The following is a 139542-nucleotide window of genomic DNA, read 5'->3' as shown; positions in this document are numbered from 1 at the left end:
GAAAGCCGCCCCTCAGGCCTGTGATGGGAGGTGCTCCCCCCAGTACTTGCAGAGAGTGCTGGCACTCTGGGTGTGTATGCAGGCAGGGGCCTGGCTCCCCTGGGAGCCCAGGGGCCACCAGAGCCCTGCACTTGACCTGGCCCTCCTGGGCAGGCCACTGCTGCTCTTGCTGCTGCTGCTGGGAGCTCCTCCCTCCAGGCGCGCAGGCCGCCTCCCTCTCTCCTGCCTGCCAAATTACCTTTACTAACAGCAGGAATTCAAGGGCCCTTCACGCCTCTCTCATGGAGGCTCAGTCTGCACCGACGCCTCTCAGCTGATTCAACACACATTTACGCAGCCCTTAGCCGGCTTATTAGAGGTGGCCCTTGCCTCCACTTGCTGGGAGCAGGCCAGATTGACAGCCCCTCCATGCCCCCCCTCGAGGCACAGTCTTCCCTCCTGCCTTTGCCTCCTCTCCTGCTGCTTCCTGGCAGCTGAGGAAGCCCCCAGTGCGCAGCTCCCAGCTGCCCCCCAGGTTCACCCACACACAGTCCTCCAGCTCCAGGGGTGCCCGGTATTCCTGAGCCCCGGCCCAGAGCCAGGCACAGCGCTCTGTCCTGGGGACCCAGAGGTGGGGACAGGGCGTTCCTGCCCCCCGGACCCTGAGATCTGGACAGGGAGAGATGTGGGCTGGGAAACACGTCGGGCTGCTAGAGAGGCAGGTGTGGGCGCAGGTGCTGGGGTGGGCTGGGCCAGGGCTTCCTGGGGAGGAGACACTTGAGAGGAGAGTCCCCTGGGAGTATGTGAGGAAGGGGGCCTTGAGGGAGGTCTTCAGGGACCCAGAGAATAGCATCCACGGGGGTGGGGGACAGCAGCATGGGGTGGAGCAAGGTTAGGGGAGGCTGGAGCAGAATCCAGGAACCTGAGTGAGGAGAGGAACTTGGGGCCCAGTGCCCAGTATCACCGCCAGGTCCGGTAGATGTGGACAGGGAAAACAACCTTTGGTTCTGAATAGTATTGTATAATCCTCATCCAAATGAGGGTCATTTTTTTTTTTAAAGATTTCTTTCTTTCTTTATTTATTTATACAAGAACAGGGGTAAAGGCAAGATGTGCTGGAGGGTGAGAGGATTCACCAGAGCCAGAGCGGGGAGCAGACCAGGCAGACTGGCGAAATACACTGCGGGCGCGACAGGAGAGGTCTGCTGCGCCATGTGGGACCCTCGCCAGCCGGCCGGATCAAACCGGCGCTGTAGAGGCTGCGGACAGCTTCACAGCGCGACACTCAACCTCTTGCGCCACCAGGGAAGGCCCAGGCCTGAGGGCCATTTTTGAATGACCAGTGATGACGTGTTGATCCCTTCTGCTTGGGACTGTCACATGGTGATTCCTGGCCCATGGAATGGGCTGCATTGGGGTGAATGGGCAGTGGAAGTGAGGAGGCCATCATGTTGTTTGTGATGTTGTAGCAAAGAGTATGTGTTCAGGTCTCAGCCCTGGCTTTCTCACAATGTTCCTGGCATATATAGAAAGTATAAGCCCCGTCTTGGTGGGAGACTATCTCCTGGTGGTCCCTGCATTGGCCCTGAGGTAGACCCTCTAGACTATGCTTCACCTGTTTACTGAGGTGGGTGTGGGTAGAGGAATTAGCTTGGTCATGTGGGGTGGCCTTGTGTTCTGAGCGAGTCTGTGGATGTGGACTCAGACCTGAATGGGGTCTGTCTCCTGGTGCTCTGTGTGATGTGTGCATGCATGTCAGCCTACCATAGGTGGTAAATGCACAGGAGTTTCGTGCTATATACTTGCTTATAGCTAGAACCCCCTGGATAGATGCCCTCCAAGAGTGCAAAAGCTGCCCTGTTCGAGGTACTCCGTGAAGCTGTGCAGTGTGGTCTTTGATATTAGGAGCTCTCATGGAAAATTCAACTTTTAGACAGGTGGAAGCATGTACTGTTTTTCCTATTCTCATCGATGAGACAAAACTCATTCCTCCCATGGTGCATTGCCAGGAGGAATTGGGCACGGGGTGTATCCACAACTATCAGTTGGAAGCCAGAATGGCTGATTTGGCCAAAGTCAAGAAGAGATGGGGGAAGCAGAGTCTCCATTAAGCATCCAGGAGAGGGCACACATCCCAAGGACAGGGTGTGAGGATTGAGGTAAGGGGGTGACTCCTGAATGGAGAACAGTTTAAAAGGAGAGAACCATGAGCTGGGGAGTGGAAAGAAAGGAGGAGTTTAGGGAAGTTTCCTAAAGGATGTGCCACTGCATACTAGTAGTACCCCTCATCTGGGTTCTTGGGGCCCTGAGCTCTTGACCTCCTCTGTCTTCAGGACTGTCAGGACTGGTGTGGGAGAGCGCCGTGGTGGAGAGTTCTATGAGCCACCTATCCATTTCCCACTGTGCACCCTGATAAAAAGCAGTTTCTACGAGTACCATTACATGAAAGAGATTGGGAAGCACCAGGTTAGGAAATAGGGGTGCCTGGGACACCACTCCTGATCATCCCACCAGCCTGATTTTGTACAGCTTTGAAACACATGCCTGAAATGTTAAGTCAAGAACTGTATATGGGGCCTCCCCGGTGGCGCAGCGGTTGAGCGCTGGGTTGCGAAGCTGCCCGCAGCCTCTGCAGCTCTGGTTCGAACCCTGGCCGCTGGGCGAGGGTCCCACATAGTGAGCAGACCTCTCCTGATGCCCGCTGCTCCCCTCAGCAGTGTACTTCGTCAGTCTGCCTGCTCTGCTCCCCGCTCTGCTCTGGTGAATTCTCTCACCCTCCGTGCTTCTGACTGTACCCAGTGCTTGTGTAAATAAATAAATAAATCTTTAAAAAAAAAAAAAAGAATTACTGATAACAGCAAAAGTTTATTAAAAAAAAAAAGAACTGCATATGATCTTCCACGTCAAGTAAGGGCAGGCCAAGTAGTTCAGATAAACCCTTTTTTAATTTTATTTATATTTATTTATTTATTTATATTTTTTATGTTAGATTTTCTTTCTTTTTCTTTTGTTTTATTTTTATATTCCCCATACAATTGCAACCCCGATTTTGACCACAATCCCTCTCCCCCCCCCCCCGCCAAAGAGTGTCTCTGGTTCATAGTTGTTTGTTGATTTTGATTTTTTCCTTTCTTATAGTTATTCTTTTTCCTGGTCCATATTTAGGTTTTCTAGATTCCTGTTATGAGTGAGACCATCCTGTATTTTTCTTTTTCTTTCTGGCTTATTTCGCTGAGCATGATCCCTTCCAGCTCCATCCATGTTGCTGCAAATTGCATGTGTTTATCTTTTTTGATTGCTGAGTAATATTCCATGGTGTATATGTACCACATCTTCTTGATCCAGTCATCTATTTTTGGGCACAAACTGGTCCAACCACTATGGAAAGCTGTATGGAGATTCCTCAACCTACTAAAGATAGAGCTTCCATATGATCCAGCAATTCCACTCCTAGGTATTTACCCAAAGGACACAGAAACATTAATTCCAAAGGGCACCTGCACCCCTATGTTTATAGCAGATAAACCCTTTTTATAGAGACAAGTGAAAGAGGTGGACCAAGCATATAAAAAGACATGGTTAAAACCATCCAAGGGCTACTAATGCAGTGAGCAATTATTGGCTCAAGATCTAGGAGATAACTGAATAATAAGAGGATGTCACATTCAACTATATGTCACACATTTAATGTTTGAATGAAACGGGTAAGTTCTCTGAAAACACAACTTAGAAAAATTGATACAAAAAATAGAAAACTCAATAATTTTAAAACTCCAGGCAGAGAGAGCTTCATGGTTGAGTTCTACTAAACATTTGAAGCATAGCTCTAATCTCTTTCAGAGACTAAAAATAGATAGGATATTGCCCAACTCATTTTATGAAGTGCCTATATCTTTGGTACCAGAATCCAATAAAGACATTTTGACAAAGGCAAAGGAGAACCTAAATCACATTCATAAACATAGATGCAAAAATCCTAAACTAATTTTAGCAAAACAAGTCCAGTAATAATAAGGAAAGAATAATATATCCTGAATAAGTTGGGTTTATTCCTAGAAATGCAGTATTTTGACATTGGAGAATCAATTGTTTTTGTTTTTTAAAGATTTTATTTATTTGTGTGTAGAAGAACTGTGGTGTAGGCCAGAAGTGCAGGGGGTGAGAGGATTCACCAGAGACAGAGTGGGGAGCAGAACAGGCAGATTGACTGAAATACACTGTTGAGGGGAGCAGCGGGTGAGACAGGAGAGGTCTGCTGTGCCATATGTGGGTAAAAGATACCACCACAAAGGTCAGGGCCTGAAGATGCTTAAGGAAAGCCATTAACTAAAATAGATGAGGTTGTCTGTACTGGAATAACTAAGGATCTCAACTTGGTCCCTGTTTTCCCTACCACCAAGTTTTCTACTATATGTTTTACTAGGTTAAATTATATTTTTCAACTTGCCTATGACCTATGCAACAATTATTGAGTTTATTCTACATTTCTCCTTGGCTCATTTTAAGTTGGATTTCTACTCTTTCACAGAATATTTTTCCACTCTTATCCTTACATTTGTTTTAGTCTTATATTTATCATTAAAACTATTCAATTGTCTGGACTTCCTTGGTGGCGCAAGGGGTTAAGACACAACCTATGAAGCTATCCACAGCCTCTACAGCATGAGTTCCATCCCCGGGCCAGCCAGGGAGCAACCCACACAGTGCAGCAGACCTCTCCTGTCTCACCCGCTGCTCTCCTTTGCAGTGCACTTCGGTCAATCTGCCTGTTCTGTTCCCCACTCTGTCTCTGGTGAATCGTCTCACCCCCCCCACACCTCTGGCCTATACACCAGCTCTTGTATGCATAAATAAATAAAATCTTAAAACAAAACAAAACTATTCAATTGTCATTATCTGTTCTTCTGCTAAAATTTTCAATCATGTCTTAGTTGTGTGAAGTTTAACACACCCCACCCCCGTGCCCCTTCCCCACTGGAATCCAAAGAAAGAGTTCTTGTATACAAGATTTCTTGAGTTCTTGAAAGTTTAAAACTGAAATCCCTGGCTCATACTTCCTTTACTTTAGTTTCTTAAAAATGTTTCTTTATTCTTATTTTACTTTCTATAATCCTGTCACATAGTTTTATCCCACCTGATATTCTTTTCTTATAGTTTCCTTTATTTTTTGGCCCATGGAACCAATGAATTTTTATTTATTTATGCATACAGGAGCTGGGGTACAGGCCAGAGATGTGGGGGGTGAAAGGACCCACCAGAGACAGAGTGGGGAACATAACAGTAAGACTAACTGAAATACACTGCTGAGGGGAGCAGCAGGTGAGACAGGAGAGGTCTGCTGTGCCATGTGGGTTGCTCCCTGGCTGACCAGGGATCGAACTCGCACTGCAAAGCCTGCAGATTGCTTCATAGTGTGGTGCTTCACCCCCTCGCGCCACCATGGAGGCCCCGAGTTTTTTTCTTTATCATTAAAGTCCATTTAACTAGGTTATATCTCAGAGTTGACAGTTTTCCCAGGTACACATGGGTTATTTTAATGTGTAGTACCAGGTGTTCCTTTATTTCCAGAAACTTTTTTAAAGATTGTAATATTAAATATTAGTTCTGTCCTGTTATTTGCTTTTTCCCCCTTCTTTTCCTTTTTAAGAGATTTCAGATTTCTATTTCCTCTTTAACAGTATTTTGTTTGGTTTACTTTTGGGACTCTTTTTCAGTCTTACGCTTTCTTTTCCTTACTGTATTTTTGAATCATTCCCATTCTCCCTTGGGTATTAAGTAATTTAGTCTTGCGAGATGATTTTCTTTTTATTCAATTTCTTTCCTGAGTTCAGTCAGCTTCACCTCACATTTTCCTATTTGTTTTGATTCTGAATTTCTGAATTTCTGATTCACAGTATACTTTCCTATCTGAAATTGCTTGTTTAATATAGTTAATTTATGCTTTTCTCTGCTTTGTGTGGCTTTGGGGGTGGGGAGTGATTGCTTTTATCAGCTGAAAAATCTTGATTCTCACTTTCTTTTTTTTTTCTTCAAGACATATTTATTTATGCATACAAGAACTGGGGTGTTAGCCAGAGGTGGGGGAAGGGGTGAGAAGATTCACCAGAGACAGAGTGAGGAGCAGGACAGGCAGATTGACTGAAATACACTGCTGAGGGGAGCTGCGGGCGAGACATGAGAGGTCTGCTGGGCCATGTAGGTCAGGCCGGGGATCAAACTAATGCCTCAGTGGCTGGCAATAGCTTGATAGAGCTGTCTTTAACCCCTGCCCCACCAGGGAGGCCCCCTTTTTCTTTTTTATAGTAACATTGTGGGCATGTTGTGTTCCTTTTTGGAATCATTATAAACTGTACTGGAAGCTCCTGGTGTAGCAATAACAGTTGATGCTATATGGAAAAAGGAGTTTGGATGCCTGATTTGATTTATTGGTTTAAGAGCACCCTCTTCTGTTGATACAACACAGTAGGAATTCTTTAATAAACAACAAACTTCTGATCCTATGATGCTCATTCTCCAATGGGTACTTCTCCCTTCCAAGTGACCACTTTCTTCCGCCCCAAGCCTTTGTCCTATGCAATTTTCAGGGCTATTCCTTTTAAATCCTAGTGCTTTTATGTTTTAATTTTTTTAAATTTTTTTAAGAAGTGGGGTACAGGCCAAAGTCACAAGGGGGGTGCGGTGCGAAGATTCACCAGGGACAGAGTGGGGAGCAGAACAGGCAGATATACTGAAACACACTGCTGAGGGGAGCAGCGGGCTAGATAGGAGAGGTCTGCCAAGCCATGTGGGCCAGACAACTGGGGATTGCAGCAAAGGCTGCGGACAGCCTCACAACGCTGTGCTCAACCTCCTGCCCCACCAGGGAGACCCCTCTAGTGCTTTTAGTAATCCACTTAGGGTAAGACTTTCTCCTAAGTGTGAACTCTACGTGATGTTATTATGTTTCACCACTGCTGATACCCTGCAGAAATCCCCTCTCTTCCTTACAATTCCTGCCTGACATTTCACTTAAATGGAATCATATGATAGATACCTGGTCCTTTGTAAATGCAGTGTTTCAAGAGCATGTCTTCAAGGTTCATCCAGCTTGTAGCAGGTATCAGTACTTTGTTCCTTTTTGTGGGTGAATAATATCGCATTGCATGGACATACCACATTTTTGTTTATGCATTCATCAGTTGAAGGGTATATGGTTGTTTCCACTTATTTTTGGGCTATTATGAATTATGCTCCTATGAACATGGGTATACGAGTTTCTGTGTGAACATATGTTTTCATTTTTCTTGGGTACATGCCTAGGAGTGGAATTACTGGTTCACATGGGAACTCTATGTTTAGCATTTTGAGGAATGGCTAAATTGTTTCCCAAACTAGTTGTATTACTTTATATACCTGTTAGCATTGTATGCGGGTTCCCATTTTCTCCACTTCCTACCAAAATTGGTTATCGTCTGTCTTTTCATGTGAAGTGGTGTCTCATTGTGGTTTTGGTTTGTATTTCCCTAATGATTAGTTACATTGAGCATCTTTTCATGTCATTATTCACCACTTGTATATATTCTTTAGAATAATATCTATTCAAGACCCATTTTTCAATTAGAGTATTTGTCTTTCATGGTACCGTTAACTCTATGTATTCTGGACACAACTGCCTTGTAACATGTACGATTTATAAATATTTCGCCCATTCTGTGGCTTGTCTTTTCACTTTTTCCCTTTCTTTTTACTTTCTTGTTAATGGCTTGTGTTACACAAACTTTTTAAATTTTGATGAAGACTAAGTTATTTGTTTTTTCTTTTGTCCTCTGTGCTTTTGATGATGTATCTAAGAAGCCATTACCTAACTCAAGATCACAAATATTTACTCCCATACCATAATAGTTTATTTTTGAATATTAATTTTGTATCCAGTAACCTTGCAAATTCTCTAATTATAATAGCTTATTGTATTTTCCTTTTGATTTTCTGTGTACGTGAACACCTTATCTGCAAATGACAGTTTCAGTTTTTCTGTTCCAGTCTTTAAATTATTTTGTTCCTTGTTGCATTAGTAGTCTGGAGCCAAAGTTTGAGGGTTATTCTTTAAAGATTTATGATTATTTATGCATACAAGAACCGGGGTGCAGGCCAGAGTTGCAGAGAGTGAGAGGATTCACCAGAGACAGAGTTGGAAGCAGAACAGGTGGATCTACTGAAATACACTGTTGAGGGGGAGCAGTGGGTGAGACAGGAGAGCTCTGCTGCGCCATGTGGGTAGCTCCCTGACTGGCTGGGGATACAGCTCATGCTGTAGTGGCTGGATAGCTTTATAGTGCTGTGCTTACTGCCTTGCGCCACTAGGGAGGCCCCAGAAGTATCATTTCTACATAACACTAGAACTAAGCTGGTATAAATCTGAAGATGATTCTGATAAGTTGAGAATCATGTTAAGCTTTGAACAACCACTAAAAAAAGTAATGAGAATAAATTGATATAAAAATTTCATTTAGTAGACTTTCACCTACTGGTTATTTTTGTGTTGTCATGAAATAATTTTAAACATTTTCTGCTTCTTGTGCGTATTTGTCAGTTTTTCTTGAATTTTTGCATATGGAATTTCCATAAAATTGACCGATACAAGAATACTAGTGACTGAAATGAGTCCTTTGATCCAATAATTTAATTTCTTTTTTTAAGATTTATTTATTTATGCATACAAGAGCTGGGTATAGGCCAGAGGTGTGTGTGTGTGGGGGGGTGAGATTATTCACCAGAGACAGAGCAGGGAACAGAACAGGCAGACTGACTGAAATACACTGCTGAGGGGAGCAGCGGGTGAGTCAGGAGAGGTCTGCAGCACCATGTGTGTTGCTCATAGTGTGGTGCTTAACTCCTTGCACGACCAGGAAGGCCCAATAATTTAATTTCAATTTGTTTATTTTTCACCACGTTGTTTTGATGGATTCTCTTGTGTTTCCCTTGAAAGGAGCCGGTGGACAAAGTCATCAAAAGGATGTGATCACTCGTTGACTGGTAAACTGGACCAAGGCAATTGGAGGCTCCTTACCCACTTCCCTGTCTTTGGAATGTATATTCTGCCTCAGTTCCCATATCCAGAGCCATTTCAAGGAGACAATGTTAAGAGAGTAAGGTGTTTTTGAGAACGTCTGGACAATATATAGAACTAAATCCAGTTAAGGCCTCTAGGAAAACTTTTAAGATTCTGGTAGGCTGGTGCAGAGATCTGCTCATCATGTAGCAGCCCAAGACAAACCTCACATGTAAGTTCCCTTGCTTATTAAAACTTACACCCACCAATCTGGAGTGGTGTGCCTCTTTCTTCTGTCTCTATTCTTTCTTTGGTTTCTCTTTGCCAGTTTCATATTTCACTTAGGGAAACTCCCGAGGCTATGAATCAACAGGAGTTATTGGTAGGTGAAAGTTTTAATAAGCAAGGGAACTCACAATATAGCAGGAACTATATTGTGTCTTCCTAAGAAAAGTTATGGCCACAACTTTCTCTCAGTATTGTGAGTATATAGATCTTCTCTGGGCTAATGCTTTCTCATGGAGTGTTAAATGTTGGGATGGAAACAGGCTACGGTTATATTAGAGGTTGGTTCCTAGTAAATTAAGAGATGATATGAGAATGACGTCGGTTTAAGCAGGTGGAGTTACCTTGTGGTTTTGCTGAGTAGTTAAGAGAATGGCGATGTCACTCAGTGTCTTTTTGTGACATTTTTACAGTATGATGAATGGTGTTACAGGCCCAGCTCTAAATGTGGTTTGTGTGGCAGTTTGATAAAGAATAATATAGGGAGAGCCTCCCTGGTGGTGCAAGGGGTTAAGCACAGCATTATGAAGCTATCCCTAGCCTCTGCAACACAAGTTCGATCCCCAGCCAGCCAGGGAGCAACACACATGGCACAGCAGACCTCTCCTGTCTCGCCCACTGCTTGCCTCAGCAGTGTATTTCAGTACATTTGCCTGTTCTGCTCCCCACTCTCTCTGGTGAATTTTCTCATCACCTGGGCTACACCCCAGTTCTTGTATGCATAAATAAATAAATCTTTTAAAAAATGAAGAAGATGAATATAGGGTCTGAAACAAATCTTCGAAACCTGACTGCAGAACTGAGGCTACCAGAGGAGGTTGGGGAACTAAAGTGGGGTGGTAGGGCCCAATTGACTATGGTAGAGGTCTATTGGTGCTTTGGTGGTAGGTGTGGTGTGGTAATATACATCTGAAGAGGTGTGAACCCCGAAATCATATACAGTGTTGTAAACCATTACCTCAATAAAAATTATAATTAAAAAATGTAGGCTCTGGGGCCTCCCTGGTGGTGCAAGGAGTTAAGACACAACCTATAAAGCTATCCACAGCCTCTGCAGCATGAGTTCGATCCCTGGCCGACCAGGGAGTTACCCACATGGCGCAGCAGACCTCTTTTGTCTCACCAGCTGCTCCCCTCAGCAGTGTATTTCAGTCACTCTGGCTGTTCTGTTCCCCACTCTATCTCTGGTGAATCCTCTCACCCCCGACCTGTACACCCCCTCTGGCCTGTACCCCAGTTCTTATACACATAAATAAATAAATCTTAAAAAATATATATGTTCTGGGTCAGACTGCATTCCTCCACTACAGTGTCTGCTGGAGCTAAGAGGTCTGCTCTCTGGAGTTTACCTCAGTCCTTATCACTCATACAATGAATGCTTCTGTATTTACTCTGGTCCCTTCCTTCACGTGCTAACCTGCCTGGCACTAATCTTTGAGTTCACCACCTTGCTTCATGTATTTCAGCTTAGTCAATGAGATAATTATAATTTTCAGGTCTTAGAAAACCACCACTGCACTGCTATTCCTACTTTCCTTCATCTCTTTGAAACCAGTGCTGTTGCAATGTTTCTATAGTATGGAAGGTCAAATAAAAGGATTAGCCTCAAATTCTGAGAAGAGGGCAGCTTGAACAAATGTTTCTGGCACACTCTTTCTACTAAATTCTTTTGGGAATGATACAGTATCAGAATAGGCAGGGTGATAGAGCCTGGAAGCTGCCTCTAAGGTTATATTTCTTTCAGGATTGTCTAGTATTGCTGAAGAACAGATTTGAGCCAAGGTCATGCTGTTCTGGGGTGGTCCCCAGCCAATGATAAGCATGGTAAGGATATGCGCACCTGACAACTTCTGCTCAAGGTGGACCACTTGAAATAGACAATATTTGTTCAGGAGCTTACATTCTGGCTTCCAGCTGGCTTTGAAAAATGGGAAGCAGGGCCTCCCTGGTGGCGCAAGGGGTTAAGACACAACACTGTGCAGCTATCCTTTCACCCCCTGCATCTCTGGCCTGCACCCCAGCTCTTGTATGCATAAATAAATAAATCTTTAAAAAAAAAAGAAAAGAAAAATGGGAAGCACTGGTAGAAGGTTGGATGCTGGGAACATGAAAAGTGGCCAAAATAATTATACTAGCACTCATTGTTCTAAGCCTTAGCCAGAAAGGACAGGTTGCAACTATTTACTATTCTTTCATAGACAAAGCCACTGACCTTCAAGAAGGTTGAGGGGGAAAAAATACATAATCCCTTTCTTTGTTAAAAAGAATGTGCCGTTTCTTTTACTACATCTAAGAAAGAAAAAGTCTTGATATATATGTTGCTTGAGCTAAAAGGCATAGGAAAGAAAACAATGAATATCCATTAAATTTCTATCAATAATAACATGAGGTTAAAAGATGAAATCTTCGGATAAGCTCTAATTCTATACAATAAAAGCTGTTTGCTATTCCTCAGAAAGTGAAGGGAACTATTATATAATTTAATGCCTTTTCACAAGAATATAACTCAAGATTTGCTAAAACTTCACATTCCGGTCTGTAGAACAGGCACTTCTTTCTTTGCCCCTATCTATGCGACAGTTTTCATGGATTTCTGCACAGATGTCACAGACAAAGGCCAAGAGGTTATCCAGAACTTTATCCCTGTTCCCCCGGAAGTAAGTGTGGAGGATGGTCTTGTCCTGGGTCTCCTCTACTTCAGTGCTGCAGCTTCCATGGGGTCTCAGAGCCCCAGCTTCCTTGGTCTTGAACTCCTTTTCCGTCTGCTGTTCAATTTCAGCCTGAAATGATTATTTGGTCTGCTTCAGCCTATGATTTTTCACTTGCGTGCCTAGGACACTTACTTGGTGGCCCACTTCTCAGCCTGCAGCAGCTGCTGATTGCCCTGCAACTGACTGCCTATGGCTTATCAGCTCTTCCATTCCCTGTGTAATCCATTCCCTGTATTATTATACAGGGATATATGTACTATTATACAGGGATATATATATATTATTGTGTAATTGTATATTTCTTCTTTTTTTTTAGTGAAAGAATGTGAGTCAAGGTTGATTCAGGAGGAAGTGATTTGGACTGGGACTTTCTTTTTTTTTTTTCTTTTTTTTTTTTAATGGAGGCATGCTTTATTTATTTGTTTGTTTGTTTGTTTGTTTATACATGCACTGGGTACAGTCAGAAGCGCGGGAGGGTGAGAGAATTCACCAGAGCCAGAGCGGGGAGCAGAGCAGGCAGAAGGACCGAAGTACACTGCTGAGGGGAGCAGCGGGCGGCAGGAGAGGTCTGCGCGCCATGTGGGACCCTCCTCTGGTGGCCGGGGAGCAGCCGGGGATCGAACCGGCACCGCAGAGGCCGCGGGCAGCTTCGCAACCCAGCACTCAACCACTGCGCCACCGGGGAGACCCTGGACTGGGACTTTCTAATATTAGTTCATTTTTGGACTTGAATGCTTAGTTCAGGATGGCTATTTGAAGTTCATGTAATTTCTAACCCTGCTCCTGGGCAGATAGGATATGGGAGTAGAGTGATGGAGAGATAGAACTGAAGACTAAAAGTGGTATGTGTGTGTGGTCAGCCTGTGGATACTGTTTAAGTATAAGAGACTGAGTGAGATGCCCCTGAAGGTGGGACTGTGTTTGTTTCATTCATGACCATGCATCCAATGCCCAGAATACTCAAGTATGTGAGGTATATATGAATGATCCAAGTAACAGTTGTTTTCTGCAAGTAGCTTTACTAAGCTATTACCCAGTCTCCTTCAGACCATATCTACAAATAGCCCTGAAAAACGTCACTAAGTTAGAGAAAGCAATGCACCAAGCTGACCATATTCATTTTATTTTCTTTCTCATTTAAAAAATACTTATATATTTATTTATACAAAGAAGAATTGGGGTGTAGGCCAGAGGTGTGGGGGTGAGAGGATTCACCAGAGACAAAGTGGAGAGCAGAACAGGTGGATTTACTGAAATACACTGCTAAGGGGAGCAGAGGGTGAGACATGAGAGATCTGCTGTGCCATATGTGGGTTAGCTCCCTGACCGGGGCTACAACTCAGGCCGTAGTGGTGCTAGCGCTGAGACTTAATCTCTACACCACCAGGGAGGCCACTCAGATGTACCTTTCATATCTTGGTTTGATCTCATTAGAAGGTAATCCCTTGCCTTCTACATTCATAATTTATAGGCAGGCAGAGGATGCCATTTAGTACAAAGCCATAGGACAGAGCTGAAGACATCTTCTTGGAGGATGTCCTAACATCAGGATGTTGACATCCTAAGTCGTATTTCCTCTGTTTTAAATACTCAGAGCAGTTTCTAGAAAACAGTGGATTACCATCTACAGAATGGGAGAAAATAATTGCTAGCTAAAAACCTATTCCCAGCAGTGGCAGGCCGCTTCTAACGCGGCTCCAATGGGCCTCACCTCCTGGTTTTCACTCCCGTGTAATTCTCTCCCCTATGTTATACCTAGTAGTTGCTTATAACAAACAGATTATCACAAAAGAGATGGGATGCCACTTTTGTAGTTCTGTTATGAAAGACTGTGTCTTCTGCTTTGCTTACATTCTCTCTCTGGCTGTTCTTGTGTGATTGCTCTGATGTAGAGAGCCACCTGGCAAGGCACCAAGGCCTTCAGTTCATTAGCCAGCAAGCAACTGTATCCTGCCAAGAACCATGTGAGTGGGCTTGGAAGTGAATCTTATCCCAGTAGATGAGATGAGAACCTTGAGAAGAAACTGCAGCCCCAGCTGACACCTTGACTGTGTTGGATCCTGTGAGAGAGCCTGAGCCTGAGTGGACATCTTAATTGCAATCTTATTAGAGATTCTGAAGCAGTTGACCCAGTTAGGTCCAGCCCATACTCCTGACCCACAGAAACTGTGGGATCATAATTGTGTGTTGTTTAAGTCACTATGTTTTATTTTTAAAAAGTGGGATTCGGGGGGTGGGGATGGGAAGGGGAGAGCAAAATGGGGGATGAACACAATAGACTGGTAGAGGAGTATGGACACCTTGCCGGTGGGTGTGGTGTGGTAACTACAGCCAAAGTGTGTGATCCTATGCGCTGAATCATATACAGTGTTGTAAATGAATGTTGCCTCAATTAAAAAAGAGCAATAAACAAGACAAAAGGGGACATACATTGTTAACTCATCGATGAAGAGGTGAGTCACAGACCTTTATGTACTAAATTATTATAGCTGCTTAATATTTAAAGCAAAACTCATAGAAACTTAAAATTTTGACATCTGGGATCTGGTATGTGGAGGTGCAGTGCCACCCCTGAGGATCCAGCATTTTAATAGACCTAAAGATCTTGAACTGTCTGACAGGCTGAGATTTCCTGCTAGTTTCTATCTCCTCTGGCTTGACTGAGCAATTCAAACAGGAAAAGCTCATAGTCTCTGCAGGCTTCAGGAGCTCCATGATAATGTTTCATAATAGCTGATGGGCTATATTCCACACATTGTATTATGGCATTTCTTCAATGTATTGCTGAAATATGGGGGCCTCATTGTCTACTTGCTTTATCTAGATTTAATTCTAGATAGTCAAGAGATCCATAAATTGCTTGTTTCAGCAGAGTAACTATTCAAAACCTTTGACCTCTACAGTATTCAGTCTGTGGACCACTAGTGTATGAGGTTATTGAGCTGCGGAAATGTGGTTAATCCAATTGGAAATGTGCTGGGAATGTAAATACACCCAAGAGGTCAAGGACTTGGTATGAAAAAGAAAAAGGAATGAGAGCTATCTCATAAGTTTCATACTAATATATTTCGGATAAATTGGAGCAAATATATTGAGGTTTACTTGACCCGTTTCTTTTTATAAAATATGGCTACTAGAGCATTTAACATTACACAAGGGACACCTATGAGTATGCAGGAGTTTCTTTTCACAAACGTTTTCTTTGCAAAGCAGCAGTGGTGGGAGCTCTCCCCTGTGTCCCATAGTCCACCTGTGTCTATGCTGGTGCCTGTCCTTTTTCTAGTAAGCCTGCCGTTTTAAAATGTAATAAATAAATAAATAAATAAATAATTGTAAAGTGGCTCCCATTCTATTTCTATGGGACATGCCTCACTCCATGTTCCAAGCAGTACAGGAATAATGATAAACCCAGCCACGTACCGCAATGGCTTGCCAGAGCAGTGACACTATATGGCCAATGTCGGTCAATACATTGTGTGTCCACCTTCCGTTTTGTTTAAATGTTTTGATTCATAGGGAGGTCATACGCACGCGCCCCGAGTCTAGCCACGCCGGAAAGCGCACCGGTAGAGGGACGCAGGCTGCGCAGGCCACAAGCTCGGGCAACACCCAAACGCGCAGGATGTCGTCCTGCAGCGAGTGTGACAATGGCTCCGGCGAGTCATTTTGTGGACGGGCCCCTGGGAAAGCCACCCCTGCAGCTGTGCACCGCTGGCTCGGCTGGACATCTGGCCAGGATGGACCGAGCCGGGCGGCGGCGGCCGCCGCAGGAGCAGGTCCCGGGCGGCCAGGCACCGCGCACTGGGCCGGGGAGGAAGAGGGGGCGGCGACAAGGGAGGAGATAGCATCCGGGGCGGCGGCGCGGGAAGATGGGGCCCGTGGCGGCTTCCCCAAGCCGGGAAAATTCCACTCCAGGTCTGGAGTCGTTGCTTACTGGCCGCGCTGATTGCGCAGAGCGAACCCCACCGCCCGCTTCTCTTGGCGCCGAGCGACCCCGATCCCGGGCTCCGTGCCCGCGCAGCTCTCCCGGCCTGCGCCTGCCCGCCCGCGCGCCCCAAACCCGGGTTTGTTTCTTTCCTTTTTGAAGGGACCAATAAAAGAAATCACCCCATGTTAGACAGACTAAGGTAAGAAGGAAAACAGGAGGAAGGGAGGGAGGAAGGGGGGGGGTGAAATATTAGTAACCAGAAAGCAGATAAAAATACGTACCGACGATATTAAACGGCTTTTGAAGTCGAATATCGTGTGCAACAAATGTGCATATATGAAAGGAGTGTTTCATTTCCCGGCCAACTATAAACTACCAAAATTCAGCTAAAAATGTAGAAAGCCCGAACAGAGCAATGATTACAAGAGAATAAAAAGTCAGCACGTCCAGCTGGTTATAAGAAACTAGATTCAAGCTAACCTTTACAAAAAATAATTTCACTGTTACCAGCTCCATTTTAGACCGCTGTTTTTCAAACTGTCATGAAGGACTTGTTCATATTTTCCATTTTTTTTTTAAATTACAATTGTTGAGCACACATGCTTTTGTAAAATTCAATAAAAATGAATAGAGAAATGAAATAATAAGCAAAGTGCAAGCCTGTTTCTTTTACAGTAGATTTTAGTGTGGTTTTAATTTATTTATTTTAGCGAGGTAATGTTCGTTTAAAATACAGTATGTTTTCAGAGCACAGGTTCACTCCTCTTCCAGTGTTACTACACCACACCCACCTCCAAAGCACCAATCCATTCCCCGCCCCTTGATTCCCCCCCTTCCCTCTCTGATAACCTCTCTTCCACAGTCAGAATCCAAAGCCTGCAATTTAAATTTTAAGATTCATCAAAACCAAATTACACTTTCATTAAATATAATGAAAACAAATGAACATAAAAACAAAAAATAATTACAAAAACTCAATGCATGATTCGTTGATGAGTCCAGGGCTTGGATGTCATAAAGATGTCAAATTGCTGTATAAGTTTCTAAGCCCTCTCAATTTCTCTACTTACACCTCATCATGTATGGGAGACAAACAGTTTAGGACCAGGCATTAGTCCTCTGACCACAGGAAAAGATGGAAATATCCCAAATTCATTTTGGAAACCTACCATAACTTCACATATGGCAATATGATACAAAAATATGATATTCATATGACATATAAACATCAAAATTACAAATAAAATAGCAATACGTGGAATCTAGCAGTGTGGCAAAAGAATAGCTCACCATGAGCAAATGGTGTTTATTTCACAAATGCAAAAGTGATTCATCTCTAGGAAGTCTATCAAGTCACGATAGGAAGCAATTAAAGGAGAAAACCCATAGTATTACGGCAAAAGGAATGGAAAAAGCATTTAAAATTCAGCAGCCATTCCTAATAAATATGCAGAGTACAAGGAAAAAGAAATTACTTTAATATGATAAAGATAGCTTGCCAGAACTCAACAGCAAACATTATACCAAATGATGAAATAAAGTCATTTTCATTAAAATCACAAACAAGGGAAGGATGTTGTCACTACTGTTATTCAACATTGTTTTGGATGTTCTGACTAATATATTAAGGCCAGAAAATGAAGTAGTATGTGAAGTTGGATGTTATTTATCTTTGAAAATCTGTTCTCCCCATCTTCCTGAAAAAATGGTTTCAGCTAAGCATATGGCTGAGAGACTACATTTCCCAGTTTCTCTTGAAGCTAAGTGACTTTGTACCAATGGAATATGCACAGACGTGATGAGTACAGTGTACCCCACAATTGCTTAAAAGGAAATTGTCCTGGGCTTTCTCCCACTCTGTTCCCCACAGGCTGGAATGTAGACATATAGCCAACTTACTTTCAGCTATGCAGGAGAGGACAACATCCCAGTAGATTCAGGGCAATAATATGAAAAGAACATGGGTCACTGAATAACCTTGAAGAGTTGGGGTGTTGCACCAGCCTAGACTGGTCAACCACAAAGTAAGAAAGAAATGGACTTAGATCTCATTTTCACCACTGTATTTTTAGATCTCATTTACACCACTGTATTTCTCTCTCTCTCATTCTCTCATGGGTGTGTTTAGCTTTTACTAAAACAAAACTTACACAAACATTATCAGAAAACCATGCAAGAATTATCTTATTATATTTATAGAAACTATGTTTTCACAAAACCCACCAGAATTCATATAGGTTTTTGATAAGGCGGTTAGCTATATGAAAATTAGCTAAAACTAATAATATTTCTTTGTTATAACTAATCAGTTGGGAAGTTGAATGGGAAAAATTCAATTCACAATTCTGACAATTTAAAATATCTAGGAAAGGGGGGTGGGGGGCGGGAGGGGAGGGATTGGGGTCAGAATGGGGGGGTTGCAATTGTATGGGGAATATAAAAATAAAATTTATTATTAAAAAAAGTAAATAAATAAATATTTTTAGACTACATTATCTTAATTTTGTGTACAATATATTACAATTAATAACTCAAAATATGCCTATTTCAAAAGAAATACAATCATGTTTCTTGTTACAATATAAAATAAATAAATAAATAAAATATCTAGGAATGAGTGGAAGAGGTAATGTGCAGGACTTACATGAAGGACATTATAACTTCATACTCAAGAACATAAAATGATATATGAACAAATGGAAAGACATAAGAATATTAATCATTCCCAAATGATAAATATAATGCAATTGAAATAGGAAACTTTATAAAAGTCTCACTGAATTGGATAAAAAATTACTCTAACGATTATAAAAAATTAATATGATTCCTTTAAATTAGTTAAATATTCATGTGGCTCAAATTCAAAAGTTAATGAGAGGCATGCAGTAATAATACTCTCTTCCACACCTTCCTCCAACTACTTGGTTTTCTTCCACAAGGACAATTTAGGTCACTAGTTTTTCCCGTAAACTTCCAAAGATGTCTGAATCATTCTGTTATGCAGTGGCAGCACAATATACAGATTGTTCTTCACATTTCTTTGTCTTAAGCATGTAACTTTGACATGTTCATAGAGCGCTTCCTTCTTAGAGATGTACATAGAGCGCTTCCTTCTTATTCCTTTGTGTATACAGAATTTCATTTGTCAGGTGTATCATAGTTTAACTAGTCCCCTGTTAAAGGACAAAAACACTTTTGTTAAAACAAATCTGCTTTTACAATGTTTCAATGGATGATCTTGTACATATAATTTTTACTTTTCCAAGTACACATGTAGGCTACATTTCTACACATAGAATGTCTGTGTTAAACAGCAAGTACATACATGTTAAATTTTTATAGATATTGCCAAATTGCTCTCCATTAAAAGTCATCATCTTACAACCCTAAAAGTCATCGTCTTACAACCCACCAACAGTGTATGGAAGGCAGTGCTTGAACTCTCACAAAAATAGGGTTTTATTAAACATTTTGGTCTTTACCTTATCTGTGACATTAAATGGTATTTCAGTGTGTTCAATTTGCATTTTTCTAAGTATGAGTGGACTTGAATGCTTTCATAAATTTAAGGACTGTTTGTATTTATAGTTCTGTGAATTGCTAGTTTATATTCTTCGCCCATTATTCTATTGGGTTGTCACTCATTTTCTTATTGATTTCATTGTAGCTTTATAATATTATGGCAATTGGTCTTTTGTCGTATTGCAAGTACACTTCAACAGATATTAAAAGTGCCATAAAATTGCCCTTATCAAAACAGTACGGTCTTAGAACAGGAACAAAAAATAGGTCAGGGGTCTTCTTGGTGGCTCAGGGATTAAAATCTCAGTGCTATCAAGCTATCACTATTGCCAGCCACTGCAGCATGAGTTTGATCTCCACCCAGGGAGCTAACCCACATGGTGCAGCAGGCCTCTCCTGTTTCACCTGCTGCTCCCCTCAGCTGTGCATTTCAGTAGATCTGCCTATTCTGCTCCCCACTCTGTCTCTGGTGAACCCTCTCACTCCCACACCGCTGGCCTACACCCTAGTTCTTGTATGTATAAATAAATAAAATAAATCTTTAAAAAATGGTTGTGTAAAATATAATTGTGCAGGAAGAAATATAATATGCATAGTAAATTAATAACAAAAGGAACACTTTAATTCAATGGTTTGATAAATATGTTGGCACAATAGGTTATGCACATGGAAGAAAATAGAGCCATGCCCCTGTTTCATATAATATCAAAGATACAATATAGATGAATAAACAATTTTTAAATAAACTTAATTAAAAATAACTTTAGATTTACAGAAAAATTGCAAAGATAATATAGAATTTCCATATACCTCACCCCCAGTTTCTTTTATTAATATCACATTAATTTACATAACATAGATAGCACATTTATCATAATTTATCACAATTAAACAATATTAATTTAAATATTTTTATTAATTAAAATTTGTGTTTTATTCAGATTTCCTTAGTATTTCCCCAATATCCTTTTCCTGCCAGGATTCCATCCAGGATCCCACATTAAATTTAGTGGTCATATCTCCTCTTGACTTGTGACAGTTTCTCAAACTTTCCTTGTTTTTGATGACCTTGACAGTCTTGCGGATTACTGTTAAGATATTTTGTAGAATGTTCCTCCTTTGGGACTTATTTTCTCATTATTAGACTAGAGTTATGGGGTTTGGGGAAAAAGACTACAGAAGGAACTTGCCATTTCATAACATGTCAGATTATATTATCCATATTGATATTAACCTTGATCAGTGTTGTCAGATTTCTCCACTTGAAAATTACTTTTCTCCCTCCTTACCACACTGTACTTTCTGAAAAGACGTCACAACACACAGTCCACACAGAAGTAGTTGGGAGTTATGATGAACCTCCTTGAGAGCAGAGGATATACATAAATTATTTGGCATTCTTCTGAATGGGAGACTTGTCTCTTTCCCCCTCATTATTTGATCATTTATAATAGTATGAATCCATGGATACTTATTTTATATTTTGTGTTTTCATCTAACACCATTTCTTTTTTTTTAAGATTTTTTTTTATGCATACAAGAGACGAGGTACAGGCCAGAGATGCCGGGGGGTGAGAGGATTCACCAGAGAGAGTGGGGAACAGAATAGGCAGATTGACTGAAATGCACTGCCAAGGGGAGCAGCGGGTGAGTCAGGAGAGGTCTGCTGCGCCATGTGGGTAACCTCCTTGGCTGGCCGGGGATCGAACTTGTGCTGCAGAGGTTGTGGACAGCTTCATAGGTTGCATCTTAACCCCTTGTGCCACCAGGGAGACCCCGATAATACTATATTTAGAAAAACGTATTTGCAGTGCTCACATACAAACATGTAAGGGTGATATTCCTAATACACAAAGAGTTTCTGTAAGATAAAAGTGTAATTGAAAAAATGGGGAAAGCTATGAAGGAACAGTTCATGAAGAGAAAATCTAAATGACCAGTGAATGAAATGATGTTCAACTTCCCTAGTGGTGGTGAAAATAATTACATAATTATAACGAGAGACTGTTCCCATCTTTCGAATTTTAAAGTTACAAAGAATTGACATTTTATGCAACCAAGGACTAGGAAAAAAAGCGAAAGGTCGCTCTCCACTTTGCTGGTGGGAATTAGGTTGCTCTAATCCTTTTGGAGAGAAATCTGAAGGTAGATTTTCAGAAGAAAAAATACACATACATCTGACCTAGGAGTCTGTTGTATATAAACAGAAGTGCTGGTTCTTACATAGATATATAGCCAAGAATGTTTATGACAAGATGTTTATGGAGGCAATTCTGGAAACTACCTGAAAGTTTAATGGTAGGGAATGGCATATTGGTATGGCCATAGTATGGAATGATATAAACATTAAAATATGAATTAGATATAGAATTTATTGACTTGAAAGATTTTCCATAAATCATCATAAAATGCAAAAAGTGTCATATAATGCACAATAATGTAACTTTTTTTGGGTAACAACCAACAAATATGACAACAACAAAATCCCTCTCTCTGGGCCTCCCTGGTGGCCTATGGGTTAAGTCTCAGCACTATTACTGCTACAGCTTGAGTTCAATCCCTGGCCAGGGAGCTGCCCACATGGCACAGCAGACCTCTCCTGACTCGCCCACTGCTCCCCTCAGCAGTGTATTTCAGTTGATCTGCCTGTTCTGCTCCCCACTCTGTGGTGAATCCTCTCATCCCTCACACTTCTGGCCTATACCCAAGTTCTTCTGTGCAAAAACAAGAAACCATCTCTGATGTATGTTGTTGTTTTTTTTTTTATTTTAAGATTTATTTATTTAGTTATACAAGCACTGGGTACAGTCAGAAGCACGGGAGGGTGAGAGAATTCACCAGAGCCAGAGTGGAGAGCAGAACAGGCAGAGTGACGAAGTACACTACTGAGGGGAGCAGTGGGCACGGCAGGAGAGGTTTGTGTGCCACTGGGACCCTCGCGAGTGGCCGGGGATCGAACTGGTGCTGCAGAGGCTGCAGGCAGCTTCGCAACCCATTGCTCAACCGCTGCGCCACTGGGGAGGCCCTCTCTGTATGTTTTTTAATATGAACAGAAGCCAGTGAGATTATTAGTTTGGGTTTTCCCAGAACTGGACCTTGAGGTGAGGATTTGAGTGCATAGTCTCTTTGGGAGGAGGTCCTGGGAAGCATTGCTAGGGAAACAGAAAAGTGAAGCCCAGAAGGAAGTCAATGTGAGGGGCATATGTTAGCACCGTAGGCAACTGAAGCTCTAATCTTCCTGGGAATTTCTAGGTGATGGTAAAACATACCTCAGGTTTTCTCACCTGCGCAGGTGGTCAGGCAGCTGGCACTACTCCCTGCCAGTCCAGTGAGGATGTGGTGTGGCTTATTTGGGTTGGGTGAGGGAGTTTCGGAGGCGCTCGTTAATCCGTTTACATCACAATGTTTTTTTTTTTCTTTTTTACTTACTACATGAAGAAACAATGTAAGTGTTCTTCTAACTGCGGTGTATGTCCCTTCTAATAATATACTCAGAGACCAGAAAAATGACTACAGAATTGGGCTGTGGATCCATGGAGTTCAATATGAAACTTGGGCCAGGGTTCCATTTTCCATCAGGCCTGTATACATCTGGTTCCCACAGCAGGGTGGGGGTGTCATAGTGATGCTTTAAGTTCTCTGATATTGGCCCTTCCAGACTATGGATATTCCTCTTTCCCCACGATATGGTCACAGTGTTACAGGGCAGGGAGAGGGGCACCCCAGACCCCGCAAACCTGCCTGCTCTAAGTAGGTTCTGCCGTCTGCCCCATCAACTGGGGCCCACCCTGTTACAACAATGACAAATAATCTAGGTCCTGTTGAGGCAAAATTGCTGGAATCATAACTGTTTACTTGCTGTGGCATTGCAGGGTTCTTCTTCTAAGACATGTGATCTGTCCTTCACTTGATCAGCTCTGGGCCTGAGAATCTGCTCAGGAATGAAAAAGGGCCAAGCATCATGATTTTCCCATTGATGGCAACTGACATCAGTCTACTTCTCAGCTAGTCTTAAACTGTTTATTTTTATTATTATTTTTTCAGTGTTGTAAGCAACACATGTGCTGGTTTCTGCAATGTGCTGAATTATGTTCCCCCAAATGTATATGTTGAAGTCCTTATCTCCCATACCTCAGAATATGGCTATATTTAAAGATAGGACCTTTAAAGGGGCAACTAAGGTAAATTGAGGTGATTTGGGTAGGCCCTAATCCAACATGACTGGTGTCCTTATAAGAAGAGAAATCAGGACCCATATAATACACAGACTGATGGGCAACCATGTGAGGACACAGTGAGTAGACAGTCATCTGCAAGCCAAGGAGAGAAGTCTCAGGAGAACTGACCTTGGATTTCTAGCCTCTGGAACTGTGACAAAATTAATTTATGTTGTTTAAGCTACTCATTCAGTGGTATTTTGTCATGGGAACCCTAATGAACTAGTAGTTTCCTGTTTACATTGTTCCTAGGAATGCCATAGTTTATTAGCCATCTCTACAGAACCCCCTACAGGTCAAAGCCCCACCTTTGCCATTCCAGACTGGTTGTCCATTATAGTTATTAAATTCACCTTGACTCGGACAGTTAATTGCTGCCACCTGGCCTCTCCTATTCTCGAATCCTCTCATCTTCATGGACATCAATAAGCCTAATTATATAGCAGTCTCCTCTATCGTGAAACCTGATCCATTAGAAGACAGCCACCATGGAGCTTTTCAACAATGTCATTAACACACTTCTTATTGCTTTAACAAAAGGAGTGTCCTCTGGGTCCTCCTAGGGGATATTGTCAACTACTGTAATTTCTGGTCTTACTTAAGAAGGTCATTCCAGTTGGCCCACCTCTCCGAACTTTTTTTCAATTTTAATTCCCTTCATTTTTATTGTGGTAAAATATATGTAACATAAAATTTACCATTTTAACCATTTTTATGTATACACTTCAGTGGCATTAATACTTCCATATTGCTGAGTAACTATCACCACTAACTACCCTCCTCCAGAATTGTTTTCCTCTTCCCAAAATGAAATACAGTACCCATTAAGCACTAACTACCCATCCCCCGCGTCCCACTGCCCCCCCCATAATGGATAAACAAAGTGTGGTGTATACATACAATGGAATATTATTCAACCTTAAAATGGAGTGAAATTCTGACACATACTGTAATAGATGAACCTTGAATAAAAGGGCAAATGCTGTACAATTCCACTTACATGAGGTACCTAGAGCAGTCTCTGGACTTTCTGACCCTTCTCTCAGTACTCTGTCAAGGCAGTTCCAACAATTCCATTTACTATACAGGTTTTGTTTTTTCCAAATTCCACGGAGCTGTTCCAGCTACTAGGACTTGCTCCAGGTGTCCTTGCCAGAATGTTAAATCCTGAGTCATGGGAGATTGTTCCAATATCAGTAAACTCTCTCAGATCCACGTTTATATTCTACCCTGGTCCAACATTCTCAAGATCCATTACCAGGTTCACCCTCGTGATTCCTGTAAATATATACTTGCCAATTTCTACAACTATTTGGTGAATAATCTCTTTTCTCTCCTATTAAAGACATTATTTCCCCGCTTGGGTCATGCTAAGAATTCCTTAATTTTTATCTGGAACAGAAGCGTGCTGAGGAGGGGAACATCATCCTCCTGTATAATTCTACCATCCTCACAATAAAATCTGGGCTTGATTTTAGTGTAGACTGCCCTTTTCTGAAAGAGACGAAAACAAAAAGTTCTCATGAAGGCCACCTGCTTCCATATAATTCTTTGAGCTAATAGTCAGTTGACCAAGTATATCATTTGCTTCCTTTAGAGTTTTATGGCCACTAATAGCACCAAGCCAACTCCATGATTTTAAAAAAAGATTTATTTTATTTATTTATGCATACAAGAACTGGGGTACAGGCTACAGGTGCGGGAGGAGTGTGTGTGTGAGAGGATTCACCAGAGACAGAGGGAGGAGCAGAACAGGCAAATCTACTGAAATACACTGCTGAGAGAGCAGTGGGTGAGACAGGAGAGGTCGGCTGTGCCATGTGGGTAGCTCCCTGGCTGGGAATCGAGCTCATGTACAGTGGCTGCCAATAGCTTCATAGTGCTGAGACTTAACCCCTTGCTCCACCAAGAAGACCCCTAATTCTTAAAGTGTCCAGCTTTGAAGTGCTAGAGCTTTCTTAAATTCTTAAAGTGTCCAGCTTTGAAGTGCTATTGCAAAAAAACCAGGACATTTTCTTCCATTTGTACCCTATCCCAATCCAGCATAGGTGAGTGTCTCACTGTGATTCTACCACGTGACAGGGATTACTACCACCCTACTTAGCACCAGTAATGAGGATTTGTTGTTGTTGTTGTTTTCGAATTGAATCATTTGAAGAACATATTAATACTGAGTGTCTACTTCACAGGACCAACTGTCTTACTTTGGGTGAGACAGTGATTTATTTGGAAGGTAATCCCAAGAAGCAATGTTGGGGAGTGTGGAAGTGAGATAGGGAAGACATGAAAAACAACACATGGTTTGTTAATGAGCAAGTTAGCTATGCGGGCATGTGGGACTGAAGTCCACCGGGGCTGCAGGAAGACTAAATAGAACATGTCTCAGAGTTTTCTACCTAGGGAATAAGGAAGCTCGGGTATTTTCCCTCCACTCATGTCCATCATTGATTGAGGGTTGCTCCTATGGGCCTTAACTCCCTGTCACTTCTGGCCTGCCTTGTACCCTGGCTAAGCACACTGTGAGGGTCAGAAAGTCTGCAGGACAAATTCACAGGTGCTTGCAGTATGATGTCATCAGCTTGCACAGAAACAATGAGTGCTTAAGGGATATTGGGAAGAATCAACACAGGCAATCCTTAACCTTTTCTTTACATAATTTGTGTTTGTTTTCTGGTGGAGGTGAGCAAGTACTTATGCACTGACTTCTGAGGTTAGGGAGACAGAAGATTCCGTCCTTTAGATTTTCAAGTGGGAGGTTTGGTACTGCAACCAACCTTGCTTCATACCATGAGGATACTACCCAAATGGGAAGTCGAACAGAAGAAAGGAAAAGAAAAATGCTGCTATACACACCTTCCCATCTTTCATGATCAGGTTAGGTCTCTGTGAAAGCCTCTCATGGTCCCTTACATTTTTATTTTCTTTTCCTTCGGGAATACTTTAGTCTGCATGTAACAGAATATCTAACTCAAAGGCCTAAAATATGGATCTGTGGTTTATTTTCTCATAGTACTGGAAGGTGGAGGTCAGAGAATGCTGGCATTTTTTCAGTAGCTCTACAATGTCAGGGCTGATGGCTCTGCAGTTCACTTGACCTTTCCCTCAATGTCACTAGGTGACATTCAAAGAATAAGGAGAGGAGGAGGAAGAGATAATACCTGCATCAAGAAAACAACAGTTTTATCAAGGAACCCAGGCATTTGCTTCCTCTGGCTACTAGAACAGATCACCACACATTCAGTGGTGTAAAACGTACTCAAGTTCATTGTCTCACAGTTCCCCATGTCAGAAGTCTGAAATGAGGGCCTCCCTGGTGGCACAAGGGCTTAAGCACAGCGCTATGAAGCTATCTGCGGCCACTGCAGCACAAGTTTCCCGCCAGCCAGGGAGCAACGGCAGGCCAGGGAGCAAACCACATGGCGCAGCAGACCTCTTCTGTCTCGCCCACTGGTCCCCTCAGCAGTGATTTTTCAGTCAATCCACCTGTTTTGCTCCCTACTCTGTCTCCGGTGAATTCTCTTACCCCCACTGCACCTCTGGCCTGTACCCCAGTTCTTGTATGCATAAATAAATAAATCTTTAAAAAAAAATTCTGAAATGAGTCTCATTAAGCAAAAATCACAGTATTGGCAAGACTATATTCATTCCAAAGGCTCCAAGAGGGGAATGGTTTCTTTGCCTTCTCTAGCTTTTAGAGGGTACCCATATTTCTTGGCTGGTGGCCTCTTTCCATCTTCATAGCCAGCAATCACATAACTACGACTTCTGCTTTTGTCATCACATCTCCTTGAATTCTTTGGCTTTCTATCTGCCGCATTTAATACCTTTATGATTATACTGGGCCCTCTTGGATAATCCAGGTTATGCTTCCTACTTTAAACTCAACTGATTAGAAAGCTTAATTCTATCTGCCACCTAATTCCTTTTTTGCCATGTAAGATAACATGATCACTGATTAATTATGAAATATTTGGGGGGCTATGGTTTCACTACCACAACCTATTTTTGTCTCATTGGTCAAAATTCCAGTTGGAAGGAGGCTTGGGGGTGGGAGCTGGATTAGCCGAATAATATCTGCTATACCTTGCTAGCACGCCTTACAGTTTGTAATTATACATACATATATATATATATATATATATATATATATATATAGTATGATTTTCTTCCCTAGGAGACTGTCTGTTCCATGAACAACAACTATGTTTGTTTTGTTCACCATTGTATTTTCATCATGTAGCACAGTATAGCAACTTAGTAAATTTTTAGTGCATCAAGGAGGCAGGTGTGTACACACAGAAAACACACACAAAGCATACTATGACACTTTTGAGGTCATAGCTTAGAACTGAAAACAGTCTGTTCATCTGCAGGAAACTGGTTATACAAATAATCGATTATTAAAAAGTATATCTCTGCTATATTTCTACAATAGAATATTCAGCCTTTATAAGTAATGAGGGTGATCTTAAATGTAGTAACATGAAAGAATATTCACGATTTATCATTAAGGAAAAATGTAAGTTGCAGAACAGCATATAGTATATGACCTATTTGTGTGAGAGAGAATAAATTGAAGCTTATTCCCAGGGAAAGGAAGGACATAAACAACCAGAAAGAACAAAGAACTAAATTCTTGGCTTTGAATTGTTCTGGGAACACAGACCAAACACATTCCTGTCTCACAGTCTTTGCACTGACTGGTCTTTCTGCCTGGAATACTCTTCCCTCACATAGTAATTTATTAATATGCACATATTAATAGCTTGCTCTCTTCTTTCACTAAGGGCTCTGTCTGATGTTATATCTTAGAGGCCTGACTTGATCACCCTATCTTAAATAGCATGTCCTATCACACTCCAGTTCTCTGCTCGCTCCGTTTTATTTCATATGACATTATATATAGCATTATATATCTATTTACTTAATTATTTCTCCACTCCGATGCAGGCTCCAGGAGGGCAGGGGTTGAAGTGAGTGACTTGGATATGGGTTGCTGAAGTAGCTCATTTGAGAAACCACTTGTAATGCTTAAGGCAGTGATTCTCAAAGTATGGTCTCTGGACCAGCAGTAACAACATCACCTGGGTACTTGGCAGAAAAGCAAATTTTCAAGTCTCATTCCAGAGATACTGAATCAGAAAACCTGAGTGGAGGTAAGGCCCAGCAGCCTGAGTTTTTCAGAAGACTTGCTGATGATTCTGATGCACACTGACGTTTGAGAACCACTGACTTTGGTTTGCTTTTCACTCAGCGTTTTCCCAACTCTCTTCCTAGATACCTGTTCCAGGTAGAAAGATAATAACTCTCTTCCTTATTCTTTCCTCTGTCCTCTTAAGAATATTTGAAATAAGATGAGAATGCTAAAAATCCATGTTTAATTTGCATTAAGTTTAACTTAAATTTATTAAACTCTTGCTTTCTAGAAAGGGAGCTGACAATATTTTTGGCATTGCGCACTGTACAGTTTGATGCAGCCATGCAGCTCTGCCATTGTAGGGTGAAAGTAGCTATAGACAATATGTAAGCAAATGAGTGTGGCTGTGTTCCAATAAAACTTCATATATGGATACTGAAATTTCAATTGTTGGCAATCTGGTGGCATAATATGTCTATAACATAATGCTATTTTACATTTCTCTGATTACATGCAGTTTTCTGTCTGTGAAGTGCTTGCTGGCCTCTTTTGCCCCTGTTCATTTCACCAAAGGATGGTGAATGACCCTTGGTCATTCACTTTGTATGGAGGGAAATGAAGCCTGCTACATGGATATACAGTGAATCCTCGGAAGTGGCAGGCACCTTCGTTCACTGTAAGTGCAGAAGATACAATTCTGAAGTATCAGTGGCAAGAAGGCTGGGAAAGAGATATGTGGGTGAACCCTGGGAATGGGCTCAAGGTATGCAGTCTTTGTGTCTCACATTAATATCTACTAAAGAGCATTCACTGTGGAGTTTACTCAGAAACAACCAGGTGGATTAGCCAACCTCTTGCCTGGGTCTGCCCCGTATTTGTGGAATGGGCCCATGAATGGGTGGTTAGGCAGGTGGGGATAGAGGCTACACATGGGCCCGGCAGCATGCACTTCACCTCTCTAAGGCTGACTTAGTTACTGCCACTGTTTAGTGCCCAAAAGCCAATAGCTGAAACCAATGGTGAGTCCTTTCTATAGTACCTGTGATTGAGGGCACATAGTCAGCCATTTTATCAGAAGTTAAGCACATGGAACCCCTTCCACCTTGGAAAGGACAATGAGATATTCTTAATGGAACTGATGCATACTTTGTTTTTGGGTTTGCCTTCCCCGCCTGTACCACCTCTGCTCAATTCTGCTGCCTCTTCATTGCCTTCATGGATTTCACTCTCCAATAAGCCCTTTGTGCTCCTAATTCAGTTTCAGTTTCTGCCTCCCAGAGAATGCAATCTGTGACAACCTCTTTTCTAGGGGAAGTGGTACACTTGTAATGCGTGCTATGCACTGAATGATGATTACTCAAATTATCACCTATGGTGGCTTGAAATGGAATACAAGTGGAGGGCAAAGCTTTGGGAAATCAAGTGGCTAGGGTACTTAGTCCCTATAGTGGCTATGATGATTGTAAAGGATGTGGCTAGGGCTAACTGCTTTTGATGACCCTAGAGAGCTTACACAGAAAAGAGGACAAATTGAAAGCCTAGAATGCACAACTCAGATGACAGTGGGAAAATCAAAGAGCCTCAGCGCCACCATTAAAGTAGCTCTTATTCACCTGGGGTTGCAGGACAGATATGCTTGAAGATCACATTCAAAGACAGATTATAAGTGTTGCAGAGGTGCAACATCGATTAAAGGTACAGCCTTGCAGGTCTCTTAGGCTATGTTAAAGGCATTCTGGGAAAGAATAAGATCCCAATACATTGGATGGTAACATTTGGGCCTAAACAGGTGAAGCTGAGAAAAAAGCTGAGAAAAATTAGAGACCCTTGAATTTTCATTGCTTGTAGAAGCAGCCCTGTATTCCTAGTCTAATGATAGCAGTCTTCATCTGCATAAAAACATTTTAGTGATTTCCACGGGGGAATTTACCTCACATGGAAGTCTGATTCTCCTCAGAAGCAACCCCCAGAACACCTCATTGCTTCCATTCGCAACAGTCATTAGATTTCAGTATAGCTCATATATCTTAATGCATAAGCAGAAGGCGATGTTGAAATGAATCTATTATGTGCAAACTACTCAGGATCTACCTCCAACTACACTCGTAGGAGAACTGAGCAGTAGGGTGACAGTAGACCTGGGCAGTAGGGTTTTGTGGGTTGTGGAAATTTTAGTTTTATTTTTTTTAAGATTTGTTTATTTATGCATACAAGAACTGGGGTACAGGTCAGAAGTGCGAGGAAGGGGGTGAGAGGATTCACCAGAGACAGAGTGGGGAGCAGAACAGGCCGATCTACTGAAATATAGTGGGCGAGTCAGGAGAGGTCTGCTGCGCCATGTGGGTCACCTCCCTGGCTAGGGATCGAACTCATGCTGCAGCGGCTGTGGATTGCTTCATAGTGCTGACACTTAACCTCCTGCGCCACCAGGGAGGCCCCAAAATTTCAGTTTTAAAGCCATGATAGTCCTGGGAAAATTGGGATAAGTTGGTCACCCAGTAGAGAGGACACTTTTCACTGAAGACATCAAGAAATACATTGGTTAGAGGAATAACAGCATTATTGTAAAATTCTGTGGGATATCCTCTGTAGGCCAGAGATGATGGTGAGAGATGCTTCAGTGGAACTGGGGTCTCTGATTCCAGTAGGAAATGTAGGGTCCCAAAGGGTAGGGTCCAGGTGATGATACTTAATTGTTGTAACTAAGGTTGGTACAATTAACATAACAAGCACAAGGTTAAAGTGATAATCAGGGTGTTTCGACCTCCATCCATCTGTTGTTGTAGGTGATTATGAAATTCCCTAGGAGTGAAATAGTTGTGACATAATGGAAGCAGAAAAGTTCTAGGTCTGCTGGACAGAAACCTTTCAGACTCTTGAACTCTTAGTCTATTTCCAGGTCTACTAAGCCAGTCCCCAGATCTGGAGGCCCTTTATTCAGGGGGAGGCCAGATCTCTTTGAGAAGGTACCCTTCTGTGGTGCTCTCACAAATCTCTGCAAATCATCCTCCATGCCTTCCTGAGGCTGGGCCCTGTGGTCATTTACTAGGGGACCATGACCAGAGAAAAGGAAATATCTCCTAATGGTTAACAAAATAATCTTCTGAGGATTATCAGATTCATTTTTGTTCTGAATAGATGCTAATTCTTGGAGACTTAATATACCACTATGGTCTAGTTCCAGTGGAAACTGATGGATTAGGTCTTGATCTGAATTCTAGTTCATTTCAGTGGGAACTTGAATCTACCTTGGTAGAATCACCATACATTTTTTTCTGACTCACTGGTCCATAGAGAAAGTTATTGAATGAGGACATTAGGCTGAGTACAGACAGTCAGTTAGGGTCAGGATACCCAACCCAGTAAAAGCTGATTGTTCAGAAAACTCACACGAGACTGAAGCAATGAACCAAAGTTTGTTCTGGGGACACAGACCAAGTAACCTGGGAGACCCAGCAGGCCTCAGTAACCTGGGAGACCCAGCGGAACTCAACCAATCAACAAGAGACAACTCCGGGACAGCTAGCGTCTGAACCCTCCACCCCTCTCTGCTTTGAGAGCTTTCTTGTTCTTCCTCTTGTCTAACAATACATTTCTTGCTTTTCTGCCTCACTCTGGTCTCAACGTTGAATCCTTTCCTGGCTGAAACAAGAACCAAGGCCCTTGGGGCCTGGGCCCCGATTCCAAGCCTGATTCATTATTTTAGGAAGGGTCAAGCAGTAGCTCCTGAAAATGTATGGTTCCTTCTTTTTACCCCTAGACCAAGAAAATAAACCAAATTAACTCTGAGTTCTTGGGACAATTGCAGCTTTTAGAGCTACCACCAAGGACCTAAAAAATGAAAGTGTGATGTTCTAACCACGTGCCCCTATGTAACTTGCCTGTTTGGCCTGTGGGAAAATTCTTAAAGGTTTCGGAGAATGCTTTGGATTATTGTTAGTCAGGTAGTGGCTCCTATCAGAATTGTGGTTCCCAGTATCTTTTTTGAAGCAAATCAGCACAGCCTTTGGCGCCTAATGCCCTTGCAAACAGCAGAGATCACCAGAATAGTTTGCCTTTCCTCTCTTACTACAGGGCTATCTTAAACTCTGCTGTTTTCTGTCATAATCCAGTCCAAAAGGAATCTGAATTTGTCTTTTTATCCCACAGACATATTGCTGGTCCATAACACTGATGGCATTATGCTAATAAATCTGGTGAAAAGGAAGAATCAAGCTCCCTAAATGCCTTGGGATAGCATAGGCCAGATGATAGGAGGATGGGCGGAGAATAGGAGATAACTCCCTTGAAAGTTCAGGGGCCTACAACATGGATGACATTTCTAGGGTCACATGATCTGGGAAATGTCAGAATAGCTCTTCTAAAGTAAGAGATGAGTTGTTTTAGGGGCTTCCCTGGTGGCGCAAAAAGTTAAGTCGCAGCACTATGAAGCTGTCCGCAGCCACTGCAGTACGAGTTTGATCCTTGGCCAGGGAGCTACCCATATGGCACAGCAGACCTCTCCTCTCTCGCCCATAACTCCTGTCAGCAGTTAGTTTCAGTTCATCTGCCTGTTTTGCTCCCCACTCTCTCTGGTGAATCCTCTCACCCTCCCCCGACCCCCCGCACCTCTGGCCTGTACCCCAGCTCTTGTATGCATAAATAAATAAATCTTAAAAAAAGAGATGAGTTGTTTTTCCTTGTACCACCCACCACAAGGCAAGAAACCAATATGTGGGGGACCTCTTTGCATTTGGGAGGCAACACACACCATATTTGGGCATGCCTACCTGACCCATTTACTGAGTAACCTGAAAGGTTGTCAGTTTTGAGTGGGATCTGAAGCAAGAAAAGTCTGTGCAGCCAGCCTTTGCAGTGCATGCTGCCCTAGTTACTTGGGCCTTAGAACTCTGCAGACACAGTGGTCTTAGAAGAGGCTGCTGCATGTTGTTCTAGGAAGCTTCAATAGAAGCTGCACAGCATGGACTCTGAGGGGACTGAAGTAACGCTAGCTTTCCTTACTTAACAATTATTCTCCATGTGAAAGGCATTGAATTGCCTGGATTGCTGCTAGCCCCTGGCAATGACTGAATTCCTGATCAAGGGACACCAAGAGAATGTGTGACTTGAATTGTCAGTCATGAACTGGGTGTTATCTGATCGACTCAATCATCAAATTACCAGGAGACTCAGCATTTCATTGCTAAATTGTGAATGAAATCAGATTCCAGGAAATTGGGAAGGTAAAAGTGAAGTAAATGAGGAAGTGGCTCTTACTCTCATGGAACTTCTGCTGCACACTCCCTCTCCATCAGCCCGTGCATATGGCCGCAAGGAGAGTTTATTATGATCATTGAACAGAGCAACAATATGCAGGGCTATGGGTTTATAAATGGATGTACAGGATACTGGCATCTGATATAAGTGGTGGCTGTTTTCCTATAACCCCACTCAGGATAGCCCCTAGAGACAGAGGTAATGCAAGATTCTCCTAAGTAGTAAATATATGTGATTATCCACTTTGGTGGAAGGAGAAAAGGCCTGATACACTTATATAGACTGAGTCAAGAGCTGGATGGTGAAGAATGTGGAAAAAAATATATAGGAATTTGGTAATAAGGAGACAGAGGGAAGAGATATATGCTCAGTGCCACAGAATGGGCCAGAATGTGGAGATATTTGTGTTCCGCATATTTGTCCCCTGAGGGCATCAACTGTGAGGGAGGTGCTAGGTAACAGGTGGATAAAACAATACAGTATTCTGTCCATGTTATGTTCTTACTTCAGCTACCCTAGTGCTGGCCACAGCAGCTGGAGTGGGGTGGGGGGGGAGAATATATGAACCCAACAACAGGGTCTTCTCTCACTGAAGCTCATCTGTTCACCATCGTTTTGAATCGATGACCTGCGAATCAGCAGAGACTAAATGCTGAGGCACCCATGTGTCACCATTCCCCAGGAGAAATAGTCATCTGGTGGCAGATTGGTTACACTGAAACCCTTCCATCACGGAGGAGGCACTGACTGTCTTCACAGGAATAGATGCATATTCTGAATACAGATTTGTGTTTTGTGTTTGCAGTGCTTCTGCCAGCACCACCATGTGGACTCACAGAATGCCTGACTCATCACCATGGTATCCCACCCTACATTTCTTCCAACAAAGGAACTCGGTTTAGTGTGAAGGAAATATGGTGATGGGCTCATTTCCATGGAATTCACTGGTCTTATCATGCGGGTTGTCACCCAGAAACAACTGCCTTGATATCATGGTGAAAATTCCTACTGAAGGTCAGTCATGACACTGTGGCCTGCAAGATTAGGGTAAAGTCCTAGGGAATCTAGTTGATATTTTAAACCAGCAAACAATGTATACTATCATCTTCCTTGAAGGCAGAATGTATGGATTCTGGAATCAAGAGGTGGAAGCAAGGATGACTTCTCTCACTGAAGAAATATTTGCTTCCCACCCCTACATCTTGGAGTCACTGGGTAATAAGGTTCTAATGCACAAGGGGGAGGTGCTTCCACCAGGGAACATACCAGGATTCTGACGTTTTGGAAGGTGACACCGCCCTCTGGTTATTTTGTGCTCCTCAAGTTGTTCAACTAAAAGGCAAAGGGGCACTTAGTAGACTAGGGTCATCTATTCTGATTACCAAATTAGGCAAATTAGGCTGCTACTACAAGATGGCTGTAAGAAGGACTATGTGTAGCACTCAGGGATCTGACTGGGGTGCCTCTTATCAACACCTTGCTCAACAGCACCCGTTAGTGAAAACTAGTAATCCAATTAAGGTGAGATGATAAGAATTTCGATGCCATGATAATGAAGGTGTGGTCACTCCACCAGGTAATGTATTCTGTCCTACTGGGATGCTAGCAGAGGGCAAGGGAAACAGTGGGTGGCAGAAAAAGGAAGCTATGATTATCAATTTAGGGATTGCTTCCAGTTACAGAGGCAGGGACAATCACAACTATGTTTTGTGTTTACAGCTCCTCTTTTCCTTTCTACTTTATATGAAAAGCACTGGTGGTGGCTAATATTTTAGATACCATGTGGGAGTATGAATGAATCAACATCACCCTACATTGTTAGAGTAACTGAATGACTTTACATTCCTTTTGAAGGCATGGGCTTTTTACCCCATAAAGTGCAAGAGCGTTTTGTGGGGGCAAAAAGAATGCTCAGTGCTGGAAGTTCTGTTTTTCCTTTCAAGATCTACTTTCCACCCCGCTTTGTCCTCTTACCCATACTGACTGCATCCCCCAGGCTCCCTTGCATTATTGTTTCCAGAAGCCACCAGCCCATGAGAGGTATCAGCAGATCAAATGGTGGAAGGAGAAAAAGTTCGGGGAATTTATTCCCCAACCTTTTTCCCTGCTGGGACAAGAGAGTTGGCGGTGACTTTATTCCTCTGCAGAAGGCCACATTTCCTGTTGAATGTTCCTTTCCTTATTTTTATTTTCTTTCCCCATGGTTTTTGGTAACCACTCCATCCCTTTGCCCCTTCGGACTGAGGGATGCTAATGTCTTCAGGTGCTGTTAGCCCAGAGGCACTTCCCTGGCCATTGTCCGTTTCCACTAATACTGCCCACCCCACCTTTTGCAAGTTTCCTTCATTAAACACTTTTTAATTATCCCCTTTGAGTATGTCATCTATTTCCTGTCATGAACTCAATGAATACAACTCCTAATATTTGTTTATAAACACACATATTCTCTCTTCTTTTTTATCATGTGTTGTGTCAGAGGCTTGTCAGTTTTATTAGACTTTTTAACCAAGCAATTTTTGGTTTTATTCACCTTTCTATTGGATTTTTGGGGGTTAACACTTATTTAAAATTTTCCTTATTTGTGCTTTTTCCCATTTAATCTTTTTTTTTTTTTTTGGTAATTTCTGAAATTGGTTGCTTAGTTTTTGAATTTCCCATCATTTTTCTTTAATATGACAAAGGTTTAAGGACATGCATTTCATTCTAAAATACCATTTCCACTGCAGTCCATCATTTTTTCATGAGTTTTGGTGTGCAATAGTTTAATTAAGTGTTTTCTAATTTTTAGTACTTCTTGCCTTTGACTGGTGATTTGTTTCAAAGTATGTTTGAAACATACATATTTTCTTTCTCTTTTTGTTATTGATTTCTAGTTTAACTGTATCGTGGTCAGAAAATGTGAGTAGCGAGACTAATTCTTTGAACTTAGTTGAAATTGGCTTTTTAAAAAAACTTTGTGTATGGTTAATTTTCACAAATATTCTAAGTGCCTAGAATATCTACTAGACAACCCATTGCCTTTGTGTGAAATAGGAAAATGTGCCCTTTCTTCTAAGTGGATGCAGCATTGCACCTGAGCATGTGGTTTGGCAAGTGGAACATGTGATGGTTTTTGGTCCCAACTTGATCCCTTAGCTGGGTGTGACCAAGCTATATGTGGTTGCCTGTTACTGCTTTCTTGTAAAGGATTTTTTCCCCCCAGTTGTTAGGTATATCTTCTAGATTAAATTTATTCATTTGTTTTTGAAAATGTCTACATCTTGACTGATTTTTTTTTTTTGTCTGCTTCATCTATCAATTTCTGAGAAAGATGAATTAAGGGCTTTCACTGTGGCTTGTTTTTTCTCCTTGTAGTTCTGTTATTTTTTGCTTTACATATTTCACAGTAGTTACTAAGTACACTCAAGATTGGGATTATTATATTGTCATTCATTCTGCACCATGTGGGTTGCTTCCTGGCCAGCCGGGGTCGAACTCATGCTCAGAGGCTGTGGGTTGCTTCATAGCGCGTTGCTTAACCCCTTGCACCACCAGGGAGGCCTACTTGTTGCACTTTCATGTGCCTTCTTAGTCCCATTATCTGTTTCCACCGAGTTGTTAACAAGATTGCTTCACCTTACAATTACCTAAAATCAACCAATCACTCCATGTGTCAGATTGTCAACATTGAAACTATCCAATATCTAGCCTTCACCTTCACCTGCCTAGTCCATTGGTACCCATGAGGCAGTGAGATCACCAGGGACAAGTACTCCCAGCTGCTGAGATAAAACCAGACAGACACTGAAATCAAAGCACAGGCAGCCAGTAACCAGGATGCAAAAGATATATAGCTTTGTAATCTTATAGAGCAAAAAGCCAATTAGTTCTGAGGAATTCCTAAAGGAGTCATCATACCATGTAAAAATAGATCTGCAGGCTCTGGGAGAACAGAAAACTGAGGCCTCAAAGAACATCACTGCAGTCAGGTTGTACCACATTTGTGGCAATACTGAGTGATGTGCACGCTTCCCACACACACACAGTTCAGTATTTGGAAAGAGAAATCACTGTATGCAGTAGTAAGGTGAGCCACAATACAGCAGAATATTGTAGTTCAGTGGCTCTCAAAAGGATGATTTTCACTCCAGAAGACAATTAGGAAAGTCTGGAGACATTGTTGGTTGTAACATCTGGTATTCACATCTAATGGGCCAGGGACGTTGCTAAAATCCTGTAACACACAAGGTCCCACCCCGACTCCTGGCACCCTACAAAGAATGATCTGATCACAAATGTGGATAGTGGACAGTGCTGTCGATTATAAGATTAAATTTACATAAACAGCAGGATAGTACTTCTGGAATCACAGAAGTCATCTTGTATTGATCAGTTCCAAATTTTCTTTTTTTATTTATTTTTTAAAAATTTAAAAAAAAATTATTTATTTATACAAGCACTGGGTACATACAGTCAGAAGCGCGGGAGGGTGAGAGAATTCACCAGACTCAGAGCCGAGAGCAGAGCAGGCGGACTGACGAAGTACACTGCTGAGGGAAGCGGCCGGTGGATGGCAGGAGAGGTCTGAGCGCCATGTGGGACCCTCGCCCGGCGGCCGGGGATTGAACCGGCGCTGCAGAGGCTGCGGGCAGCTTCGCAACCCAGCGCTCAACCGCTGCGCCCAACTGCTGCGCCACCGGGGAGGCCCCACTTCCAAATTTTCTAGGGAGGATGATGGTTTAATGAGGATTCACTATACCACTCTCATTTTCTATATATTTAAACTTTTCCATAACAATGAAAAATGAAAAAATGAAGGGTGCACATATCTCTGAATCTCTCTGAAATGGCAGAAACATAAGCAGAAGTTAGCAAAAATGAACAGTGTATATTCTGTAATGGGTGGCTTTAGAATTTCAAAGTCAGTCAGGACATTAGGCATCCAGATATTGATGGTGAAAAAAAATCACAAGCAATGTAGTATTTTCCTAGAACTCATATTTTGAATATTGCCTTTCTCCTGAAGAGTTTTTCAATGCAAATGAACCTCATTCTTTTGGCAAAACTCGCCAAATTTAGAAGATACAAGTTCTAAAGTTCATATTTTAATGTATGTGTGGTAGGATTTCATTTGGTTTGTCTGTGTTTTCTAAATTTTCTGCCAAACGAATATTTAAAAAACCTTTTGAGTTTTAATTCTAGAGCAATGTGAGCTCTAGAATTGGATTGCATAAAATGTTGCACAAAAAGAAGAGTATGCCCTTCATCCAGGTTCCTAAAATGCTAATGTTTCACGTTTGCTTAAGTATCCTTTTATTCTGAAGATTTTTAGAGTAAGTTGCAAAATAATGTTCCATCATCTCTAAATATTTCAGCACTTTCTTAAGTAAGGATTTTCACCGGACCACAGTAGAAGTATTAAAATGAAGAAATTAACATAGATAGGGTATTATTTCTTAATCTACAGATATTCAGATTCAGTTGATTGCTCCAAATAAATGCCCATTTAAGCAAAAGAAAATGTTTTTTTTTTCCTGGCCAGGAGCCAGTTGTGCTGTTTCCTTTAATCTGGAAGAGTTCCTCAATCTGCCTTTGTCTTTAATGACTTTGAGGATTTGGGAGAGGAAGCCAGTAGTTTTGTAGATTATCCCCGCTGTTCTCTCAAGATCAAATTCAGGCCAAGCGAATTTTGACAAGATGAATACTATGAAATCGGTTAGTGTTTTTCTTAGCGCCTGTAAGGAAGTCCAGTTCTTGGGGTCGCTTATTTCCATCAGTCAGGACGGTGTCCGCCATGGCTTATCACTGTAAAGTTTCTATTTTGTCTTTTGATATAGTATCGTGTGTGAGAGATACTTTGACGCCCCGTAATGTAAACAAGTTGTTTTTCATCATACTTGCGCCCCCTAGTTTTGCGTAAGGTTACAGTGACAGCCGCAAATACAGTAGAAATGTCAGCACGCCGGCCAACTTTTGTTTCCTCCTTGCTAGATTGTATTCTTGTAATTAGCATAACGCCTGGTACGAAGTAAATGGCTGCTGCTTCTTTCTTTTGATCTCACCGGTTAGCAGGGAATCTTGTAACTGATCGGCTTATGACTGTCTTTCCCACAGACTGAGAGCTCGTTGAGGGTAGGCATGAGGATTTATTGTTTCTCTATCACCAGTGTCTAGCATCTACTAGGTGCTTGAAAAAGACATGTTTGAAGTAGATACTATGGAAGAAGATTAGCGCTACAAGAGTCCCGGGATGGCATTTTCCCTGATCTAAAGCGAAACGAGGGCACGGGTTGGAAGGGCGCGACCCGCGTAGACACTTTGCGAAGGGACCCACGGGGTTCCGCCACCCGCCGGGCGGCCGCGCCTCGGGCTTCCGCGGGTGGGGACTCCAGTGGGGCGGGAAATCGAAAACCGAACTCTCGGCTCCCGGCATTCCTCGTGGGCGGTGCTCCCCTTTGACCCCTCGCTCGCGTGCTACACATCCGGGCCTCTGCTACTAGTGAGGGGAAGATGGCGGCCGCAACTGTGGTGGTTCCCGCAGAGTGGATAAAGAACTGGGAGAAATCGGGGAGAGGCGAATTGTGAGTGTCCGGATTGGAGGGGGGCGCGCAGCCGGGCCGGGCTTGGGTATCGGCCGCACTCTCACTAGAGTGGGGAGCGGGGGGGGGGGGAGATGTGCCCCCTCCCCCATCTGGGCGGCGGGCGTGGATGGTTGGCTAGGAGTTTCGAACTCGGGGAGAAGAGGTGCTGGTAACCGTCGCCAACCTCCTTCCCTCCCCGGCCTCCCCGAAATCGCCGCTGCCCGCCTTAGCCCGCCTTCTTTTACCCTCTCAGCAGAAGTCCCGTTCCGTCCCCGCGGGTGCCTGCACTCCCGCTCGCTCGCTTTTTGTCCCCTTCGCTTGAGCTCACTTGGCTCCTTTCTCTAGGGAACGGCGCCGGGGCGGGGAAGGGGGTGTCGGACTTGCCGTCGCTGGGTCCCAGTTCTTCACTTTGCACCTTTCCGACTCCGCAGTTGGGAGCCCGGCGCCTCCCTCTGCTTGAAGTCGGAGGGGGGCGAACCGTCCCGACTCCCTCCCCTCCTCTTCGGCCGCCGCTGCAAAGCCCGGAGCGGGCATCGTGATGAACCCCGCTTGGCACCTTGGCCCTCCGGGGGAACGGCCTCTGACTGTCCCGGCTTCGCGCGGCGCCGCGGGCTGTGGAAGTGTATCCGCTTTCGCCGAAGACCGGCCGGCGTTTCTTTTGCTCCGTTTTTTCACCTTAGAACCATTTCGGGCTGGATTCAACTTTCGTCATTACATGTTTCCTAAACCCCATTTTGTCCTGGGACTGCAATTAATTTTGGCAACTCTCCAAGCTTCTCGAGTACCTAGAATAACGCGTTTCGTTTAGTCTGTAAAACTTGGTTCTTTTTCAGTAATAGAGAAAACAGTAATTTGCCATACCCGCGGTTTCTCGCCCCAAATTTCAGCTCCTTCTGTCGGAAAAAAAAAATCGTTTAATCAGCCAAACAAATTCCAGGCTTAAAAACAAGTAACTTCTAATTTCTTCCTCTGAATCGCTTTGGAAGCTTAAAGCTCAACCCTGTGTGAGATGAACTCGTGTTAGCCATTTTTTGTCGTCTTTGCCCCTCCACCCCCTTCCAGTAGGCAGTGTAAGGTTGATGGCCGGTACGAACCGTGCAAATCTTTGAAACTTAGTTGCTTGAAACGAAACGTGGGCTACGCGTTGCAGGATCTTGCGCTTGTAACGTTGTCGGCCTATATGCGTCCCCCTCCCCCGCGCTCTCACGGCCTTACGGAGTCTTAGCAGTGTGAGCTCTAGAATTGGATCGCCAGACTAAGCGGCCTCCTTAGCCACTTAACTAGCTGAGTGACCTTGGGTAAGTTCCTTAACCACTTCGACCGTTTCTCCTTGAGTAAATTGGGACTAATAAGTACTCAAAGGGTTGTTGTGGAGACTAAATAATGCCTGTAAAGCACTTGGCTTATAGTAAGTGCTCAAGTGATAGCTATTAAAAGTAATATTATTCCAATCTTTAGATATTTAAACTTCCCTGGACAGCTCTTGCACTGTAAGTCTGTACCACTCAGGTTAGCAATTAATTGGTCTCTGACCCTTGTTTCATGTGCTTTTAGCTCTCTAAGGAATTGAGAGACCCTTGAAGAGTGGGAACTAAGTATCATATTTCTTTTTGGTCAACTCTTCGGCCTCAAACCCCCTCCACCTTTCTAGCATATGCTTCAAGTGCTTTTTTTTTTTTTTTTTTTGATTCTTTAACCGACCAAGAAGTCTATTTGATAAACATCCATTTTTAACCGGTAGCAACTTTTTTCCAATTCTTCCGTACCTGCTAGTTGACAGATCGCTATTAATCCTCCCGTGTGCTGAGAAGGTAGAACAGGAAGTGCCTAAACCAAAAAAAAAAAAAGAACCATCCTCTTCATCTGTGTTAGATGAGGATAAACTCCCGCCCCCCCCCAAAGTAAATCTCTTCACCTTGTTTACTTTTAAAACCAGTTTATATTCTAGGGACTGTCATCTTTGTAGATTGCTCACCTTCCTCCTTCCAGCTGTTTTGGACAGTTTTGCTGTTATTACTCCGACCTTAGAATGAATGGTTATTAGGGCTAGGAGGGGAAATTCTTCTTGGCACTGACTGGCAGTGGTTGGAGAAAAACAGTGATGTGGGAGGTTGAAATACCTAGTCAAAATGGAATTTTAGACTCACTTTATATATATTTACGTGACCCATGGTACCTGTATAGTTCCTGTTATTTGAAGAGCTGCTTCAAAACTGTTATTAGGACTTACATGTATGTAGTTGTTACATGGTTTGTGTAATGTAGTTTGAATTATTGTAGATCCAGATCAGTATGATCAGTTTTTTAATTGTATTATGTTACATGAAGAGAGTTTAAAGTTGTTGGTTGTGTGAAATAATGAAGTATTTTAGTCAAGCACATCAAGTATGTAGACTTCATTTATATAACCTTTTTCCTCTTTGAAAACTTCTGCAGATGGTTAACCTTGGAGTTTCTGTGTCTTGCTAAAGATAGATGTTAGCATTTTCATTTTATTAGAACAAAATGGTGTTGTAAATGTTACAAAAAACAGCCTCAACTATAAAACAGCAACTGGGAATCTTAAAAGGTAATGTGCCACCAAATTATTATTAGTGAATCTATTTATAGATTTGGCTTGTAGAATATGACCATTATTTAAATTTTATCTTGAATGGAATTTTCCTTTAAAAAAATTATTTTTGCATAGAAGAACTGGGGTGTAGGCCAGAGGTTCAGGGGATGAGAGAGGACCGACCAGAGACAGAGTGGGGAGGAGAACAGGCGGATCCCCTGAAATACAGTGCTGAGGGGATCAGCCAGGAGACAGGAGAGGTCTGCTGTGCCATATGGGCCAGCTACCTGCCCAGGGGCTCGAACTCATGCTGCAGTGGCTGTTGATAGCCTGATAGCTGACTTTAACCCCTGTGTGATGTATCTCATGAGGTTGTTCATTTCTTGACTCATCACTTCTTACAAGTATTAGTCTGTGTGTTTGGAGTTGTCATTAAGCATACAAGTATTAAGGCAACATATGAGATGTATGAGGACATTCATAACTTTAGGAGAGGTTAGATTCTTAATTGTGCCTCTTGAAAAGCAACTGTCTATTCAAATGGGAGATCTTGGCTTTGAGGAATAATTTTTGTATTTAGGTAGTTAAGGAGAAAATAAAACTATTTTGCCCACATTTGAATCTGAATGATCAGTCATGTACCTTGCTAACCTGTTTGCACAGATACTATATTTTTAATGGTAAATTATCCAATTTTTGAGATAATCTTTTGCAAGAGATAATTGAAAAGACAAAGGAGGATTCTCAAAACGTAATTAAGTATCCTTTCCATTAACACTTAGATCTATAATCACAGGTTCCACATGTGAGTGCAAACTCTTTCAAATTCTGCAAAATATGCAACATAAGGATTTAATGGCTTTCATTTTGGAATTAGGTTTAATTTCTTGGTAGTTTCATATTAGCAAAGGACTTCCCATGATTAAACTAATAAACTTGCATGTAGGGTAGATTTGGTGGAGAATTTTGCTTTTAGTAGAAATCATTAATACGGTGAGCTCAGCATTTCTTTGTGGCACAGACAACCTTAATGGAGGATTTATGTTCCAAGCTCTTAATGTGAAGATGTTAGCCTCATGTCAATACTTGATCTAATTTTTGATATATGTGTTAGGTACCATTTGTTTGAATAACTTAATTCTTTTTCAAAACTTTCATATCCATTAGAAATTTTTGTTAATGTTTCACATTACTAATTTTTGGTAGTTATAATAAAGTTTTATAATTGCTGAATGCTGTGGTTGTCATTCATTTTCACCTGCCATTAAATGATTTTACACATTTCAGAACTTATCTGAGAATATTCGGATGTTCCCTGTTGTCTGACCTGATGTGGGAGGGGGGAGTTTGCAGCAAATAATCATTTTAAGAAACTTTAGTCTTGGTCGTTGTCTTTTTTTTCCTTTTTCAAAAGGTGCTCTAAATTCAGCCAAAGTTTTATCTGAAACCTTTTCTCCATGTCTGTTTTCATTTGGCATTTGCTTTCTCATTTTCACCTTTATTACAGGTTAAGTGTAAGCATTGTTTGTTTTTTTTTTTTCCCCCTGGTAAGAGAAATGTATTCTTCAGAAAACATAGCAATATCAGGAAATTTTTTAGGCTACTGCTTTCTTTGTTATAAAAATTAAATTACTCCATATGCTTAAATTCTCATTGAGTACTCTTTATGCATTTGTGTGCAGAATCTCCTGTCTTTCATTTCTTCTGTACCTTTTTGTTATAAATGCAAGTTTTCATTTTCATAAGTGTTTCACGATAAAACTGTATTGTCACAATATTCATTTTTGTCAGTTGTTTCTGTTTTAAGAATTGTAATGCAGATAGCAAATTGCTTAACCAAATTTAGCCTTTTCTGTTTTGTTTTTAAGAACTAATTGAAACACACATTGACATCAGCTTTTTATAGGTGAAGCCAGCTTTGCAAGGTTGAGCATAATCAAGTAGTTCAGGCTTGTGCTGTGTTTCCTTTATTGCTGGAAAAAGGGGGCAAGTAAGGTGGAAATAAATAAATACTCATGTTAAGAAGTATTCACAAATTACTTTGGTCCTTGGAAGAATTTAAGACTTTCAGTTTAAGTTTCTTTAATCTTTTTTAAAAAGATTTATTTATGCACACAAGAACTGGACTACAGGCCCGAGGTGGTGGTGTGTGTGTGTTTGTGAGAGGATTCACCAGAGACAGAGCGGGGAGAAGAACAGCCAGACTGACTGAAATACACTGCTGAGGGGAGCAGCGGATGAGACAGGAGAGGTCTGCTGCGCCATGTGGGTTGTTCCCTGGCTGGCCAGGGATTGAACTCGTGAACTGCAGTGGCTGCAGATAGCTTCATAGGTTGTGTCTTAACCCCCTGTGCCACCAGGGAGGCAGGCCCCAGTTTCTTTAATCTTTGACAGAAAAGTAGATTCTGTCTTTGTTCTCAGGGTCCTGAGATAGCATCTTCACAATAGCACTAAATGTTTTAAAAGTGGTAAAAAATAGAAAACTCAATTGTTTGAAGGTTATTCATGGATTAAATTAATTAATTGCATTTGGACTGAGACAGAATATTTTATTTTTTTAAGTCACATTAAAATGGACAACCATTGGTGGTGGTTTGTTTCTCCCCTTGAAATTTAGGACAGAGTACTAAATAAAACTGTTCAATAGGTGTAATAAGACAGATGCCCCATTCAGAAGCAGAATGTTTCTTTAAGGATACTTCATTCTCTTCTGTTAGTGGGTTAGTTAGGGAGAGGAGCACAGACAAATCTGATTGGGAGAATATTCTTAGGAATTGTTTTTAGCTTCCTTCTGTAACTTAGGAGAATGCTTTGCTTTTATTTTTTTTTACCATGCAATTGACCTATTCTCAAATATTGATTTGCTGGTTGTTTATATAACCATGTAACTTTGGGAGTACAATTTCAAACCTCTGTCTGTGCACATGCTTCACTCATCCTCCACCAAAGATCCAGTGCCAATAGCCTATCACGTTTCCTCCCTGTCTCCTCTTCCTTCATCCCCCTTCATCCCTTCTGATAATAATTATATTTTTCACAGAGTTTAAGAATTATTTTTGCTGCGCTTTGCCAGTTTGTTTTCTTTGGTTATTTATATTCCAAAATCAGTGAAACTGTCCATTAATTGTCTTTTACTTCCTGACTCATTTCTCTTTGCATAATCACCTCAAGATCCATCCATTTTTGTCCCCAAATGTACTGCTTCATCTTTTTAATAGCTGAGCAGTATTCCATCGAGTACACATTCCACATTTTGTTTATTCAGTCACCTGTCAGTAGGCATTTAGGTTGATTCCATGACTTTGCTGTTGTGAATAATCCTGCTATGAACATAAGAGTGCATGAATCTTTCCATATAGTGTTTTCATATTCTTTGGGTAAATACCTAGCAGTGGTATTGCTAGATCATATGGCATTCCCCCCCTTTTTTGAGGTATCTTCATGTTTTCATAGATGTTGCTGCAAATTAATTCCCACCAACGGTGGCTGAGTATTCCTTTCTCTCCACATCTTTGTCACCATCCATTGTATGAAGAAATCTTTTATACTAGGGAAATAGAAGTATGTTATACAAGGGAAGTGCTTTATCATAATAGCCCATTGATGATTTCTGATACAATTTGAGCAAATTCTTGAGTTGCTAATAGTTTGTAATGACATTACCATCTACATCCTAGTGAATGTTTGTGGCCTTGTGATTGAAAGACTAGAAATGTATTTTAGTTATTTCTTAAAATTATGTAACAATTAGATTAGGTGGAATTTTTTTTTTTTTGAAGATTTATTTATTTATTTATACAAGCACTGGGTACAATCAGAAGCTCAGGAGGGTGAGAGAATTCACCAGAGCCAGAGCGGGGAACAGAACAGGCAGAGTGACGAAATATATTGCTGAGGGGAGCAGCGGGCGCCACATGAGAGGTCTGTGCACCATGTGGGACCCTCGCTGGCGGCTGGGGATTGAACCTGCTGCAGAGGCTGCGGGTAGCTTTGCAGCCCAGCGCTCAAATGCGGCGCCACCAGGGGAGGCCCTAGGTGGAATTTGGAACACCAATACTCCCCTTGTTGCTGGTGGAAGGATTTTGCAAAGAACATATGCAATAGGCTTATTAAAGCAAATAGAAAAATGAAGCTATTTAAAGTGTAAATAAGCAGATATAGTCACCATAAGGAACATTTGATTTAGCATTTTAGTAGCCTGAGTACAAAGGGAAAGATGAGTTGATATGTTACATTCTTTTTTAAAAGGCAGGTTTCCTGCTATTGCATTCTAAAGGGAATTGAACCTATGGGGGCAGTGAGAAACACAAGGGGAAATTGTTTTAATTCTTTATAACAAATATAGAAGCAGTTTTGACACACTTTCTTATACTCAACAACAACAAAAAAGGAACTAGGTGGCAGACATTTTTAGGTTATATTCTCTAGTGCTAGTCTGAAGCAGATGATTCTAGGTTTTGGAAATAATCACGTGAGACCTACAAGTGAATTGTTGGTGAGGAAGTTTATTGACTTAACAACTTGAGCTGCTCATCATGATGTTGAAATATTGAAATAAAAGACACAAGAGAGGTGACGGGGCTTGGATAATCTGCAGAATAGGTAATCTTTCTGTGGATGATTATAGTGTGGTATCATATTTAACTTTAGGTTGATAGATGAACATAGTCTTAAAGACTTAAAATTATTTTGACTATGAAAAAAGGATTGCTAAACATGAAAGCAAGAGACATACATTTATTGGTTCTTTTTTTTAGAGCCTTGTGCAACTTATAATATTTCCTCCTAAGTTGTGAAATTAAAAAAAAAAAAAGCCAGAAAAGTGCTTAAAACCTAAATGAAGAACTTAAGAGTCATTGTGAGATGTACGCCCATGCACCTCTCACCCAGGTCAAGACATCATAACCCGCTTCCTGATGGAACCCTCTTCATCTCCCCTTTGGTAACCATTTGCCTGGCATTTATGCTTTTCTTTATTTACATTTACAGCTTTGTTATCCAGTAAGCTTAACTTTGTTCTTTTTGAATTTCTTGTAAACGGGATCAGAGAGTCCATTCTATTGTATCTGGTGGTTTTTGTTCAATTTTGTGTGTTTAGAGTCCATTCATATTTTTTTAAATTTTATGTATTTTTTAAATCATTTTTCATTTTTGCACAATGTATGCATTTTCATCTTGGTTATAGTCCCTATACAATTCCTACCCCCCTTATTTTGACCCTAATCCCACCTCCCCTTTCCCCCCCACCCCGTAGTGTGTTTCTGGTTTATAGTTGCTTGTTGATTTTGATTTTAAAGACTAATTATAATAAATAAAAATCAAAATCAGTGAGTTCATTCATATTTTTGCAAGTATTTGTAGTTCTTTCATTTTTATAGTTGCAAAATACTCCGTTGTATAACTACACCACAAATTGCTTATCTTTTATGCCATTGATGAATTTTGTTGTTTTGAGATTTTTTTGGCTATTACCAACAGTGCCAATAGAAGCATTCTTATATTAGTATCTTGGTGTGCACAGGCATGTTTTTTTGTGGGATGTAAACTTAAGTGCAGAATTGCTGGGCTCTAGATTCTGATAAACTTTAGCTCTAGTAGATACTATCAAACTATTTCAAAATATACTCCCACTAGCAGTGTATGAGAGTTCACCTTGGTTTATATCCTGGCTATTGTTGACTATTGTCAGACTTTAAAATCTTTGTCAGTGTGGTGTGCATGTATTTTATTGGGAGTTATATTTTCCTAGATACCTTTTTTATATGTCACTGGTCATTTGGATTTCTACCAGCCTCTTTGTATTATTTTCCCATTTTTTTCTATTGGATGTTTGCATTTCTTTCATTGATGTGGGAGTTCTTTATATAGTCTTGAGTCTTGTGAGTTACACTATATGTATGGCAAATATCTTTTATTTGTTGACTTTCACATTTCCACTCCTTTGGTGGTGATTTTTAATGAACAGATTATACTTTTTATTGTCAAATTTATCAATATTTTGTTTTGTGATTAGTACTTTTTGTGTTTATGCAGTCTTTCCCTATTCCAAGGTTAATGAATTTATTTTTCTCTGATTTTCTGGACACTCTTTTACTTTTCATTTTTAAATGTTACCTACCTGGAGTTGATTTTTGTGTATGTTGAGTGGTAGGGCTTCCAATACATTGTTGTAGTTCAAGTACATGAAGAAAACTTAACCTCCCATAGATAAATGGTTGGCAAAAAGGAGAACTTTAATAGCTTTTCTGGTTAATAGTAGATATTCTTTAATATCACATCAAAATTTGTCAAGTGGTAGTTTCCTAATGGTTTGTTGCAATCTGAAACCCAAAACCACATCAGTGAATTGTTTGTACTTTGTTCAATTGAAATTTGTTTCTCTTTTACTTAGAATCTTTTCCCCATGCATTATTATTTTTTTAAAGATTTATTCATTTATGCATACAAGAGCTGGGGTACAGGCCGGAGATGCGGGCAGTGGGGAATAGAACAGGCAGATTGACTGAAGTACACTGCTGAGGGGAGCAGCAGGCGAGTCAGGAGAGGTCTGCTGTGCCATGTGGGTTGCTCTTTGGCCGGCTGGGGATCGAACTCGTGCTGTAGAGGCTGTGGATTGCTTCATAGTGTGGTGCTTAACCCCTTGTGCCACCAGGGAGCCCTACCCATGCATTATTTTGCAGCATCATGCATTGGTCATTTAGAAGACATTGATTCACTGAGTGATGTACCGCTTTCAAATATTGACACACTATATTGTATACTCTCAAAAACACAGTTTTTAGTATCATCACTGAACTAATCAGGATGGTACGAATTGGAAGAACTTATCAGGAGTGTATGAATTGGAAAGTAGACAAGCTCATAGTAGCAGATACAAGTTTTCCAAATTTCTAATTTTTCTTTGAAACCTTATGTTTTATCATTGACAACAGATACTCTCAGTAACAACTTGAGGCTATTGGTTCACTTGGCTTATTTTTGAGAAAATGCTTGCCAAAGACCTAGTCTGAATAGCTATATTTAGTTGTTCTTTCAAATAACAATGGTATTCTATGAAAAAGCAGGTAGTTCAGCTCACAATTTAAACAGTTGCTTAAATACTTTTCTTGGAGCCAACAGTAGTTTGGTATGGGGCAGGAATGGCTTTATGTGTATATTTTCATTCATCACATAGAATATTTATTCTAAAAAAGATGTGTTTATCGAAGGCATTTTATTGTGGAAAAATAACAGATCAGTCTTAAAGTTTTAAGTAAGTGGTATGGTATCATTAACTATAACCAGCAGACCTCTAGATCTTTTTCATTTTCTGTGATTGCTTTATATCAGTTGAACAATAACTCCCCATTTCTTTCCCTCCAGCCCCTGGCAACCACTGAAGCCCTACTTTTGCTTTGATGAGTTTGACTGCTTTAGGTAGCTCAGATTGGTGGAATCATGCAGTATTTCTCCTGTAACTCTCCTGACTTAGCATACTGCCTTCAGGGCACATCCATGTTGTATGTGACATAATTTCTTTCTTGTGACTGAATAATGTTCTATTGTATGTATATATGACATTTTCTTTGTGCATTCATCCATTGATGGACATTTAGAATGTTTCTTCTTCTTGGTTATTGTGACTAATGGTGGCAGTGAACTTGGGAGTGCAAATAACTTCTTGAGATCCTTATTTCATTTTTTTAAAAGATTTATTTATTTATACAAAAACTGGGGTACAGGTCAGAGGTGCGGGAGGGTGAGTGAATTCACCAGAGACAGGGTGGGGAGCAGAGCAGGCTGACGGACCAAAGACACTGCTGAGGGGAGCAGCGGGTGAGGCAGGAGAGGTCTGCTGTGCCATGTGGGCTTCTCCCTGGCCGGCCGGGAATTGAACCCGCACTGCAGAGGCTGCAGACAGCTTCACAGCGCGGCGCTCAACCCACTGCGCCACACGCCCTTATTTCATTCTTATGAATCAGTACCTAGATGTGGGATTGCTGGATCCTATGGTAGTTCTGTGTTTAATTTTTGAGGTACTTCAATGCTGATTGCCATAGCAGCCACACCATTTCACACTCCCACCAATAGTATACAGGGGTTCCAATTTTCTCTACATCTTCCTCAACACTTCTTTTCTGTTTTTTTTTTATATATTTTTTTAATAGCAGGGTTGGATTCATAGAGAAATTGAGAGGCGAGTACAGAGATTTCCTCCATTTGTTCGCTGCCCCCATGTATATATGTTTAGCTCCTTCCCCACTATCAACATTCCCCACCAGAGTGGTTTATTTATTACAGTTGTTGAACCTACATTGACACTTCATGATCACCCAAAGTTCACAAGTTTCCCTTTGGCTTCACTCTTGGTGTTGTACAGTCTATGGTTTTAGAACGACGTATGACGAACGACGTATGCATCCATCACTAGAGAATCACACGGAACATTTTCATGGCACTAAAATCCTCTGTGCTCTGCCTCTTCATCTTCCCTCCCACTCCCAACCTCTGGCAACCACTTATCTTTTTACCATTTCCATAGCTTTGTCTTTTGCAGAATGTCATGTAGTTCAAATCATACAGTATGTTGCCTTTTCAGATTTAACTTCTTTCACTTAGAAATATGCTTTTAAAGTTCCTCCATGTCTTTTCATGACTATATAGCCCATTTTTAGTGCTGAAAAATATTTTATTGTCAGGATGTGCCACAGTTTATCCATTCATCTCCTGAAGGACACTTGGTTGCTTCTGCTTTTGACAGTTATGAGTAAAGCTGCTATAACATCTGTGTGCAGATTTTGTGTATATTTACATTTTCACCTCCTTTGAGTGAATAACAAGGAATGGGATTGCTGGATTATGAAGTAAGAGTGTATTTAGTTTTGTAAGAAACCATCCAACTGTGCTCCAAAGTGGCCATATCATTTTGTATTCTCACCAGCAGTGATTATACCACAACCTAGTCAGCATTTGCTATTGTCATTGTTCCATATTTTGCCATTTTATTATTTTTTTAAGATTTATTTGTTTATATAAGCACTGGGTACAGTCAGAAACGTGGAAGGGTGAGAGAATTCACCAGAACCATAGCGGGGAACAAAACAGGCAGACTGACGAAATACACTGCTGAGGGGAGCAGCGGGTGGCAGGAGAGGTCTGTGCGCCATGTGGGACCCTCACTGGCAGCCGAGGATGGAACCGGCGCTGCAGAGGCTGCGGGTAGCTTTGCAGCCCAGCGCTCAACCGCTGCACCACCAGGGGAGGTCCTATTTTGCCATTTTAATAGTTATGTAGTCATGTCTGTTTAGATTTACATTTTCCTGATGACATAATGTAGAGCAGATTTTCATATGCTTTTGTGGCACCTGTATATCTTCTTTCATGAGGTGTCCCTTTAGGTCTTTGGCCCATTTTTAAATTGGATTGCTTCTTTCCTTACTGAGTTTTAAGAATTCTTAAAACTGTCCTTTATTGGGTGTCCTGGCTTTTCTTCTCTTTTGGATAATGGCCATCCTCATAGTGTGATGTGATGTCTTACTGTGGTTTTGATTTGCATTTCTCTGATAATAAATGATGTTGAGCATCTTTGAATATACCTATTGGCCATCTGTCTTCTTTGGAGAAATGTCTAAGTCCTTTGCCCATTTTTAATTGGGTTCTTTTGCTATTGACTTGCAGATGTTCTTTATGGTTTTTTTATATTAACCCCTTATCAGATAAATGGTTTGCAAGTATTTTCTTCCATTCCCTTTGCTGCTTTTTCACTCTGCTGATTGTTTCCTTTTCTGTGAACACTATTTTTAGTTTCATGTCTACTCTGTAGACATAGCCAAGAAATCATTGTCAAGATCAATGTTATGTAGCTTTGCTTCTGTTTTTTCCTAAGAGTTTTACAGTTTCAGATTTTATGTTTATCTTTATTTCATTTTCAGTAGGTTTTTGTGTAAGGTGTTAGGTGTCCAGTTTCATTTTTTCAACATGAATATGCAGTTTTCTTAGCACCACTCATTGAGACTGACCTTACCCTATTGTTTGGTCTTTCCAAAAATCATTTGACCATATGTGTGTGAGTTTATTTCTGGTCCCTTTATTCTGTTACATCGACCTATATATTTGTCTTTATGACAACACCATACTGTACTGGTTACTACAGCTTTGTAATTAATAAGTTTTGAAATCAGGAATTGTAAGTCTCCAGCTTTATTGTTTCTCAAGATTATTTTGCTTATTTGGGTTTTTGTCTTTCCACATGTATTTTAGAATCTTACACTCCAATTTTTGCAAAAAAATAAAAGTCACTAGGATTTTGAAAAGGATTACATTGAATCCGTACCTACCTTTGTGTAGTGTGGGCATTTTACCAATATTTAGTTATCCAATATATGAATACTGGATGTCTGTCTATTTGTACTGTCTTAGTGTGTTAGCAATGCTTTATAGTTTTCAGGGTATACATCTTTTGCCTCCTTGTACATTTAGCCCTAACTCTTCTTTTTGGTGCGCTGTCAGTGGCATTGGTTTCTTAACTTTTTTTTTTTTTTTTTGATCATTCATTGTTAGTATATAGGAAAACAACTATTTTCTTTTTGTATCCTGCAACATTGCAAAATTGGTTTATTCTAACGTGTGTGTGTGTGTGTGTGTGTGTGTGTGTGTAATTTACCCAAAACATCATCTGTGACCAGAGATAATTTCATTTTTTTTCCTTATTGGATGTCTTTTGTTTCTTTCTTGTCTAATTATTCTGGCTAGGACTTCTAATGGTATATTGAATATAAGTGATGAGAGTGGGTATCCCTGTTGTATTTCTTTGTTTTTATATATGCATACAAGAACTGGGGTGTAGGCCAGAGGTCAGGGGGAGGGGTGAGAGGATCACCAGAGACAGAGTGGGGAGCAGAACAGGCAGACTGACTGAGATACACTGCTGAGGGGAGCAGCGGGTGAGACAGGAGAGGTCTGCTGTGCCATGTGGGTTAACTCCCTGTTTGGGGATTGAACTCCTGCTGCAGTGGCTGGTGATAGCTTGATAGGGCTGTGACTTTAACCCCCCTTGCACCACCAGGGAGGCCCCTCTTTATTTTTGTCTTTTAACTTTTAGGTTCTTTATGTCCCATTATTATAGCATTATAGCATTTTGTACTTGTTTATATGTTTTACATTTCAGATGGCTAATTAGTTCCTTTTCATTAAACTCTATCCTTTAGTGGTTCTTTTACAGCAGGCCAGATGATTCTGATTATTTAGGTCAGTTTCTGAAGATTCTTTTTTTTTTTTTTATTTTATCGGGCCATTTCCCATTTCTTGGTGATCGTTCCAACGTTGGGTCAGTATCATTATGTATGAAAACATTATTGACTGACTTAATATAGGGAAGCCTCTCAAACCTTTTCCTCTGGTTGTGTTTTCTCTGGATTTCTGTATAGAGATTATAATTTAGAGATATTGCCCAGTTTCTTTTTTTCTGAAACCCATCTTCTTTCAGCCTCTGATGCTGTCTGTTGTACAATATGTCCTCTGGAACAACATCTCACAACCCAACTCTTTTTGTTATTAGTGGCCCCCAGGTAGCTGGAGTGTGCTATGTCCTGTCAGTACCCTAAGTCCTTTGGGCAGCTTCCCAAAAAGCTGGAACATTGGACTCCTGCTCTAGTCTTTCCCTGGGGGAGAGGTTGATGAGCTGTATGGACTTTTTTGTTGGACTAGCTAGTCCTCTCTATCTGTAGCTCCCCAATCAGCTCATTTTTGTTCCCCGTAGACCCCAGCCCCAAAAAGTGTGCTAGTTCTGTCTGTCCTCCAGTATGTTCAAGAAAGAAGTTGGTCTCTTGGGCCAGGCTCCCCCAACCCCGTCAGAATGTTAGATGTATATATAGTCTTCTCTGTCTCTCCCCAGGGAAAATTTGGGAGCTGGGAGTTTCCTTGTACTGCACTTGTGTGGTACTGTTGCCAGGAGGAGAGACTGCCAGTTGAGAGGGTGTTAAAAAGTGAGGCTTTGATGAGCTGGTTAGTGTTAGCCTGAGGTGCAGGAGCCTAACTGGTTTCTGAATTTCTCTTAAAGGGAATTGATGTGTGTACTGTTGTTGAATTGACCTTTCCATGGGAAGGAAGGCCTTGGGGACTTCCTATTCCACCTACTCCAGGATTGCTGATGTCATTCCCATCAAGGATATTATTAAGTGAAACTGGCTTTTGTTTGTGAATGGCCATGAAAAAGATCATGAAATAGGTGGTGGCATCTAATTTGAGACTGGCTTTTTTCTTTCCTTTGGTTTCTTGATCATGAGAAATTTCATGGGACCATTCAGTGCTACTACCTTGATAAATGTTAAGGTACCGGTAGTGTTTCTTTGCTTTTTCAAGGATTAATGCAAATGCCAATAGAACAACCACAACAAAGGGAATTGAAATCAGTATTATTATGAATTGACCTCAAAGAATTGCAGAAAGTGTCTCAGGAATCAGGGGTTCATGAACCACACTGTCAGAATTGCTCCTTTATTATAACAGTTCCCTTCTGTCCCTGTTTTTCTTAAAGTTTAAAAAAAATATAGTGAATCAAAGTTGAATATTGTTAAATGTCTTTTATGTATTTATTGAACTATCGTGTGATTTTAAAAAGTCAGTTTAATGTAGTGAATTAATTTGAACCAACTGTGTGTGGGATAAAATCAATTTAATTTTGATGTATTTCAAAGTTTTCCATCTTCCTGTTTCTATACTACACATGTTTAAATATCAAAATGCTATTATTATTCATTTAATATTCATTTAGAATTACCCATGCACATAGTGCTTTTCCCCTCATTACTTGCCGCAGTCTGGGAGCATTTTTATCCTGCCTAAACTAAGCATTTCTTTACTGTGTGAACTCAGTTATGTGTTTGACGCTCACTTCTTATTTTGCATTTTTACTGGTTTGTTTTTGGAGGTGTAGGTTTTGACAAGATACTTTGTTTTAGCATCATGAATATATTTTCCAACAATGTCTTGCATTCAGTGTTCTTGTTGAGAGGGCTTGAAGATAATACTGTCTTTTCCCCCCAAAGGGGCTTGAGTCAATTTTCTTTATTTTTACTAGCTTTACTATGATATGTCCAGATGTGGATTTCACTTCAGTTTTGGAAAACCGAATTCTTGGCTGTTATTGTCTTCAAATAATTGCTTTTGTCTTGTTGTTTCTCTTCTTTCTGGAATTCCAATTAAGCATACCTTTTCCCACATAATCTAGTATATCTATTCTTCTTGTCTGTATTTAAGTTAAAGATGTATACAAGTATTTCATTTTTTGTTTTAAACTTTGTTATTTGAAATAACCACAACAGAGAGAAAATAGAATAGAATAAGCCACCCCTCCCCCAATGAAATTGTCGACCAGCTTCAATAGTTGTCAGTTGCTGGATAGTCTTGTTTCATCCGTAACCTCACCTGTTTTCCCATTCTGATGAAGTAATTACCATTTCATCTGTAAATATTCTAGTATCTGTCTTTTAAAGATAGTCTTTATAAAATATCTCACTTGACTCATAATTATTAGTTTTTAGAATAGTTTTTTGAAATAAAATCCATATATTGTGATTAATGTGTTTCTTAAGCTTTTTTACCCTAAGGATTCCTACAACCCTTTTTTCCCTACTTGGCAGTATATTTGTTAAAGAAACTAGAATATTGGTTTATAAAGCCTCATAATGTGAATGTAGGTTTATGTCTTTTTTTTTTTTTTTAAGGCAACTCAGTGGTTGGTAATGTTTTCTTTCATCAGGATCAGGAAGCAAATATGTCTTTTGTGATATGACCAGCCATCAGTAGACGCCTAGATTCTTTAATTTATTAGGGACATTATAATGTTAATGTTTTAATTTATTATTCTTTTTCATTAGCTTATGTAATTCAGGAGATATTTCTTGTCATCTATTGGCCCATAAATGACAGGCATAATAAACTTGATTTTTATTCTTTTATTAATTTTCAAAATAATAAATTGATTAGCATCTGCCACTTCTGACCAGTTAGGGTTTTTATGTTTGTTTTATTCTTACTGTAATCTAATGGATTTAAACATGTTTAGTACATTTCCAAATATTTTTAGTGGGTATATAACTTGCTCTGTAAGATCATCTATGTTGGGATTGGAAATTAATACGATTATGTTTGTTTTATTCTAGTTTGCATTTATGCCGGATCCTTAGTGAAAATAAAAGTCACGATAGTTCGACTTACAGAGGTAAGACTTGAAAAAGAATTATACCTATTATTTTTGATTTGATTAAAATTAATATCTTATTTTCCATTAAATTGTCCTGAATGAAAACAAAAGGTATGCAATAGTTCACATTAAATAAGGCTTTCATGGGGACACATTACAGTTAGGATTAAAACTATAGTTATAGTGAGATGACATTTCTGTATATGGGTGTCATTTGATCTGCATATAGTCATTTTATAGTTTGGCTTTTATTACTGTGATTTGGTATATTCAGTTAAATTTTAGCAGTTGCTAGCTGCATTAAAAATTACATAGACCAGCTACCAATCATAAACTAGAGTAGAGAAGAACTAACATGGAAGTAAAAATTATTCTTATTTGCACTAGGAAATTTCCAGAAACTGAGGTTTAGTGTGTGTATTTCTTTCTTATAAATTGTAATATTTTATTGAAGTAATGTTGGTTTACAACACAGTACATAATTTATAAGTATAGGTTCACATCTCTTCAGATGTATGTTACTACACCACACCAACCATTTCCACCATAGTCCATTGGACCCCTTCCGTCCTTTGCTCCTGACTCTCCACCCACCATTTCTGGTAACCTCAATTTTCTAGGTTTCTTTTTGTGTTTAAATAATCTGATATTTGTCTTTCTCCTTAATGTAATCTCCACTTCCATTCATACTCTTTGGAAATGGCAAGACCTCATCTTTTTCTTAATATCTGAATAGTATTCAGTTGTGTATATATATATATAAGCCACATTATTCTCCATTCATCTGTATTTGTTCTCTACTTTAATCTCTTTTTGTGTTTAAGATTAAAATTCCCTCAGCCCCTTTGAGCACTAGAGCATATTTCCCTCCCTTCCCTGAAGCCCTGCCCTAGAGAACATTTTTTTTTTTGATAACTGCTAGTTGTTATATCTTTTTTATTTATTTATACAAGAACTGGGGTACAGGCCAGATGTGTGGGAGGGTGAGAGGATTCACCAGAGACAGCGGGGAACAGAACAGGGAGAGTGACTAAATACACTGCTGAGGGGAGCAGCGGGCAAGACAGGAGAGGTCTGCTGCACCATGTGGGATTCTCACCGACCAGCTGGGATTGAACCTGCACTGCAGAGGCTGCGGACAGCTTCGCAGTGCAGCGCTCAACCGCCTGCGCCACCAGGGAGGCCCAAAAGAGAACATTCTTATGGGAACTTAGTTTATGATACTCAGCTGTTTTGTCCTAAAAGTGATTGCTTTTTAAAAAATCTTAGTTATCTGGATAGTTTTAAATGAGTTACTATTTTTTGTAAAAGCATCAGTGGAAATTTAATGCATATTCCTACTATACTAACCCTTTGCATTCCGAACCATTTTATGATATTTTGATTTAATTTCTTGTGCCATTTCAAGATAAAACTTCAGGGAAACATGCATGTCTCAAAAAGTTGTGTTGAAATAACCTCAATTCCCCGTAATCACTAATAAATTGCAATGTCCCCTGAGAGGGGACATCCGAGTGATATGCTAGAATTCCGATGTCCCCTGAGAGAGGATAGCGGAGTGCAAAGGGCTAATAAACACCCATCTGAGGAGGTGTGATGCTTTAACTGAATCACAGTGTTGTAAACCAGTGTTACCTCAATAAAAAATAGAATTTTTCTTTTTGTGTTTTAGCTTTTATATAGTTCATTGTAAGCATAATGAAGGCGTATTTGTGAAAAATGCAGACTGTATTTTATTCTTCATAAGGAAACAAGATGACTGGCTATTTTTCCTTAGAAACTAATGGACAGATTAATTTCACTGCAAAATACTATTTTCATTGCTTGAGGAGGGATTGATAATAGTTGTGCTTTCTATTATATTTCCTTTTTTTGGTGACCAGTAGTCCTATTTAGGGAGATGATTTTAAAATATTTGCTTTTTTATTTTGCCCTGAAAGATTTATTTTGTCCCTCAGAAGGGATTTTACATTGACTTTACATTATTTTTAGAGCTACTTGTTTTTCTACTTTTAATGAAGCGAAGAGGTAAAGTTTTTAGTGTATTGCGAAAGAGATGACAAGAAAGATGTGTTTACCTTACCACTAATTTCTCCCTTCCCCCAAAAAATCCTTTTCCAGGGGACTAATAGTGAATGGGATTACTTGTGATTGACAGTTCTCATAGAACTGCCCCCCCTTAAAAAAAAAAAACAAAAAACTCTGCATGTAGTTCTTCTAGTTTGAATTCTAATGGAAATAAAGATTTAAATTTGGGAAGAAATTTCTCTGACAATAGGATACAGATAAAATTTAGCTTTCTTTTTACTGCTGTTCCTTATCTGTCAATGCAACCCAGAGATTTCATTGACTGAAAATAATTCTGGGGATTTGGTTGCATGAGAAAATGCCTTTAAAAGTGTTTGTGTAGCATTTTCTGCCCAATTTGTGCTTCCTGTCTGCAAATGCTTGCCACAGCATTGTTGCCTCTGCTCTGCCCTGGGCCCTGCCACCTGCCTCTCTGACTTCTGGTGGCCCCTACAGCTGAAGACTGCCTGCTCCCTGGGGCCCTAGCCCTGCTCAGCATGCCTGAGGGGTAGGTGTGGTGGTCTGGCCTCTCCTGCAGCTGCCTCCAGGGCTCTGTGTCTGCTGCTGCAGCATGCTGCATACCAAAGGGGTCAAAGCTTTTGTTGAATTCAATGATGAAATTAAGGAGGTTTAGTAAGCCCCTACCCAAGATGTGGGGAGTTGGGAACTGGAGGTGAAGGAATGGAAGCTGAATTAGTGTGAAAAGTCACTGGAGACGAGATCACTGTTACTTTCAACATTAACAATAGCATCCCACCAAAAATTTGAAGGAGACTAGGAATCCTCCCAAGGGCAGAGGTTAAAGAACAGGAGCCTGAGTTTACATCCATGCCCAAATTCATGGGTGGCATAAAAGCTTTTGTGTTGTGCTCGCTTCGGCAGCACATATACTAAAATTGGAACGATACAGAGAAGATTAGCATGGCCCCTGCGCAAGGATGACACGCAAATTCGTGAAGCGTTCCATATTTTTATGGTATTGGAACAAGAACAGACATACAGACCAATGGAATCGAATAAAAAATCCAGAAATAAACCCACAGATTTATGGTCAACTAATCTTTGACAGAGGAGCAAAGAATATGCATTGGAGCAAAGAAAGTTTGTTCAATAAATGGTGCTGGGAAAACTGGGTCGCTACATGCAAAAGAATGAAGCTTGACCACCACCTCACACCATACACAAAAATCAACTCAAAATGGATTAAAGAACTAGACATAAGACCTGAAACCATAAAATATATAGAAGGAAATATAGGCGAAACACTACGTGATTTGCACATCAAAGACATCTTTACAGACACATCACCCAAAGCAGTGATAGTGAAGGCAAAGATAAACAGCTGGGACTACATCAAATTAAAGAGCTTTTGCACAGCAAAAGAGACAATAACAAAAACAAAGAGAAACCCCACCAACTGGGAGAACATTTTTGCACCTAACACTAATGATAAAGGACTGATCACAAAAATCTGCAAAGAGCTGATGAGACTCAACAACAACAAAGAAAATAATCCAGTCAAAAAATGGGCAGAAGAGCTTAAAAGAAACTTCTCTGAAGAGGAAATGCAAATGGCCAACAGGCATATGAAAAAATGTTCAACATCACTTGTCATCAGGGAAATGCAAATCAAAACTACCATGAGATACCATCTTACACCAGTGAGAATGGCACATATTAAAAAAACTAGCAACAACAAATGTTGGCGAGGGTGTGGAGAAAAAGGAACTCTTCTGCACTGTTGGTGGGAGTGCAAACTGGTCCAACCACTGTGGAAAGCTGTGTGGAGATTTCTGGACCTACTAAACATAGAGCTTCCATATGATCCAGCAATTCCACTCCTAGGTATTTACCCAAAGGACACAGAAACATCAATTCCAAAGAACACCTGCACCCCTATGTTTATAGCAGCACTGTTTACAATAGCTAAGCTTTGGAAACAACCCAAATGCCCAAAAATAGATGACTGGATCAAGAAGATGTGGTACATATATACCATGGAATATTACTCAGCATTCAAAAAAGATAAACACATGCAATTTGCTGCAACATGGATGGCGCTGGAAGGGATCATGCTCAGCGAAATAAGCCAAAAAGAAAAAGAAAAATACCGGATGGTCTCACTCATAGCAGGAATCTAGAAAACTTAAATAAGGGACCAGGAAAATGAATAACTATAAGAAAGTGAAAATCAAAATCAACAACAAAAAAAAAAACTATGAACCAGAGACACTTTTAGGAGGGCGGGGGCGGGAGGGGAGGGATTGGGGTCAGAATGGGGGGCTGCAATTGTATGGGGAATATAACAATAAAATTTATAAAAAAAAATAAAATAAAAAATGAAATATACTATTAAAAAAAAAAAAAGCTTTTGTGTTACTGTCACTATCCAGAGGATGAGGTTGGATAAGAAGATGATGGGAAAACATTTTTTTCCATCAGGGAAGTGAGCTTTCAGTCTGCCAGAGAGTCTGAATGGAGGGAAATGAATTACACACTCAACATGGATTCACTGGAACGGGCCTTGTGTGACTCCTAATGGATTCCCTTGTGGGATGAAGGGTAGACACCGTTTTTGCAAATGAGTTGGAGTGGAGCTCCGCACAGTCCTGGAGCATCAGGAGTACATTTCTTTTCTCAGAGACCTTAAGGATTTTGTCAAGAGCCAGTAGAGAAGACAAGATGCTGAATACTTTAATTTTATGGCAGGCTTTGACAGTGAACATAAATCTAATCTGAAGGCAGACACATGTATTTGGAAGTGGTTTTCATCTTACTATCATGAAAAGTAATCCAAATTTACATGATTTCTGTTGACCTCTTATTTCCTGTTTGTTTCTTCTCTACAGCTTAATTTCTAGATTTTTATAAAACATGGACAATAAAATTGATTTATCTCCTCCACAAAAAAAAGTGGGAGAATCCAAATTCCAGGTGATGTCCACTTTGAATGCAAATATGTGAAATTTGTAAATGATAGAAAAAAGATTAGAAGAAATGCTCAAGTTGTAATCATAGTAGTGGAGTCAAGGTTAACTTTTCTCTACTTTTAGTATTGTGTTTTTGTAAAAATAAAAGGAAAAAAATTGACTAGCAAAAGTGTTACAGGGCAGCCCCAATATAAAACGGGTTGCAGGCTTTGTGGACTCCACCCCCTAACAAAAGCACGAGAAATTGCTTTTTCTTACTGTTTACAATAATTCTGACAAGTAGGAAATATATAGATCTCTCAAAGGCTATGCCTTTCATGTTCAAGACTGTATCCTTATACTCTTCCTTTTCTGTTCAGCAGATTTCCAACAAGCTCTATATGAGTTATCATACCATGTCATTAAAGGAAATCTAAAACATGAACACGCATCTAGTGTTCTTAATGATATTAGTGTAAGTATATATGTATTTTATTAATTTAATCATTGTTATGTGTCTTGTTTTGCCTTTCATATAAAGATCCTCAAAGTGTATAATCTGCATTTTACTTTATTCAAAATTACAGTGAATGTTTTAAGGTAGTTCATTGCTATAAAACAAAAATTTTAATCTTTTTGTCTGATTAAAGCAGAAAAGATTAGGTAAGCTGGTGGGCAAAAAAAGCCTACTTTGTAATGCAATCAAGGTATGTTTAATTTAAAATGCTACTCTAAAAATAATTTGGCTAGAATATTTTTCTGCAGTATGCATATCAAGACATTTTATTTTTGGTTATGTTTATAAATTTGATATATTTTGAAAATTGAGGATTAAATTATTTTTCAAACTGAGGTTGCATACACTAACATTCATTTGATGCACTTTTCATGTGTTTACTGTTTGTTTTAGAAAATATTAACTGGGCTAGCCTTTAAGTGGTTATTATTTTGACTCATTATGTATTTAAGTTAGTCGGCCAAATGTTTTCATGGTTATTTGCTATTTGAATTGAAAGATGAGTGCTCATTTGTAAGGGTATTTATTTTAAACTTGTAGTTTGAGTTTTCAAAATTGTTGTATTCTGTTATTGCATTGGTTTTTAACTTTTATAAAATCATCTGCCAACTTGAGAACAATTTCCATAATAAGTATTACTGAGGTGGGACCCACGGCTTCTTGATACTAGTATGAATTTCCCCTGTGCTGTGTTAAGGTTTTGTAGCCTTTTTTCATTAGGGTAGGTAATCTTTGTATGATTTTTGTGCTTTCCTGAGGATAGTCTTAAGGAAGTTCTGTATTTAGTTGTGATTTTTCCCCCTCATATTTGAACAGTAGGTTCCTAAACTGTCTCCGATAGTAGCAGCATTAGTTCATATCAGAGTAGTTTATTTTTTAAACAATTAATATTCCATGTTTGAAAACTCTTGTTCTATTGTGATCTTCAAGTAGCCTGAGTACTTGCATTCAAGTAGACTTAGCCAGAATTCATAGCCTTTAAGAAACTAAAGTCTGATCAACAATTAATGTTATTTTATTCTGTAAATTGGACATCATTGTAGGCTATAGAGTTTTTATGGAATCTGATTCTAATACTTTTCCCATTTTATTGGCAGTTAATAGTCCAAGTAAACTTTATGTGTATATACTTGGTTCTTTATTAACTTGCTTTCTTAGTCCTTAATGATATTTGTACTCTTAATGTATACTTAATGTATACTTCTTAATGATTATGTATACTTCTGCAACTGGATCGTCTTTGTCATGGTTTTCTCATAGTCCCATATCTTAGCCACAGGAGCAAATCTTTTATGTCTCTTACAGCTCTCAGTTTTTCTTTAGAATTATATTTCTTTCCTTGAGCCTCTGAAAATAGGCTCATTTTAGGTTTGGTATAGTGCGAGTGAACAAATTGTAGTAATTAAATTATTGTTCCTTACTAATGACTCTAACACTGGGCATGGGAGGAAGATGTCAGGGGTCAAATCTAGAATAATATTGAAGTTTTCATCCAGAAATGAGGAGAGAATTTTTGTTTCTCCAAAGGCTATATATATCAGTATATAAATAAAACAGAGATTTTTGGTTATTATTTTCATCTTCAGAAAGTCTTGAGTTAGGGAACACTAGCTTATAATTGTTTTTATATATTTTTAGATTTATGATCGTCCATTACTACTTTTATTTTTGCATAGATCAGTATTGACTCAGGCAGAGCACAGCATTAAAATTTTTGGATGAAAAATGTACCATCTTTAAGTCTTACTTTTAGGTAGGTGTGAGGTACCCCAAATTCCAGTGGTTTTTAACATGATGAGACGTTATCGGGAAAATGTTATTTGTGTTCTTTAATATTTCCTAGACACTTGTTTAGGTTTTCTTTAATTTTCATTATAGGCATTTAAACTTTTTTTTAAACTGTTGTTTTCCTCTTTTTATTTATAGTATGGAATTTGAAGAATTTTACTACTTGTAACATAGTGGTGTTGGGCTTTTGTTAGTTTTTAAATTTTACTAACAAGTGTTGTTCTGAAACCATACTTTCTGGTGTACTATTCTAGTATTTGCTATGAATAATTTTATTTTTAAAATTAGGAATTTCGTGAGGATATGCCTTCCATCCTTGCTGATGTATTCTGCATATTAGGTAGGTATTAAACTTTTATTTTTCCTGTAGGAAGTGTGATTTGGTAAATGTACTATATTAAATAAATTTTTTCTTTCAAATTAAGGGTTTTACAAATGTATAAATGTTTGTACAAATCTAGAATACATTGTACTTTATAGAGAACATACTATCATAAGTCAAATATGAGTATAAACACTCAAAAGCTATAAATATAATTTAAGAGATTTTTTTTCTAGAATGTGTTTATATAAATTTGAGCTAAATTAAGTCATTTCTAGTAAAAATGTCAAGTTTTCTGAAGTTAGTGTGAATTATTCAGATTTTAGTAGCCACATAATCTTACTCAATGCAGGTTACCAATGAATGACATAATCTCATACTTAGGACACCCAAGAAATATTTACTACTGTACTTTACATTTGATTCTTGTTAATTTTAGAAAGAAGAAAAAGAACCCGAGTAATCAAAAGTACCTTTGTTTTGAGGATGAAAAACCAACTTTAGAAATAGCAGTTTCTCCATTTGTCCAGAATAAATAAGAATTCATGCAAGGTTTAAAAAAACAAAGAATATTTCTTTGATTTAGAACAAAAACCAGTATCTTTCCTAGGTAGGCATGGATTTTAAAAAATACGTAAAACACATTTATTTCTCTACTATTAAATCTCAACTAAAATAACTGAGCACAGTTTTCTCTGTCACTCTTATGTTTTCTATACCTTTGATCTAATATAAAAAATTACCAGACAGGGGCCTCCCTGGTGGCACAGGGGTTAAAGACACAGTGCTATCAAGCTATTGCCAGCCACTATGACATAAGTTCTATCCCTGGCCAGAGAACTGACCCACATGGCGCAGCAGACTTCTCCTGTCACCCCACTCTGTCTCTGGTGAATCCTCTCCCCCCCCCACACCTTTGGCTTGCACCCCAGTTCTTGTATGCATAAATAAATAAATCTTATAAAAAAATTTCCAGACATTATAATATTTGCTTTGAGAACATGACATTTACTTTAAAATAAGACATCCTGTGAGAGTTTGTCAAGTTGGAATGAATGATTTTAGCTCATTGCTCTTAATTCCTAGAATTAGATTACCTAAATAGAAATAATTTACTTAAATGTCTTACTGAGAGTCTGTAATTTGATCTCAACAAATGTAAATGCTTGGTGCTTAATCCTTCAAACTGTTAAAATTTCGTAATAACAGTAATGTTGGGGACAAGGAAATATGTACATGGATTGTGTGTGATAGATGAAAAGAGCAGACCAGTGACAGGATGACATATGTCCCAGTCCTCTTTTATTTTCCCTGGCATCATCATTAATGCCTTTTTAAAAAGATCTTAAAACTGTCCTGATTTCGATGATAAAGTATTTGTTCATGTTATCTATTGCTTTGGTTGACTTACAGCAACAACAAAAACCTTGTAAGCTTAATTTTTAAAGCAGGGACTTAATGATATTATATTATGTTACAGGTAAATATGAAACAAGTTTCAGTTAAAATTTTTTTCGTTACTATAAATTTGTAAGATTGGAAGTCTGATTTGTAAGTAACATTTTGTAGAAGTTACCGTTCCTTGATAGTGTCAGGAGTATATTTTATGTCTTTCTTTGTGTAATCAATTATTAGCTTATTAGTAGGTTGTACTAATTTATTTTCTTTATTGACTTATCTGGATATTTTTCCCTTCATAGTTATTAAGTAATTTGAATTATTGTTACAAGTCATTGCTTTTTACTGGTGACATGAATTCATAAAGATTAAGTTTGGTTGCTCTTGGGGAATTTCTTTTAGCCTATCAAGTCCAATTTTACAAGCAAGATTAGGACGGCAAACTTGGAAAGAGAATTTCCCACATCTGCCCCCTCACTCACCCACCCCCACCCTTGGCAGAAAAAAAAATGATCCAAGGGTGACCCCAGACCAAGGTAGGGGAATAGGAGTAAGAATGTGAGCTGTCTCGATTGATTACGATGATAATAATGATGCTAATAGTAATCATAATGTAGGTGCATTTTGGAGCACCTTTTATGTTATAGGCATTGGTATTCAGCTTTTAATTTCATTTCAATCCTCACAGCTTCTGTAAGGGGGTGTAGAGGTCAGAAAATTGAAGCTCAGAGAAGTGATATTTTTCCAGGCCATACAGCCAGGAAGGCAGGGTTTGAACCTAGGTCTTTCTGGTTCCAGAGCCCATGATCTTTTCACTACATCTTGTTTGCCTTTCTAATGTTTTAAAACTTGTAAGAGTAATCAGTACTGTGCTTTCATGGTTAAGATAACTTTCTTTAAAATATTAATTATGTAAGAGTGAGGGGACTGGAGAGCTATATTAACCTGAAAGGGAGGATTGTCTGATGTAACTTGATGTGCTGATGGGCTGTTTGAGCTGGAGTAGTGGTTGATGATTCTGGGGACTAGAGTTATAAAATGACTGAGGGCTTTTTAGTCAATCATAGGGGAAGTTAAAGAACTTATTAGGTACTGATTCAGGGTTGCAGAATCAGGGATAATGAATGATTTTATTAGAATGGTTTCATAAGTTAGGAGAAAAAGAATAAAAAAAAATAGGGAGGGCATAGTTGGGATAATTGAGTTCTGTGTTTGATTACATAGTTCAGCTGAGAAATATACCGAGGTCCTATGAACCATTTCCAATCGTGGTTAGGATCTGGAGAATGGTATCTTAATTAGGTTGGAAGGCTAAGCGGAACGTGTACTTGGTTTGAAGAGGGTGCACTTTCTGCCCAGGTGCTTTGATCTTATGAACTTCGAGTGTAGGTCTTAGGGACTTTTGGGCCTTGGAGGTAGATGTTCATTAAAAGCCCAGCTTAGTCTCAACCAGTCATGATCAGTATCCTTAGAATTCTAGGCTGAGGAGGGACAACAAGACTAGGTAATGGGGAGACATCTAGGAGCAATTAAGTCCCTGAAAGGGACTTATTGAGGAAATGTACTACAATTTACATTTATGAATTGCACCCTAAAAATGTTTCAGTATCCTTGAGCTGACTTTGTGCTTAGCGATAGTGGCCAGGATATTGGGGAATGGCCGCTGTTCGAGACGGGAAAGTGGAGAACCAGAAAAATGTGGATATATTTGATGACAAATCCCTTTCTCTTGGTTCTCAATAATAACAGTGAAAAGTAAACTAGAGGAAAGCAGTGGTAATTTGTCTATTTGGGAAGAACTCTAAAGTCCTTAGAGCATAATTACGTTAATAAAATTGGTGTCTTACTCTATAGCACATTCTAAATTATGAGTTGAATTTAAAAATGGGGTAATGGTATATGATCAGTTAAAGTAATTCTCCTGAGATCAACTTTTTAATCCTGCAAATACTGGAATTTTTGAATCTTGGTATTGAGAGATACAGTTTTATTTCCTCCATACTTCAGATCAGAGATTTGTTTGACAAATTTTCTGAATAATTTACTGAAACCCAAGGAAGTTTCAGTTTTTAAAATATTTAAGTAGGAAGAAAATAATGATCTTTAATAAATTTGCTGACTAGGATTGTATTTCAAATTAGGATGTTAAAAATATCTTCTAATATTATCTTTCCATTGAGTTGGTGGCCAGGTAGCATGGTTAGAACATGGTATATTGTACCAAGGTGTTCTAGGTCAAGGTTTTCATCTTTATGAATAATAGGATCTTTAGAGTTAGAAGAGATCCATGTTGTCACCTAGTTGTCACCACTCAAGGACGGAATCTCTTAAGCATCTCTGACATATGGTCATTTAAACTTTGCTTGAATATTTCTATTTTTCAAAACAGTATTTTTTGAAGCTTTATTGCTTCAAGTGACATAATAGTTAGCTATTATATAATTGACTTACTACTATTTTATGGATATGCCATTTGTTCACAGATTGGTCTCATATCAGAAGTTAATTCTAGGCACTCACATACATATGGAAGATAGTTCCTGCTTCCATAGTTAAAATTTTTTCCAATTTCAGAATTAGGCATTTTAAACATAGATAGTTTTAAAAATAAATACATTATTATTATACTAGAGGGAGTCTAGAAAAATCAGTCAAACATTCATCTTTCTTTTTGTTTGTCATTATAGACATTGAGACAAATTGTTTAGAAGAAAAAAGCAAGAGAGACTATTTTACACAATTGGTATTAGCATGTTTGGTAAGTTTAAAAAAATACATTCCCTTTTTAGATTTTACACTGAATAATTGTAAGCTCAGTTAACATGCTAATGGAGGAGGACAGTGGCTTTCAGTTGACTGTTCATTATCAGATGAGATTTGGTTTTGATATGGAATGCTTTATAAAATTAGACTTGTTAATTATGAAATAGGTATGCTACTATATCACTTAAACTATATGTACATACTTACATGTACATTTATATATTTATATAAGTGTATGAGCACTATACACAGTTAAAATATATCTATATATAAAACCTTTGGTGATATTCCTGACGCTAAGTCCTAACTAAGATAAAGGTAAGTATCTATCAAGTGAATAGAAATGATTTGGACAACATTTAAACTGAAAAATTTTTCACAAATCCTTTATTAGGCAAGAAGAAACAGTATGGAGATAGTTGAAAAATAATTTTTAGAACTTGTCATAGTCATTGTCTAGTAAGTCATTTTATGTTTATTGATTAGAACCAAGGAGGAATGCCATTACACAGACCTTTGCTGTAGTACTATTTGGCTTAAATAGTGAAAACCGAAGAAGGCTGGATTGCTGTATTAAATAAAATTCAGTTTACAGGCTCAATTTTAATCTATAAATTAATTTTATATATAGTTTTTGTAGGCTGTGCACAGATGCATGTAAGTTTTTAATAAGTTTTTTAAAAAGAGCTATAGTTTCAATTTTCAGTATTTTGAGTCATCATTTTTGTTAAGTTGAGGTTCAAGGCCTTTTCAATAAAGTTGTTGATATGTATAGGGTGTGATTTTAATATTCTTATTTGGGAAAAATTGTTTTGAATATTTTCAAATTAAGATTATGAGATTATGGATGCATAGTTGGAATGCTAAGGAATAACTGACCTTTAATATTTTTTAATACAGTATTTAGTTTCAGACACAGTTCTAAAGGAACGCCTGGATCCAGAAACATTGGAATCATTAGGGCTTATCAAACAATCACAGCAATTCAATCAAAAGTCAGTTAAAATCAAGACAAAACTCTTGTAAGTACATATATGTTTATCTTGCATATAAAATACCTGAGTATGTTTTTAGTTCTCAGTTTGAATACTAGAAGTTTCTGAAGGCAGTTTAAATTTTTTTTGTTGATGTTAGCATGTATCTCGTAAGTTTCCTTCTAAAAATAGCCCAAGGTTATTGAGTCAGTACAGAACTTTACCTGTGTAAAATCAATGTTAATTTTTCCACAGAAGTCAAAATAACATTCACTACTTTTATTATTACCAGTGAACTAACATAACTGGCTATACTCTAGTATAATTTTTAGTCAATGATGAAAATAGTGGTATGTTATTTTTTCCTTGGCGTTAGCAATATTCTTCCCTTCTTACTTGGTTATCCCCATGTAATTAACATTGGGGTGTCTCTCATGAATCAGTTAATTTTTATCCTGAAAAATACCCACAGAGTTAATTTTCAGGAACTGTTCTTATGATTGTTGTATATAAGAAACTTCAACGAAAATAATACATTATTTTTATGCAAGCCTGTTAATTGAAATTAATATCCTCTTTATAATATTTATCTAATTTCAGTTATAAGCAGCAAAAATTCAATTTGTTAAGAGAAGAGAATGAAGGTTATGCCAAGCTGATTGCTGAATTGGGGCAAGATTTATCTGGAAACATTACTAGTGATTTAATCTTAGAAAACATCAAGTCCTTAATAGGTAAGATATGTTTACATAGTATATGTTACTAAGACAAGTATTTTTAAATGCTGAATATCTATAAAGATAAAATGATTGCATTCACAAAAGGTTTTTGATTTTCAATTAAGAAATGAGACAGGTGTCCAACTTGTATTCTTAAGATTTTATCAGTAATAATAAAATTTGAATGACATTTATGAGAAACCTTTTTGTCAGTTACCTGTGTTTTGTATTAGTTTCTGTATTCTCTAGTATTTCTATCTTTAAACTTTAAGTATTTTTGAGTAATTTCATAGAGGCCAGAAAATTAGTAAGCAAATGTCATACTTTTATAAAATTTTTAGTGAATCTTGAAACTTGGAAATGTTTATAGCTTTCAAATTTGACTTTAAAAATACCTTTTATCACTTTTCGGCCTTTTGGCTAAGATCAAGTGTAAAAATACCTTTACAAGGGACTTTTGATATATAGGCCTTATTTTGTCTTTATAAGAGACTGTTAAAGTAAGTGCAGCATATGTTGCAAAAGTGTAGGAAAAGATAGGAAAGTGCTATTTCCCCTACCTTTAAAATAGAATTTTTTAGGTGATGGATGTGTTAATGGATGGGAAGATTCCTTACATAATGTATGTGTATGTCAGTGATGCATATGTCATTATGATGCATATGTCATGATGTACACATTAAATACCTTATAATTTTATTTGCCAGTTAAGCCTCAATAAAGTTAAATAGATGACTGGATCAAGAAGATGTCGCATATATACACAGTGGAGTATTATTCAGCAATCAAAAAAGATAAACTCATGCCATTTGCAGCAACATGGATGGAACTAGAAGGAATTATGCTCAGTGAAATAAGCCAGAGGGAAAAAGAAAAATATCGGATGGTTTCATTTATAGCAGGAATATAGGGGAACCAAATAAGATATCAGTGTAAAAAAATAACAACAGGGCCTCCCCCTGGTGGTGCAGCGGTTGAGCACTGGGTAGCGAAGCTGCCCGCAGCCTTTGCAGTGCCGGGTCAATATCCGGCCGCTGGCGAGGGTCCCACATGGTGTGCAGACCTCTCCTGCCGCCCTCTGTTCCCCTCAGCAGTGTGCTTTGGTTGATCTGCCTGTTCTGTTCCCCGCTCTGGCTCTGGTGAATTCTCTCACCTTCCCGCACTTCTGACTGTACCCAATGCTTGTATAAATAAATAAATCTTAAAAAAAATAACAACAGTATAAAACACAACAAAGCCAAAATGAACAATTATAAGTCAGACATAACAGCAGGGGGGGAGGAGGCAGAGGCATCAGAGGGAGGGGGGAGGAGCACAGGGGACTGAGGTGATGGTACATGGGTGCATTGGTGAATGAGCATCTATGGGGACTACACCTGAGGGGGTGGAGGGGAAGCAAATATTGTTTAAAAATGAACAATGATGTAAACAATAAGGAAAAAAATTAAAAAAAAGTTGGGACGGGAAAGCAAACATCCAAAATATTTGTCTTACAATGATATACAATTGAAAGTCCTTTTGTCATTTCACGTACACAGCCAAATATTTCCTTTTAATTCTACTTGTTTTTAAAATATCCTATTTGAAATGTTCTCATGCCTACATTGCTAATTTTAAGAAATACTTTGAAGAAAGTTATATAGTTTTTCTTAAGAATTATCATTTGCTGTGACATGTGTATAAAGAATTTACCGAAAGTATCTTATGTCTCCTGAAATATAAAATTATTTCATACAAATCCTGGTAAGATAAAACAAAAAGTGCCTTTTGACATCTCTGCACATTTGTAAAGAACTTCTTTCCTTTTTCCATAGAAAATGATGCAGTCAGTCTTTGGCCTAGAGAACAAGCATAAGGAAATACCCCTTACAGATTATCCTAAGTGAAATAAATCAGAAGGAAAAAGATAAATACCAGATGGTGTCACTTATATGTACACTATAGAGAAACCAAACAAAGGGTCAAAGAAAAACTTTAAAATCAACCCTTGAAAACTTAGCAGATCCCTAAGTTTTTTGGAATCATTTTCTACATCCTTGGTTTGGTTACGTCTTTCATCTTATATGGCAAAAGTCATTCTCATTGATTGGACTAACTTTTGACACCTGAGTCATTTAATAGAAAATTCATAAGCCCAATTTTCTTTTGTGAAAGATTGATGTCTGTTAGAAATAAAAGTACACATCTCCTGATAGAATAGCTTTGATGGAGTAATACTGTTAAATAAAATATATTGTCAGTGATTCATATTTTAGCACATTGAAAATATAAACTTGAAAACAATGTGAATGAAACAAAACATTTCCATATAACGTGTTGCTGTTTTAGTGTTTATTCGTAAGTTTTACGTAGTAACTTAATGGGAAATTTATAAACCAGCTAGTTTTTCAAAATTTTATTTGATGTCCCTTTCTGTCCCGATAGGCCAGTGTAGTAGTCATTTTTATTTAAAGATTGAACTTTTAGTAAATGTAGGAGCCCTTTATTAGGTTGGAGAATTTGCTAAATCTTACTGCCATGATCTATTGTCAGCGTTTATCAACATTCCAAATACTTCCGCATAAAACATTTAAAGAAAACCATTTAGATGCCTGAGTTATAAAAATGCATTTGATTTTCATGTTTTGCTAAGAATTAAAAAATGTGGATTGCTTTCACTAGTCCAAATACAAACTGATGAGCCAGTGTGGCAATGAAGAAATTTTACTTGAATTAGTGTGTCAGTCCCAGGCTTCCACTCCATTCTGTTCATTAACCCACTTTGTGATCCTGGACAAGTCATATATCTCATCTGTAAAATTTGTGGAGTGGACTTACTTGAATAGAGATTTTTAGATATATTTTTATCTTGCGAAATGAGTTGTCCCTAAAAGTTAATGACTTTACTATAAATGATGTGTAATCAGTTTTGAATCATGTATATCTCATCTATTTCAGGATGCTTTAATCTGGATCCCAATAGAGTTTTGGATGTCATTTTGGAAGTGTTTGAATGCAGGCCAGAACATGATGACTTCTTTATATCTTTATTAGAATCTTACATGAGTATGTGTGAACCGCAAACACTGTGTCATATTCTTGGGTTCAAATTCAAGTTTTATCAGGTAAAAAAAAAATGTGCCTATGTATATGTGGTGTGTGTGTATGTATATACAATTTAATTTGTAAATAATTCATTTCAGCTCAGTCATTCTAGTAGAGGAGATAAATGGATAGTTAATGGCATGATAAGTATTATATTAGTGGTGTGAATGATGTTATGTGGAAGTATACAGGAAAACATAATAAACTTTTGCCCCGGAAGAGATGTAATCAGGGAAGACTTTATAGATATAATCTTTTTTAAACCTAGTCCTTGGAGAATGAGTAGGGGTACGTTGAGCATTTTCTGTGTAGAAGTATTAAATAGTATGAAGACATGATGACATGAATGTACATAACAGTTTGAAGAAATGGTACATAGTTCGAGGTGGCTGGATTGTAATATGTGGGGAAAAGGAGGGACAGGAAATTAAGTTGGAAAGATAGGCATGCTTTAGATTGTCAAAGATCTTGAATGTTGTGTTGAGATAGAATTTTATTGTATGGTGGCCTATGGAATTTTTTATGGATGTGAATAAGGTCTTAACGTGTTTCTTACATCATGTTTACTGAAACCACTACATTAAATATTTAGCTAATCTGTGCTCTGATTGTCTTTTAGTCCACCTTTCTTATTATTACTACTGTTACATTCTAAAAGAGCTCTAATTGACATGCTAATCAAATACCTTTGCCTGTAGGGTGAAATTCAAACTTCTAAACATGGCAGAAAAGGCTCTTCACAGTCTAGTCCCATTATTTTTTTCCAGCCTCATCTTTAGTGAGTTTTACCCTCAAATCTAATATTACAATCATATTAAATTACTAATCATTTTCAGAACTTAGGTATACAGACATTGCTAGATATAGATCTTTGTTCATGCTGTTCTTTATAACTAGACAACTCTTCTTACTCAGTATTCTCATGTCATTTCTTCATCTTGTCAACTCCTGCCTTTTAATATCAAGTGCTACTTGCTTTGTAAAGTCTTTCCTGATACACTACCCATGCAGAATTAGTCACGTCTTAATCTCTATTCTCATAAAACTCAACATATACACTTCTAGCATTTATCAGATTATATTAGAATAAACCATGTCAATCTCGTTTGCCAGATTGGCGTCATTGAGTGCAGGGTCTATGTTTCACTAATTTCTCTAGTTTACTGCTTTAACCTATATTAAATGCTTATTAATTGTAACTGAGCGATCTGTTTTAGAAAGATAACTCTTAAGGATTTTAATTGTCATTTTGGTGAAACTTTGCTAATTTGTCTACCTGTCTGAGCTACTTCGCTAGTCAAGAAATGCTCATTTATTGAGTGTTTATGATACGCTGTTTCACTAGGTACTAGGGATACTCTGGTGAAGAGTGTCCATTTCTGTCCTCTTGGAGCTCATGTTCAGAATAGTAAGATAATTTCTTTTAGGATTCTCAAATGATGTACCACCTACTACCTTTTATTTTTTATTTTCCATTCTCTGGAATGCTCTAGAGACAGAAGAGGAATCAGATCATAACCTAAAAGCATGTAATTTTTGAGACCAAACAAGATATATGGCAGAGTTTTGGGCAAGAGCACTTCAACTTTGTTCAAAAGTTAGTTATGGCAGCTGTTCCTTGACCTGTCAGCAGCCTGGGAGCCCACATTTAGTACAAGGAAAGAGAAGTTCAAGTAGTTCATCACATTTTAAGATGCACCAAGATTGTTTTAGGTTTGAGAACCTGAAGTCAACTTACTGAAGTAACAGAGTGGTTGAAATTTAACATGGGCCTCATTGATTAGAATATAGGTTAGGACTTTGGGGGCTATAGGTTTTGGAGCCTGTTTGCAGTGGATAATGATGAACGACTGTGTAACATCAAGTGATGTTAGTTGAATGTGAATTTTAGAATTACATATTGTTTTATATGAAAATATTCCTCATAATGGTAATACTTTTTCAGCTGAACTAAAATATCCTGGGATGGGGGGGATTGAAAATATTGGAATAATCCTTTTTAAAAATAGGTAATGGGCCTCTTATATAAGAAATAACCCAAACTGGAAACGTTGGATCTATAAATAGCCTTTTATTGGGAAGAGTATAACCCTTGTATTGCTCTGTGTAACACCATTCCCTTGTTTCTATTGCCTAAACTATCTTCTTCTTGTGGTCAGCCTGGGTTTTGGTCCCTTGTTTTAACTCTACCCTCCCCTCTTTTCATCACTACCTGAAGATATTCCTCCCTGCCTATACCATTCATATTTCCACCAATTGGGAATTCTTTTGTTTTTCTTGCAGTTAATACTTACAAAACTAGTTATTCCTGCTATGATGTCTGTGAAAGTGATTTTTTTTTGTAGTATCAACCTTTCATCAGCTACCCAGGATGTTTTGCCTTGGCAGGGTGCTAGGGAACGTAAGCAGTTTTAGAGCACATGATAATTTTGGAAAATTAGCTAGGCACATCTACTTGATTCTCCTTAGAGGAATTGCTACAATACAGGGTTTAGGGACAGAACAATGGTCAGTACAAAGGACAAGAAGAAAGGGGTACTAGAAATGTTGAGGGTACCAATAGACAAACTTGCCTGGAATTGTCTTGTTAAAGGAAAGAGGAAGGACATAATGGCTCGTACCTATATCACAGCCTTTTGATTTCTAGATTAAAAACATAATAGTGGTATAACAGTTTATTCATTTAAGAAATATTGATCAAGAGCTGGTTTTATTCTGTTGAACTTTTACCCCAGAGGTATGCTAGAAAATGATCAGTGATGGGGCAAAGAAAAATATATATATAGAGAGAGGGGGGGGAGGATGAAGAATGTTGGGAGTGCTGGAGTGGTAGCTTGCAATTTTAGATAGAATGGTGGGAGAACTAGACCTCATTGAAAAGGTGAGATTGAAGTGAAGTCACAAGGCTCTGAGAGTATAAACTGCAAATATCTGGATCCTCCAAGCAAAGAGAACACCCATTGTAAAGGCCTTAATGTGTGAGTATGCCTGATGTGTTGACTAGCAGAGGCCAGTGTGACTGCTTCTGAGTGGTTGAGTGGGAGAGGTCAGGACAGGAGGCCAGGGATTAGGGATCACATCTTAAGCTAGTGCAAGTTTTTTTTTTTTTACTTTGGTGTGGGTGAAGCCAGTGGCAGATTTTGAGTAAGAGTGATGTGATCTGACTTAATTTTTTTCATTTTGTTTCCCTTTTAGTTTTTTACTTTATCATGGACATTTTCAAATATATAGGAAGTAGTGAATTGTGTAATCAAGGCCCATAGCCTAGATTTAAGTTTATTAACTTGTTGGTGTACAGTTTTGAAATAGTAATTTATTAGCAGATTTATGAATGTTTATTCCTAAGTATGTTAGTTTGTACTTTTTAAAAGGATGTTTTTCTTTGTAGTCTTGATGTCGATTTCATATTTAAATAGATTGCTATCATATAATACATTCAGACCATATCTAGACTTCCCATATTGTCCCCCAATGCATCTTACAGCTGCTTTGTTTAAACAGTGATCCAGAGACCACACATTGTATTTGTTAGAATTTTTCAGTCTCTTAATTTAGAGTAGTGCCCCACCCCCTACTTTAATGGCATTGATTTGTTGAAGAAACCATTGCCATAGATGATTTTAGATTTATCTAATTGCTTTTTCATAGTTGGCTTCATTTGTTTGTTGTTCCCTGTATTTCTTATTATATGTGCAATTAGGTCTAAAGTCTTATCTAATTTTATCATGCCTTCTACATTTATTAATTCACATTCTTTTGTGAAGAGGTGTTTTTCCCTTATCAATTTGGGTTGTTTGATTACCCTAAAATACAGTTCTTACTAGAAAGGCAGGACAAGTGCTTCTATATTTCCTTTATTACTTTAGCTGCCAGAGTAAGGAGTTTCTTTAATAGACACCTCTAATGGTGGTGTATATATTAGCATGTGTGAGAGATAGAAGAGATAATGAAAGAATCTCCATACGCATTTTGACATGTTTCCAACAGAATAATGTGGTTATAGTAGCAGTGGAATTTGATGAGATTCTGGATATATTTTGAAGGTCAAGCCAATAGAACTTGCTGATGAATTGGATACAGAATGTAAGGAAGTAGAGCTAAGTACTATTCTATTTTGAGGGGTCTGGTCAGCTCAAAAGATGGTGTTAACATCAAATGAGATAGGGTAAATTTCTAGTGGAACATGGGGTTGAAGTGTTGGGGGTAGGAATCAGGAAATCAGTTTTGGACATGTTAAGTTTGAGATGTCTGTTAGAAATCCAAGTGGGTATATTGAATAAGCAATTGGATATATGGGTCTGGTCTTCAGAAGAATGGACTGGGCTAGAAGTAGAAATATGGATGTTAATAGGCATATAGATGATATTTACAGTTGCAATACTAGATAAAACACCAACCACCAAGGGTTGGATAGAGAGGGACAAAAGAAGCAAGGGCCAACACCTTGGATCATTTATGTTAATAGGCCTGGGAAGAGAGGAAGAGCCAGCAAAGAAGGTATAGAAGGAACATGTATGGTAAAAGGAAAACAAGTAGAAATCTAGCATCTTGGAAGCTAAATGGAATATGTTATAATCAACTCGGTTAAATTTCTCTGATAAGTCATTTAAGATGATACCTAAACGTTGATCACTGTATTTATCAACAGGAGGTAAAAACTAGCTATGTTGGTAGAGTTACTTAGTAGTGTTACTAAGAGAGAATAGGGAGAGTGGGATTGAAGACAGTGAGAATACACAACTATATAAAGAAATTGCTACAAGGATGTACGGGCAAGTTGGGTGGTAGCTGGCAGGGCAGGTGAGCTCAAGAGAGTTTTTTTTTTTTTTTGGGAGGGGGACGATGTCAGAGAGAACATATTTGTACGTAAAAGGAAATGTAAGAATGAGGGGAACTGGTGATGTAGAAGAGAGGAGAGAATTACTGGAGTAGTATTATTGAGTTGCATAGAGAGAATAAAGGTTAGTACATAATTGGATGGTTTGACTTTAAATAGGAGCATGCAGAGTTTCATCTATAATAATAGAAAGAAAGACAGCGTGTGTAGGTACTTTTATTGGTAGGTGGGTAGATGTGATGATGAGATTTTGTAGAAGTCCTATTGATTGCTTTAATTTTTTTCACTGGGATAAGCAAGGTGATCAGCTGAGAGGACAAGAGAAAAAAAAGGTCCTGGAGGGAAGGTTAGAAGGTAGAAAATGGTTGTGTAGGAGAGTGGGAAAGTAAATAGAAAGGAGAAATAGACTGTGATTGGCCTGTAGCAGTAAGGTGGATATATGAATTTGACATTTTGAAAGGGTTGAAGCTGTAGGTAATATTAGAGTTTAGGATATGGTGTGAATGAGTGAGATGGGGCATATGAAAATCTCTAAAAGGTAAGAAAGAAATAGAGTTAGAGAGTGACAATGAATCAGAAGCTGAGATCATTGCTAAATGAGGAGTAGTGACCTAGAGCGCCACAAGATGGCAACTCAGAAAAGGGAGAATTTGAAGACATAGGACATCATTAAAAATGGTAGAGTCGGGAACTCCAGCTCTCTCCCTCTCCATGAAAGTAGTTAATGAACTGGCAAAGAGTATCAGTCAACTTTTACAGAACTCTGGAATCTAGTCAGACACTTACAACAATTAAGGAAAGAGTACTGCTGCTTTAGGGTAAGAGCATGGTAACATCTTATATTATCTGCCTATTTGTGACACCCATTTTGATAGTGATTATGAAAATAGAAGCTTGTACTCCTAGTGCAGATTGCTCATGCTAGAGGATGCAAAGTATTGTTTTTAGAGAGTTGTGGGTTTCCGTCTGTCTGACTGCTCTCTAAAGGACTGGTATGAGGGCCAATTTTTATTTTGTCCGCCTAAGAGCATCCCGTGGCTGGGATGGCTTTTGCCAGAAGCACTTAAAGGCACAGCTGTTGGCTATAGCTACTTGCAGCAAGACATAGAATTTGGAAAAGCAATGGAGAGCCTGAAAGACTAGGAAGGAAGAATATGGATAAGGAGATATGTGGGGTAAATGAAGACTTTTAAAAGCTCCCTCATATACCAGGGAATTGGGATGGGGATGGTGGGAAGGATATAAAATATGTCTTTATTTTTAGAGCTGCTTTCCTTGTGTTTATCAGAAGATGTTCCAGTGTGGAAAAAAGAATGTTGTCATAATTATCTTTGTCCTGAATTCAGATGATGTACATATGGTCAAGAAGAGCAAAGAACCATATTATTGACCTAGAGTTACTTGATCTAATTGTTCTTAATTATTGGTAGGTAAAGGCTATGATTTTAGTTTTGTGCTTTATGTAACAGAAATTTTTCTTTTGTTTTTCAAGGAACCAAATGGAGAGACGCCTTCATCTTTATACAGAGTTGCTGCAGTACTTCTGCAGTTTAATCTCATTGATTTAGATGATCTTTATGTACATGTAAGTCAAGTGGGCTGCTAAGAATGTATGGTTGTCCATCCTGGTGTAGGGAAGAGGAGTAGACAGCCAGATAATACAAGATTGGTCGAAGGGGCTCAGATCTTTATTTTTTGAAGCCCTAATGCATTGTTGCTTTGTGTTTACTTTATAAATTGAATACATTTATAAATTTGGCAAACTATATAAATTGAATACAGTTTGACCACCCTTACAGAGTTCAAGGGTTGATATGAAGTTCAAGTTCTTAACTGTGATCAGCCATGTTTCATGGGGAGAGAGGCCAAATTCTAACAAATGTGACTTTAGACTTCTGTATTGTACACAAATTGTGGAAAAATGTGGGATTACCTAGATAACACTTCCTTCTCCCCAACATGTTAATTTTAGGGATTCAGGATGAATGAGGAACTCTTGGGGGGTGGTGTGTGTGTGAGTGGTTTATATATACAGCTGTATATATATGATTTATATATATATATATGATTTATGCATACAAGAACTGGGGTATAGGCCAGAGGTGCACGGGCTAAGAGGATTCATCAGAGACAGAGTGGGGAATAGAACAGGCAGACTGACTGAAATACACCGCTGCGGGGAGCTGCGGGTGAGACAGGAGAGGTCCACTGTGTCATGTGGGCTAGCTCCCTGGCTGGGGATCGAGCTTGTGCTGCAGTGGCTGGCAATAGCTTCACAGTGCTGCGACTTAACCCCTTGTGTCACCAGGGAGGCCCCCCTCTTGGTGTATTTTTAAAACATTAAAAAATGTTTTTAATGACAGTATTGTGCTTTTGTTGCTGGATCCAGAAGAGTGTGTGTGTGTGTGTGTATATATATATATATATATATATATATATATATATATATATAATTGTGACTGATGGCCTCTAATTTAGTAACAGTTTAGCTTGTTTAAAAAAAAATTAGTTTGTAGTATAGAAATTCCAGTTTTATTAGATAGTGCATTAGGATATCAGTGAACTTAAACACACCTGTACAAAGCTAACATCATCTCCATTGCCTTTGAAATCACTTTTCTTCCTTGCCTATCATCATGTATTAGAGTTGAATAAAACCTTGGAAGCAGTCATAGTCTAGCGAGGGAGAAAAATATTTTGCATTATGTAAGAAATATTGTATTGGAAATATTACTGAAATGCTGTGGGATCTCAGCAAACAGTGACTATCTGTCTTAGGGGAATTTGGGAGATTTTTTTCAAACTATTGATTTTGATAGATAAGTAGGTATTGGTCAGGCTTATCTGGCGGGTAGCTTTAGAAATAACTGAGTAGAGAAGTATGAGATTTAAAAAGGGCTTCATTATTCCTTATGAGAGCATTAGGCAGCTCAGAGTGGTTGTTGGAGCCTAGGATGGTATATATGGGAGATGAGGATGGAGAAGTATGTTGGTGCTAAACTTTGAAGTATGTTAAGTGCCATAGTAAGGAATTTGGAATTTTTTTCACTTTGGGAGTAGAGAACCATCCAGGATTTAAAGTGGAGAAGTGATGTACAAACTGAAAACATGGAAAATTGATCAGAAAAGGGAGAATTTGAAGACATAGGTATGAATTTAGGGGCAAGTATAGACTGATAGGAAAAATGGAAAATACAGAAATTATCATGTTTATTACTGATATTTTTAGCAGTAAATGAAAGTGGACTAAGTATTCTCGTTAGCATGACAAAATTTGTCATCCTAAAATAATTAGGTTTTTTGTTTACACTAGATTTCTAAAACCTAGTGACAAAGAAAGGTTGAAGGTAAAAAGATGAGGAAAATAAACTAAGGAAATTGTTAGGCAAGATAGACTTTTTGGCAAAAAGATAGTCACTTTATAATAGTAAGATTGTATTCATTAGGCAGATGTGACAGTTCTAACTTTGTATGTATATGATAACATTCTTGAGTTGCACAAAACTAGCAATAGAAAAAAAAATGTAAGAAGATACTAGCAGTTCACCCATTATAATGGGAGATTTTAGAGATGGTAGCCTTGGTTAAAGATGGATACCTATTACAGATATGTAAGTAAAACAATAAAAATGGGTTTGATTGCCAGTGGAGAACATAAAGAAAAAGAACATGAGAAAAAGTCTTGTTCACTTTTTTGTACCAATCCTTACTGACTTTTCTCCTGCACCCCTTCCCTAACTAAATGATGTCTATAATACATAGTTTAATATTTGAGATACTTGATCCTTTTTCATAATAGAATCAGCTGTATTACTTTCTCTTTTGTAATAAGTTAGAAATGTTTGTGATGTAAGTCAAGTAGTTACTCAGAAAATGAAAAGCAGTATGCCAAGCTGTTAATATTTTTTCTACTTGAAATTTTTCATTTAGAGGAATCATTTACCGCTTTATATAATTTAATTTAGTAGCTCACCTCTTAAAAGTTTGATCCCTATGCAACACTGTAATATTTTTAATGGAACCAGGTACACATTTTCTTGGATAAACTAATAAAGTCAATGGTAAGCATCACTGTTGTAGTAAAATACTGATTTAGGACCTATAACAGAAGACCCAAACAACTGCTATCTGCTTTTAAAAGGCTTACAAAATTCAGGTACTTAATCCTGTCAGACTGAAAAAAAAAAGAGACTTAAAAGGGAAATCATGGCCATGAATAGGCTAGATTTATAATTTTATAAATGAGAATAGTGTTTGCTTTTCAGATATATGAAAATAGTACTAGCTGTTTTATGAAACATTAATGAACCATTTTTAGCTTCTTCCAGCTGATAATTGCATTATGGATGAACATAAACGAGAAATTGTGGAAGCTAAGCAAATTGTTAGAAAACTTACAATGGTTGTGTTGTCTTCTGAAAAAATGGATGAGCGAGAGAAAGAAAAAGAAAAAGAAGAGGAGAAAGTAGAGAAGGTATGTAAATTTAATCTAGTAAAATTAGCTTTGTCTTCTACATTTAAAATTATGAAATTTAACTTGTAATAGTTAATCATCTTATGGAAGCATAATTTCCTTTTTTAAAAAAATATTTATGCATATAAGAACTGGGGTACAGGCCAGCGGTGTGAGAGGTGAGAGGATTCACCAGAGACAGAGTGGGGAGCAGAACAGGCAGATCAACTGAAATACACTGCTGAGGGGAGCAGCGGACGAGACAGGAGAGGTCTGCTGCGTCATGTGGGTAGCTCCCTGGCTGGGGATCGAACTCATGCTGCGGTGGCTGCAGACCACTTCATAGGTTATGTCTTAACCCCTTGCACCACCAGGGAGGCCCGATTTTCTTAATTTTGATTGTGGTGAGACCTAATGTTTGGAATAATAAATTGTAAAGGTGTTTTTGTTTTTAATATGATTGGCACCTTCCCAGAGGAGGTTGCCATGTTTTTAAATTTAAATTTCAAAATGCATTCTAAGTAATACCATACATGTATTGATTGTATTTTTGTTCTGCATAGTAGTGTCCCTTAAGTCCTAAAGGAATTCTTAAAGATGAATGAATTCTAATTCCCTGTGACACAATAAAACACTAAGTAGAACTTAATTTTAAGTCTGTAAACTGTCACATTATGTTTGTAAAATGTAAAAGTAGACCCTATTTTTTTTTTCAGTTGCTAAAAAACTTGATTGTACTTCAGGACACTACCATTATATTTCTTGATATAGCTGTTGGGCATTTTTGTGGTGTTTAGCTTAATTTTTTTAAATGAAAAGAACACCAGGATTTTTTTGGTGTCTGTATTTTGAATATCTTTGCTGTATGTTCATTTTCAGCCACCTGATAACCAAAAACTTGGTTTATTGGAAGCCTTGTTAAAGATTGGTGATTGGCAGCATGCACAGAACATTATGGATCAGATGCCTCCATACTATGCAGCCTCACATAAGCTAATAGCTCTTGCTATTTGTAAGCTCATTCACATAACTATTGAGCCTCTCTACCGAAGGTATGTATTTTACTGTATATATATTACTAATCATTGAGGTAGAAATAGTGTAGGACTGCAACAGAATCTACATATTCTGTTTTCTCAAACCAAGCATATATTTTAGTATGTTGTATCAGAACATAAGAACTACGCACAGAGTGTATCAGTCTGGTATGTTTTAGTCAGTGCATTCTTTCCTCACATCTTGACCACCAGCTGTTGTACTGTAGAATGTATACAGCAGTGTACTCTGGAAAGTAAAGTTAGACTTCTGTGTTCGGTTTGCTCCATTGAGAGTGAAAATTACTTAGGAGCAGTATTGATAGCAGCTCTGGCTTCAGCCCTTCGGATTAGATATTGCCTCAGAAGCCCCACCCAACCTGTGATGCATGCATAGCTGCTGGCTGGTGCCTTCAGTGCCACCTTGACTGTGGACCATGAAGGCTTCTTAGAGATTGACCCCTGTGTTTCCACAGCAGGACACTTGCTCAGCAGGTGAGAATTTGATGTGCTGTCTTTTTTAGGGTAACAATGTCTTTCATTATGCTGCTCACATTCCTTACTACCATGTCCCTCCTATGGTCTAGGTAGTGGAATCTAGATCGAGAAATATTTAATGACTTGAATCAGTGTTGTTATATATCCCTATTTTTCTGTTTCATTTTCCAGTGTGTCTGAGATCCATCCTTTGTTTCCCATTCCCATATCTAAATTCCTGATACTGGCCAAGTTTAAAGCCACTTTTATGTGATGTATGTTAATGTTACTTGAAATCTGAGTTTCTCTGATTTTCTTTTACTTATGTGTTAATTTGAAACGTTCTTCTTTGAACTCTGTTTTTTTTTTTTTTAACAAATATTGTTTTTGTCTTTTTCTATTAGCTAGATTATCTGGAATAATAAAGTTAGGAATGACAGAAATATAGAAAGCAAATATGACCATGCATATTTTATGAATTTAAAATGCAGTATTGTGTAGTGTGTGTATGTATAAATTTTGCTTCTTTTTACAGAGTTGGAGTTCCTAAAGGTGCTAAAGGCTCACCCGTTAATGCTTTGCAAAATAAGAGAGCACCAAAACAAGCAGAGAGCTTCGAAGATTTGAGGAGAGATGTCTTCAATATGTTCTGTTACCTTGGTCCTCACCTTTCTCATGATCCTATTTTATTTGCAAAAGTGGTGCGCATAGGCAAATCATTTATGAAGGAGGTCAGTAAGATATTTTTTTCCAAGCAGAAAACTAAATTTTGGAGTGAAAATGAATATATTTGTGTTATGTTTATCTCTGGAAGTAAAAAGAAAGTGAACTTAATTTAAGAAAAGATATGTTGAGTAAGGTTTAGGAAACTCCATTGAATTCTGATCATATTTGTGTGTCTATACACACATATATACATACATACATATATACATACATGTATAACTGAAATCTAGCTAGATTATTAGTCAAGTCTCCCAAATAGGAAAATATGCTTTGGATAAGTGATTGCTTTTCGAATTCCCTTGTAATTAGTGCCTAACTCTGCTTTCTTTCTCCTTGCTTGCTTTTTCTTCTGTTCAGTTATATTCATGGCTGCAATTTTGAATGATTGCCGTTTTTCTATCAAGTCCCTTTGACCTCAGACTTTTGAGAATCCATTCTTTTATTTTTTCATTAAACTTTTCATTGAAATAAAACATACATACAGAAAAGTACACAAATCATAATTGTTCAGTTTTACTGACTTTCCAAACTAAACGCCAATGTGACCGCACTTTGATAAGAAATAGAACAGAACCAGCACTTCAGAATTTCCTCTGTACTCTCTTCTAGTCACTTCACAGCATTTGTGTTAATTTTTTTTTAAAAAATGATTTATTTGTTTATGCATACAAGAACTGGGGTACAGGCCAGAGGTGTGGGGGGTGTGTGAGAAAACTTACCAGAGATAGAGTAGGGAACAGAACAGGCAGATTGACTGAAATACACTGCTGAAGGGAGCAGCGAGTGAGACAGGAGAGGTCTGCTGTGCCATGTGGGTCACTTCCCTGGCTGGGGATTGAACTCGTGCTGCAGTAGCTGCGGATTGCTTCATAATTCTGATGCTTAACCCTTTGCATCACCAGGGAGGCCCTTTTGTGTTTATTGTTAAGATCACCTTTGAGATATAATTTACACAGTATGATGAGTTTTGACCAATATTGTATATCCACTACCACAATCATGATCTAGAATGTTTTTATCACCCTAGAATGTTCCCTCTTGTCCTTTCTTTGGTCATCAGCTCCCTCTCTTCATTGCTGGCTTCTGGCAACCACTGATAGATTTTCTGTCAGTCTAGTTTTGCCTTTTCTAGAACTTCATGTTAGTGGAATTTTATGGAATGTATCCTTTTTTGGGTTCGGTTTCTTTCACCTAATGCTTTTGAGGTTCACCCAAGTTATTCACATGACAGTAGTTCCTTTAATGCTCAGTAATATTTCATTATGTAGACATAAGTGTTTATCCATTTCCATTTAGTTGATAGACATTTGGGTTGTTTCTAGTTGTAGGCCATTATAGATAAACCTGCTGTGAATATTCTTGTACAGATATTTTGGAGGAAGGCATATGTTTTTGTTACCTAAGAATGGGTAATTGTATGTTTAATGTTTTGCCAAACTCTTTCAAAGTTTATGTACCATTCTTGGAAAGCATTGTTATGATTCCCAGTTGCTCCATATCCTCACTGACACTTGGTATTGTCAGTTGTTTGAATTTTAGTTATTCTCATAGGTGTGTAGTGATATGGTATGCTTTTAATTTACCTTCCCCTGATGACTAGTGATGGTTGGGCATCTTTTCATGTCCTTATTTGACTTTTGTAATCTATGTTGAAGTATCTGGTCAGACCTCTTGCCCATCTTTTAATTGGGTTGTCTTTAATTGTTGACTTGTAAGTATCCTGGATATAAGACCTTTATTAGATTTGTGATTTGCAAATTTCTTCTTAGTTTAGTTTGCCTTTTCACTTTGCTACCTGTCTTTCAAAAGCTGCAAAGTTTTGATTTTGGATTAATTCCAATTTAGCGTACCTTTCTTTCATGTTTTGTTTTTTGTGTTCTTCGACATCTTTACCTAATCCAAGGTCTTGAAGTTGAAAAGAGTACCTCATTTCAGTTGTAAACTAGAGAACCAAAAGAACATTTAGAAATTGTTAAAGCAAAAATGCAGTTTTCCCCAGTGTCTGGTGATTGTATCTAATTTTAATTTTTGAGAATAGTAACTGCATAGAAAATAGAACAGCTGTTGTATATTAATCCTTTCACACCTGAGATCTTTAACTGGGTACTTAATTGGTAGTTTTTGTTAATGTCCCTAAATTTACATTGTATAAAGGCACTCTAAAAATATCTGCTAAGTAGTTTATTACCATACATGTAATTTATTATGTAACATTTATATAAAAAGGAATTATAGTTATGTATCATTATCTTGATCCTTATTTATTAATACAATGATAGTTTTTTAATTTTTTAGTTTTAAAATCAGATTACTTAAATTGTACTATATTTCATAATTTTTAAAGATGTATTGTGGGGCCTCCCCTGGTGATGCAGGTGGTTGAGTGCAGCACTGTGAAGCTGTTTCCACAGCCTCTGCAGTGCATGTTTGATCCCTGCCGGACGGCCCGCTAGAATCCCACATGGTGCGGCAGACCTCTCCTGACTCACCTGCTGCTCCCCTCAGCAGTGTATTTCAGTCAATCTGCCTCTTCTGTTCCCTGCTCTTTCTCTGGTGAATCCTCTCACCCTCCCCTGCGTCTAGCCTGTACCTCGGTTCTTGTATGCATGAATAAACAAATCTTTAAAAAAAATGTATTGTGGATCTCTGCATTTCTTTAATTTAGAAGTCTGTGGGTGTTCTGTAACTGGATGTCTGTTTTCCCAGATTAGGGCAGTTTTTGGACATCATTTCCCATTTCCTCAAATAGCTTTTCTGACTTTCTCTTCTTTTGGGACCCCTATAATACAAATATTCCTCTTGATGTAGTATCAGATGTCCCTTAAGATGCTATGCTTTTTTTTTTTTTTAAAAAAAAGATTTATTTATTTATACAAGAACTGGTGCAGCAGGCCAGATGCGCAGGAGGGTGAGAGGATTCACCAGAGACAGAGTGGGGAACAGAACAGGCAGACTGATGAAATACACTGCTGAGGGGAGCAGCGGGCAAGACAGGAGAGGTCTCTTGCACCATGTGGGACCCTTGCCGGCTGGCCGGGATCGAACCGGCACTGCAGAGGCTGCGGACAGCTTCACAGCGTGGCGCTCAACCGCCTGTACCACGAGGGAAGGCCCAAGATGCTATGCTTTTTAAAATTCTCTTTTCATTTTGCTGTTCTGTCTGGGTAAATGCTATTGCTTTATCTTCCAACTCAGTTATTCTCTGCTTCATTCAGTCTGCTGTTGGACCCCTTATTGTAGTTTTCAGTTCTATTGATATCTTTCTTCAGATCTGTAACTTCCATTTCGATCTTTATTAAATTTTCTCATTCATCTATTCCTAAGTTTGGTGAACATCTTTCTTACCATTACTTTGAACGCCTCATCATGTAGTTTGCCTATGTCTGCTTCTTTACAGTATTTTTCAGGCTTTTTGTCTTACTCTTGTTTGGAACTTGTTCCTCTGTTTCCATTTTGCCTGGTTCTTCTGTGCTTGCTTCTTTGTAGTAGTCAACTCTATTTCCTCTCCTAGTCTTGGAGGAATGACCTTGTAAAGGTGCTATCCCATGGAGTCAGGAGTACAGCTCTTCCTGGACACCTGAGCTAGGTGCCTCCAGGAGCATCCCATGTATGGGTGGCACCTTCTCTCTTATGTCAGTGTGGCATTGTGTGCGAGGCTGTTGGCCCAGTTCAGCTTTGGTGTACACAGTGAATGGGCATTGTCAAGGCTCGGCTGTTTTGTGTTGGGTGGTCACTATATTGGGCCCATACCAGCCTTGGTGCTGTGCTATTTGTGCAGTAGATGGGTGAAGCTGCAGGTCTGTTCAAACTCACATATATGCAGTTTGTGGTGTGTGATGATCATGTGATATGTGGCAACATCATGGGGATGGGTAGAACTCTTAGCAGGGCTCTCCCATATAGACTTGGGGAAGGATTCTAAGATTGTACCTAGGGGTACTAGAATTATCAAGGTTGCATGACGTTGTCAGGATGACTCCCACCAGTGTTTCCAACCTGGAGATCATCTCAAAAAATGCCCTACTTGTCAGATGCTGGTAAGAATGGTTTATGGGTTTCCTTTTTTTATGATTCAGTTGCTTTTCAGACTGGTGTTAACGTGCTGAGTCGCTGGGAGTGGGGAGCAAGTCTGTATGTGGCATTTTCCTTGGCTAGAACTTACCTTTGTCTTTCTTACCCTATCTTGGTGCTGTCTTTTAATCCTTTGTTGTGCATCTCTGTCCAGTTTTCGTGTCTCCTTCTTTGTGCAGTGTCCTATATGTAGTTGTAGATTTGTTGTGTGGGAGAGGGAGTTCAGGTACCTCCTATGTTCCTCCTATGCTGCCATCTTGAACTGATCTCTTATCTTGATCCTTATAGTCTGAAAATGATGAGTCATGTTAACTAGTGCCTATACAGAGGAGAAGGAAGTCTTTTCATTGCTGTGATTCTGGTAGAAAAGTGAATCTTTCCAGTGGCTTGAGTTAGAATTTTGTTATCTTACCTATAACAAATTATTTGTGTCTATAGGTTTAAACGGCTTTTGTTGCCAAGTAACCAGGTTCTATAAGATTGATTCTAATGGGGAATGTGACCTTAATTTCAAATAATGTATTTACAATTAACCTTCTTTAATAAATGTCTCATTTATAACCATGGGATAGCTTGATTATATAAATAATGCATTTCTTTAAAAAATTGCTTATATACCAGATGTCATATATACCAGATGTCATATAACAGAATCATCTGGAAGTCTGGGGTAGAACCTGAGAATATGCATTTCTGACAAGTAACCAGGTGATACTGCTGCTACTCGTCCAAAGGCCAAACTTTGAAAACTGTTGTTTCTAATATAGTAACCAGTTTTGGTTTTTATTTTAGGGCTAAAGGAGAAGGGTATAGAATATATCTGTATAATAGTGAAATTACACCATGCCTGTGTTTCATTTGTGTGGATGTAGCCAGACTTCTTCCACCATAATACTCAGTGTGCAGGGTGTGGAAATAAAAGTGAAGTTGGAGAAAAGTTTTTCAGTTTGATTCAGTTTTTTTGTCTTTTAGTGACTGTCTCACCACATTCGGTGTGAGTATAGTTTTTGAAACTAAAGTGTTTTTATGTGACTTGGCACCTAAATGTAAGCCAGTCACTTTATCTTATGGTCATGAGAGTTCCTGCTAACATTTTTTATTCACATAACAGTGATTTCTCTAATGCTCAAAGGGAAAAATCATTTGTTTGGACTTAACTGAAAGATAATATGTCTGTATACTTTCTGGATGATTGAATGACTTTTTAGACTAATTGTTAGTATATATAATTTTATGCACTGACTTTAGAGCTTAGCTTTGTTCACAGAGCCTTTATTTAAGGCTGTCCCCCAAAGTAAATAAAGCAGTAGAAATTGATTGTTAGATTAGCAGGTTTCATAAGAATGAGCTGGTAGGTACGTGGTAGTTATTTGACCTTAAGCTGATCCATTTGTTAAGTCAGAGATGGGTGATGATAGTATTTGCCTTATCTAGTTCCTGGGGTTGCAATGAGAATCAAATGAGATATATTTAAACATTCAACTTTAGGAAGTTAAAAAAAGGTTGTCATGAATTCTACTTATCATAGTAAGTTTTCAATTTTGTAAATTCTTTCACTACACTAGCTTTTAATGATTTGTTTTAAAGTATTAATATACATCAATCTATTTCTGTCTTTAAATGACTATGCCACTTTGAAGTAGTAGCTTCATTTCTTTCAAGAGCAGATTTGATTTATTTTATTTTATTTTATTTTATTTTTTTATAAATTTTATTGTTATATTCCCCATACAATTGCAGCACCCCCATTCTGACCCCAATCCCTCCCCTCCTGCCCCCGCCCCCTAAAAGTGTCTCTGGTTCATAGTTTTTTGTTGATTTTGATTTTCACTTTCTTATATTCATTTTCCTGGTCCCTTATTTAAGTTTTCTAGATTCCTGCTATGAGTGAGACCATCCGGTATTTTTCTTTTTCTTTTTGGCTTATTTCGCTGAGCATGATCCCTTCCAGCGCCATCCATGTTGCTGCAAATTGCATGTGTTTATCTTTTTTGAATGCTGAGTAATATTCCATGGTATATATGTACCACATCTTCTTGATCCAGTCATCTATTTTTGGGCATTTGGGTTGTTTCCAAAGCTTAGCTATTGTAAACAGTGCTGCTATAAACATAGGGGTGCAGGTGTTCTTTGGAATTGATGTTTCTGTGTCCTTTGGGTAAATACCTAGGAGTGGAATTGCTGGATCATATGGAAGCTCTATGTTTAGTAGGTCCAGAAATCTCCACACAGCTTTCCACAGTGGTTGGACCAGTTTGCACTCCCACCAACAGTGCAGAAGAGTTCCTTTTTCTCCACACCCTCGCCAACATTTGTTGTTGCTAGTTTTTTTAATATGTGCCATTCTCACTGGTGTAAGATGGTATCTCATGGTAGTTTTGATTTGCATTTCCCTGATGACAAGTGATGTTGAACATTTTTTCATATGCCTGTTGGCCATTTGCATTTCCTCTTCAGAGAAGTTTCTTTTTAGCTCTTCTGCCCATTTTTTGACTGGATTATTTTCTTTGTTGTTGTTGAGTCTCATCAGCTCTTTGCAGATTTTTGTGATCAGTCCTTTATCATTAGTGTTAGGTGCAAAAATGTTCTCCCAGTTGGTGGGGTTTCTCTTTGTTTTTGTTATTGTCTCTTTTGCTGTGCAAAAGCTCTTTAATTTGATGTAGTCCCAGCTGTTTATCTTTGCCTTCACTATCACTGCTTTGGGTGATGTGTCTGTAAAGATGTCTTTGATGTGCAGATCACGTAGTGTTTTGCCTATATTTCCTTCTATATATTTTATGGTTTCAGATCTTATGTCTAGTTCTTTAATCCATTTTGAGTTGATTTTTGTGTATGGTGTGAGGTAGTGGTCAAGCTTCATTCTTTTACATGTAGAGACCCAGTTTTCCCAGCACCATTTATTGAACAAACTTTCTTTGCTCCAATGCATATTCTTTGCTCCTTTGTCAAAGATTAGTTGACCATAAATCTGTGGGTTTATTTCTGGATTTTCTATTCGATTCCATTGGTCTGTATGTCTGTTCTTGTTCCAATACCATGCAAAAATATGGAACGCTTCACGAATTTGCGTGTCATCCTTGCGCAGGGGCCATGCTAATCTTCTCTGTATCGTTCCAATTTTAGTATATGTGCTGCCGAAGCGAGCACCAGATTTGATTTTTATGTAGGAATGTCTTTGGCTTCTTTGTTTTAGTGATAATATGATGTTCTTTTCCCTTTCATTGTTGAAATTTGTGTTATAAATTAGTAACACAAATCAAAGGAAAGCTTTATTGCTGGGGTTTTGTGAGTGAACCAGTCAAGGGCAGATATGGATGGAAACAATTTTGCAACAATATTTTGAAAACAAAATCTTGCATTATAAGTGTTATTGTTCAAATAGAGACTGTTATGATTCACTCCATTTGTTAACAGGGCTTCCCTGTGTATTTTTGCTATTATAAATCATATGTAAAGCAAATGAGGAACTCCAGAGTTGGAGACCATGTTTGCTCTAATGCACACTTGCTATTTAATGAGCTTAAGCAGGGAAGAACTGTTGGATGTTTGTACTTGGATTGTCACTTAGGATAATTGGTTTGAACCAAGGTCACCCTTGCTGTTACTGGATAGCTTCATGTGGCAATTCTAATTAAGGTGTAGAATCATATTTAACATAAATTAGGATCTTAATTTTTCCCTTTATGCTATGCTTTTTAGCTAAGAAAGGTATGTAAACATACAAAAATAAGCAGATGTTGTCTGTTTTTAGGTAAAAATAGTCTATACAGCTGATACAAATTTTAAAGTACCTTTTATACAAGAAAGAAAAGTAGAATTTTTATTTTTTACTGTTTTTTAAAAAATTTATATATATTTTACATTATTGTTCACTTTTGTACAGTGTTTGCTTTCTTTTCTCAGGTGTAGTCTCCATAGAATTTCCACCACCAATTCACCCATGCACCATCACCATTGTCCCTTATGCTCTTCCTGCCCTCATTTTGATCCCTCTCTTTCCCCCTCCCCTGTACAATGTCTCTGATTTATAGTTGCCTCTTTATTTTTGTTTTGTTGTGTTTTTTATTGTTACCATTTTTTCCCCTGGTCTCCTATATTCCTCCTATAAGTGAAACTATTTGATATTTTTCTTTTTCCTTCTGACTTATTTCACTGAGTATAATCCCTTCTAGCTCCATCCGTGTTGCTGTGAATGGCATTAGTTTTTCTTTTTTGATTGCTGAATAGTATTCCATTGTGTATATATACACCATACCTTCTTCATGCAGTCATCTTTTTTGGGGCATTTGGGTTATTAACAAGTCTTACCTATTATAAATAGTGCTGCAGTAAACATAGGGGTGCAGGTATCCTTTTGAATTAATGGTTTTGTGTCCTTTGTGTAGATCCCTAGGAGTGGAATTGCTGGGTCATATGGTAGCTACATTTTTAATAGTCTGAGGAACCTCCACACAGCTTTCCATAGTGGTTGGACCAGTTTGTATTCCCACCAGCAGTGTTGTAGAGTTCCTTTTTCACCACATCCTCGCCAACATTTGTTGTTGCTAGTTTTTTTTTTTTTTTAATACGTGCCATTCTCACTGGTGTAAGCTGGTGTATCATTGTGGTTTTGATTTGCATTTCCCTGATTATGAGGGATGTTGAACATTTTTTCATATGCCTGTTGACCATTTGCATTTCCTCTTTGGAGAATTGTCTTTTAGGTTCTTCTGCCCATTTTTTGATTGGATTGTTTACTTTGTTTTTGTTGAGTCTGTGAGTTCTTTGTATATCTTTGTAATCAGTCCCTTATCAGTTGTATGTAGTGGAAAAATTTTCTCCCAGTCTGTAGGGTGTCTCTTTGTTTTGGTTAATGCCTTTCTTGCTGTACAGAAACTTTTTAGTTTGATGTAATTCCAGCTGTTTATCTTCCCTTCACTTTCTTTGCTTTGGGGGATGAGTCTTTAAAGATATTACTGAGATGTATGTCATGTAGTGTTTTACCTATATTTTCTTTTATGTATTTTATGGTCTCAGGTCTTATGTTCAGTTCTTTTATCCATTTTGAGTTGATTTTTATGCATGGCATGAGGTAGTGGTCTAGTATTCTTTTGCTTATGGTGGTCCAGTTTTCCCAGCACCATTTATTGTATGAAATGTCTTTGTTCCATAGCATATTTGCTTCTTTGTCAAAGATTAGTTGTTTATGTATGTGTGGCTTTATTTCTGGGCTTTCTATTAATTTCCATTGGTCTGTGTGTCTTTGTTTTTGGTCCAGTACCATACTGTTTCAATAATTAGGACTTTGTAGTATAGTTTGAAGTCTGGGAGTGTGATGCCTCCATTCTCTTTTGTTTTAGTCAGGAGAGCTTTGGCTATTCGAGGTGTTTTTGTGGCTCCATATGAATTTCATCAATTTTGATCTATTTCTTTGAAGAATGTCATTGAGATTTTTGTTGGAATAGCATTGAATCTGTAAATTGCTTTTGGTAGGATGGCCATTTTGATAATGTTAATTCTTCCAATCCATGAGCAGGGGATGTCTTTCCATTTCTCTGTGACTTCTATTTCTTCTATTTATTTATGCATACAAGAACTGGGGTCTAGGTCAGAGGTGCAGGGGGTGAGAGGATTCACCAGAGACAGAGTGGGTAACAGAACAGGCGGATTTACTGAAATGCACTGCTGAGGGGAGCAGTGGTCAAGACAGGAGAGGTCTGCTGCGCCATGTGGATCAGCTACCTGGTGGGGGATTGAACTTGCAGTGGCTGGTTATAGCTTGATAGTGATGAGACGTACCCCTTGTGCCACCAGGGAGGCCCCTAAAGGGAATCATATATTAACCTGACAATTAAAAAAATGTATTCACATGTATTTCCAAATTGAGATAACATGGTAGTCCCTGACTTTGTCTTATGTGTAAATGTTGCACAGACGTTAGACTTCTCTGTAATAATACCCATTAAGTTACTCAAGCATGAAAATGTATGTACACAAAATTACTTTCATCTGTCAAAGTAAGATTTTTAGCTTTATATTAACTTTTTTTCTTCTCTCACTTAGTATTGAGATAGATATGGATTGTCCTTGGGTATCAGTGCTTCATTTGTCCTTTTGGCTTTTGCATATTCCCTCCAACCCTCAACCTGCTTAAACACACACGTGCACACACACACACACACCCCACTTTTATTTTGAATAAATAGATAACATTATCAAATATGGCACTTTCAGCTGCCTCCCTACAAATCATTGATACAGTATGGACCTACCTCTTCTCCCTCAGTCTGTCTAAGGCAATGTTTTTGTCAGCAATGTTACTAACATTTTGAGCATATTTTTTCAGTGAAGACTTAAGTAATGGCAAGCGAAAATATAGGTTTAAATTTATTTGCGTTTATTTTTTGTTGTTCTAGTGATAGATTTTGCTAATTCCATAGGGGAAGAACTAGAAGCCCTGGATGGAAAAATGCAAATGTGTTATAGCCAAATCACTGCTGGCTGTAATTTTATAATAAATACTTAGATCAGTTTTAGGATGTTTTGTTTTTGATGAGGTTGAGAAAAGAAATGGTTTATCCAGTTGACATTTAAAATTCGTAAATGTTGAGAAATGATTTAGAGTTTAGAAATATAGATAAATTTAAAAATGTTTATTGGTAACACTGGCTATATTTAAAATCTGCATGTGTGTAAAAAGTAAGGAAATAATTCGTAACCATGTGCACGTTAAAAAAAATTCAGAATGGAATCTAAATTGTGGCAACATAATGTTAACCTTTTGCATTTTATTTATAGTTTCTTTTTAATTTTAGTTTCAGTCTGATGGAAGCAAACAAGAAGATAAAGAGAAAACGGTAAGAGACTAGAAGAATCCAGTAGTTCAGTGTCTGTCTTGGTATAGCATAGCATACTGTTAAATTTAACTATGAACAAGCCTTAATCATGTGTGAATAATAAGAATATACTCTGCATGCTGAATATTTGTTACTTGGGTAAGCTCTTTATGTACTGCTGATAGAATGACTGTCAATTTTTGTGGTCTTAAACTCATTTTGACTACCAGTTTAATGTTTTTTTTTGCGGTTGCCATGTTTGCGTATGTATAAATTCTAATGAAAATAGTCTTTAATATGGCTTTTGGCATGGTATACAGTTACCTTTTAAGATTGACAGCTTTATGTTTTTGAGGATTTACCATGTTGAGAAAAGACGAGGAATGAAAGTCCCTCATTCTCTTGCTACCACTTTTCTTACCTCATTTGTGTAGTATAGAAACACAACCATTGTAAAAAAGACAATATGATAATATAGGGAATTAAATATGTTGTGTTATCAGACTGGGCTTGGCAATTTTTTGCAAGGCTGTCATAAATTTATTTGGGGTGAATTAATATGAACCTCTCATTAATACAGCTTTTCTTTCCTTCTTAGGAAATTATCCTTAGCTGTTTGCTTAGCATTACTGACCAGGTACTACTTCCATCTCTTTCTTTGATGGACTGCAATGCTTGTATGTCTGAGGAGCTATGGGGAATGTTTAAAACATTTCCATATCAGCATAGGTAAATACATAATACTTTTGTATTTTTAACTACTATTCTAGTGTATTAACCGTGAAGTGTTTAACTTTTCCTAATTCTTTGATCTCATTTTTAAAGATATCGTCTGTATGGCCAGTGGAAGAATGAAACTTATAACAGTCACCCACTTTTAGTAAAAGTTAAAGCTCAAACAATAGACAGAGCCAAATATATCATGAAGTAAGTTTAATTTTTTCTTCATATTAAAGTATATGTCGACCTAATTTGCTTTTTCTGCTAGCTTATGTTTGAGCCTCAATTTTGAGGAAGTCCAGGAATATTTGTTACTTGGGTAAGCTGTTTATGTACTGCTGACAAAATGATAAAAATATCAATTTTGTGGTCTTAAGCTCATTTTGACTACCAATTTAATTTAATGTTTTTTGTGGTTGTTATGTTTGCGTATGTATAATTTCTAATGAAAATAGTCTTTAATGCATCATTTTATAGGCTGAGCTTTTTTTTCTTAAAGGATAGCCTACTGTGGCCTATGTTCAGTTTACATGATACACTTTATGATTTGTGCATGGTAGTCAAAGTTTTAGAAATTTCCTTTACTGAAAGTTATAATAAAACTTTTTTCTGGTTTGAAGATCTAGTGGGATTATGCAGAATTATCTTCACAGGGAGTCAATTTTCTTGGTGTGTAATTTATTCTCATGCTATTAAAAGCATCATGTGTGATGTTATTCTACTTTGTGGTACAGTGAAGTTTAATTATGAAAATTGTATATTTTAGGTTAGTATTGTTTTAGATCCCAAATACAGAGCTGTATTGCATATGATTTCACCAATGTTAGTTATTGTTATTTCCTTTTTATTTGCATAGTGATATGGTTATTCTAATTAAAAGTAGTCATTCTCCAGTTTAATTACATTCACTTGTATATTGTGGTCTTGTTTTTGTCCAGTAATAATGTTTCTGGTCACAGTCTACTGGAAAGTATGTGTGTGCACCACACAACCTGGTTTAATAGGTACTGTATAAAGTTCTATGGGAGGATAGAGACGAGAGTAAGTTATTTTACCTTGGGCAGTTAGGAAAGGTGTGGAAGGACATGATATTAGAACTGGTCCTTCTCAGAGGGTTTCAGTCTTAAGAATTGTCTGAGTAGTTTCTAGATTAATAACAACAACTGATATTTATGGAATCATTACTATGTGCGCCAAGCACTAAACTAAATGCTTTACATGGATAATTTATTAGTATATTAAGTATTACTAAATCTCTTGAATGTGTCTTTTCCATATTCTATTGCTACACCATAGATTTTATCTGGAGTATTACAGTATCATGTATTAGTCTCTTTCTTTAAAATCTGTTGGTTACTAGACATTGCCTTTAGGTTCTGTGTCAAATTTTATGGCATGGTAATATAAGAAACCCTTCATGATCTCTCCCTTCCTATTCCCAAGCTCATTTCCTGCCAGTGTACACTTGTAATGAGTCCACTTATTTATGTTTCCTAGAACATGCTATGATCTCCTTAGAATTTTTTTCCTTTGCATATATTGTTTCTTTTTTTTTGTTTAAGATTTATTTATTCATGCAGACAAGAACTGGGGTATAGGCCAGAGGTGCGGGGTGAGGGGAGAGGAGTCACCAGAGACAGAGTGGGTAGCAGATCAGGTGCATCTCCTGAAATACACTACAGAGGGGAGCAGCGGGTGAGACAGGAGAGGTCTGCTCCACCATGTGGGTAGCTCCCTGGCCGTCCAGGGATCAAACTCGTGTTGCAGAAGCTGCAGATAACTTCACAGTGCTGTGCTTAACCCCTTGTGCCACCAGGGAGGCCCTGCATATATTATTTCTTTGTACAGTTATTCCCTTACCTACTTTTACTCTCTTTATCTAGTGGCCTTATCCTTGGAAGGTGGATTCCATTGTTACCTCCTCTATTGCCTAGCACAATTGATTGTTATTTATTTGTGTTACCACTGTTCTGTTTGCATATAATGCTTTTGTACTACTTGGATACATTGCTGTGATTTTTTCTTTATTATCTAATTTTTTAACAGTTTATGTATTTTAATGTTTTAAATTTCAGTAAATATAAAAAGATATACAGTAAAAAGTCTCACTCTGTCCACCATCCATTCAGTCTTCCCAAAGGGGGGTGGAATATAGCATTGTTTAGTTTCTTTGTCCTTCCAGATATTTTAATGTTTATATAAATGAATACAGATATGCTATCCTCTCTCCCGCTTTATACTATTGATAGCATATTAAAGTACTACTCTGTAATTTGCTTTTTGTTTAAGAATACAGAAAAATTTTAAATGGTTTTACATCTTTCTACCCAGCTGGTCTGAGCCAGAGCAGGAGGTATTCATCTTGTGTCTTCCTAGTGCTTAACACTTTGACTGTATAATCGACAATATGAATAAACTAATAGAAACATAATTTATCACAGAAGAATATATGCAGAGTTTTTAATGTACTTGGATTTTTGTTATATTTGTAAGGTGTAACTATTTCATTAGAGTTGAACAATATAATTTTGTTACTGTTTGAACATTTTATGTAGAGAATGGAATGTTAATTTTTTACTTGCTGAATTTCACAACTTTTGATTATTTGTTTAAAACATGAATTTGCTATAAGACATTCAATAATTTATTCTTCAAATAATTACTGATTGTGTTTCATATGTCCATGGTAGCTTGGTTGGGGAGGGGAGGATACATAAGCAGGAAAGTGTTCATTTAATTTTTGTTTGTTTGCTTTTCCTTCCAGGGTGATAGAAGCAGCAGGGAATGGGATTAAAAGTATATATAGAGAAGGGGTTAGCTTTGGCAAGTAGGATGACCACATGAAACAGTAGGGTGAGAAGTAAGGACAGTTAGTGGTAAGTGTCAGGGTGCAATGGAGTATAGCCAAAGTCTGAAATGGCTGGATCTTTCTTTTCTGTGAAAAAAGAAAAAAGAATCTGGGCCATAGAGAATGAAAAAAGGAAGCAGTCACAATAGTTTTGATTGATGAATCATTGTTGCCATAGGAAGGTTGTTAAGAAAATTATATCAAGTTTGTCATTTCCAGAAAGGTCACATTCCTTGAGCTGTTAACTGAATAGCTGAATTATTTGCATCATTTTATTTTCATTCTAGAAAGCTTTCTGGAACATGTAAGCTTTTCAAGTTTCAGGTCTACATTTATTATGTAATATTAGAGTTTAAGGTGCTGTGTAATAATTGTTTTGAACTATAAGCATTTCATAATAAATTTCCAGAATGTATTAAAAGAATATTGAGTAGACGAAGAATTAAAGGGGATTCTAAGGAGTAGAATTGACCTCTCAAAAATTGTTTACTTTGACTATGAAAACCAGAGGACCTTCTGGTTCTATATCAAGAAGTACAGCTATTACTCTTGTAGGATCACTGAGACATATGGCATGAACCATTTTGTTGTGTTCTACCGAATTTGATATCTTAATCCCTAAATTGATTAATGAACTCCTCTAAATCTAAAATTATTATGATTCTTTATAAGTAGATTTTTATGTACTTGTAAAGTACACTAAGTTTTAATGCTTATTAGACATATAATAAATGTTAAGCACTAATACAGAAACTTAGTATCTTCTAGGAGAATGCCTAACCAAAATAAACCAAGTCTTACAATAAGGTTATATGATGTATGTGGTGATTTACGTAGGTCCATTTTGGATATTGGGAAAGAATTTTTGTTTTCATGATGTAGCAAAACTGTTAATATGAGGTAAATTACTAAAGATGTTTCCTGCTACTTTTCCCTCCCTTGTAGGCGTCTAACCAAGGAAAATGTGAAACCTTCTGGAAGACAAATTGGGAAGTTGAGCCACAGCAATCCAACCATTTTATTTGATTATGTATGTTTCGAGGTTAATATTACTTTAAGGGATTTTTCTTGTTATCTTTAAATCAGAACATGTGGAAATAGAATGATGTAATTTTAAAAATGTGTGGTAATTTTAGGGGAGAAAACCCTCAGGAAATGAAATTATATGCTATTTCTAAAAACAAACTACACATAAGTGTAGTGGTCTCCTTTTCTGGTAACATGTCACAGCGTTATATGTTATAAAGCAGTAATTTTTGTTCAGCACCATTTATAGAAACATTAATAAAGAGATGCATTATTTGTTGCAGTTAGAAATGATTGAATGGCATTTTGTCATGATTTCCACTGTAACATATTTAGAAAGAGATTTCTAAAATACATTTGACATGAAACTAACCTATATAATTCCAAAATCCAAGTTTAGATGTTTTGAAATTATTTCCTAACCGGGAGATAGCCTAAGAAAATGTTTTCTAAGGAAATGATAATAGGTTCTATATAAATATAAAATGGGAGGAAACTAATTTTAAGCAATGTTTTCTTTAAAAAATAAGTATAGTCATTATTTTGTTGGCACAACAGAAGTGTTCTCTTGATTAGCTAATGCCATCTATTCTTTCTCTTCCAGATCTTGTCACAAATACAGAAGTATGATAATTTAATAACGCCTGTAGTAGATTCATTGAAATACCTCACTTCGTTGAATTATGATGTCTTGGCCTGTATCCTTTTAAGTGAAATAATATATAGAGCTCACATTTCATAAAATCCTCATAGTGAAGGTTTTATTTTCATTCAAATCTCCTTTAGTAATGATCTGAGGTTGTTTCAGTTGACTGATCTGAAGTTTGGCTAGTCAGGAGTTTTTGTTGTATATAGGGTGAGACAATGTTAAGTTTACCAAGTCTCTTATGGAATCTATCTTGTGTGCCAAAATATGGGGAAAAAAGTCTAAAGAAAATGTAGGCACTACAGTGAGTGTATTTTTCAATAATTTGTAATAACTTTAAGCTGACAATTTTATTTTTTCCAAGATGTGGCTTTTTTTTTTTTTTTTGGTTGCTTAGGGTCTTTGTTAATTTTTTTCTTAACATGTGAAAGATTGTATCATTGAAGCATTAGCTAATCCAGAAAAGGAGAGAATGAAACATGATGACACAACTATCTCAAGCTGGCTTCAGAGTAAGTACTTTTATTTTCCCATAGATGAAATTTCCATCTGTTATAACTGTCATGTGTTCTTTTTTCTGTGTTGTCAAGAGTCCTTGAGATAACCTAGTCATTCAGCTTGTTCTACAGTATCTAAGTCCTTGACTGAATAAGGAGGTATAGTATTTAATTATTTTCCTAACTCAAGAGGCTGGTCTTAGTCATGATAGAATTTGGATAAGCTTTACTAGGGAGATGAACCTTGCCTTATATTCTATGACTTAGGAGGAGTTAACTTAAGGGAATTGTTCTCCCCGGTCCTTCCTGAGGTTTGAGTCATTAAGTATTCTTTAAAGTCATTAAGTATTCTTAATGGTTTAACACAAAATCCCAGTCTTGTTTTTATTACTTTTTAAAAAAATTTCTCTGCCTTGATATAGTTGTTTCGCAGCTGGTTCCCATTTCTTTCAACCTATCATGTTTGATAGCTGACTCTTGTAGTAGCTCCCCATTGCTCTTAAAATCTGAAAATTGTATGTGAGTCATTTTGGAATAAGGTCCTTATTCACTGTACTAGCCTCATCTTTTGCCCTTCCTCTTCCACATCTTTCATTTATTCATTAGATTTCATTTAGAGGTCATTTTCTTCAGAAACCTTTCCCAGTTAACATTCCTAACCTGAAATCAGAATTAGGTGTACCACTTCTGTACTCCCTGGAAACTTTTAAATTTATCATAGTTTGTTTTTTCCATTTACTTTTCATTATGTACTACCACATGGTAAGAACCTTGAAGACTATCTTTTTGTGGTGATTAGCTAATGATTAATGAAGACTGTAGATCATTTGACTTTACTAGGATCTTCTCTTGAGTGGGTTTTTTTCCCCTTCTCATGATAAGGGCTCTTGGTTAAAATTGCTCTTCTGTCTGCTTCATGGTTTGGTAGTGCTGTACCTGTTTTCTTGCCCTCTACAACTAGTAACCTGGTCTACATAAAAAGATTTTTTCTGTGATGCAAACATTTGAGGGGCAATTTTTTTGTTGACCATTCAGATTTACTGAGTGTCCTGCAAGATTTTGTTGTATCCTAATTAATGTCCCAGACTCTGGAGTTAGGCTACATAGGTTTGGATCACTGCTTTACCTTGTATGATCTGTGTGATCATGAGCAAGTCACATGACATAGATGTTCCTAATTTGCAGCACTGATAAATTCATGTCAACCTGAGATGATTATTGCAAAGATTAAATGAGATAATTAACATAAAATGCTAGGCACCTGTATCCATATGCTCAATAAATACTAGTAAAGTCATAGTAAATGTTACTAATTATGGAATACCATTCAATGGCATCAGCAATACAATTATTCCTATGTCATTTTGTTTTAGAAATTTGAGTTAGTTGAAGAAATGACATTTAATATTGTGCTTTGTTTTATGAACTGTTTTGAGCCTGAATATTTTTTTTTTATTTCATATAGGTCTGGCCAGTTTCTGTGGTGCAGTTTTTCGTAAATATCCAATTGATCTTGCTGGTCTTCTTCAATATGTGGCCAATCAGCTAAAGGCGGGCAAAAGGTATTCATAGCAAATTAAATCATAGCAAATTAAATGTAAATGAAATTCAATAATAAGAGTAGTTCTGGTGGTATTAGGATGTTGAGATTTCTGTTATTTTGAAAAACTGTTGGGTGTAGGCTCAAGTGTAAAGAAAATAGCTCATTTATATGGAATTCTTTAAAAGAAATTATAACTTAATATGTAAGGAAACAACTTTTTGGCAGAAAAATCCAATGTTTATGTAACTTGTTAAATACTTTTTTGATTACCTTTTAGGCTTTTTAATAAATGGTTAATAAAATATAAATCTTCTTATGACAAAACACATTACACCATTGAGTACTATTAGGTAGCAGTTAACCTTTACATTGCATTGGTATAAACATGTTTAATTAGAGAGTGTATATAGTATCTTTAAAACACAATTATTTTTTTTTAATTTTTTTAAAGATTATTTATACATACATACATACATACATACATACATACATACATACATACAAGCACTGGGTACAGTCGGAAGCACGGGAGGGTGAGAGAATTCACCAGAGTCAGAGCAGGAAGCAGAACAGGCAGAAGGACCAAAGTACACTGCTGAGGGGAGCAGCGGGCGACAGGAGGAGAGGTCTGCACGCCATGTGGCACCCTCCTCCAGTGGCCGGGGAGCAGCCGGGGATCGAACCGGTGCTGCAGAGGCAGTGGGCAGCTTCGCAACCCGGCGCTCAACCGCTGCGCCACTGGGAGGCCCTAAAACACAATTATTTTTTATTTGCACTTGAGATACATAAAGCTTACATTCTGCTTATATAGTATTCTCTATTCTGTATAAATACTGAGTTTTATTATTCTAGTGCTTAGAGTTTGGATTGTTAGGTATATTAAAATACTTAAGCTGTAGACTGATGAGAATCAGAGAACTGGGCATTGTTTTTAAAACCTTTATGGTAAAAAACAAAAATATGGAAGCCATCTTGTGTTTCAGACAAATACTAGGTAATTCGCGACAAATTACTATTTTGATTTAGGAAAAACATTAAAAAATTTAAATTTGGGATTTTATTAATGTATCATGTTGTATAGACCCATCTATCCTGTGCATTTTACTGTTCTGTGTGTATAGGCCAGTAGAACACAACATTTTTAAATCTGTAATTTACTTTTCAGTACTTTGAATATAATTCTCATGATCAGTTAATTAGGAGAGGTTCAAAGAAAACGTATTTCATTGGTACTAATTTGTGCGAGGTACTAATCCTGTTTTTAAAATGTGCTTAAGGACAGACACAACACTTATTTTAGACTCTGTATCACAACTTGAGACTTCCATGTGCTTCCTTCTTTCTCCTCTTTTTCTCTCCCTCCATTTCTTCTAAGTGTATGTGGCCATTCTATATCTTTAGACTCCTTTTCAGTATTTGGATTGTTTAAAAAGATGGTGCTACATGATCAAAAACTGTATTGACTGTTCTGTAGTAGAAGAGAAAATAATGCTATGAAGGACATTATTGGGTCAACTGATAAAATGAAATATGAACTGTAGATAAGGTAAAAAGTATTGTATCATTGTTAGACTTACCAAAGTTGATAGCTATGCTGTATTCATGTATGAAAATAGCTGTATTCTTAGGAAATACATTCCCAGAAATTTTAGGGATTAAAATCTACCCATGAAATGATATAAATAACTTACTCTCAAGCAGTTTAAAAAATTGTGTGTGTGTGTCTAGAAAGAGGGAGGGAGGGAGAGAGAAAGCATAAATGATGATAGAACAGGAATAAAAATGTAGTAGTTGGGATAAAGGGTATATGGGGTGTGCTTTGTACTATTTTTATTTTTGCATCGTGTCTGCAAGTTTGAAATTATTTCCAAGTAAAAACTTAAACACAAACATATATGCCAAGTATTTTTTAATGTAGTTCTACGAATGCAGTTTTCCCTTAAAAATGACTTCAGCTCTTCTGCCCATATTTATATACAAAATGATTTAGGGTTTTAGTTACGACCTATTGTCACTTTTTGAACTATACCTCTTTTTTTCTGAATAGTTTTGACCTGCTTATATTGAAAGAAGTGGTACAAAAAATGGCAGGAATAGAAATTACGGAGGAAATGACAATGGAGCAACTAGAGGCCATGACAGGTGGAGAACAACTAAAAGCCGAGGTGAGAGCTGCTATTTTTTGCCTCATTGACTTTTTTTATTAAGAATTGTTTTTATTTATTTATACATACAAGAACTGGGGTATAGAGGTACGGGGTGGGGGGTGGGGGTGTTGATGGTGAGAGGATTCATCAGAGACAGAGTGGGGAGCCGAACAGGCAGATGAGGGGAGCAGTGGGTGAGACAGGAGAGATCTGCTGTGCCATGTGGGTTAGCAACCTGGTCGAGGATCGAACTCATGCTGCAGTGGCTGGTGATAGCTTCATAGTGCTGAGACTTAATCCATTGCACCACCAAGGAGGTCCCCTCATTGACTTTTTAAATTAAAAATGTATGCATGCCCATAATAAAGAATCCAAATATATACATGAAGCCAAACAGCAAAGATTTGTACCCTGCTTTCACAACTGCCCCTGCCTCCCATTTGAAAAATTGAGATACACTAGTTTGTTTAACCTTTCTAGAAAGGTGAAGCAAAATATAAAAGATAGCAAGGGAAATAAATACCAGATATTTTGTGGTTGTTGATATCCTAATTGGCATAAATCTCAACATAGTTACTCATGAATCTATTGCACACTGAATAATTCTATAGGGGACCACAAGCTTGAAAATGGAAAATATACAGACGTTTAAAGAAAATTGACAGTTATTTTTAATCCATTCACTATAATAATTAATAGTACCATTAAAATTTGTTAAGGAGGTGGTAGGGAATATAGAATATGAGTTTTTTATCTTCAGGATTGTATCTGAACTTTTTCGAATCAGATGGCATGTGTTACATACTATATGCTGGTAAATTTGTCTTCTCTTTTTCAGGGTGGTTATTTTGGCCAGATTAGAAACACTAAAAAATCCTCTCAGAGATTGAAGGATGCACTATTAGACCATGATCTTGCTCTTCCTCTCTGTTTGCTTATGGCTCAGCAGAGGAATGGGGTAATCTTTCAGGAAGGTGGAGAGAAACATTTGAAACTTGTGGGAAAGCTCTATGATCAGGCAAGTTGAAGTGACTTTTGTTTATACATGGATACTTTTTATGCTGATAATGGAAAACTGTGTGATATAGTTCAAAAAATGTCATTTTGCATACCATGACTGTGAAATGGATCTAGTAATGTAATAGGGGCTATACCCATGAAAATTATGGTATTGAGAGACGACTCTAGGAGAAAGAATACTATGTATACGACTTTCAATTTAGAAGACAACTTCAAGTTGTTTGCTCATATCGTCCCCAATCTCTGGAAATCTTGAATTTTAATGACAACAAAGTAGATGTGATCTTTTAAGTTTTTTCCCTTGTAATGTAGTTAGTAGTAGTTAAACACATTTTGTAGGCTACTCATAGGTTTTGGTGCTTAATATTTATAAATATACATTATAAATAAAGTTTTCATCTTTTAAAAAAAGTTTTCATCTTTTTAAGGTCAAGGGAATTGCCTTCTATATACATACATTTGTTTTATGTGATTTAGGTGTAGATATTCCACTACTAAAAATGATGAGCAATAGCTTGGAACTTGAGACCTGGTGGCGAAAACCTTGGAATTAGTCAAGCTTTCACTAAATTCCCATTTTGAGGGGATCTTTTGTAGTATGATTATGTGATTCTGTTTGTAGATTGTCTCTAAAGTTCTTTCAAGTTGTAAAATGAGTTGTTAATGAAAATGTTACTAAAATGATATATTAATCATTTTTGAAAATGTTCATGTTAGTTTTGTGAAATGGTAACACATTTGTATTTGTTGTCTTATTTTTTAAATTTAGTGTCATGATACCCTGGTACAGTTTGGTGGGTTTTTAGCATCTAATCTAAGCACGGAAGATTATATAAAGCGAGTGCCTTCAATTGATGTGCTCTGTAATGAATTTCATACGCCCCATGATGCAGCATTTTTCCTGTCTAGGCCAATGTATGCACATCATATTTCGGTAAGTATAAGTGTCATTTAATAATGATCCCAAATTATTTAACTCATATTTGTAAATACACTTTAGTTTTACATATAGATTATGGCCCCTTGGAGAGTTACTCTTTTGTTAATACTCAGCTTTGAGCATTGTACAATGACAGTGCCCCTTTTAAAAGTAAGTCTTGCTTTACTATTACTTCTCCATCTTATGGGCCCTCTAGAACTGGTTCTTTCAAAAATTATTATAGATGAGTCATCTAGGAAGTATTTTAAATACTCCATCTTATTTCCCAAAAAATTAATTCAGTAACTTGAATGGAGCCTGGAAATTTATTTGTTTTTTTTTTTTTAACAAGCATTAGATAGTTCTAATGCATTTGAATCTGTAAATCGTTCTAACAACACTCCCGTTGAATACAGTCATGTTTTCTCAATGATAATATCCTTGTCAGGTGGTTGACTTAACTATTTTACTCCCTTGAAACAAATAAAATTGGATTTACCTAGCACCCAATGCGCTAGAAACTCTTGCAATCTCTGGTGTATAACTTCTAGGAAAAGTATATTTATGGTTCTTGTTTTATTTCTCTCCACCTAAATGAAACACTAAATACAAAAAGCAATGTTTACATGTCAACTGCTACAGACAGCACATTTCCCTCTAACCTCTAACTAAATGTTAATTGATTTAATTATCACTTTATAGCATTATGCAGCAGCTCCTGTGCTGTATATTCTCTAGCAGGAAAAAGAGGATAAGGGAAGAACATTAGACCTTTCTTTTCCTTCTGAATCATTCAATCCAGAGAATTGTGTGCTTTTGTTGTGTAGTTATGTCTTATGTTGTTACCCCACCCTGAAGTAGATCAGTTTCAGCTGCTATACTATAAGGAACCTGATTTTGAAGGACTGAGGTGGAAGGATTATTTCATCTCAGGAATTCTGACCTATCGTGTGGTATACTGAGGTGAACATACTAATCAGCAACATAGAACCCTAGCAAACAGGAATACCTGGTCACCTGAGGTTCGCTGAACTTTTCCAGGTCAAGATAGAACAGGTTGTTTATACCAGTAGCTACCTTTTCTGTATCCTGTGCAAAATACTGTGTCTGTGATTTAAGAGATAACAAAAGTCTGAACAAAGATGTTTAATTTTCTCCTCACGTTTGAGGAGGGAAACAGCCAAATCAGTGATAAGTCTTTTACCCAAGGGCCACATTCCACCCTTGGAAAGGGAGTTAGTTCCTTGGCAATCTTGGTTGCACAGGATGGGCGTCCAAGCTTCCCTGGGGATTTTTACTTTTGCTTCTTGGGTAAAAGCCTCTCTTGTAGAACTTAAGATGAGAGAGTGAAGATATGTAAGTTGCTACCATAAATTGACTACTATCACGCTCTCATGGGAATAATTCAGCCCACCAGATATTGCTCAGGTAATTGGTCCAACAAGAGCTTTTTGAACAGTAATTAGGAGGACAGCAATAACTGGATATTAGTTCTATTCCATAGATATAGTGCCCCAGGTGACTTGAGATGTAGAGCTGTTATGACTCCATTTGACTGAAGAAGTGAGCTTGAAGAGGGATTTAAAGAGACTTTAGACAAGGAAGTACCCACCCTAGGTAAATATGAAGTATAACCATCTTTTCTGATAAAGCCTTAAAAAAAAACCCCCATAAAACAAAACATGATAGGGACTAGAGGAGTGCCTCGTAATCGAAGTCACAAACGTAGAAGCAGAGGAGTGGGGAGTCTTTGGCCTGGTATCGTATAACCGTCTCACGTGTAACCTAATTTTCACTTTTAGTTGTTGAGACCCACCTTGCAACATGGATCTGAAAGAAAGGCTTTCCCCTACTTCATATTCTAGATTTTACCCAAACTGGGTAGCTAAACTAATTATACAGGTAATTTCAGCACTATTTTATCCAGTGTGTTGTTAGAACCTTAGCAGATGTCATTCTGCTCACATGGATTCATGTTAATTACCATCAGAGTCCACTCTCAAATTTATAAGCTCTTATCCCTGCCGTTATTTGGTATCTGATGTAATTGGAACCTCCCTCATAAATAATATTCTTTATAGCTTTGTTACCTGTGTGGTTTTAATAGTTATCAATGTGTTCTCTAAAATGGGGATAACACGGGGCCTCCCTGGTGGCGCAAGGGGTTAAGCACTGCACCATGAAGCAATCTGCAGCCTCTGCAGCCTCTGCAGCATGAGTTCGATCCCCGGCCGGCAAGGGAGCAACCCACATGACGCAGCAGACCTCTCCTGACTTGCCCGCTGCTCCCCTCAGCAGTGTATTTCAGTAGATCTGCCTGTTCTGTTTCCCACTCTGTCTCTGGTGAATCCTCTTACTCCCCACATCTCTGGCCTGTACCCCAGCTCTTGTATGCAAAAATAAATAAAATCTTTAAAAAAAATGTGGATAACATGAAGTAAATCTTCCCAGTTCTAGAATAATTGTAAGATTCTCAGATCCTGCTTGAGATACACACTCTAGAACAAAACATTGTTGGTATGCCTGGGTTATAGCAGCACTCTGGACTGTACGGAGCCAAGACTGTCACATTGTAGGACTGGAAATGGAAGCTTTCACCTCTAACTTTCTAGTTCTGGGCTCCTTGTTTAGCACAAGCTGTGAATGATTTAAGTGCCTTTCTAACATAAAGAAGCAGCCTGTTGGGGCCTCCCTGGTGGCGCAAGGGGTTAAGAACCACATTATGAAGCAATCTGCAGCCTCTGCAGCGCGAGTTCGATCCCTGGCCGGCCAGGGAGCAACCCACATGGTGCAGCAGACCTCTCCTGACTCACCTGCTGCTCCCCTCAGCAGTGTACTTTGTCAGTCTGCCTGTTCTGTTCTCCGCTCTGTCCCTGGTGAATCATCTCTGGCCTGTACCCCAGCTCTTGTATACATAAATATATAAATCTTTAAAAAAAAAATGGAGAGAAGCAGCCTGTTTTAAATCTCCCCTTAGGTTCATCTTCAGGGATGATGCCTAACCCAAACAAAATTTTCTGGTTCAGAGTGCTTTCATGTTAAAGAGAGTAAAGAACAGGAGACAATGGCAACAACTCCACTTTGTAGTACTTTCTTTTTTACATTTGACATATACTCTATATATTAATATGTAGCTCCTCTCATTGTACTAAAAGATTTGTTTTCTCATACGATTGAGAGAATGGTCTTCCCCTGACTCTTTCCCAAATTAGGAGAAACCAGTTAGGCCAACGAAGCTGCGGTTTCTACATGCTTTAAACTCCAGTGTATTATGGCCATTCATAGGAAATCTTAATTAGTGTGGCAGTCGAATGTGGCCAATTAGTCTGGGTTTGCCTGAGACTTTTCCATTTTTAGCACTACACACTTGCCTTCCAGAAAAGCCCTCAGTCACTGGCAAACCTGGATACTTTTGGTTACCCTATTTAGCAGTCTTATGGTTACTTTCTCAGTGTTCACCCGTCTTCCTAATTGTCAAAGTATAATAGGCAGTAGGGACTATATGTATTGCCAAACCGTTCTGTCCTGCTTGACTATTACTAATTCCATTCTGCCTCTTCACTAGTGTTAAGACCCTCTACTTGGTTTTCTTGAATAACTCAAAAGCAGGAGCGGAAACCCTACATGTTCAATCCTTGATGCAGCAGTAATAGAGCGTGAGGTCAGGAGAATAGATGAGGGACATAAATGCCCTATTCATTTGCTCACCAGGTCAGATTTAATAAGAATCTGTGAAACTCCTAGTGAACATGCAGTACAAAAGGTTGGAGCAACTTCCAGTGATTATTTAATCTTAACATGTTATTGGAAGGAAACTAGAATTCCTGCAGCAGTTATGAGATTAGTCATCTTCTGGTTCTTGAAAAGGGAGCATAGGTTTTTAATACTATGTAAGTCTGTGCTCTAAATTGTGTGTGTGTGTGTGTGTGTGTTTGTGTTTTACTTTTTTATCTCCAGTCAAAGTATGATGAACTTAAAAAATCAGAAAAGGGAAGTAAACAGCAGCATAAAGTTCATAAGTATATTACATCATGTGAAATGGTAATGGCTCCTGTACATGAAGCAGTGGTCTCCTTACACGTTTCCAAAGTCTGGGATGACATCAGCCCTCAATTCTATGCCACATTCTGGTCATTGACAATGTATGACCTTGCAGTTCCACATACCAGCTATGAACGAGAAGTTAATAAACTTAAAATCCAGATGAAAGCAATTGATGACAATCAGGAAATGGTAAGTTTTTGTTTTAATATCTTAAGTACAGTAACGTTATGGTATTAATTCCTGTTATCCATACTTAAAGCTATTATCTTATTGCTTTAAAATATTTTCTTAAGTGGGTTTAAAGGGGATCTCTCAATGTGGGAGCAGGGGCCTGGTGAATGGGTGATTATGATAAAACAAAAGTTGCTTGAGTTTGCTTTTCTACTGAAGGTTGTGTTAGCAACTTAAAATGATCCATGTAAATCCACTTGTAAGAGTAATAGTTGCCCAAAGGAAAACTCTTTAGGAAAAGGCTTTATTGAAGAGGTAAGTCTTTAGCTGGGCAGGTCTTGAAGATAGATTATGTTTGGTGATATGGAGGCAAATAGGTCACTCTAGAGCTCCAGCAAAGTTTTTTTTTTTAAATGTTACTTTATTTTTTTTAATAGAGGCATGCTTTATTTATTTATTTGTTTGTTTGTTTATACATGCACTGGGTACAGTCAGAAGCGGGGGAGGGTGAGAGAATTCACCAGAGCCAGAGCGGGGAGCAGAACAGGCCGAAGGACCGAAGTACACTGCTGAGGGGAGCAGCGGGTGGCAGGAGAGGTCTGCGCGCCATGTGGGACCCTCCTCTGGTGGCTAGGGAGCAGCCGGGGATCGAACCGGCACTGCAGAGGCTGCGGGCAGCTTTGCAACCCAGAGCTCAACCGCTGCGCCACGGGGGAGGCCCTCCAGCAAAGTTTTAAGGGTACTATTTTTACTGTAGTGAATGGTCTTAATCATTCACTTGAATTGTTAAGATAGGACCAGATTATGTAGAGCATTGAAAGTTAGAAAAGAAGACTTGATAAAATTGAGAGCTATTTTTAGATTCTTGAGCAGGGAAATAGTGATGGTAAAAATGATACTTTAGAAAGTTTACCTGGGGTAGCAGTATAAAGGATGCATTTGATGTAGAGAAAGGACTTGCATTAGGCTAGAGACCAGCTAGATGGCTCTTTGGGTGATTCATTATGAGGTATTGGAACATAGACTATGGTAGAGGTAGTGGGCATGAACAGGACAGGTAAGCACTTCAGATAATGGAATGAAAGAGAAGGAAGAGTCAAAAGTGACTATGCCTCAGACTAAAAGTACCGGTATTAGCAAGGTAGCCTATTTTGACCTTATATGAAGGCTGAATAATTTTGTTAGATTGTTGAATGGAGTAGGTAAAAGTGCAACCAAGTGGGCTCTTAAACATCCATTTTGAAGATATTAATATAAAGATTCAGCATTTATCTCTTTGAACTTTTTAATTAAAAGAAAGGGAGGTCATCACCTATAGTTAGAAAAGTATCTAACTTATACTTTGCAGCCTCCAAATAAAAAGAAAAAAGAGAAGGAGCGTTGTACTGCTCTACAGGACAAACTTCTTGAAGAAGAAAAGAAACAGATGGAACATGTACAGCGAGTTCTGCAGAGACTGAAACTGGAAAAAGATAACTGGCTTTTAGCAAGTAAGTTGTTGGAATTGTTACATTCTGCAACTATGAAGTTTCAAAAGCAAACTTATAATTTCAGAGATGTTGAGGTGTGTTATTTGTATTTCACCTCAGTATTCACTATCCTGTTCTTTGGTTATTTGTTAACATAGGTTGGATTCACATGTTCACCAAAAGAAGTTTTCTGGGGCCTTCCCTGGTGGCGCAGCGGTTGAGCTCTGGGCTGCGAGGCTGCCCGCAGCCTCTGCAGCGCCGGTTCGTTCCCCTGCTGCCCTGCTGCTGGCGACGGTCCCACAAAAAAAAAAAAAAAAGTTTTCTGGTGGAATTACTTGATGTATAACTATAATACTGGCAACTTATCATTTAACTTTTCTGTATAAAATCATATTTCTGGATAAATTATAGATAGAAAAATGTCCACAAAGTGAAAATGACAGCCTTATCCCAGGCATGACCTTTTGGTTACAAACTATAGGTAGTTTGTGGTATTATAGCATTCTCTACACTAAAGTTAATATGTTATGTTTAGTGGCCTTGAGGCACTTGAGGAAGAAGTTTATCACTTAATATATTCTTCCCTTATTTTTAGAATCTACCAAAAATGAGACCATCACAAAATTTCTACAGCTGTGTATATTTCCTCGATGTATTTTTTCAGCAATTGATGCTGTTTACTGTGCTCGTTTTGTTGAATTGGTACATCAACAGAAAACTCCAAATTTTTCCACACTTCTTTGCTATGATCGAGTAAGTTCTTTTTGTGCAACCTTAAAAAAAAGTCTCACACAAAGATTGTCATACATTATAGAGGTGTTACTGTGTGTGTGGTTAAAAGCATGAACTTCAGGGCCAAGTGCCTAAACTTGAGTCATAGCTCTATTACTTTCTAGCTATATGATCTTTGGCAAGCTCTTTAACTTCTCTGTGCCTCGGTTTTCTAATCTGTAAAACGGGATGATAGTATCTGCTTCATAAGATTGTTGTGTGGATTAACTGAATCCCTACACACAAAATCACTTTGAGTGGTGACTAATAGAGAATGAATACTCTTACTTAAGCAGTTAACTCACCATTTAGATTTATATGTTTGTCATAATAGGTAGAACTGTCCACCATTCTTAACCTTTACCCCCCCCCAAAAAACAAAAATGCTTACAGTTTTGCATAGGCATACAAGTGGATGGGGGTCCTTTCAGTATGGCCATACTCAGATTTTTTTGCATCTGGCTTTTTTTCTTAATTTCTGCATTTTGTGTTTTAAAAAATGTAACATAGGTTTATAGCATGTCAGCTGCCTTTTTCTGGTTTTTTTTTTTTTTTTTTTGTCAGCCTAGCCTCTGCTTGCTGTCCCCCTAACCCCATTAATATATCTATGGCTAAGTCTTTGTTAAAGAAGTTAAGATGTAATAATAGTGATAGGTATTTTCTTCTATTATTAGAAATCAGCTTTCTTATAAAAGTTTTTAAAAATATTGTTGTTGCTTTTTGAATATGCTATTTCCTCACAGAACCTAAAATTGTTAAAGGTCTCTGGGATTTATGAATATATAAAAGGGAAGAAATGTTACCTGTTTATTATGATTTGTTGTCACGATCTTTTATTATTCTGAATTAATTTTGACCTTGCTTGGCTTTTATTTTTCAAACATTTTTTTTCCTGTAGGTTTTCTCTGACATAATTTATACAGTTGCAAGTTGTACTGAAAATGAAGCTAGTCGATATGGGAGATTTCTTTGCTGCATGCTAGAGACTGTGACCAGGTGGCACAGTGATAGAGCCACATATGAAAAGGTATAACTAATAAAATACCCTTGCCTTTTAATCTGTATATAATGACCACTTCCAGTAACCTCTGGTTTGTTCAGTTTAAAAAAGAAAGATGAATTTAATTAAAGTTGTCAAACATTGTTTAAAATGTTTAAAAGCACAGTTCATTTGTTTAAAAAAATGCTGGGTTTTTTTTAATCCTATCTCAAATTGATGTTCCAAATTAATGTTGAATAAGCTGAACTTTTCTGTGAGAGCATTCATTCAAATATATATTGTGTTTTCATGTGGAATCATTAATCTCCTCTACTTAAGTTTCAGCTTTTGCTATTGGGGTGGGGAGGGATCAGATTTTTTCCTCAAAAGTGACCACCTTTTTTTCCCTCTTAGGAATGTGGAAACTATCCAGGATTTCTTACTATATTACGGGCAACTGGATTTGATGGCGGAAATAAAGCTGATCAATTAGACTATGAAAATTTTCGACATGTTGTACATAAATGGCATTATAAATTAACAAAGGTAAATAAAATTGTATTTCTCAAAGATTTTTTTTCTTTTCATACTTAACACTTGTATAATAACAGATCTTAAAATATTTATTGTAGGCATCGGTACATTGCCTTGAAACAGGCGAATATACTCACATCAGGAATATTTTGATTGTGCTAACAAAAATACTTCCTTGGTACCCAAAAGTTTTGAATCTGGGTCAGGCTTTGGAAAGAAGAGTGCATAAAATCTGCCAGGAAGAAAAAGAGAAGAGGCCAGATCTATATGCATTGGCTATGGGGTAACACAATTATACTTTAATGTGATTTATGAGACTAGATGACAGAAGGATACTGAAGACTTTAAAAATGTTTTACAGTGTTGAACTTTATCTTCTGCCTTACTTCAGGAGATTATGGGAGATTATGCGATCATGTTCCCACAGGCTGGTGAGAGTTGTCAATCCTGATTATCAGCTTCCGGTCTATACTGGACAATAGTTTCAAAAGTCATATAGAATATGTTTTGGTTTGAAAGAAACATAATTTTAGCATCAGTTGAATTATCAGATTTTCAATAGTGGGACAAAAATGGCATCTTAATTTAGGGATTAGTTGAAATTTTTATTTTTGAGAAAGCATCTAGGGCTCTCTCTAAAGACCTTTAAAAACTTACTAAAAATTAATGCTTTTTTATTCTCTGGAACCAAGTAGCAATGCAAATAACTTGCTTATTTTGTTCATTTATACTCCGTATTTGTGCTTTTTGATTTGTATTTGTATATTTAAACACTTTGTGCGACTTTCAGCTACTCTGGGCAGTTGAAAAGTAGAAAGTCATACATGATACCTGAAAATGAGTTTCATCACAAAGACCCCCCTCCGAGGAACGCAGTTGCCAGTGTGCAAAATGGCCCTGGTGGTGGGCCTTCTTCATCGTCAATAGGAAATGCATCTAAATCTGATGAAAGCAGTACTGAGGAGACTGGTATGCTTATTTGTATAAATTAATAAATAATATATTTTGTTTCACTAAACTGAAATGTTTTGTATCACATGGCAAGTTAATGCTGGCTTAGTATTGCTTTTTTATTTCCTAGGTAGGAGTGTGTAACTGTTTAGAAGTAAAATTTTCTTTTTAATCAATCTGTAATCATTTTGCTGTGAAATTGTAGTTAATTTCATTTGGGGGCTTGTCAACTAAAACTTTACCTTTATTTCAGATAAATCAAGGGAGAGATCTCAGTGTGGTTTGAAAGCAGTTAATAAAGCTTCTAGTGCCACTCCGAAAGGGAATTCAAGCAATGGAAATAGTGGCTCTAACAGGTAGGAACTTTATGCTATATGTAAACTTTCTGAAGTCTTATATGGGCAATATTTTAGTATGCATGAAAGAGGTTGGTAGTTGACTACTAGGAAAGTCGTTTATGTTGGACATTGAAATTTCTATGTACCCCAGTTTTGATGATTTCATATGTTTTGTTTAATCCTAAAACTGACTTTGCTTCTTCTGGAATGTACAGGAGAAGGTAGGTAGTGAAGTTTAAAAAAAAGATATTTTATGATTGACTGTTTGGTAGAGATAATCTGAATAAGGATAGTTAGCATAAAGGAAGTCTAACCTGATTTAGACCAGTGATCCATCCAGGCAAGTAATCCAGTTCCTGATAGCAGCACCTTATTTGGCTTGTGGGATAATTTTTGTTCGTTACCTTGTAATCCCCAGAGGTTGTAAATGTGTACCAAAAAGAAAAAAATTGATTTGGCATCATTTTAATCATTCTTTTACATTGCTATTCATGAATTTGATTACTTACTGGATAGAAAAGTACTTCCTTTTGACTTATCTTAAAGTTGTCCTTTAATTTTCAAAGGGCTGCTCTTAGTTCTAATATTTTTGATCAAGAAGAAATTTTTTTATTTAAAATGCAGAACACATTTTATGACTATATGTCTTAAAATCTCATGTTTTTATTCGTAATCAGCAAAGCTGTTAAAGAAAATGACAAAGAAAAAGGGAAAGAAAAAGAAAAAGAGAAAAAAGAAAAGACTCCAGCTACTACTCCAGAGGCCAGGGTACTTGGTAAAGATGGTAAAGAAAAACCGAAAGAAGAGCGGCCAAATAAAGATGAAAAAGCGAGAGAGACCAAAGAAAGAACACCTAAGTCTGATAAAGAGAAAGAAAAATTCAAGAAGGAAGAAAAAGCTAAAGATGAGAAATTCAAGACCACTGTCCCCAACATAGAGTCAAAATCGATTCAAGAAAAGGAAAGAGAGAAGGAGCCATCCAGAGAAAGAGATATAGCAAAGGAAATGAAATCAAAGGAAAATGTTAAAGGAGGAGAAAAACCACCTGTTTCTGGGTCCTTGAAGTCACCTGTTCCCCGATCAGATATTACAGAGCCTGAAAGGGGCAAGTACCCTTTCTTTCTATTTTTGTTTACATTTGGTTCTTGTCATGTGTGTTGATTCTTGTCTCCTTGTTGTGATCAGTTCTTTAGGGACTTTAATGGGGAAACTAATACTTGATGACCTTTAAAAATTTTTTTTTGTATTTGAAAAATGTGGAAATGTACCTTATTGTTACTATTTTTTGCCCCAACAGAACAAAAACGCCGCAAAATTGATACCCACCCTTCTCCATCACATTCCTCAACAGTAAAGGTTAGTATAGCCTGAGGAAGGCAGCGTCCGTGTTAGGCTCACCTGTTTGGAATACGTGTCCTGACTTCCTTCAAGTCTTGTGCCAAGTATTCACTGGAGCCACTGGAGGTTTTATATTGCATTAGCAAATGAATTTTTTACATATTGGTGGACTGATATTTTTTCCTATTGAGTATTTTTATTATAAAAATATTAAAACTTCAAGGACCTAGCACTAATTTTGTAGTGTTGCAAAGTGCAAGAGAAATTTTACCCAGAAGTGCCTCACTGCTTTAAGCAGTCTTTTTTGGAGTGCAATGGTAGCTTCAAGCAAATGAATCTTTTCAGCAGAATGAAGCCTATTTTTCGGCATAAATATTGAAGAATGTATAGCACTGAAGACTTCCTGGATGATGCAGGATAAACAAGATACCTCTGAATTCATCAAGCTTCTTGATGAGCATCATACCGATGTGTGCCTTCTAAGAAGGAGTCTTGAAAGGCGTTCCATTTTAAAGTCTCCTTGGTGATCAGTTCTCCTGTAGTTGTGTATATTCAGTGAGCATGCAGCTTCTTGTATCTTCCCTTGGAGGTTTGTTTATACCCATTGGGTTCCCAACAAGTTGAACCTTGCGTTACGATAAAAGCAGATGTGGCATCCAGTCCTACCACCCAGCAAAGAGAAACCCCAGGCATTCAACTGCAGCACAAAATCGTGGGTGTAGCCTTCTTGAAGACTCAGGGTAGCCATTCCTTGCTCCATATTTAATTTTAATTCTAAAGTCATCTAATTTCATGGAATCTTTGAATTTGCAGTACGTTGAACTTTTAAAACTGTAAGTTAACTAATTCTTCATCAAGAGCACTGTGGTGGAATACCATAATTGATTTCTTTTTCTTTTTTTTTTTAAGTGCTTATTTTTGGTGGGAGGTATGAAATCACCATCAGAGGCACTTTGTAAAAATAAGTAATTACTCTTTTATGGAATATATTTTGTTTTCTTGTTAATATAATGCCACTAAGTTTTCTGGCTAGGATTAAAAATTTTGTATATTTATGGTAGAGTCACAAGTAAAGTAAAATTTGAAACCTCCCAATTAAAGAAAAAGTATGAAAATGGATGGCATGTTGGTCTTCCACAGTGACCTCCACTATTTTAAACTTTTTGTGGAGAATATGTTTTGTTTTTTATGCCTTTTGACATTAACTATAGCTTAAGTACAGTATTACGAAATATGTGGCATTGACATTTATTTTTAAGTTGTGAGTAGAGATAGTAAGGTTTTTATTTGTTACATTGAATACATATAATTTAGTTTTTTTAACATTATAACTCCATTACATAGTTTTTGCTTTTGTTTTTTTTATTGTTGATATTCATATAATAATGACATCATGAGATTTATCCTCACAAGAAGTAGCTGGTTTATTTTCAGGTTACAGCCATACTTCCCAAAGTTCCTCTGGGTTCTGAGAACTATGCCAGCTCACCTGTCATCTCCATTCATTTTCTACAGGACAGTCTCATCGAACTCAAGGAGTCTTCAGCAAAGGTTTGAGTCTTTTAAAATCATCATGCCTAAGTAAAACAAACAAAACTTCATTTATTTAGTAGATACCCTCGCCCTAGTAAACTCAGTAAGCTGTAGAATAACCTTTAAAAATACCCATCACAAACTGAAACATTGAAAGACAGTGGTCCCTTTTAATGAGATTGTTATAAAATGTGTGTCATGGGGCAACATTTCTATAATCTCTCCTTGCTTGCTGTGTTATGCATTATCCTTTTATGCTTCAAATCTGGAAATATGTTTAAGGGTTGGGGAAGGGGTTGTTGGTTTGTTTTGGGGAGTAAGTAGGCTTATTTTAATTTCTCAAAACAAATCTGTCAGACTGTTTTCTGACTTTTTTGAAAAGACAACAAAAGACCAAAAAATAAATTTGATGCGTTCACTTTACTGTTTTAACAACAGCCATCTCAAACCACAAAATTCTTTATATTGCCTATGCCAAGCTACCTTTTTGGTAGTTGTAGCAGAACATCAAGAAATATGGTTAATGTAAACTAATTATTCTCCCGTATGGGAATACTTGATGCTTATGTTTACATGTCAGTATTAATTTTTGCCTATGACTCTACTTTCTTGGGTATTCTACTACTAAAAAATAATGTGCGGTTTGTGTATCTTATTACAGAGTTCATCTCATTGTAGTTGAATTGTCCATTGTTCATGTTATTTCGTCTTTTTATTATTATAAAATTTGTATTCTCCTTCACCTTGATTTTCTACTTTGCCTCCTCTTTTACCTGCTAAGTATTATTCTTTACTGGTGGTACCAATACAAAATGAAATTTTGAAACAAATTCAATTGACATTACTAACTGCTTTTAGATCCATAGTTTTATAATGAAGTGTCTGGATATTGGGCAAATAAGCACTAGTTTTTAATCATTTAGATTAGCCAACATGCCTATGTCCTGAAATTGTAGCATTGTTTTTAGAATATGCTGTATCAATCAAGAGTCTATCAGCTGTACCGTGAATGCTTTTTTAAAAGTAAAGCTTTATTGACTAAATTAATTGCGCATTGCAATATAGTAGGTTTTTATTACCAATTTGGGATTGTATATGTCAGTCTTAACCATCAGTCTTAAACATTGCTTGTGTGGGCTATTTTAAATTCATGGTTAACAATGTTACCTTGTGAGTATTTCCTGAAACATATTTTGAAGCAGTTTGCCATTATAGTTTTCTGGATTTTCTAAGCAATGATGAAAGTTATGGTTCTTTACATTTGTGAAAGCTGTTTGAAAATAAAACATGTGAGATAAACATGTTATCTCATGTTATGTTCACAACAGTGTGTGAGGTAGATAGGGAAGGTGTTAGTATCTTTTTGACAAATAAGAGGCTAAAAGTTTTTTATCCTTTCCCAGTGCATATAACATGTTAGTACCAAAACTTGGACTAAAATTAAGGTTCTTCAAATATTTGTACCACAATGAAAAAAAATTGCAAAAATAAATTGGTTCCTTGATTCTTAGCACCTATTTCAATAGTAGTTGAAAGGGTTCCAAACTCTTTTAGTATAGTCTTGTTTTTTAAAATATAGTGATTCAAGTCAATCTCCCCACTGCCTTAAAAAAATGGTGATTTTTGTGGGCATTTAAAATTTAATAGCCTTATTTCACGTTGACCCAGAAAATTTTAAAAGTGCTATATTAACACACTTCTAAAGATTATGTGACTCATGCAACTTTTCAGATCCTTAGTGTTAAGTATGGTACCTGGTCATATGACTAGGTGCTCAGTAAATATTTGACTTTGGTAATGCATCCAAAGTTCACTTTTCTATATAGTAGTTGATGTTGCATTTTTGTGCGTCTAGGAAAGGTTACTAGCATATGAATGTCTTAGAAAAACATTTATTGCACTTTTACCTCTAAAACTGATCTATATAAACTCACTATTTCTGTGGTGCTTTTTGCATTTTAGAGGATTTGAAAGGTGTGTGTCTATATTCTTTTCATGTTATCTTGTCACTTGTACATATAAAATTGTTTCCCTTCTTTAGTTCAACCTTGTAGTTAGGCTTGTCCCTGGGATCCTCTTTTTTATTAAATGACTTATTTCTTTTTCTAATCCATGGTAAAAGAGTACATGGACTTGACTTTTCAAGTGGAAGTAGTTAAAGAGTGAATTGTTTAGTATCCAAATCTTTTATTTTTTCAGTTCACTTTCCATCCCTTTTAAACCAAGTTTCTCTGTAATTTGGGAGGACAGCAGTAACCATTCAAATCAGAATTCCGCCTATAATTCTGTTCACTATCTTAAAATAAGTATTTGCAACCAAACCCAAGCTATGAGAGGTCATCTATGTGTATTGTAGCCTTAATAAAGTCAACATAGTAATGTTCTCTTGAACAGATTTTGAAAATTGTCAAATTATTTTTTGAACCTTGGTGATCCCATTGTGGAGTAAAAGCAAATAAAAACCAAAATTCTGCAGTGCTACATGAAGATTTAACAAATCATTAATTTTATTTGGCAAACATGTATTGAGTATTCACTGTGTATAAGGCAGTAAGAACTATGTAAAAGTAGAAAAGACATTAATTCCCCTACCATAGTTTCCTAACTGGAAACTATGTATAGGAAAAAATAAAGAACATGAAATTAATCGGGAATACTTGTCACCAAAAAGGTTAATATAAAGGAATTACAAGAGTTCAGTGGAAAGTAAGTTGCAGAGTTGAGGGATGGTTGAGGTGCTAATGGCTTATGAGCTTTCTTTGAAGGCAAAGTAGTATTTTAAGTGATTAACATAAAAGCAAGCAAACATTCTGGTAAAGAGAACTGCTGGGAAGGACAGTATATTCTGGAATAGCAGCAACCACAACACAGTACATTGGATTGCTCCATAGTAGGATATAATTGTGCAAACATTGTGAAGTGCTTGGAATGCATAAGCTAAGGAGTATGCATTTTATTCTATGGACACAGAGAGACTATGTTTTGTAGGAAATAGTATTGTGATCAAAACTATTTTTAAGCAATACTTCCCTTATTGAAGTCTTCTTTGAGTATTGCAGTGCTATTTTATTTCTTTTGTCTTAACAATTTCAAAGTATTATCTTAAGACATGAATAAACAGTGAGAAAAATCTTAAAAGTGTTATTTAGAGCATTAAACCCAGCAAGAGTACTTTCTAGACAAGTACTTTTATGACTGTTTCTCATTCTCTTGCTCTCTGTTATTAATAAACATTTTGTCTATTTCAGTTGATCATCAACTTTTAAACACTGAAATTTTAAAGAATCTACTTCTGCATTGCTATGGCAGTGTTTCTGAGCCAACCGAATTGAAAATTTTGGTGGTGTTAAAAGAAATGTGTTTAATCCTGACGGTTGTCTTTTTTTGTGTATTCCTTTGAATATCAAAGGATTTCCTCATGTGAACATATTTGACTTGACTCACTATTCTTTTCATTCCTAAGGTATATCTAGAGTTGTGCAGTTATGTAATGAATTATACTCCGTATTCTGTAGCCTACTGTTAATGTCATAAACATAAGCTTGTAGCATGGTTATAAAAACAATAAGGTTAGGTATCTGATTACATTCTTAACATTTTCTTAGATAATGGATTTCTATATTGACAACTTGTATAAGTAAGGTTATCTATTAATTATTTAGAGCTAGTGCATCCTTGATCTTTGGCTGTTTTATTGCCCACAGGCTTCTTGACAGAGGAAAAAATAGGTAGAAGAGAACATGGGTTCAGTTTTCAGTCATTGAGGTGTTTCATCATCCTCAGCTGACTATATGGTTTTCTGAGCTCTTTGGAACTGATAAGTTAAATTTCTTAGTTGTGATTATTTGATAGAAATTAGAAGTGCTTTTAGAACTACAGGATATGCAGCCTTTACATTTGTAAAAATAATTTAGGATAGTCTGTGTGGGGTATACTGAATTAGAAAAGACAATAGTAAAGTCATGGCTAGGTTTTATTTTATATTTTTTCTCACCATCATTGATTGCTTATAAGTGAATGGTCAAGTGCTTAAAAATTTCCATGATTATGTAGACGTTTGTGTTTTTTTTCTTCTATAGTAAAGTCCAGTCATTATTTTGCAAATATGGACTCTTGCAATGGTGGTTTCAAGTCTTCATAATAGAGCTAGAAAAGAATCTCTAGTTTGTGAGCTTATTGATGAGTCTCAGTTGAGGCAGGAACGAAGTGATTGATTTTTAAATGATAATTTTAATAAGGCCAAGGATTGAAGTCTGCATAATTTGTGCCATGTTCTTTTATTTTACCACTATAATACAGACAGCTAACCAGTTTTGACTTTGGGTCTAACTACCAGTTGTCTTTCATTAAATAAACAATCAAACAGATGATATCAATATTGGAAAACTAATAATCTTTAGTAATATTGCCTTAATTTAACAGCTCTACATTAATCATACTCCTCCACCACTGTCCAAGAGTAAGGAGAGAGAAATGGACAAGAAAGACTTGGACAAGTCGAGGGAAAGATCCAGAGAAAGAGAGAAAAAAGATGAAAAGGACAGGAAAGAGCGGAAAAGGGTTTGTAATATTTTTAAAACTAGTTTGGAAAGCTTATCATGTTTAGTAGTGTGTTTGTTGCCTTTTAAAAAGTACTGTTTTTTTCCATGACAGTTCGGCTATTTAGTGTTTTATCTGATTTTTTCTACCCTAAAGTGTCTTTGAATCTTCTCCAGTAATAAGGATCTTCAGCCTAGTAATCTCTACCAGCTCTGCTTGGTTTTCATGTCATTTTTTCAAGTATGTGAAGCTACCCCAAATATTCTTCAATGCTAGTTAGCTGTGCCCTTCTTGCATAAAAGTAATACTTTTAACAAAAACATATACTCTTGATCAATGTAGTTCACAATTCTTGATTCTAGGATCACTCAAATAATGACCGTGAAGTGCCACCAGACTTAACCAAGAGGCGGAAAGAGGAAAATGGAACAAGTAAGTAAATTTATTAATACTTTTGAAGCAGTCATCAAAATGAATTCGAAAAGGCTTTCATGATTCTCTTTTGTAATTTTAGTGGGGGTTTCAAAACACAAAAGTGAAAGTCCATGTGAGTCTCCTTATCCAAATGAGAAAGACAAGGAAAAAAATAAGTCAAAATCTTCAGGCAAAGAAAAAGGCAGTGATTCATTTAAATCTGAAAAGATGGATAAAATCTCCTCCGGTGGCAAAAAGGTAAAGTTTGAAAACAAAGAATACTTTTTCTTAGAAAATCAACCCTTTGAAAATTTAGCATATATTGAGGGTTAAGTATAATTACTTGGGGGTGGGAAGAGGAGACAGGCATTGGGACAGCACAGGTTATCTGAAACTTCTCAACCAGTGGAGTCCCAATTATTGGGAGGGTAGAATTAGCCTATCTATGAAATTCCTTTTCTCTCCATTCCACTTCTAAATTCTCTTCATTGAGTTTCGGTCTTGTCTTTGTTTCCTTTTTCCTCCACCCCCAATTCTTTGCTTTTAGTTTCTCTTCATTCATGAGATTAAAGTATTCTCCCTGGTCATTATACCGTCCTAATATCTTTATTAGTTGTGATTTTAAGCATTTTTGTAGTATTTTTCCTAATAAACTTAATATGTTTGTAAATTGTATTTGGTTTTCAAACTTAGTATAGTGTGCATTCTCTTATGTACTAATGGATGCTATTCAAAATAAATATCATATATATGCCATATTTTCATAGTTCTTAAGCAACTTTGGAAAATAAGGTGCAAGCTTAAAAATTTCTGTATGCTTTAAAAGGGAGGCTGCTTTTAAATAAATATTCCTTAAATTGAGGTAACAGTCATACAACTTAAAATTCTCCATTTTAAAATGTACAGTTCAGAGACATTTAGTATATTTACAATATTGTGCAGTCATCATCTTTATTTTTAAAACATTTTCATCATCCTAAAGGGAAAAATTCCATACTCTTTTAGCAGTCATTTTTCCATTTTCCCTTCCCTTTAGTTCCTCACAACTACTAATCTGCTCTGTTTCTATGGATTTGTGAATTTTGGGTATTTTGTGTAAATGGAATTGTATAATGTGGCCTTCTCTATCTGACTTCTTTCACTTAGCTACTGTTTTTGAGATTCTTTCATGGTATAGCATGTATCAGTACTCCATTTTCTTTTATTGCTAAATAATTTTCCCTTTTATGAATATATCACAGTTGTTTATCCATTCACCATTTGACAGACTTTTATGTTGTTTTCTATCTTTTACTTTTGTCAGTAATGTTGCTGTGAACATTTGTGTGATGCTATGAAGTATTTGTTTGAATATCTGTTTTCAATTTTAGTGTATACCCAGGAGTAGAATTTCTGGGTTATGTGGTAATGCTATATTTAACTTTCGGAGGAACTGCTAAAATGTTTTCCACAGTGTGTGTACAGTGTACATTTCTGCCAGCAATGTATGAAGGTGCCAATTTTTCTACATCCTTGCCAACACTTTGTTTTTATTTTTTTATTTAGTTTTTTGTTACAGCCATCCATGTGGGTGTAAAGTGGTATCTCGTTGTGGTTTTGAGTTTGCATTTTCCTAATGATTAAATGTTGAGCATCTTTTTATGTGCTTGTTGACCATTTGTTTATCTTCTTTGGAGAAATCTATTCAGATGCTGTGGCTATTTTTTAATTGGATTGTTTGTCTTTTTGTTGCTCAGTTGTGAGAATTTTTGATAAATAGTCTGGATACCAGACCTTTAGGAAACATCATTTTGCAAATGTTTTTTTCCATTTCATAGGTTATCTTTTTACTTTCTTGATCATGTTCTTTGATTTATGAAGGTATTTTTTTTTAATTTTTGATGAAGTCCAATTTTTCTTTTATGGTTTGTGATTTTGTTATATTTTTGAAAAATAAATTATTACTTGGGGTGATGAAAAGGAATTTTGAGCTGATTTTTATATTTTGTTTTCCCTTTCCTAACCAATTCCACCATTCTTTATAGGAATCCAGGCATGATAAAGAAAAAATAGAAAAGAAAGAGAAACGGGACAGTTCAGGAGGAAAGGAAGAGAAGAAACAATATCCTTTTCATTTTATTGATGTTTTAAATCAGTATAAAGGAAAACTTAGTTACTGATTATGTTTAGAATTATGCTTTTGTTTGTATTACATGGCCTAAGTGTTTAAAGGGTTTATTAACTTTCAATTGTTCTCTCTAACTCTCTCACATGTATGGAATGTGATAGATGTATTTTTTTTAAGATTCATTTATTTGTTTATACAAGCACTAGGTACAGTCAGAAGTGCGGGAGTGTGAGAGAATCCACCAGAACCACAGGGGAGAGCAGGGCAGGCAGACTGATGAAGACACTGCTGAGGGGAGCAGCGGGCGGGCGGGCAGCAGGAGAGATCTGCGCGCCATGTGGGACCCTCACCGGTGGCCGGGGATCAAACCGGCGCTGCAGAGGCTGTGGGCAGCTTCGCAGCCTAGCGCTCAACTGCTGCACCACCAGGGGAGGCCCAGAGCTGGTAAAGTTTGAGGCTACCAGGCTGGTCAGAGCCAATTAGATCCTGCAAATTGAGGGAATGAGCTAAAAGATGAGACATCATTCTTCTTCCCACCCCCAAAGTTGTTTTCCCTTAATTTGTCATCTACTCATAAGTCCTCAGACAAGCACAGATAATGACGACTTTCAATCAAGGTGAGTGTTCTTTCACCTCCTCATCATTTAAAAATAGTTCATAAAATGAGGTCTAATATTGTTGAACAAACTTGATCCACTTTGCAAGATACAACTAGAATTTTTCACCTAAATATAATGATCAGATCTTTTGGGTATAGATGCAAAACAAGTTTCGCAGTTATTTTAAGCTGTTTTCATTTTAAGTTTGCTGATTAGCCATATGTGGGTTTTTTTTTTTTTTTTTTTTTTTTTTTTGCACCAAGATGTATTTAAGAACATCTGGCTTTCTCTTTGCCATTCCCATCTTCTCTGGATGATTAGTTACCTTTTTAAAGTACCTACAGCCTTGTCAGTGGTAGTGATGTCTGCATTTTACAGGTGAAGAAAACTGAACTCTTGACAGGATAAGTTGAAGAGGGTGAAAGAGATACTAGCAGACAGAGCCAAAACTCAAGCACAGGTCTTCATACCCTAGCATGTTCTCTGTTCTTCTGTTTGCCTTTCATGCAGACATGTCCAGAGATTTTCATGTTTAGATTTCTGTGTTTTTTTTTCCCCCACTACTGCCTATGTTTTGGAAAACTAAAAAATATGGTCTGTGCTTTTAGTTCTGAATTTAAAATATGCAACTTTTTTTTCAAGATAGTTATGCCTTAGGTGAAATTTAAAAGTGTCTTAACCATCGTAAATAAATTGTATATCCTTAGTGGACAGAGTGTGCAGAACCTGTTGCAGTCTATTTTTAGCATTCAGATCATCATTTGAATAGTTTGGTGATGTCATAGATTATTGAGGTATGTAGGATGATTTGTCCTCTGCATTTAATGATTTGAGGTGGCTATAATTCAAGTTGTTGATTCTTTTCTATAGCCCTGTTTTCTTTCTGTTATCCATCACTTCTTAATGACATCAAGTACACTTGATTCTTCCCCTAGTATTTTCTGTTTCTAATCTTTTCTGAAACCACATTGATAACCAAGACTGCTTATAGTTGTTGAAGAGTGAGAAATATAAGAGTCCCTTTTGTATAAGGTTTGAGCTTTAGGATATGAATTTAGTCATACTTATTTTGGCTGCAAAGCAGGGATTTGAGGTTGCCAGATAGGTAACCTCCTGACAAGTGGTGTGCCTTTTCTGCTTTGTTAGTCTGTGCTGTTATCTGAGTAGTAGAGTAGGGTTAATAAGTTATGAGAGAACATTTAGAATATAATAGTTTTTAAATTTAGGATTATTGTAAAAGAAATAATATATCTCATTCTTCAGTTCCAGCTTTCCTAGTCTCTCTTAGTAAGTTATGAACACTTCATCATCTTTTTTAAAGTTTTATTTTATTTATACACACAAGAGCTAGGGTGTAGGTCAGAGATTGGGGTGTGTGTGAGAGGATTCACCAGAGACAGAGTGGGAGCAGAACAGGCGGATCTACTGAAATACACAGTGGAGGGGAGCAGCAGGCGAGACAGGAGAGGTCTTGTGCCATGTGGATTATCTCCCTGGCTGGGGATCGAACTTGTGCTGCAGTGGCTGCGGATATCTTCATAGTGCTAAGACTTAAACCCTTGTGCTACCAGGAGGCCCTTCATCTTCTTTTTCAAAAAAAATCTTGTAACCTTTCTTTTAGTTTGACATTTTGCTTTCTACTTCTTGTTTTCACACGATCTCCTTACTAAAGGGGAAAAAACCCGCTCATTATTAAAAGTGGGCCAACCATTGTCACTGACAACCTCCACTGTGATTTTTTTTTTTACATTCTTTACTCAATACCTAAATATTCTTTGGTATGTGAAGGTTATACTACTGATTTCTTTGAGTTCTTATTCACATTGGCCATGGGTTTGTACTTTACCTTTCTGTGTAATCTTTCAGAACCAAAGGCATGAAAAGACAGTGTAGGGTGTTACTAGATAACATATGTTCAGCTTTGTGTCCACCCAGTTTAATTGCTTGTTGACAACAATGTGCTGTATCTTCTTCTTGCATAGACTCTTAATTTTGTAAGACTCTGGTTGAATTTTTCTTTTTCTGGCTGTTACAGTGGGCTCCTTCTATTGGATACATGTTAGGGTTGGTCAGGTCTGTTATTTTTCCTTTTCCACTAGAAAATTTCTGATCGGCACCATCTACCTTTAGGTTACTTCAAATCTGTGCCCTGTGACTGTTAAAGTTTATTTTACATTTTTATATTCAGGGATCTCAATTGTAAGATTCATTGATTTCTGGAACTCTTATTTTAATTATGGTAACATTAATTAATAACACTATATGGGTTCTAGGAATACATTTTCTCACCTCAGCAACTGCATGTATCTTACTACACCCAGCACCAACCATTTTGCCCTTCTACCCATTACCTCTCTCCTCTTTCACCTCTGGTAACCACCATTCTGTTGCCAGAGTCTAAGGGTTTGTTGTTGTTGTTGTTAGTTTGCTTGCTTTTTTACCCCACTGTATAGTGAAATCACAGTGTCTATATTTTTCCTTGTGACTTATTTCACTTAGCATAATCATATCAGAGTCTATCTATATCATTGCAAATGGCAAGATTTCATCTATTTTTATGACTGACTAGCAGTATTCCACTGTGTAAATATGCCACATTTTCTTTGTTTACCCATCATCCGGTGCTTGTGTTGTTTCCATATTTGACTATTGTAAATAGGGGTGCATGTCTTTTTGAGTTAGTGTTTTTGTATTCTTCAGGCAAATACTCAGAAGTGGGATTCCTGGATCATATGGTAATTCTAGTTTGTTGTGTTTTTTTGGGGGGGCGGGGGGAATCTCCATCCTGTTTTCCTGTTTTTTGAAGAGGGTGGACAGAGAAATAACACTGAATATAAATATCACCCTGACTACAGCAACATTAAAATGATCACATTTAGAGTTGAGAATACAATATATAAATGTGACCCAGATTAAATTAATTCCAAAGCCTTCTGTCTGCTTTTCCTGTCTCAACATTTTTTTAAATTGGCTTTACCTTGTTTCTTAATCTTCCTACTCACTTAAAGCACTTACAGTGCCATTCTCACTGGTGTAAGGTGGTGTCTCATTGTGGTTTTGATTTGCATTTCCCTGATTATCAGTGACATTGAACCTTTTTTAAAAGATTTTAAACTATCATTTTTTTTAAGATTTATTTATATAAGCACTGGGGTACAGGCCAGAGGCACAGGAGGGTGAGAGAATTCACCAGAGACAAAGTGGGGAGCAGAACAGGCAAAAGGGCTGAAGTACACAGCTGAGGGGAGCAGCAGGCAAGACAGGAGAGGTCTGCCTTACCATGTGGGAATCTCCCTGGCTGGCGGGGAATCAAACCAGCGCTGCAGAGGCTGTGGACAGCTTCACAGCGCTGCGCTCAACCTGCTGCGCCACCGGGGAGGCCCACCATTGGACATTTTTTCATGTACCTGTTGGCCATTTGCATTTCCTTTTTGGAGAAGTCTTTTTAGCTCTTCAGGTGGTTTTTTTTTTTTTTTTTTTTTAAACTGAGTTGCTTTTTTTTGTTGAGTTGGTGTAAGCTCTTTGTAGATCTTTGATATCAGTCCCTTATCAGTTGTATGGTGTGCAAATATCTTCTCCCATTCAGTAGGATGTCTCTTTATTTTGATTACTGTCTCTTTTGCTGTATAGAAGCTTTTTAGTTTGAGGTATTTACAACTGATTATCTTCCCCTTTGACTTCCTTGCTTTCCTTGCTTCTGAAGTCCTCAAAGGTGTTTCTGAGGTTTATGTCATGGAGTGTTTTGCCTGTATTTTCTTCTGTATATTTTATGGTTTCAAGTCTTACATCCATTTGGAGTTAATTTTTGTGTATGATGTGAGGTAGTAGTTTAGTTTCATTCTTTTGCATGTGGTGGTCCTGTTTTCCCAGCACCATTTATTGAACAGGCTTTCCTTTTCCCAGTGTATATGCTTTGCTCCTTTGTCATAGATTAGTTGACTGTATATGTCTAGATTTATTTCTGTGTGGCCCTCAATTTTGAATGTTGGGTTCAGCTAATTTTTGAGAGGTGTTTGTGAACCTGATGCTATGCTAAACTGGACTTGCTCCCAGAGCTTGAAAAGCTGTCTTCTTGGACTTTGGTTCTTGATTTCAAAGAAAGTTGGCAGTAAGTTCTGTCCATCTGCAGTGTATACTACACTGCATTTCTCTTCTAATCCCCCACTCCGATAAAGTCTAATGTATTTTTCAAGCCCATCTCTTACCTCAGTCTCCTACATGTAGCTTGACTCTTATCCAGACCCAAGGTTGCAGTTCTCAGCTCTTGCACAGAATGTGTGGCTTGTTAGATGTGCTTTCTTGGCCTCACACAGTATTTAACATTTTAAAATTGGTTGCCTTTATAAATCAGATGAGTTGACAGAATTCAAATTTTGGTTTCTCTTGAAGAGTTGGAACATCTGGCAACATTGTGTCCTGATTCCTACATGGCGGCAATCAGCTAGAACTGCCTCAGTGCTTCCCCCTTTAGGTAGAGATTGGATCTTTTTTTTTTTAATTTAAATTTTATTTTTATATTCCCCATACAATTACAACCCCCTTATTTTGACCCCATTCCCTCCTTTCCCCGCCCCCACCCCCCATAGAGTGTCTCTGGTTCATAGTTGTTTGTTGATTTTGATATTTTCTTTCTTATAGTTATTCTTTTTCCTGGTCCCTTATTTAAGTTTTCTAGATTCCTGCTATGAGTGAGACCATCCGGTATTTTTCTTTTTCTTTCTGGCTTATTTTGCTGAGCATGATCCCTTCCAGCGCCATCCATGTTGCTGCAAATTGCATGTGTTTATCTTTTTTGAATGCTGAGTAATATTCTATGGTGTATATGTACCACATCTTCTTGATCCAGTCATCTATTTTTGGGCATTTGGGTTGTTTCCAAAGCTTAGCTATTGTAAACAGTGCTGCTATAAACATAGGGGTGCATGTGTTCTTTGGAATTGATGTTTCTGTGTCCTTTGGGTAAATACCTAGGAGTGGAATTGCAGTATCATATGGAAGCTCTATCTTTAGTAGGTGAAGAAATCTCCACACAGCTCTCCATAGTGGTTGGACCAGTTTGCACTCCCACCAACAGTGTAGGAGAGTTCCTTTTTCTCCACAACCTCGCCAACATTTGTTGTTGCTGGTTTTTTTAATATGTGCCATTCTCACTGGTGTAAGATGGTATCTCATGGTAGTTTTGATTTGCATTTCCCTGATGACAAGTGATGTTGAACATTTTTTCATATGCCTGTTGGCCATTTGCATTTCCTCTTCACAGAAGTTTCTTCTGCCCATTTTTTGACAGGATTATTTTCTTTGTTTTTGTTGAGTCTCATGAGCTCTTTGTAGATTTTTGTCATCAGTCCTTTATTGTTAGTGTTGTGTGCAAAAATGTTCTCCCAGTCAGTGGGGTTTCTCTTTGTTTTTGTTATTGTCTCTTTTGCTGTGCAGAAGCTCTTTAATTTGATTTAGTCCCAGCTGTTTATCTTTGCCTTCACTATCACTGCTTTGGGTGATGTGTCTGTAAAGATGTCTTTGATGTGCATATCATGTAGTGTTTCACTTAAATTTCCTTCTATGTATTTTATGGTTTCAGGTCTTATGTCTAGTTCTTTAATCCATTTTGAGTTGGTTTTTGTGCATGGTGTTAGGTGGTAGTCAAGCTTCATTCTTTTGCATGTAGCGAACCAGTTTTCCTAGCACCATTTATTGAACAAACTTCTTTGCTCCAATGCATATTCTTTACTTATTTTAGAATGTGTTGCCATGTTGAGACATAGTCCTAGATTCTAGTAATATGTGTTGGAGTAGGGAATGTTCAGTTACATTTTCTTTCATGTTGCTGTATGATTATGTGTGTGGGCTTGTCTAGGTCCTAGTCACTGATTCCTATGTATGTGAGTGTGGTACTTACCCCTCTCCTTAGATTGTGATCTTGTTGAAAGCAGTAACTTCGTCCCTTCTAATCAACCAAGTGCTTGTATGACCTTCTATGTTTTATACTCTCTTAACTTTGCGTGAAAAGCTATGTACAGAAGTATTAAGTATACATCTTCAGATTGATGAGAAAACAGCATTGACCTTTTCTGTCATCAGAAGACATTTCAGTGTATTTATAGTATTTGGTAGTGTATTCACATTCTTAAGTTGCTTTGTATGCTGCAGCATATTTTTTGAGGACAGACTTATGCTTTAATTTTAGTCTGTATATAGTAATAGTTAAATATTTGCAAAAGTTAGAAAATTTAAATGATAGCCACAAGCTGTTTTTCGCTTTATTGTAGTCATCTTTTCACTCTTTGAAAGTACTAGGTGTTGAGTTCTGTGCACTGGTATTCATAGACACCAAACAGTTGGAATGAACAGGAGGAATTTTCCCTTTTCTTTCTTCCACTTAAGATGGATATAATCTTCAGTAAGGGGCTATTTTTCTTATCTGGACATAGGTATGAACACTTAAAAAAGTCCCCCATGCCACATTTACCTGAGTGTGACTATCCCATACACATACATTTATCTTGAGAGGCACCTCTGAGATTCAGTTCAACAGAATCCCAGTTTTAATTCTGTGTTAGATTTTATCCAGGGAGACCATCTCAGTTACTGTGTTTGCTATGATAAGGATTCTTAGTTACCCATCTAAGGGTAAATGAAGGAGTAAAGTAGGAGGAGGATGACTATCCCTGTGTTTTTCTCCTCCTAAACATTCATTAGTCTTTTTAACTTTTTTTTTTTAAAAAAAGATGTATTTATTTATTTATACAAGCACCGGGTACAGTCAGAAGCGCGGGAGGGTGAGAGAATTCACCAGAGCCAGAGTGGTGAACAGAACAGGCAGATTGACGAAATACACTACTGAGGGGAGCAGCGGGCGGCAGGAGAGGTCTGCGCGCCATGCGGGACCCTCGCCGGTGGCCGGGGATCGAACTGGCGTTGCAGAGGCTGTGGGCAGCTTCGCAGCCCAGTGCTCAACAGCTGCGACACCAGGGGAGGCCCATTTTTAACTTTTTTAACTGTCAACTTTGTCCATTTGTGCCTTCTTGTTTGGTGTGGAGGAGAGGGAGAAGGAGGGATTGAGAGAAAGAGAGGGAAGGAGGGGAGAGATACTGAGAGAGAATGAAAATACTAGCATCATGAAATCCTGACAGCTTGTGACACAATTTAGGGAACTAAATAAGTCTGGGATGCCTCCTTTGAGGTCAAGACACCTAACCAAAAATAATCTATTAATTTGGTGGACTTGTATTTTATAGTGTCTCTTAAAACTTCTTGTTGCCATCAATGGCAAGAGGGCTCTTTTATGAGGACTCTATAAACCTTTGAAACATTTCTTATGACCTTTTTGGTGAATTTGATCATAAAATTAGAGTGTGTGTGTGTGTGTGTTTATGAAAACATACCTCTGATAAGAGGGCTGGTTTTGTATTTGCCTTTCTACTCTGCGTTGTTTACCGGTTTGGCTGTTCTTTTCTCTAGATTACCCTACTTTTCAAATTTGCATCTTGCTGTTGCAGCTTTCTTTAAAATAACATCGTCTAAAATCAGCTGTCTCAACTCTGAAAGGGTACTTTTGGGGGGCATTTCATACTTTCTGATACCCTGACAAACAAGAAGGGCAAGTTGGAAAATAGGGAAATTATAACAATAGCAGGGCCTATTTCTGACAAAAAGAGAGAAAGAAAATAAAAGGGAAAGGAAGAGGCTCAGAAGGTCCAGTTAATTCCCAGTAGAAAGTGATGTTTACACATTTAATCTTGTTTTAGTAGAGTGTGGAAGGCCACCTTTTGTGGGAATTTCAATTGCAAACTTAGTGTTACCAATGCAATTTGTAGCATCAGTAGAGTAGAGGTGTCTAGGATGGAGCAAAGCTGAATCTGAACGGAGCCTGAAATAGAAACCCTTGAGAAACATCAGCAGTCCTGGTGGTAAAAAAAAAAAAAAATAGTGTAGTTCCTTGCGTATAGAGCCTATGCTTTCTTATTTACAATGGTTAAGGTGGCACATATCTTGTTAAAAAGTTCATGAAAAAATAATTTTTAGAAGAATATTCCAGGTAATATGGTACAAACTCATTGTTAATGAGAAGAAAATATTACTCTGCTGGAAGATAGAGTCCTGAAGGCTGAGTTTGGCAGTGTTTCATCACTTTGTGACTTTCTTCTTGATGGCAGCTAGCTCTTCCTGAAGTTCACTGAACTTGGGGCGGTTTTCAAGTTTGTAATCCAACACTTCAGCATTATTTTATAAATATGCTCTGGATACTACTGAGAGACTGACATCCAGTATCCTCTTTCCACTTGCTCTTGTGCTTGCTAATTTGTCATTCCAGGGTATGGACAGACCCCTAAGCTGAAGGTCTCCCAGAGGAGGATGCCAAAGCTCCATGCGTCACTCTCAGAACGATATCTCCCATAATTAAGAGCTTCTGGTGCTGTCCATTTAATGGGAATCTGCTTTAAGTCAGAAGATGAATATACACCACCATCCTCTTGATGAGACATTCCAAAGTCACTGATTTTCAGAACATTATTTTCACCTCCAGGCAGTTTCTTGCAGCAAGGCCCCTGTGTGTACAATTTTTACTTGAGATACGCCATCCAGAAGCAGCATCTAATGAAAATTTCACGAAAATTTCACTAACTGTTTTATTTAGTTCATCTTTCTTTCTCAGAAAGGAGAGGAAATCACCTCCTGGAACCAGTTCCTTAATGATGTAGATAGGCTGTATTTGTGTTTGGACTTCTATAAGTTTGACAATTTGGGGATAATTATATTGCTTGAGGATTTTTGGCTTCTTGTGAAAATTATAATTTCAATTCCTGGAAAAGATCATCTTTACATGTTTTAATAGCAACAGCAGTTTTATCCTTTAATATGTCCTTAAATATGTCATCAAAGTTTCCATTACCCAGCAAATCTCCTAATGTGATCAAGTCTTCATGATTGGGAACCCATAGCTTACTCTAGTGATGGCCATAGTGATGGCCATATAGATGCTTGGCCACAATGATGGCCAATAAGATCATAATGATGATCTTATTGAAACATTGATACTTTTTTGCAATTAAAAAAAGCTGAGATAAAATCACATAACACAAAATTCACCATTTTACAGTGGTTTTTATTATGTTGTATAACCATCACCACTGTCTAATTCTGGAACATTTCCATTGCCCCACAGAGATTCCACTCCTATTAGAAGTCACTCCTAATTCTCCCCTTCTCAGCCCTTGGAAAGCCTAATTATTTTCTATGGAGTCACCTCTTTGGGGGGCATTTCATGAAAATGGAATCATGCAATATGTGATCTTATGTGTCTGGTTTCTTTTACTTAGCATCATGTTTTCAAGATTCATCCATGTTGTAGCATGTATCAGAATTTCATTTCTTTTTATAACTGAATAATATTCCATTGTATGAATGTGTACCACATTTTATTTATCCATTCATTAGTGATGGACAGGAACAATGACTTTTAAGTATTAAAATTGTAAGTTCAACATTAGTGTATCCACAATTATAATTGGTAATGTCAAGACTACAAATGATGTGAACAGAATGCTGTATAGAAACAATATGTAAATTATTTGTTAGCATTTCATGCAAGTGTGATTATTTTCTAAGGCCCTTCTAGCTCTGGTTTTATGAAATATGTGAATGTAGTATTTTCATCAATAAAGTTTAATGCGTTAAGCATTAGTTTAAAATTTGAACGCAAACAATGTCAGGCAGATAAATTTATTTGCCACATGTTGTAATGATCATGTCTTGAAATTATTTCAATATGCAGTATTTGAAAAATGTCAATACATAAAGGAAAGGAAATGAGTGTAATTAAGTCAATATATTTTTAAAGCAATTTTTATAATTTAGCAGACGTTGCATCTTAATATAAGTCACTATTAAAATTGTGTCCTTGTGAAAAATGTGATGTCATTTTTCTTTTTTTTGTTGATCATGTAAAATTGATTCTTTTTCATTGCTATGTGTTCTGTTTACTTTTGGCAAGCAATTGCTTGCTCCTGTGGAATGTTTTGCTTATTTCTATTTCATCTTCTCCTCCCTTCTTTTCCACCTGCTCTTTCTCACACAGAGAATGTTCAATTTTTTTTTCTTGAAGAAACTATTAAAAATAGTTTCTTTAAGGAAAAAAAATGAACTCTTTTAATAGTTTCTAAGAGTGGGCAACGAGAAATACACAGATATTTCATCCTTATCTGGGGACTGTATTCAAGCCTATGTTATTGGCAGTGACTTTTATTTTTCTTAAATCTTCCTCCTTTTTCCTTTTCTTCCATCTTTCCTCTTTCCTCCTCCTTCTCTCCTGCCTTCTCTTTTTCTCTCTTCCTTTCTCCCTCTTCACACCTGTAACTTTCTCTTCCTCCCCCTCTCTTCCTCTCTCCTTTCCTTCCTTCCTTTCTTACCTATCAATATAATCAATTTGTTTCTTTCAGGTGAGATTGGAATGAAATTGTTCAGCTGTGACCAGAAATTTATTTTCCTGAGTAGATTGCCAAGAATTATGAATGAAGAGGGCCCATGTGCATCTCCTTAAATTATTCAGTTATCTGCTTAATTGCTCCATGCCGAAAACTTGTTGAGTTGTGCATTACTGTATTTAACTTGTTGCTTAATTTCTACATGTTTATTTTCAGTAAATGGCTGAAAGTGTTAACTGTCCCATATTTTTAGCACAATGTGCTGCATACAGTTCCCAACAAGCAAATAAGGTTACATGTGTACAGAATTTCACTTTGGATTAACTAAATATGGCCTGGGTTTAGTTGAGTTGTTTTTTTTTTTTTTTAATTGTTGTTCTTTTTTTTTTTTTAACCTGAAATTGCTTCCTTTTTATTGTTTGAAACTGAAAATAAACAATTATTGAACCATTTTGAATTTACCTCATTTTAAAACTCAGTTTAATTTATTATTTGGCCTGTTTTTAATATTAGTCACTAAAAACAAAGTGGGAGCAGTGTCTTATGCAATGCTTAGGAATCATTTTATATAATAGTATGTGTACAACATTAAAACTTATTTATAAAAGAAAAAGGTACCAGCACTCACTTGTCCCTTGCCATTTTTTCTTGTAATTATGTTAGACAAGTCCGGGGGTGGGGGGAATCAAAAGTTAATTGTGTTTTAATTCTACAGCTGCAGGAGCTTTGTATTGCAGAACTTTCATCTGGAAAAGTTTCACAGTGACATTTTTAAAAGAAAATTTTTTATCTACTGAATTCTACCAGTGTAACCCTTTTTCTAAATAAACAATAGTTTTATCAAATGATTGTATATTATTGTGTATATTGTTGCTTATTCAAAACAGCAAAGGAATTTAATAAGTTTCCTAGCCCTTTTTTTCTTGCTCAGTCCATGGGCTACACTGGATGACATCTCATCCATCAACATAAAAAAAGCCCTATTTGCTTACCTGTGCACCTGGGGTAAATTGGGCGGAAATCATGCCTAGGAATTATACATTTACTATTCAGTTCCTTAGATTCAGTAATACTTATGTAAATTAAAATCATTTAGAGAATGACAATAAAGGCAATAAGTTTTTTAATGATTGAGAAATTTGAACATATTTGGGAATTGGCAAAGGGATATAAATCTGGGTGGCCTTCAGGTAATTGTAATTTGCGAAAGTTGATGAACACAATAATTATGGGAGAGTGATCCATTCACTGATGGTTGAGCACCTATAAACATGCCTGGCATAAAAAGAAGTAATATAATGATTTTGACATTGAGAAAATAACTATGGTTCAATTCAAAATCATGTCTGAAACACCAGGAAAGAGCTTTTCAGCTGTTATGTTGCATTCACATTTTGAAGAGTGCATGAATGTGAGTTTGAACTAGAAAGTGTTCTATTGCTTAGCATCAGTACCTCTTCTCCCTATGCCCCAAATTATTGAACACAGGTGATCTTTGGTTGTGACTTTGCTACAAATGTGTTGAAGATGGAAAATTCTAACTTTGGATTGAACTGTGCAAATAGAATTTGTTGGAAGCAGGAAGTCTGCATTTGTGCAGTAATATTTTTAAAAATAAGCATCTACTTTGTTAGATACAAAGGAGTGGACAACCT

The 139542-nt window shown here is 37.7% G+C and overlaps 1 protein-coding gene and 1 pseudogene across 2 annotated transcripts; one reads left to right on the top strand and one right to left on the bottom strand.

Moving 5' to 3' along the window:
* Positions 1-40552: 40552 nt before the first annotated feature.
* THOC2 (THO complex subunit 2) lies at positions 40553-135868 on the top strand (the record flags this gene model as incomplete). The annotated part of the gene is made up of 39 exons (XM_084258525.1): positions 40553-40623; positions 57319-57377; positions 62719-62810; positions 64929-64980; positions 69048-69118; positions 70024-70145; positions 70698-70831; positions 73754-73920; positions 80230-80322; positions 83056-83211; positions 84070-84242; positions 85237-85432; positions 96293-96334; positions 96912-97042; positions 97139-97240; positions 100827-100911; positions 101512-101605; positions 101985-102065; positions 103516-103612; positions 105641-105758; positions 106579-106758; positions 107530-107694; positions 111637-111912; positions 113243-113384; positions 113959-114116; positions 115033-115161; positions 115528-115659; positions 115746-115930; positions 116438-116616; positions 116852-116954; positions 117614-118041; positions 118234-118292; positions 119790-119825; positions 124230-124367; positions 124709-124778; positions 124861-125018; positions 126785-126861; positions 127439-127484; positions 135778-135868. 38 exons carry the CDS (start codon positions 40553-40555, stop codon positions 127464-127466), a joined length of 4779 nt encoding a protein of 1592 aa, XP_084114651.1. The 3' UTR covers positions 127467-127484; positions 135778-135868.
* On the bottom strand, positions 135591-138912 carry LOC311187667 (tyrosine-protein kinase Fer-like; annotated as a pseudogene). The gene is made up of 2 exons: positions 138880-138912; positions 135591-136411 (listed from the first exon to the last, which is right to left on the bottom strand). The product of its transcript is annotated as a tyrosine-protein kinase Fer-like (transcript).
* Between the last annotated feature and the right edge of the window lie 630 nt (positions 138913-139542).

The sequence above is a fragment of the Talpa europaea genome (assembly GCF_964194135.1).
Source record: "Talpa europaea genome assembly, chromosome: X".
Lineage (NCBI taxonomy): Eukaryota > Metazoa > Chordata > Mammalia > Eulipotyphla > Talpidae > Talpa > Talpa europaea.
The sequence above is the reverse complement of the archived record's forward strand: the minus strand, read 5'-3'. Positions and strand labels throughout refer to the sequence as shown.